This window comes from Anolis sagrei, chromosome 1 (assembly GCF_037176765.1).
Source record: "Anolis sagrei isolate rAnoSag1 chromosome 1, rAnoSag1.mat, whole genome shotgun sequence".
Classification (NCBI taxonomy): domain Eukaryota; kingdom Metazoa; phylum Chordata; class Lepidosauria; order Squamata; family Dactyloidae; genus Anolis; species Anolis sagrei.
Genome location: NC_090021.1, coordinates 10,402,644 through 10,508,258, shown reverse-complemented (window position 1 = coordinate 10,508,258; position 105,615 = coordinate 10,402,644). Strand labels below are relative to the sequence as shown.

Here is a 105,615-nt window from a genome sequence, read left to right as displayed (position 1 = left end):
AATCCAATTAGGTAAGAATTTAAGCAGGAACAAAGTAGTTCAGGGTAAAAGTCCAGCAAAGTCCATAAAAACAAAGTTAAAACTTCCCAAATAAAATGCAAGAAATCAGGACACATGAATCCAAGGCATGAATATAAAAGCATAAAATCCAAGAATCAAAACCATGAAACAAAAGTACTTAAAACATGAATTTTCCAAGCAAAGCTTCCATGAAACAAGGACGAGATCTTGACTAGATTCCAAACGATGCTTCATCTGACTACATATCCTGTACTTGGGACTTTTATCTCATTGTTAACCATGTCTCTATCACTCAGAAATTGGTTTCGCTTTAACTGAGAATTTCTTATCTTTTTCTCTTGGAGCCTGGCAGAACGCCGAAGCTACTGTTCAGCTCTCCTGTTTTGACTGATCTCCTCTCGCCTTATCTATTTGCTCATTATCTATTTGCTCATTGATTTCTGCAGCTGGGCCAAGAGCTGAGCTGTTTTCATGTTCTCTATCATGGGAACTCTCTGGTAACAATTCAGAAAGCATACCATCACCCCCACACCCCTCAGGGATATTCTCATGGGAAACTACACTTTGAACAGGGATCTCCTGGTCATTCTCTGCATCAATGCCACTGACCAAACCATTGCCATCTTGAAATTCATTGACACCACACCCCACATGCAAAGCACTCTGACCCTGAAACACAATCACAGGCTGAGCTCCAACACATGGGCCTTTTGTTTCTGAATACCATCGTGTCATCCTGACATCAATGGGTCATCTGAAGTAAGCTTCATTGGGTCCCCTCCCCACCCCAAACCTTTCCTTGTGGAATATGTTTGCTGCCAAATGATCTAATATGGCAGGCTGTAGATCTGGCTCTGAGATTACAAAAATATATAGTCTACAAAGGCTGCCTTAACATCAAGCACCCCTCCAAAGAGTATAATGAGAGAACAAGATTGATATCAAATTTATGGTCCTGAAAGATGGTGAAACCAGAACCTGGAACAAATTTGAATGTCGATGGCCGTAGATTTATTACTGCGCTTGTATACCGCCGTTTCTCAGCCAACATTGGCAACTCAACGCGATTCCTGTGCAGGTCCCAGAATGCTTTGCTTCAGTCCAAAATATCCTCAAACTTAAAATTCATAAAAATCATACATCACAACAAAGATCTCTGGAATTGGAAAAAAAAATGCTCGCTCCCCAGTAATCTAACCCATCTACCTCCCTGGAAGCCAACCCAATCTAGATGTTCACACACAGCAACACACAGCAACATAGTAGATTTTCCTGGAAACCCAATCTAGTACTGGAAACTCAGTACTAAAAAACTAAAATTGTAACAGTAAATAAAGAGAGGGGAGCTCCAGACAAGAAACAATCAGGGACAGCGAATCACCTCTCAACAAAGGATGCCCCCAGGCAGTAGGAAGCCACACCTTGAAAACTGCTAGGCCATTACATGCTAATCAAGGTGGCCAATTGAAACATTCACACCTAGTTCCAACAGACAACAGTTCGTTCTCCCACCCTGGACTTTCCACAGATTTATTTATTTGTCATGTCAGGAGGAACCAGACAGTTGTATAAACCCAATTTCCCTCGTTTCCAATAGACCTCACAACCTCTGAGGATGCTTGCCATAGATGCAGGCAAAATGTCAGGAGAGAATGCTTCTAGAACATGGTTCTAGAACATGGACATACAGCCCAAAAAACCTACAACCCAAAAGGAAATTGCATATAGAGCAAAGGAAATATTCTTCTCTTGTTAACAGTGCCCCCTTGTGGTTAAAGCTTAATAGAACTAAAGACAAAATCAAGAGAAAAATTTGTAAGTCCGAAGAAACTTTCCCGTCTTAGAACACTTCAAAAAGTGTGTGTAGAGGAGGGGAAAAAACAGCAGAAACTATGGCACAAGGGCAAAAATGATCTAGTGAATTAAAAATGTTGAGTGAAATGATAGAAAAGAACTTTATAGATGCTAAAGAAGAAAGAAAGAAACTGCAACTACAAATGATCCAAAACTTTCAAGAGAAATCTCAAACACATAAACAAGGAATTCAACAGCAAGGGCCCAGCCGTCACGGTTTCCCATCTGTAGTGGGACCACGCGGTCGCCGATCACGGCTCCTCCTCCCCTATTCGGCATCACAGTTGAATCTTTTTGATTTTCTTTGCTCAGGCATTTTGCTCAACCATTTCTACTGCTCTCTCATTTGGATGAAGATGCAGAAGCCTAATTCTGTATTGCTTACAAAGACTATTTAAGTTTGTTGCACTGTTTGTAACATTGCAAATTTATGTTTTAACTCTGCTGATAAGAGTAAAGTGTTTCTATTATTTTTCCTCTTGCCTGGGTGCAATGTTATTGTGTCTTCTGTATTGGACTTGACTGAATGATGCTTAACGCAACAAGAAATGCATTATTATTATTATTATTATTATTATTATTAATAATAGAGTAAAATAATGAAAATGTAATAAAACAGTAATAATAGAGTAAAATATATTTCGTTATTGTTTTGAAATAGTTTCGTTATTATTTCCGCATGTCTGGGGCAATTTTTATAGTTGTTGTTTGTTTAATCAGTGAAAAGAAATTATAAATATCACACCAACAGTCAACAACAGAGGGAGAGGGAAGCTTCAGAAGTTCCCCCTGTCCCATTTGGAGGTTTTTTAGCGTATTGCGTGGTCGCGTCCGCCATTAACGAATCGATTCGTAATTGTTTTGTAATTGTTTCGTAATTGTTTTGTAATTTACGAAATTTCGTAAATATCGAACTTTTTAAAAGAAAAATTTCGGAATTCTTTTAAAAATCGAAACGCAAAAACCCCCAAAAAACAAATCGATTTTAGAAACAATTTTTTTCCGTTGTTACCCAGGCCTACTATCTATCTATCTATCTATCTATCTATCTATCTATCCATCTATATTTAGGCAGGGGGCAGTAGTAAAGTGCAGAATTTGGGTCATAACTGGAAGCCAAAATTTTCTGGGGATCATTTTGGTCTGTTGCAGAAAGTCTGCCTTTATGTTCACTTTCAAAGTTGCTGTAAACAAAATTATTGCCCTTGTCATTGGTGCAATATTGCTTTAGGCAGACTCAAATCACTACATATTTATAATTCATAAAGAGTCACTTTGGGGCCCCTGGTGGTGCAGCAGTTTAAACCACTGAGCTGTTGAACTTGCTGACCGAAAGGTTGGTAGTTCAAATTGAGGGAGTGGAGTGAGCTCCCGCTGTTAGCCCCAGCTACTGTCAACATAGCAGTTCAAAAACATGCAAATGTGAGTAGTAGGCCTGGGTAACAACGCAAAAATTTGTTTCTAAAATCGTTTTGTAATTGGGGGGTTTTTTTGTTTCGATATTTAAAATAATTACAAAATTTTCCAAAAAAAAAGTTCGGTATTTACGAAATTTCGTAAATATTTACAAAACATTTTGTAAAGATGGCGCCCTTTTTTTTTTCAATATTTTTAAAATATTTTTAAAATTTAATTATTAATTTAGTAGAATAGGGAGGAGAAATTAAAATTATTATTATTAAATTTAAATTATTATTAAGGAGGGAAGGCAGGCACTCACTCTAGCGGGCCCTCTCGCTCGCCGCTCGCTCTCCGCTCGCCCGCCCCTCTCGCTCGCCGCTCGCTCGCCCCTCTCGCTCGCCGCTTGTGGGGTTCAGAACGCTCTTTGATTGCAGGTGAACCATAAATCCCCGTAACTAAAACTCCCAAAGCCCTTCCCTGACAGATGGCCATCCAGCCTCTGTTTCAAAGAGTCTCCACCGCACTCCCTCTGGGGCAGAGAGTTTCACAGCTGAATGGCTCTCACCGTCGCCGCTCGCTCGCCCCTCTCGCTCTCCGCTCGCCCGCCCCTCTCGCTCGCCCCTCTCGCTTGCCGCTTGTGGGGTTCAGAACGCTCTTTGATTGCAGGTGAACCATAAATCCCCGTAACTAAAACTCCCAAAGCCCTTCCCTGACAGATGGCCATCCAGCCTCTGTTTCAAAGAGTCTCCACCGCACTCCCTCTGGGGCAGAGAGTTTCACAGCTGAATTGCTCTCACCGTCGCCGCTCGCTCGCCCCTCTTGCTCTCCGCTCGCCCGCCCCTCTCGCTCTCCGCTTGCCCGCCCCTCTCGCTCGTCGCTTGTGGGGTTCAGAACGCTCTTTGATTGCAGGTGAACCATAAATCCCCATAACTAAAACTCACAAAGACCTTCCCTGACAGATGGCCATCCAGCCTCTGTTTCAAAGAGTCTCCACCGCACTCCCTCTGGGGCAGAGAGTTTCACAGCTGAATTGCTCTCACCGTCGCCGCTCGCTCGCCCCTCTCGCTCTCCGCTTGCCCGCCCCTCTCGCTCGCCGCTTGTGGGGTTCAGAACGCTCTTTGATTGCAGGTGAACCATAAATCCCCGTAACTAAAACTCCCAAAGCCCTTCCCTGACAGATGGCCATCCAGCCTCCGTTTCAAAGAGTCTCCACCGCACTCCCTCTGGGGCAGAGAGTTTCACAGCTGAATGCTCTCACCGTCGCCGCTCGCTCGCCCCTCTCGCTCGCCGCTCGCTCGCCCCTCTCACTCGCCCTCTCGCTCGCTTGCTCAGCCGGCGGCATCGGCAGGCGGCCATCTTACGTATTTCCGAAATGGACGGAAATACAAAATTTTTTGGCGCCTGCCGTTTCGATATTTAAAAACACTTCCGGGTTAAAAAAAAAGTTTTGTAATCGTTTCGTAATTAAGAAAATAACGAATTTTTAACGAATTAACGAATTAACGAAACGAATTGCCCAGCCCTAGTGAGTAGATCAAGTTACCTTCTGGGGGAAGGTAACTGCTGGCCACATGACCTTGGAGGTGTCTATGGATAACGCCAGAAATGGAGATGAGCACCCCCTCCCCCAGAGTCGGACGCAACTAGACTTAATGTGAAGGGGAAATCTTTAATTTTATTAAAGAGGCACTTTAATTATTTTTCTTTTTATTGCCCCTTTTTTTTTGGCAAGGCCTGAAGAATAAGTATTTTTATGGCAAGACCTGCAGAATAAGGGTATTATCTGTATATTTTCCCATATTGGCAAACCTGAAAATCAGGTATTTTTTAAGGGCAAGTCTTGCAACTTTGAAATGCAGTTAACTAGTAGCAACTGTTTTGCTAAGCCTGCTAATGGATGGGGCCCTTGTCAATTGTGATAGGACCATGCAACCAAGTGTTTATTTTGACTCTATATAGTTCCGACTACTCTCTTTCTTTAATCCCCTATTATTTTATTACAAGGAGCCCCCAGTGGCACAGTAGGTTAAACCCTTGTGCCGGCAGGACTGAAGACCGACAGGTTGCAGGTTCAAATCCGGGGAGAGTGTGGATGAGCTCCCTCTATCAGCTCCAGCTCCTCATGAGAGAAGTCTCCCACAAGAATGATAAAAACATCAAAACACCCAGGCGTCCCCTGGGCAATGTCCTTGCAGACGGCCAATTCTCTCACACCAGAAGCAACTTGCAGTTTCTCAAGTTGCTCCTGATGCAACAAAAATAAATTTTATTACAAACTTGCTCATCTACTAAATGAAAATGTTTGTGTTGAATTTCACAAGGTTGCTATGTGGAAAAAAACAATCTGTTCTTGTACATTGTAAATCAGTATTAGTTTTGTAATGTTATTGAAATAAGTGGTACTGACAAAATGACTGTTATTATAAGACGGCAAATAATAAGATGCCCATAAAATGTGATCCAGCAAGTAGGGTTCCTATTTAGCATAACTGACTGGATTTTCCTTGGACATAAAGCAAACCACTGTCATCCTGTTCAACCAATGACTGAGGTTGCCAAACATCTGAATAATATCTTGAGAAATTTTGTAGGCTTTTAAGTGAAAGATAGGTGGCATTGATTTCTGCTTTGCGAATCAGCACAGCCCTGACCCATGTACATATGGAGCCCTGCATCTTCCTCTGCAGAAGTATTTCTCTTCATTTCAGTAGACTGAGGCTCCATCTACACTGCCATATAAAACCCTGATTGTCTGCTTTGAACTGGATTATATTAGTCTACACTGCCATATAATCTAGTTCAAATTAGATAGTCTGGATTTTATATGGCAGTGTAGCTGGAGCTTGAGAGTGCATCTACGGTTTTCCCTCGCTACTTCACGGTTTGCTTTTTGTGGACTCACCGTTTCACGGGTTTTTGCCTCCCAGTTAATGAATGGTTGCCATTGCCCGGAGCGGAGTTCTAATCCCTCCTCCTGGCAACGATGGAGTATGGATGGAGAGAGGCAGTAAATCGAGAGATTGCAAAGCAAAGCAGAGATAGTACTTTTCACAAGGTTGTTGTCCTCCTTCCCCAGTAAATAAATAAATAAACTTTATTTGTACCCCACCCCTATCTCCCCAATGGGGACTCGGGGCGGCTTACATGAGGCCAAGCCCAACAATGCAGCAACACAATAAAATCAAAACATAAGCAACAACATAATCAATAAAACATACACTATAAGAATATTACAACCAATATAAAATTACAGTAAAATAAAACCATTCAAGACACAGAACAATGAGTGGGCTGCATGTACAGATTAAAATACTAGGGATAAAAACAGGGGGCGAGTGTTGGGGTTCAGCCTGAGTTTGAACTTGAACCTGATTCTCTGTTTGTTCCTCCTGATGCTAATGAAAGTATATTTACTGATGCTAGTGGAAATGTACCTTTTGATGCCAATGCTCCTGAGATTAGTGAGGAAGAAACTGCTGTAGGTTTGGAAAATGCCAATGTTCCTGAAATTAGTGAGGAAGGAACTTCTGTAGATTTGGAAAATGAAAGTACCAGTGTTCCTGAGAATGTTTCAGAGGGAGACCTTGAACTTTCCCTCCCTTCTGCACCTGCTAACTGTAATGACAACAGAAGGGGCCAAATTTGGGAAGACAGAAGTAAAACACTCAGTTTGCGTCGATCCTCCCGAATTCAGGAATTAAAAACATTGGCTTCAAAACAGAAGGGCGGTTCACGGAACCAATTCTTGAGTTTTAATTGCAATACGCCGGGCTGATTGTCTCAGTTCAGGCATCGTTTCAGAATTTATGAAGACCTTGGCAGTTCTCCCGGTTCCCTGGCCATAGTTTGGGAAGATTTCTAGGATATCAAGTACGGTTAGTGGATTGCTAACAGATTCCAGTATTTCCCAGTGAGGCTTTTGGTTTTGCTTTGTCCATTTAAATTCATGTTTGCTGATTTTGCTGTGGCTTTTGACTTGCATTTTTCCTTTATTTTGTAACCATTTTTCTTCAATAAAAAAGGATTGTTTTTCACAGCCAAGTGTGGTGGATAGTTATCTTAGGGCCTCATTCCCTGCTCTGGATCGCAACAGTGAGATAGAAATGGAGCAGCTTATTTGTGGGGGAGGAACTCTTTCGAGATGGGGTCGAGAAAAAGGACCTTCGTATAAAGGGTGCACTGAAGACAAAAATTGAGGGTGAATGGTAAAATGAGATTGTATAGTTAATCTCCAAAAGCACAACGGAAGAGCCAGGTTTTGAGATTCTTCTTAAAACCTTCTAAGGTGGGGGCTCGCCTAATCTCACCAGGCAGTGTATTCCATAGACGGGGAGCCACTGTTGAAAAGGCTCTCTCCCTTGTTCCTACAAGGCGGGACTGAGATAATGGTAGAGGTGAAAGGAGAGCCTCCCCCAAGAATCGGGCAGGTTCATGGAGGGAGATGCAATCACGAAAGGTAGGTGGGTCCCAAACTGTTAAGGGCTTTATAGGTGATAACCTGTACCTTGAATTGGGCCCGGAAAATAAACGGAAGACCTAGTTTAAGTTGGAACAATAGTTTGAAGTGTGCCTGATGAGGTTTGCGAGTCTGTGCACAAAAAGGTGCTTTCCTACTTGTGTGAGATGCACCCCATCCCTTACCCGTAGGCCGTCCTCCTGTAAAAACAGGATATGGTCAAGGAAGCCACAGTGTTCCTCCTGACACCATTTTCTGAACCAATTATTGACCTGTACTATTTTTCTGGCCCTTACAATGGGTAGGAGGGATGAAAAGACCACTTGCACATTACACTGTTTTAGCTTTGTTCTGAGAGCTCAAAATTGTTTGGAATCTATTGAAAAGTATGCCTAGCAGTATCATTGGTTCCTACATGAATCAACATGGGGGGAGGGTGATGGGGCTTGAGGAGCCTGGTGAACCTCTGAGTGACATGGTGTATTTTTGCCCCCAGGAGGCAGCATCCAGTATGGAAATGACAGCTTTCGTTCCTCTAAGGAGGGAGTCGCCTACTACCAAGACCTGTTTCGTTTGAGGATTGACAGGGTCCCTTTGTGCAAGGTTGTGTGCAGTTTCCCTGAAAAGTGTTCCTGTTGAAGTGGATTATGTAGGTGTAAAGTGTTGTCCTTCCCCTCCTCCTTGACATCCCCAATTCATTTGCCAAGGACAATCCACTGAGATGCACCCAAGAGCCTGTCATTTTCCTGAGTGTGTTCCTGTTGCGCCTGGTCTACGATTGGGGATGGAGCATCTGCATTACTGTGTAAGTGTGAATGTGGTGAAGCACCATCCCAGTCAGGGCTATCCCCCATGCATTGATCAAGGACAGTCCACTGAATGCAGGGTCATAGCTAGAAAAAATGTTCGGGGGGGGGGGGGTTGAAACCTGCCTCCTAGCTCACGCTGAAGCAAAGAGCGCAGCAGGGGTAGAGCAGCCTTCAATAGCCTGCAGCTCCGCTCCTGTCAACCACCTCCACCAAGTCTGGTCTTCTTAATGAGAGCATTCAACACTCCCCCCCCCCCCCCCAACTTGGTTGCTTCACTACATCGGCTATTGCTGCAAGTAATGACAGTGTGAATAAATTGTCAATATTTGCTTGAGATAGTGCCTGCAGTTCTGGAGGGACTCTTAATTTTTTGCATCTTATAGACTTAGCTTGGGGATTTGGTTAACCAGTTAAAATTCATGAGTAAAACAGGGGTTTTTTTAACCTGAAAATTTTCAGGGGAGGGGTTGAACCCCTACCCCCCCAGCTACAGGCCTGACTGAGTGGTATCTAAGGAATTATGATCCTCCGCAAGATGTCGTGTTTCCTGATCAGATGTTAGTGGTGTAAGAATTTGGAATCTATTGTGTAACTCCAGCTGAGGAGAAATATTCTGAGGAGGCTTCCTGGACCTATGATCTTCTTCCAAGTCTGAGAGTTGACCACATTTGAACTGATCTACCAATAAGGTTCCCTATCATGTTCATGTTGGTGTAATGTGGGTTGCGTATCTAGAACAGCGTGTTGTGCTGTTTCCAAGAAGAGCTTGAGTTCCTGAATGTCCTTAAGGGCCTTAATATTGTCCTCGAGTTGTTGGATCCTCTGTTCCATGAGAGACATCTGTTTGCAGATGATCTACCGATAAGGTTCCCTATCATGTTCATGTTGGTGTAATGTGGGTTGCGTATCTAGAACAGCGTGTTGTGCTGTTTCCAAGAAGAGCTTGAGTTCCTGAATGACCTTAAGGGCCTTAATATTGTCCTCGAGTTGTTGGATCCTCTGTTCCATGAGAGACATCTGTTTGCAGACGATCTACCGATAAGGTTCCCTATCATGTTCATGTTGGTGTAATGTGGATTGCGTATCTAGAACAGCGTGTTGTGCTGTTTCCAAGAAGAGCTTGAGTTCCTGAATGTCCTTAAGGGCCTTAATATTGTCCTCGAGTTGTTGGATCCTCTGTTCCATGAGAGACATCTGTTTACACTTGGTGCAGACGTAGTTGGCTAGTTGTTGTATGATGAAGCTAACCATGCCACAGCTTGTGCATGTCATGGGAAGGTTTTGCATTTGTTCCATCTCATAGTGAGTGAGGTTACCAAGCAGGATCCATATAGTGTTTGTTAATGAGTGTACACATTATGTGAAAACCGCTAACCACCTGACCCTTTGAGTGTTTGTTTTATGTTGGTTTGTTTTTTGTATGTACTGTAAAGTTGTGTGTTAGCCTCGCCTTCAAAACAACACTCACACAGCTTTCTGGTTCCCCCAGCAGAATAGCTAGCCTTTAATTACAGGAGTCAAGCACACACTCAGCTTTCTAATGCAATCTAAGACAAGGCTTGCCTGAATCAAGGGAACAAAGGTGACTTCTTGCTTCCTCAATTTCTCTGGGGACCCAACTGCCACTTATTTTATTTATTTATTTTGCATTGTATCCTGTCCTTCTCACCCCCGAGGGGGGACTCAGGGTGGCTTCACAACAGGCAGCCATTTGATGCCATCTCACAAATGTATAAATAACAGTTATAATTAAAACAAATAAAGACATCAATTATTTAAAAATCATTTAAAATCACACAAGTTCAAAATTGTAATCCAGGTAAATCCATTGTTGGTCACATAGAATCATTCTCATTAATGATTGTTGCATCTACTGTTCGAATGCTTGGTCCCACAACCATGTTTTAAGTTTTTTCCCCTAAAGGACAGGAAGGAGGGGGCTGATTTGATGTCAGTGGGAAGGGAGTTCCACAGACGAGGGGCCACCACTGAGAAGGCCCTGTCTCTCATCCCCACCAGTCACATTTGCGAGGATGGTGGGACTGAGAGCAGGGCCTCCTCCAATAAGCTCAACCCTCATGATGGTTCATAGTGGGAGATATGTTTGTACAGGTAAGTGGGCCAGAACCATTTAGGGCTTTATAGGCTAAAGCCAGCACTTTGAATTGTGCCCAGTAGCAGTCTGGCAGCCAGTGGAGCTGGCGTAACAGAGGGGTTGTATACTCCCTGTAGACCACTCCAGTGAGCAGTCTGGCTGCCACCCGTTCGAGTAGTTGAACCTTCTGAAGAGTCTTCAAAGGCAACCCCACATAGAGTGCATTTGCCATAATCTATTTGAGATGTAACAAGAGGGTGAAAGTTCCCCTAGCCACCGCTGAGACTTGGGTTCAGCCTCCAAGTTCAGCCTCTGGCTTAAAATGCTGATGCAAGGGAGCAAAGGTGCCTTCTTGCTTCAAGTTCTGTGGGAACCCAACGACCACTTCAGTTCAGCTTCTGGCAAAATAGCTGACACAGGGGAGCAAAGGGGATTTTTTGCTTCCTCAACTTCTGTGAAATCCCAACTGCCCCTTGAGTACAACCTCTGGCTAAATAGCTGGAGCAAGGGAGCAAAAGTGAGTTCTTGCTTTCTCATAGGAAGCCATGAACGCTTTCTTTACCAGTATAACTCAAAAGTTCTATAAAATACTGACAATTGGATTAAACTCTGCCAGTGCTATGAGGAATTTGAGCTGAAAACAGTGCTTGGACTTGGTGGATCTTTTGGCCAAAGTTATTGTTTCTTATAGGTGTGCGTTTCTGCTCAGTTTCAGATCTGTTTCCAGCTCCGTGTCCCACTTGTCCTAACCAATACTAGCATAGCAGAAGTAAAGTGATGGCAAGAGTCAAGATTTTCCTATACGCTATCCTTCTTACTATTTCTAAATTGCATGACACAAAAGTGATGAGGTTATACACATGTTTGGAAATTCAATCACAGGATCACAAATTGTTAAATCAGTGCACTTGACCAATTGAAGAAAGGTCCAATATTGAAGGTTCTCAACCTGGTTTGTATCTGCTGTCAATGGTAGCAGAATGGTAGTGGATTAGAGATGAATTGTCATAGGTTTTTTGGGCTGTATGGCCATGTTCTAGAAGCATTCTTTCTTGCGTTTCGTCTGCATCTATGGCAGGCATCCTCAGAAGTTGTGAGTCCTTTGTCTCACCCTGGTCATTCCACAGATATATAAACCCCTTTTCCTTAGTTCTAACAGACCTCACTACCTCTGAGGATGCTTGCCATAGATGCAGGTGAAACGTCAGGAGACAATGCCTCTAGACCATGGCCGTACAGCCCAAAAAAACCTACAACAACCCAAACATTACATTTTTATTTATATAGATTTAAACTTGGTTTTCATATATTTCATATTTAAAACATTTTTACACCCTGTACATTACAATGAGAGCCTGAAATGTTGAAATGTGCTAAATACAACATTCCAGATAAATCTGTAAACAAATGAAACACAACATGCATCAGGGATAGAAATCAAGTTATTTCTGTTCTGTTGGAAAAAGCCCTCACCTTGATGCTTCAGGCAGGATACAAAACTATCTAGAAAAGTTAACAGATATTTAACTGTCAAGATGTCTTCAATATATGTTGACCCTTTGGACAAATTATCTCCAGGGTTAATTAGCTATTTTATCTCTGAGGTTAGCACGCATGGGCCCTAAGGCTCCCTATCAGCATCCATGGCTTGGGGTGCCAGCCACCATTGGCTGCTTCTAGGTGATATGTCTCTTCAAAGTTAAGATATAAAAGGGAGAGAGGAAGATGCCTTAGGTCAGTACAGCATTTCAAGGGAGGAGCACCCACAGGTAGGAGCAGTCTCATTGGGACTAGAAAACTGTCAGTGGAGTTTTGTCAAAGGAGGAAAAAAAATAGGAGAAATTCTCATAGAGGCCACGTATAGGTGAGAAAGGAAAGGTAGGGAAGTTGGGAAGGGCATAGTTCTAACTTTTTCCCATCAGGTGGAATTTTACCCTTGCTTTTTCCTTCCCAGGAAGCCCCAAATTTGACAATCTGACTCCATGGAACTGTTGAAAGAATGGCTGGGTCATCCCAAGGAACTCTACAATTTGGTGTGGTTCAAGATGGGAGGTTACAAGACCGTGATGCCCAAGATGGACCAGGTAGGTGGGGGCATCTCTATGGTCACCTCGTTAGCTCCTCTTTTAAGTCTGGTTGTTGCTGGACTTTGTTCTCAACACCTTCTGAGAGTGTTTAAGTTGAGTGAGCGCTGGTACTTATTCATACAATTATGTGTTATTTGTGTGCAAACTTGCTGAAAACTCCAGTATCTGAAAATGCACTCTGCATCTGTTCATATGACCTATGAAATCATCCTGTCCAATGGTTTGATTGGTGAGTTTCTGGGAAATTGGCATGTTGCTTGTTTACCATTCACCTCTCTTTCTTACTGTGTGTGTAGCTCCATGTTGCCTGTTGACTTGTGCTTAGCCCATGGATGTAATTAAAGTTGAAGGACGTGAGGCAAATTATTTATTTATTATTATTACTATTATTATTATTTCAAGCATTTATACCCTGTCCTTCTCGACCTCAGAGGAGAAACTCAGAACGGCTTCCAAACAGGTAACAATTCAATGCCAAACTTGATTAAAAAAACACGTAATAAATACATTCATATACATTAAAATAGTTACAATATATATTTTAAAACTAGTTCGCCAAATTAAAATTGCCAAAACAGTCCAAGTACAGTCCAATAAAATCTTGTCTTCCCAGTAAAACAACTATTCTGTGAACGCTTGATCCCATAACCAGGATTTAAGTTTCTTCTGGAAGATCAGAAGGGAGGGGACAGATCTATTCTCATTAGGGAGGGAGTTCCACAACCGGGGGGCCACCACGGAGAAGGCCGTGTCTCTTATCCCCACCAAACACAACTGCAGTGGCAGTGGGACTGAGAGCAGGGCCTTCTCAGATGATCTTAAGATCCTAGATGGTTCATAGAGGAAAATACATTTGGACAGGTAAACTGGGCCAGAACAGATTGCATTGGCACTTTACTTTTAAGCAAACATCACGCCGGTCTTAATCTGTGCAGTGCAGCCAGTTCTCATCAGGAGCAACCCTTCACTCATCATGGTGACTTTTCGATCTGTTGGGCTGCAGTTCCCAACTGCTGTGCTGACTATGGATGATAGGAGTTGCCGTTTAATCAGCTATAGTTTAAACAGTTTAATCTGTTTACATTTAATTGTTTGTTTAATTGTTTTTTATGTTATTGCACAGGCAATGAATGTTTGTCATTCAAACTTTGGAAGCCACCCTGAGTCCCAGTGGGGAGAGAAGGGGGGTTAAGAATAAAGTTGTATTATTATAATCCAACAGATCTGTAGGCACAAGATTAGGGGAAGCTACGACTGATCTCACCCTGTTTCCCTAAGTGTGTGACATGATATATATTTGTGTACTGCAATCACTTCATCACACTAGAGAAAGAATCCACTTAAAATCCAGTTTCTGCCTCCTACGGAATTCTAGGGTTTGTAGTTTAGTGAGGCTGTTAAAAGCTCCTTCCTTAACTACAAAGACTAAAATTCTGCAGGAGGCCGAAACTGGAGTTTAAGTGGATTTTTTTTCTCTAGTGTGATGAGCCAGCCCGTCTTTTTCTTAAGGGCATTGTACTGTGGTGCACTCCAAGTAATGGATGGGTAAGGTCTGTTCGAATGATTTGTTAAACCATAGAAAACAGTCTAATGAATGTGATGCCATAGGAGGAAATGACAATAATGTAAGGTTGCAAATGAAGTATTTTAATTTATGGAACACTAGCCGTCCCCTGCCAGGCGTTGCTGTGGCCCAGTCTGGTGATCTGGAAAATAAAGTAATGAGAAAGTGTTGGTTTCTAATATATGTAATTTCTTTCTGCTTGTGGGTAAACAGTATTTGATTACATTTTCTTGCCCTGGTGAAAGGAGTTGGACTGGATGGCCTTAAGTATTTTCTATTGGTCATAGGGGTTCTGTGTGGGAAGTTTGCCCCAATTCTATCATTCATAGGCTTCAGAATGCTCTTTGATTGTAGGTGAACTATAAATCCCAGTAACTACAACTCCCAAATATCAAGGCCAATTTCCCCCAAGCTCCATCTGTGTTCCTAGTTGGGCATATGGAATATTCGTGCCAAGTTTGGTCCAGATCCATCATTGTTTGAGTCCACAGTGCTCTCTGGATGTAGGTGTACTACAACTCCCAAACTCAAGGTCAATGCCCACCAAACCCTTCTGGCGTTTTCTGTTTGTCATGGGAGTCCTGTGTGTCACCTTTGGTTCAATTCCATCATTGGTGGAGATCAGAATGCTCTTTGATTGTAGGTGAACTACAAATCCCAAGAACTACCACTCCCAAATGGCAAAATCAAAAAATTTTGAGTGAAGGACATACATTGGGTTGTTAGGTGTATGCTGTTCAAATTTGGTGTCAATTCTCCCACTAGTTTTTGAATTCTGTTAATCCCACAAATGAACATTACATTTTTATTTATATAGATTAAATAAAATCCAACTTTATGAGACATCAGGAGCTGGTTATGTTTGTGGTGAAGTATAAATACCATGGTGAAACATAAAAGCTGGTTAGTGGCATCTTCCCTGAAAGATTTGAACAGCCCCTTTTTGAAAAGTGAACATTTCAGAGCCAGATATCTGCTTAAGTTGAAGTCGTTACCCTCAGAGGTTATGAGGTCTCACAACCTCTGAGGATGTCTTCCATGGATGCAGGTGAAACGTCAGGAGAGAATGCTTCTAGAGCATGGCCATACAGCCCCCAAAAACCCTACAACAACCCAGTGATTTCAGCCACAAAAGCCTTCAACAATACAGTGCAGTTTCTGCTGAGTGACTATGTAACTTACAAAGTAACTTTCTTCAAAAAAGACCAGAAAGACAGAGTTAGATAAAATTGCTATCAATTACATTCTTTTTGCTCTTTGTGGGAGCATGATTCTGGGTTCTGTTTAGCATCTTTGGTGCCTGTTGCTCTGAGGGTACTATTGTGTGCATGTGGTGCCATGGGCCCTACAATAAAATATTTTGATTGACTGCATAGCCATTTGAGCATGTACAAAGTTCTTTTTTTTAAAAAATGCAGATGGCAGACAAAGTAGTGTTGAATCAGACTTAAGCTTGAAGACCCAAACAGTGCCTTCCACTAAATGTTGGAGCGCGCTGTTTCAGAAATATTAAAGGGCATGTGCATCCTCCGCGCAAACTATGGCTCTGTACGTGCCATTTATTTCTATATTAATCTACCGTAAGATCTTAGAAACAACACCATCTGCTGTATTTAAAATGTGAACTTACAACTACTTATTGCTTAATGGTTAGTGCTACCAGCAGCAATAGAGAAACATTCCAGTCTAGATTGCTTATGATATTTTATCTTTTCATCATTCTCTAATTACTAGTTATTTGTTGCCAAAGGTTACATTTCACTTTGACCCTATGGAATCCTAGAATGTGTGGTTTTTCTAGAGGTACTTATAATTCTCAGAGTTCCTTTAGTACCAGGCGAAAGTACAGACTCCAGAATTCCATAGAATGCATCCATGCATCTAAAGTGAAATTGCAACACTTGGGAAGAGCCTGAGCTTGGAAAACGGTACCATTTTGGAATACAATAGTGTAATGTGGCAATGTGGATACTTAAAACGAAAGTTACACATCTTCCAATGAAGATTACATCCACTTAACAGCCATGAGTCCTACCTATTAGATTGCAGGTGACAGTACAAAAAGATATCACAATGCTTAAAGATTTGATTTATTTTATTTTATTTTATTTATTAGGAGCATTTCCATCCAGTCCTTCTCACCTCTGAAGAGGGACTCAGGATGGCTACCAACAGGCACCATTAAGTGCCAAACAATAAAAACAAAGCGTAATATAAACTTAGCATACATTAAAAACAATTATAAATACATTAAAACAGTTCGCCGCTTCACGTCGTCTTCCAAATCAATCCATTGCCGTCAGCTAAAAACAGTCAGTTGATCCCATAACCAGGGTTTGAGCTTCTTCCGGAAGGTCATGAGGGAGGGGGCAGATCTGATCTCATTAGGGAGGAAGTTCCACATCCAAGGGGCCACTACCGAGAAGGCCCTGTCTCTGATTCCCTCCAAACGCGACTGCGATGGCGGTGGGACCGAGAGCAGGGCCTCTCCAGATGATCTTAAGGTCCTTGGGAGTTCATAGAGCTGGGCCAGAACCGTTGAGGGTTTTATAAGTCAAGGCCATTTCCTGGGAGCATTCTGTGCTACCTTGAAGGTGAATACTCAGGCTGCAGAGGATAGTCCTTTTCACATGGCTTCTACTGTTGCAACCCACTATCGTTTTTCCACCATGCAGTGCTCCATTTCGACTATAATAGTTTTGTGGTCTTTGGCATGAGTCGTAATTAAGATGTGCCTCTCCCAGACTTCTGTGTGGCAACAAAACTCATGGAGTGTCTTGTGCCACTCACTGTGCATCCCACCTCTGATTGCACATGGTGCTCCTCATTCCTCTTCATGGCCACCATTTCCAGGGTAACTGTGTCTCATATCCAGGCATACCCCACTGCTGTCTTCCTGCTCTGCCATCACCTTTCTGGCCTTGCTTTCTAACTCCCAGACCAATGCTACCTCCTCTTTCCTGCTGCAGGACGCGCTGAGTGAAAGTCTCTGCTATAAATACCTGAACCAGACTGGGCGAAGCGCTGCCCTAGTAATCCAGATGCTCGACAAGGAAGTGCGGTAAGTCAATGTCATGTATTCTTCAGCCTGAAGCAGAGTTTCTTAGCTCGACCCTCCAAGTAGTTTTAAAGTACTGTCTCTAGTATGAGCAATACTTGGAATAAACAGCAGATGCAGGAGCTTCTTTCCACAGGAAGACTTTATTATTATTATTATTATTATTATTGGGTTGTTGTAGGTTTTTCGGGCTATATGGCCATGTTCTAGAGGCATTCTCTCCTGACGTTTCACCCGCATCCATGGCAAGCATCCTCAGAGGAAGTGAGGTCTCCAGCGGACCTCACTACCTCTGAGGATGCTTACCATGGATGCGGGCGAAACGTCAGGAGAGAATGCCTCTAGAACATAGCCATATAGCCCGAAAAAACATACAACAACCCAGTGATTCCAGCCATGTAAGCCTTCAACAATACATTATTATTATTATTATTATTATTATTATTATTATTATTTTACTGACACAAAAGCACAGTATGTCACAGCAAACAAGATCTATATACTGGATTTCGTATAAAAAAATCACAAGATGAACACATTATTATTATTGACACAAAAGCACAGTATGTCACAGCAAACGAGATCTATTTGCTGGATTTCGTATCACAAAATCACAAGTCGAACACTTCCCAAGCGTCTAGGACTCTGCAATGTATTTTCGAATGATGTGCGCAGATTGATGTTTATTGTTTTTGTCAATGTTTATTGTTTCCAAATGCTGGCTGAGATCTTTTGGCATGGCACCCAGTGCGCCAATTGTTGTTGTTGTTGTTGTTATTTGAAGCTATTTACAGTATTCACAGCTCTCTCCAGAATCCTCCAGTTCACTATACACCATCACATCACCCAACACCAACTTATTCTGTTGGTGTTCTTATATACACTTGCATGATGTAATGTTCCATTCATGCATCAGGGCGAATCCATGGGTTTCCGGTGGGGGTGTAGAGAAGCTGCCACTCCACACCCCGCATTGCTCGCCTTAACTTCCTCATTATCCCATGGGGGAAGCAATGCCACCTGGCTTCACTCCCTTGGAAGAAGGCAACATGGGCAAACTCCCATGTCGCCGTGGCAAGGGCATGTGCTGCTACGCCTTCCTTTTTTGACACAAAGCCCAGCCAAATGTGCCTGTACGTTGTGTGAAGGGAAGGGAAGCGGCGCACAATGGGCAAATCGGTCCACCTGATGTGGTCGCTAGTGACAATTTTTCCCTCAGCATTTTCTAACTTTTCCAGTGAAGTTATATTGTATGCTTTTAGCCAGAAGTCCAGGAGACTACTCAATTTCAGTCAGGAAAATAGTGCACCAGATTATACATGAAAAACTGTATTACACAAAGAATTCTCTGACAAATCCCTCATATAATATGCAAGTCTACTATATAAATATTTTAAAAGGGAAGTAGATAACTGAAAGGCTCAAAGAACAATACGGTTGGCAAGGTTTCTGAATTCCGAATGGTTCATAGAATCATAGAATCATAGAGTTGGAAGAGACCTCTTGGGCCATCCAGTCCAACCCCCTGCCAAGAAGCAGGAAAATTGCATTCAAAGCACCCCCCCACATATGGCCATCCAGCCTCTGTTTAAAAGCCTCCACCACACTCTGGGTCAGAGAGAGTTTCATTGCTGAACAACTCTCACAGTCAGGAAGTTCTATCTAATGTTCAGGTGGAATCTTGTTGAGATTAATTTCACAATTCAGCAGCAGATCAGTTGCACAACTTCAGTGCTTTCCAGTAGCGTCTTCCTGCACAGTATTTTCAGTCAACTGCTTCCACAAACTGCAGTCACTCTGGAATTCTTTTACAGACACTTGAGCACATGCCCGGCCATTGTCAGTTTTACTATTGTTTCCCCCCAGTCTAGATGCCATTACAAACTATCACAGCACACAGTTATATCTTGTCTTAGCAGACAGGTTCTTTTAATCAATTACATAGGGCCTTCAACGAACAGCATCACAGCACAAGGAGAGAGAATACACTCTACATGACTTCCTTATATACAATTCTATGCAATTACACATAGCAATCTCTGATTGGTTCCCAACTCATTAACTTAACTCAGACCCAGGATTACATCATTCACAATCACCTGGACTAGGCCAGAACACATTTCCCAAATGATTCCCTATATACAGTTAATGCATGACTCAACATTTCCAAAGAAGCCCATTAGCAGTGCATGACTCAGCTATATTATATTACAATACATTGTAAAACCTGGCAAATCTCCTTTCCTGCAGTTTGAAGCCATTGTTCCAGGCCAGGCTTCTGCTCTTGGAGAGCAAGCAACACTAGGAATTGAACACCATCCTGTTACAGTAGTTAGTGTTGTTTAACAAGAGTATTTATTGTCACACAATGATTTGCAGTGTTTAAAGATAGCAAGAAAAAAGGTAGACCTGACACATAGCAGAGTCAAAGTGGCACAATGATTAGTGTATCAACCTGAGACTTGGAAGACTGAGGTTCTGGCTGCTGATGAGCTTTGAAACTCAATGTATCATCTTGCATTGAATATTGATTGAACTGCCTTTCTGATGAGATGGGTGCCATGATAGCTCACAGTAATTGAAAACAACTTTAAGTTTAAAACCTTATTGTATAAAGCTAAAGATAATTAAATAACAGTTTTTTAAAAAAGATTTAAAAGGTATAAAACACGTTTAAAACTCACTGTTGATGTTAAATGCCTTCAAGTTGTTTCTGACCTTAGCCAGCCCTAAGGTGAACATATGACAGGATTTTCTCTGTAAGTTTTGTTCAGAAGAGATTTGCCAGTCTTCCTTTGCAGCTAAAAATTTGAAACACCAAAGGTCACTAAGTATTTTTAAAGGCAAGAAATAGAGAATGACCCCTTTATCTGTGAGGTTATACAGTGTTCCCTTACTTATCATGGGTGTTCCGTTCCAGGACCACCTGCAATAAGTAAAATATCGTGAAGTAGGGATGCTCCCTTCCCCCCCCCCCTCACTTCACCTTCTCTTTCCTCTCTTCTTTCCCCTCCCTTCCTCCCTCCCTCAGGTAGCATGAGTGCCCGAGGGAGGGAGGGAAGAAGGGAGGGGAAAGAGGAGAGGAAAGAGAAGGTGAAGTGAGAGGGAGGGAGGGAAGGTGAGGAAAAGGGTCGTGCAGGGAAAACCACGAAAGAGCGAGTCCACGGTAAGCGAACCGCAAAGGAGCGAGGAAACACTGTACATCCAGAATTCATATGAATAAACAAAGGAATGGATAACAGCAGCCCTGTTGAACTGAATGACATAGAGTCATTTCAGAAGACTTTCCCCCACCTCCTGGGCATTCTTAATGAAACCAGTAAACTTAAACATTGCCTACAGCACTCAGTATTCATTATTAGCATCCGAGTCACAAATAATCTCTCACTTCTTGCCTTCACCAGACATGCAGTTTGCATCTTCTACTTGGTTCTCCGGGCACTAGACACAGTGGAGGATGACATGACGATTAGCTTGGAAACCAAGATTCCCATTTTACACAAGTTCTACTCTTACCTGTATCAGCCTGACTGGAGATTCATGGGCAGCAATGACAAGGACAAGCAAATACTGGAGGATTTCCCAACGGTGAGCCACTGTCTCCATACTTGAATCTTGAGCTTATGTTTCATTCTGTTGTTCTCCATTTTCCTCAACTATCATTAGATGTGTATGTACTGGGGCAGGTGAAAGGGAGTAAAACAGAATGGTCTTCACTGATCAAAACAGCTTTCCAACAATAGGCCTCAGCTGCTTGTTGCTCCATTTGTAAATATGAGGGGAACAAAGTTGGTTACTATATTTTGTTGACTGAATAAACCAAGGTGGGCAAATGAAAAACTAGAGGGTCACATTAACACCTGTCCAGGACTCCTTTGAGAACTGCACCTGTTTCTTCCCCCTAATATCAAAATTTCTCACTTCCCAAACACCCTCCATTGGGCATGGAGACATTCTCAAAGTTTTTGGACACATTACTGCCCTTCCAAGAGCATTTTTGGAACACTTAGAAACAAACATTGCCTTTGCAAAAAATATTTTGACAGCAGGGAAAGGTTCTGGGACCTTCCAAACATGATCCATTTCCAGTAGGAAACATCCAGAAGAACCTTCTTCCCAGCACTGTGGGGTCCTGAGGACCACAAAAGTGACCACTGCCCAATGAAGGTCTAGTATCATAGGCTGTGGGTGGTAATTTTGTGATGGCAGATCTGCATTCCTGATATGATTTGCAAACATCTTAGGTCAGCAGATAATCTTTATCTTTTCATTAACACATAACCTCTTGTTGCATATCGCCATAACATCATTTAAAACTTAAAAGCCTAAATGCTTGAAATAATAGTGTTGATGTGGTTGCATCCCATTCACAAAACAAAATGAAGTTTCACTGGTTTCTGATTCATTTGAGTTAGTTCTCCAAATCAGCTTTTCCAAAGAATTATATATATCTTTCATTTCAGCTGATTAGTCCTTTCTCATCAACCTTAATTCATTAATATTTGGGTTCATTCATTTGGTTTTGAGTAGTACACAGATTTTTTTTAGTTCCATTAACACCCATTTACCTTGGAATCATTTAAGTCACCAGTTGATCTAAAATATCAGCGCTTGTATTAATTTTGATTGAATATACAATGCTCTGCAATGAAAAATCTTGCTAATATAGGGTGGGGTTAAATATTCACTTCTTGTTAATTACTGGCTGCTGATAAGTTTTCAGTATCAACTCAAGGTGCAGGTTATCACTTATAAAGCCCAACACAGTTCGAGACTTGCTTATCTTCGTGACCGCATCTTCCCCTACGAACCTACGCGATCTCTAATATCTTACTTTGTATGTTTCGGTGATGTTACTTGGAAACCGCTGGGAGTCCCCCTCGGGGAGATAGAGTGGTATATAAATAAAGATATTATTATTATTATTATTATTATTATTATTATTATTATTATTATTCTGGGGAGGCCCTCCTTTCACTCCCACCTCAGTCACAAGCACAGTTGGTGAGGATGACAGAGAAGGCCTTCTCGGTGGTGCCCCCCCCCCCCCCCCGGTTCTGGAACTCTCTCCCTAGGGAGATTAGACTGGCATCCACCATCTCCACCTTCCAGAAAGAACTAAATGTGGATGTTCCACTATGCCTTCGGCTAGATAGTTCTCCGGATAAGTCTGGCCCCCAGTTTGATCCATAATCAGATCTTGCACATTATCACTTCCCCCTTTTAGAGACATAGTGCTCTCCTTACATTACCCCCAGTTTCTAATTTTGTCATCCGCCTTCAGCACTTTATCCATCATCCCTATCCTTTGCAAGTAATTTGCATCATCCACCCACCTGAGCTCCGAACTGTCTACTCAGACCACTGAAGGTTGTTAGATGTTCACTATGTATTGTATTATGTGTTTTCATACTGTTGAAAAGTTTTTATGAATTTTGTTGTTATATTTTAACTACGGTGTGTTGAATCTCGGGCCTGCCCCCATGTAAGCCACCCCGAATCCCTTCAGGGAAATAGAGGAGGGTTACAAAAATAAAGTTATTATTAGTATTGTTGTTGTTGTTGTTTATTCATTCAGTGCTTCTGACTCTTCATGACCTTATGGACCAGCCCATGCCAGAACTCCCTGTTGGCCATGACCACCCCTAGTTCCTTCAAGGTCGAACCAGTCACTTCAAGGATGCCATCCATCCATCTTGCCCTTGGTTGGCCCCTCTTCCTTTTTCCTTCCATTTTCCCCAGCATCATTGTCTTCTCCACGTTTTCCTGTCTTCTCATTATGTGGCCAAAGTACTTCATCTTTGTCTCCAATATCCTTCCCTCCAGTAAGCAGCTGAGCTTTATTTCCTGGAGTATGGACTGGTTGGATCTTCTTGGGGTCCAAGGCACTTCAGAACTTCCTTTCAATACTGCAATTCAAAAGCATCTATCTTCCTTTGCTCAGCCTTCCCTATGGTCCAGCTCTCACATCCATAAGTTACTATAGGGCAGTGTTTCTCAACCTTCCTAACGCCACAACTGTTTAATATAGTTCTTCATGTTGTGGTGACCCCCAGCCATAAAATTATTTTCGTTTCTACTTCACAATTGTAATTTTGCTACTGTTATGAATCATCATATAAATATCTGATATGCAGGCTGTATTTGATACAAATATGCAATATGCCCAAATTTAAATATTAGTGGGGTTGGGGTTAATTAATTTTGTCATTTGGGAGTTGTAGTTCGTGCGATTTATAGTTAACCTACAATCAAAGAGCATTCTGACCTTCACCAATGAGGGAATTGAACCAAATCTGGCAAACAGAACTCCTACGACCAAGAGAAAATCCTGGAAGGGTTTGGTAGGAATTGACCTTGAGTTTTGGAGTTGTAGTTCACCTACATTCAGAGGTGTGGACTCAAGCAATGATGGATCTGGACCAAACTTGGCAAGGATACTCAATGTGCCCAAATGTGACACTGGTGGAGTTTGGGGGGAAATAGACCTTGATATTTGGGAGTTGTAGTTGCTGGGATTTATAGTTGACCTACAATCAAAGAGCATTCTGAACCCCACCAAGGATATAATTAGGCCAGACTTCCCACATGGAACCCTCATGAGAAAACAGTAAATACTGCATCTTCTGATGGTCTTTGGTGACCCCTCTGTCATCTTGCAACCCCCCCCCCCCCCCGGGGTCCCGACCTCCAGGTTGAGAAACGCTGCTATAGGGAATACCATTGCTTTAACTATGTGGATATTATTATTATTATTATTATTATTATTATTATTATTATTATTTACCTAAAGAGAAGGATTGCTGTGTTGGCTGAACACATCATGGAACTGCAGTATACTTTCTTTCTTCAATATTTCTGTTGGTAGGTGACTGCCAGGCTTTCCCCTTTTCTCCATGTTTAAAACCATAACTGAAAAACTTGAAATGCAGATTTCGTACACTTTCAGGTTTCAAATCTGGAGTTAAACCTTGGTGGTCTGTTTTGAAGACTAACCTATGTTATCATTGTGCCTCAGATCTCCTTGGAGTTCCGGAAGCTGGAGAAGGTCTATCAGGATGTATTTGCTGACATTTGCCCCAAAGTGGGTCTTGGATTGGCCGAGTTCTTGGAGAGAAAGGTGGAATCTATGAAAGACTGGGACACAGTAAGTGGCTTCCCCCAGCAAATCTTCATGGTGGTCAAAACCATGAATGGGCATAAATCATGGAAATGTGATTAGAAATTTATCTGTGAAAAACTACTCAGCTTCTGTTAACAAGGTAGGAATGTTCCTCCTAGACATTATTTCTTGAAGAGAAAATTTGGTGCCAAAGGTAGATTGTATCGCTGGTATTAAGGGGAAATCCCTATGTCACAAAACAGCAGATTTCTTAAAATTCAGAATGACTAACATGCAAATTTGAAATGAAAGAATCTGGTCAGGCCTGCTTTCCGTAAAGTTATTTCAAACCTTCTAGAAACAACATGAAGGCTTCTTCTAAAATCATAGAATAATACAGTTGGAAGAGACCACATGTGCCATATTGTACAACTCGCTGCCATGCAGGAAAAGCACAATCTAAACACCCCCTGACAGATGGCCATCCAGCCTATGTTTTCAAAGTTTCCAAAGAAGGAGCCTCCACCACACTCCGGGGCAGAGAGTTCCACTGCTGAAAAAGCTCTTCCAGTCAGGAAGTTCTTCCTAATGTTCAGGTGGAATCTCCTTTCCTGTAGTTTGAAGCCATTGCTCCAAGTGCTAGTTTCCAGGGCAGCAGGAAACAAGCTTGCTCCCTCTTATGGCATCACTGCAAATATTATACATGGCTATTGTGTCTCCTCTATGGGCCCTTCCACAGAGCCATATATCCCAGAATATCAAGGCAGAAAATTCCACAATATCTGCTTTGAATTGGATTTTCTGAGTCCACACTGCCATATATTCCAGTCCAAAGCAAAAAATAAATAAATGTGGGATTTTATTCAGCTGTGTGGAAGGGGCTTCAACCTTCCCTTCTGCAGGCTAAACATACCCAACTCTTTAAGATGCTCCTCAAAGGACCTTTGATTCTTTTAGTTGCCCTCCTCTGGACATCTTCTAGCTTGTCAAAATGTCATTTAAATTGTGGTGCCCAGAATTGGACACAGTATTGTAGTATCTTTGCATTTCATTTTTTTCCTCCTTAAGTGTGGTATTTTGGATTTGTCCCTGTTGAAATTCATTTTGTTAGTTTTGGCCCAACTCTCTAAACTGTTATGGTTGTTTTAAATTCTGATCTTGTCCTCATTCCTGCTAATTTGGTGTCATCTGCAAACTTGATAAGCATGCCCTCTAAACCTTCATCCCAGTCATCAATAAAGACGTTGAACAAGACCGGGCCAAGGACCGAACCCTGCCTCACTCCAGTAGTCACTTCTTTCCAAGATGAAGAGAAATTCCTTGCTGGCACTGTTTGCAATTGTGCCTTCAGTATCTCATTTTTAAGAAACCCATTCATCATTGACACCATTCTTTTTTTAATATTCCTGTCCATGGAATCATGCTATATATTTTCTTATATTTCCTGAAGTCAGCTCTCCTAAAGTCTCACACTAGAGAATGAATCCACTTTAGTCCAACAGATCTGTAGGCACAAGATTGGGGGAAGCTACAATTGATCCAATCCTGTTTCCCTAAGTGTGTGACATGATATGTATTTGTGTACTGCCATCAGTTCACACTAGAGAAAAAATCCACTTAAAAATCCAGTTTCTGCCCCCTGCAGAATTCTGGGGTTTGTAGTTTTATGAAGCTATTAAAGGCTCCTCTATAAACTACAAACTCCAGAATTGTGCAGGAGGCAGCAACTGGATTTAAAGTGGATACATTCTCTAGTGTGATGAGGCTCAAAGTTTCCCCCTTCCTTTGTATCTCAAACTCCAGGAGCACATGGTCACTCCCACCTAAAGATCCCACCACTTTCCTTTCCACTCCATTGACCAGGTCCTTCAAATGTTTAAAAGCAATGCTTTGGGGTTTGGAAAGATTAGCTGTTTACAAGAAATGTTGCCCGGGGTTGTCAGACTGCATTTACTCAGTCTTCGAGGAGGCTCTTTCTGTGTCCCCCTTATTGCCCCCCCTGATGTGCGATGGGTAGTTGCTGCTAAATGTGAGAGACATAAGTTTGAACACTGTGAAAGCCATCTACTACATCGCTACCAGCCTCCTCCCAGTAGACTTAAATCAATGAAAAGCTTTATGAGAACTACCACTCCTCCTGGCATCCCTCCAGCAACAGCAAGGGTATCCCTCTGGGCAGCTAAACCAGGAAATCCCAACTGAATGCTCCCCCCCCCCCCGAGGGTCTTCCTCCAGGGGAAAACCAAGAATGGGTAACTTGGAAGTCCCTGAACAGACTCAGAAGTGGAGTGGGCAGATCAAAAGACAACCTGGCCAAATGGCCCTACCTAAAAGAATCTCACACCTTGTGTGACTGTGAAGCAGAACAGACAACTCCGCATCTATATGCTTGTCCACTATGCCCTGCCTCATGTACAGAGGAAGAATTGTTGGAGGCTACAGACAATGCCATTGCTGTTGCCCGTTTTTGGTCAAGTGATATTTAGCCACCTGCGCTCCTTCTATTTTTAATCAGTTTTATACTAATTTATGCAATGCTTTTTGATACGAAATAAAAAATAAATGCTAAGTTCCTTAGCATTGATTAGGATCAGATCCAGAATAGCTGATCCCCTTGTTGTCTCCCCTACCTTCTGTTCAATACAATTGTCTACAAGGCAAGTGAGGAATTTGTTGTACTTTGTACTCTTGACAAAGCTTGTTTTCCAACAAATATCAGAGTAGTTTGAATCCCCCATTACTACTAAGTCTATCTCTTCTTTCTGCATGTTCAGTCATCTGGTCAAGGAAGGCTTCATCCAGTTCTTCTGTCTGTCTTGGAGGTCTGTAGTAGACCCCTACAACTATATCTTTTTCTGTCCTTTTACCTCCCCCTTTAAAAATGTGCCCCTTCCCACATACCCTGAAAGCATGGTGAGAAATTTCCTCACATTTTTGTCAGCTTCATACACATCTGTAAGTCACACTTTTCCCAGCCTTGCCCTAAAATTTTGTGGTTTTTAACCTCTGTAGTACTGCTACTATGGCACTGCCCTGGCATTTGTTGGCTTCTCCCGAATCTTCTCTGCATCTAAACTGGAAGACCCTGTCGTTGGTCAGGACGTGGAGCTTGTGCTTTCCTTGGGGCTTTTCCTGCAGAAAACCAACATTATCCGGGATTACTATGAAGACCAACTTGTGGGCAGAGAGTTTTGGCCCAAAGAGGTAAGAAAAATGAGAATGGGCAGATAGTAGGGAAGTTGGGCAAATGACACCTGAGCTAGGGAAGGACTACAGCTGCACTTTGAGGTTGATATGGACACTTGGACCTATCCACACAATCCAGTGATGCCATGCACTTTTCTGCAGTTCAGGGGGAAAAGGGAAGGAAATTACTTGGTTTGTTGTTGTTGTTGTTGTTGTTGTTGTTTTGTCACCATGGCTGTAGCTACAGAGTTCTATAGAGCTCCTAATTATTGCCAGGTACCATTGTTGATATCAAAAGGGGAAAAGGGGTGGGGAGGACTTCATGGCCACTGCCAAATGACAAACAACAGCAGAGGAAAGAGAATGATCCAGTGGGACCAAATTAGATTTGACTAGCCAAACATAACGGATTCTGTTCTGCCACTGCTGAGTTTTGGGTGCAGAGTATATAAACACCTATGCTGGATCTGGGGCTGGTCAGAAGCAGCAATGCTGTGGCCTGACTGTGTTGATGGCCACAGTTGATGGCTACAGAACTCGGTTATATTGAGGTCACATAAGAGCAACACAACAATAATATGTGGGCAAAACATCAGGAGAGAATGCTTCTGGAACATGGCCATACAGCCCAGAAAACTCACAGCAACCCAATGCAACAATGATTTGTGCAAACTATAATGACTGAATTCCTGTTTTAGTGTCTTGTCAGAGAAAGGGTGGAATGGGAGACTTATAGGCACGGCACTGCAAAATGTCCTGCTTGGTAGTCTTGTGTAACTCTTGAAATGTTCCCAGGTGTGGAGCAAATATGTAAAGAAGTTATCAGATCTATCCAAGCCTGAGAACATCGACAAGGCTGTCCAGTGTATGAACGAGCTGATCATCAATGCCCTGCATCATGTCCCCAACATCTTGACATTCTTGTCCCGAGTGAAAAACCAGAGTATATTCAACTTCTATGCCATCGCCCAGGTAGGTTGCCTAGTCTTGTAAAGTCTTTGCCTCTTGGAAGGGCATTTCATGAGTCTTTTCACAACAAGTTAAATATGAGCCAACAATGGGATGCGGCGGCAAAAAAAGCCAACGGGATTTTGGCCTGCATCAATAGGAGTCTAGTGTCTAGATCCAGGGATGTCATGCTACCCATGCTCTATTCTGCCTTGGTCAGACCACACCTAGAATCACACTGTGTCCAATTCTGGGCACCACAATTGAAGAGAGGTATTGACAAGCTGGAATGTATCCAGAGGACGGCGACTCAAATAATCAAGGGTCTGGAGAACAAGCCCTATGAAGAACGGCTTAAAGAGCTGGGCATGTTTAGCCTTCAGAAGAGGAGGCTGAGAGGAGACGTGATAGCCATGTATAAATATGTGAGAGGAAGCCACAGGGAGGAGGGAGCAAGCTTGTTTTTTGTTGCCCTGGACACCAAGACGCAGAACAATGGTTTCAAATTACAAGAAAGGAGATTTCATCTGAACATTAGGAACATTTCTGTGTACCCAGGGGGGAGTCTCTGATTTGGTATCAGCCATTGATTGAGACTCTGGGTTTGAGCCTGCCACTTTTGGACTCTCACTTGCTGAGGTGTTCCAGCGAGTGTCTCTGTAGATCTTAGAAAACTATTCTTGATTCAAGTCATTGACGCGCTGGCTGATACCCAAACAGGGGATGAGCTGGAGATGTCACTGCCTTGGTCCTTTCACTATCGGTTGCTACTTCCCGGTGGATGACAGGTGGTGCAATACCGGCTAAACAGATGGTTTCTCATTGCTTTCCTCATTAAGAGCCACAGTAATGAGAAACCTTGATCTGAAATGTAGCCAAAGCACTTGCTATGCCTTGTTTGTCTCCCAGTTGTTTTGCCTTTGTGTTCCTGCATAGCAGGGAGTTGGATGGCCTTTGTGGTCTCTTCCAGCTATGAAACCACCTCTGAGTATTCTTTTGCCCTTGTGACTTAAAGGTATACACAAATATTTTTGAAACCTTTGGGCCAGAATTAAACGAGAATCCTTCTATGTGATTTCTTTCTCCTTTCTTGCTTCCAGGTAATGGCCATTGCCACCTTGGCAGCCTGCTACAACAACCCACAAGTCTTCCGAGGGGTTGTGAAGATCAGGAAGGGGCAAACCATTACACTGATGATGGATGCCACCAACATGCAGGCCGTCAAGGATATGATGTACCAGTATTTGGAAGAGGTGAGTTTGGCATCAGAGACAGAGTAATGGGATTTTAGAAAACATTTTAATAAACATTCCAGCTGGAATCTTATTATTAGTACCAAGCAATGTAAACCAACTTAATCACTTGTGGAGTGGATTGTCAACACTTCTGTACTCCCTCTAGTTTGTTCCTTCTACTTGGAATTACCAATAGAATTTAGGCCTAGCTTTACACTTCCTTTGTTGTTGATACCCCTTAGATGGAATTATTTGTGCAGTATTTGCATGTTCGAATCTCATATCTGACAATAATCTTGTCCACCACTACCCTTTTGTGTCTACACTGGATTATTGCCCGATTAACTGCTGTGGTAAGTTCTAAACAGGGTTTTTCTTGTTTGCCATCAAATTTGTGTTTCCTGTGATTTGAACCCATTGCTCTGAGTCCTAGTAGGGAAAGTTCAGGGTTGATTTCCTCTCATTTGTCCTTTTGGCAGTCCATGGTATCTATAAAATATACTGATAATCTCTCACAATCCATGGCACCTGTAGGGTGTATCGCGAGTAGACATGGCTCATTAGAAAAGACAATAATTTGTGGTAAGATGTAAGGCTGGAAAGGAGGAAGATTGCATTGCAGGAAGTTGAACTCAGAGTCACTCAATGAAGATTGAAAGAAGGGTCTCCTCTGAAGTTCTTAGAGGTCAGTTAGACCTGCATGGGATTATATGGTCCTAGACTCTAGCCATATAGGATAATATAAACTCAAAATAAACTAGAAACATATTTCAAAATGCTTAAGAGATTGTTGCTTTATTTGTGAAAAGTCCTTGGCACTTTTCAGCATGAGTATATTCTTAAGACCTTCTACAGGAGCTGTATAAAATGATTAAAGGACAACCCATTAACACGCATGATTGATGCAGGTGAAACGTCAGGAGAGAATGCCTCTAGACCATGGCCATATAGCCCGAAAAAACCTACAACAACCCACATGATATCACATTGCAGCAAATTCTAATTTCAATATCTGCACATGTCGGGACTAATAAGACAATTTTATTTTTAGCACCATGGGATGTATTACTGTTTTTTGTATGGATTTCTCTGGTTGCCTCCTATATTCTGCTTCTTTGTAAGTAACAACTAGCTTGGGAACCCTGCAATGTCTGGGTTATTTGAGAAAGCCATTGTTTGTCTGTGCTCCAGTTTAGTCTAGATTCAATGTTAGCTGGGTTCAGTGAGTGTGGGTGAACTACAACTCCAATAGGCAAATCCCATCATTCATGGTCCATCCTCCTCCAAACCACACCAGGATGTAGAGTGGGTTCTGGGGGCTCTGTATGCGTGCCAAGTTTGGTCTTGATCAGTCATTGGCGTGGGTCGCAGTGGTCTCTGACAGTGAGTGAAGGTCAGAGCCCCATCGTTGATGGTCCATCATCCCACAAACTGCACCAGGACGTCGAGTGGGTCATGGAGGCTCTGTATGTACACATACATACATACATTTACTTTTATTATATATGTAGATTGCCAGCATTTTGACTTGTGCAAATAGATGTTTCTAATTTCATGAATCTCTTGCTAACCCCAGTGTTTATCCAGAGATGTCCTTTTCTGTAAAAGTAGCATCTTACTGTAAATTGACTCTTCTTTTGGTAGATCTACCACAAGATCCCCAGCATGGACCCTTCCTCCATCAGAACCCAACAAATTGTCAACTCTGTCCACTCCATGATCACCTAAGGATTGCCATTGGTCAGAAATATAACTTGAAAGTGCACAATGAATATCCCAGGATCTCAGGGGAGTGTTCAATAAAATCAATTTATGACCATAACACACAACGGCAACAATGCAAAGAGTATTCAAAAAGGGTGGTCATTCCACAGATATATAAACCCTTTTTCCTAGTTCCAACAGACCTCACTACCTCTGAGGATGCTTGCCATAGATGCAGGCGAAACGTCAGGAGACAATGCCTCTAGAACATGGCCATATAGCCCGAAAAAACCTACAACAACCTAGTATTCAAATAATTACTAAGACAAGCTATCTCTTTCATACACTGTGCAGCTGTCACCTTTTGGTTGTGATGCTAACAAAGATTCTAAAGCTAACCTGCCTAGATCTAATTCACTACATTTATATTAATCTCATTAGTTCAATGGGAGAACTGCAACTGTTTGATCTGCCCCTGACATTATAAATAAATAAATAAATAAATAAATGGGAGAACTGTGTACATCCCAGTAATTCAATGGGTCAATTGGGTCTAACCCTGATGTCTGCTTAGGTTAATGTATATTATTATTTGAAATGTATTTTCCCTCATTTGTTTTCTTGGTTTATGTCAATTACATTTCTCTTCCCCTGTGTTTATTTGCATCTGTTTTTTTAAAAACCAAATAAACGTTTTAACAAAGCTGTCTTTGTGCATTCTGCAATGCAGTGTATTTGTTCTTTGTGAAACTTAAATTCACATTTAGACCCAAGAGGCAGGTTCCATCTCTAGGCTATCTCAGTATGTATGCAAGCATGCACATATATATTAGGCCTGGGTAACAACGGAAAAATTTGTTTCTAAAATCGATTCGTTTTTTGGGGGTTTTTGCATTTCGTTATTTAAAATAATTACAAAATTTTCCTTTTAAAAAGTTCAATATTTACAAAATTTCGTAAATGGTAAAAAATTAACGAATCGATTTCCGAAACAATAACGAATCGATTCGTTAATGGCGGACGCGACCGCAAAATACGCTAAAAAACCTCCAAAAACTTCTGAAACTCCCTCTCCCTCTGTTGTTGACTGTTGGTGTGATATTATAATTTTTTTTCACTAATTAAACAAAAAACCCAGACATGCGGAAATAATAACGAAACGACCTCAGAACAATAACGAAACGAATACAATAACAAAATACGAAGCATTTACAAAACGTATTTAAAAATTCGTTTTTTAAAATAATTGCTCCAGAATGGTTCGTTATCGTTTTGTAATTGGAAAAATTAACGAATTATTAACGAATTACGAATTAACGAAACGAAACCCCCCAGGCCTAATATGTATGTATATGCAATTACAGATATTTCAAAATCTGAAGGAATATCAGAAATATGTGAATCAGAAGAAATAATAGACCACAAGCTGAACATGAGTCAACAGTGTGGTTCAGCATCTAAAAAAGGAAATTCAATTCTAGACTGCATCAAGAGGAGTATAGTGTCTAGATCAGTGGTTCTCAACCTTCCTAATGCCCTGACCCCTTAATACAGCGCCTCACATTGTGGTGACTCCCAACCATAAAATTATTATTATTGTACTTCCTAATTGTAATTGTGTTACTGTTATGAATTATAATGTAAATATCTAAAATGCAAGATGTATTTTCATTCACTGGACCAAATTTGGCACAAATACCCAACAACAGCACTCCATGCTGTCATATCAGCCACATGACCTTGGAGGTGTCTATGGACCACACCGGCTCTTTGGCCTAGAAACTGAGCACCAACTCCCAGAGTTGGACATGACTGAACTTAATGTCAGGGGAAAACTTTTACCTTACCTTACCCAATATGCCCAAATTTGAATACTGGTGGGGTTGGAGGGAGAATTGATTATGTCATTTGGGAGTTGTAGTTGCTGGGATTTATAGTTCACCTACAATCAAAGAGCATTTTGAACTCCACCAATGATAGAATTGGACCAAACTTGGCACACCAAACTCCCACGACCAACAAAAAATACTGGAAGGGTTTGGTGAGCAGTGACCTTGTGTTTTGGAGTTGTAGTTCACTTGTATCCAGAGAGCATTGCAGACTCAAACAATGATGGATCTGGATCAAACTTGGCACGGATACTCAATATGCCCCAATGTGAACACTGGTGGAGTTTGGGGAAAATAGACCTTGACATTTGGGAGATGCAGTTTCTGGGATTTATAGTCCTGCCGGTGGGAGAGCGATGCAGGCGAGGGATGCCTCACGCAAGGTGGAGGCACCTTCGCGACCCCCAGAACATGGCCCAGTGACCCCCCTGTGGGTTGCGACCCCCAGGTTGAGAACTGCAGGTCTAGATCAAGGGAAGTCATAGTTCCACTCGATTCTGCTTTGGTCAGACCTCATCTGGAAAACTGTGTCCACTAGTGGGCACCACAATTCAAGAAGGATATTGACAAACTGGAAGGTGTCTTAGAGAAAGGTGACCAAAATGAGCTTGGAGAAAAGAAGGCTGAGACAGAATATGAAAAGAAGTGATATTGAGTAGAGGGCAAGCTTGTTTTCTCCTGCTCTGGAGATCAGATTTTGGGAAAAGGAATTCCACCTACACATAAGGAAGAGCTTTCGAATGGTAAGAGCTGTTCAAGAGTGGAAGATGTTGCCTCAGAGTGTGGTGGAGTCTCCTTCTCTAGAGATCTTTGCAGGCATTTTTTAAAATGCAGGTGTAAATCGCATTAAACAGTTAACCAAGGCTAAAATGCATAAGCCTGGTTGTGTCCCATAGATACCCCAGACAAATATGCCATCTGCACTGGATTATCTGGTGGTATAGATGGACTTTCAGTTAAAGCAGCTGTTTTCCTCTTATTAATTTTCAATACTAAAACCTCTCCTGTTCAAATAGCTGAACCTCCCAATGGAGCTGTTTGAACCCCCCTGTTTAAACAACTGCTGATAAGTTTCCAGTCTCAATTCAAGGTGCAGGTTATCTATAAAGCCCTAAATCGATCAAGACCTGCCTGTCTTCGCGACCGCATCTTCCCCTACAAACCTGCACAATTTTAAGATCTTCTGGGGAGGCTCTCCTCTCTCTCCCACCTCCATCACAAGTGCATCTGGTAGGGATGAAAGAGAGGGCCTTCTCATGGTGGCCCCCTGGCTCTGGAATGCTCTCCTTAGGGAGTTTAGACTGGCACCCACCCTGTCCACTTTCCATAAAGATCTAAAAACGTGGATGTTCCACTGTGCTTTTGATTAGACAATTCCCCAGATAATTTTGACCCCCAGCTATGACCCAAAAACTAGTCCTTGCACTGTATTCATTCATTTATTTATCTTATTTATATCCCGCCTTTCTCTACCCCGAGGGAGACTCAAGGCGGCTTACAAGTGGCACCTACACAGTGCCTCAAAACATGTAATAATCACTTAAAATAACTTAGATTAAAATTACCGACATAATAAACATAATTAAAATACTGTCAGTGTTAAAACACATCATCCAGGGATCAAAGTCTAAGGTCATTTCATAGTCAACTGCACATATTCCATGTTAAAATTACTGCACTACTCTATTTTTCAAAATTCCACTCCAAGAGTCAAGTTTTTACTCTCCTTCTGAAGGCTAGAAAGAAGGAGGCTGATCTAATATCGCTAGGGAGAGAATCCCACAACCGAGGGGCCACCACTGAGAAGGCCCTGTCTCTCATTCCCACCAGACATGCCTGCGAAGAAGGCAGGACTGAGAGCTGGGCCTCCCCAGACAATCTTAGTCTCTGAGCTGATACATAGGGGTAGATAAGTTTGGACACGTAAACTGGGCCAGTAGCAGACTGTGCTCAGCAGCAGACTGGCAGCCAGTAGAGCTGACATTAACAGGGGGGTTGTGTGCTCCCTGAATGCTGCTCTGGTGAGCAACCTGACTTGTTGGAACAATGGCAGACAGGAGTCCACAAGAAAATTTGTGACCAGCTGTGCCCACATAATGTTAGTTATATGGATACAGTCCATTTCCCTTTCACTGTGCTGATAGGTGCAAAGAAAGGATAGTGTTGACAATGTTCCATGTGGAGAGTGGATCAGTCCTAATTGGACCCAGTTCAGCTGTCCATACTCACATGCCAAACTCACAAGTTGTGTATTTTTCTGTTTGTTTGCTTTGTTCTGTTAGAAATGTAATATAATGGACTGGTTGCTCTGACACGACAAATAAATAAGCTGTCCATACTGCTGATTAAAATAATAGTTCATTATTTTAATCAAACTCTAGAGCGGGTATGGGCAATCTTTGGTCCTCCAGATGTTTTGGACTTCAACTCCCACCATTCCTAACAAGTCTATCTTCTTAAGTCTTCTTGACTTAAGAAGATATATAGCAGATTGACCTGTTACTTTTTTAAAGTACAGTAGAGTGTTGCTTATTCGACCTTCGCTTATCTGACCTTCCATCTTATCCGATGTTCTTATCCGATGCCCCCTTTTCCTCTGGAATTTTCCCTTCACTTAAAGGAGCGCTCCCCAACTCTCTCTCCATTCCCAATAAGTGAAAAAGGCAAGTCAAGGAGGAGAAGGAGGGAGGAAAGGGGGAAAAGAGGCAGGGCCAGAAGCAGAAACATCCTCCCTCCTTCCCTCTGTGATTTTCACACTCCTCTTCCACATCCGGTGTGCTGGTATGGCTGTACCAGGAGCTCCAACTTTATTTTCTTTCTGTTACCTGTTTTGCAGTCATAGGACAGGCCTCCTGTCCATCATAATTAAGCTTTGGTTTCGCCTCTTGTTCTGGGCTCTGGGAGGGAAAGGAGCCATTTTTTGGGCAGTCTCACACAAGGTAGCTAAGCTATAGGACGTAGACCAGCTCGTCCCGTAGAAAAGCTTCCTTTCTCAATAACCATCCTGGGAAAAAGGATCACCCAGGGAAAAATAACATCCGGGGATACATAAGCGGAAATTCCAGGAGAAAGGTCCCAAAAGCTCTGGCTGAGAGCTCACAGCCTCTCAGCCTCACAGCATCAGAGGGAACAGCCCTGAAGTTTCTAAGAATTCTCGAAGGGAGAACAGCATTACAGATCCACAGAACTCCAGCTGAAATATCTTCAAGCCTCAGCTGGTAGGTCTACTCGATACCCAGACTCATTTGGAATCGGTAGTAGGTCCCACACCAATGAGGCATAGATAGTCCCACACCAATGAGGCATCAAAGTCAAGTGCCATATTATTCTGAATTACGAAGATTCTGACCAAACCTAACTATGCCTAGTAATTAACTTTGTCACAACACAATGGATAACATTACTGTGAGCTGCAAGGGAATTGCTGCAAGAGAAGGTGAGGCAAAGTGAAAAGAAAGACAGGAGACACAGGAAAATAAGACTAACTTCAAGGGCAAAACAAGACTAACTCCCTGTAGTAGCCAAGGTGACTTAAGTCTGGTTTTTATACTTTGGACATATTGTGAGACAATATGACTCAGTGGAAAAGATGATAATGTTTGGTAAAATGGGAAAGAAAAGGAAAAGAAAGAGACCACGTTACAGATGAACTGACTCCATCAAGTGAATCATGGCTGTCTTGAATTTCTAAGATCTGAGCAGGACTGTTGCTGACTAGGACACTTGGAGATCCAGAACATTGCTATAAGTTGAAATGAAAAAGACAGAGGCATTGCGATGCGGATCGGGGAAAGAGGTGGGAGGCATGGGAAAGACAGGCACAATGAGTCAAAGTGAGATAAAAAGGAAAATGGAGTGAGAAGTGTAGAGGCAGTGTACAAGGGAAGGCGTGAGTCATCTCATCTTCTGTCTTGCTGTTGCTGCGCTACTGGCGTTTGCGGGTTCCCTGTTCAGAAATCAACAGAAGTACCTGCATGACCAGAAAGAAGGTGGGAGGACTGGCTGATTTTAATTCATTTTAAGGAGTCATTTTGTCTATATTTAAATTAAATGTTCATGTATTCCATTGTTTAAATCACTTTGTGACCCTAACATGTTGAAACGTGCTAAAAGCACTGCTTCGGAGAAATCCGTAAATTAATGAAACGCTACATGTGTCGGGATCTTGTATCTTTTTCTTCTCAGATATATGTATTGCCAATTATTTTTGTTCTGTTCTTAAGAAATGTACTATCTTGTTCTGTTGTTAAGAAATATCCTGATCTTAATGCTTCAGGCAAGATACAAAGCTCTCTAGGAATACTGTCTTTTGTTATTTACTGTTAAATTGTCTTTATGGCAGCCTTCCAAACGAATGGGCACTAAAGGCTCCCTCGCAGTATCCCCAGACAGGGATGCCTGTTGCTAGGTGAAGTGTCTTCTCAAAATGGAGATGAAACAGAACAGGTAGGCGAGAAAGGAAGGTCCCTTAAGTTGGTGGAGCATTTCAAGAGAGAGATGCCTAGAGAGAAGGAAAGGGAGGGAATCCACATGTAGAGGAGTATTAAGAATTAAAGGACCATTTGGTATAGGTGGGAAATGATAGGTAAGAAATGTAGGAGAAGGTAATTCTATTTTTTCCAACAGGTAGAATCACACCCTTGATGTTTCCTTCTCAGCACACCTCAATCTTTTCACCCTAGACTATGGAGATGTTGAAGAAATGGCTGGGACATCCCAAGGAGCTCTACAACTTGGTATGGTTCAAGATGGGTGGTTACAAGACCATAATGCCGAAGATGGACCAGGTGAGTTGGTGTGCCTCTGGTTCATTGGGCACTTCTTCTGTTCCCCTTTCTAAATTCGGTGTTCATCTTTGATTATAGTTTATATATTGAAATATTGGTGGCTAACTAGTCTTATATATGTTGTTGTTTTGGTTATATAACTCCCAGTCCCAAAAATGTTCAGAGGACCTATGGAATCAATTTTTCTTTACTAGCCTGATTGGTTGGTTTTTTTGGGGAAGGGGAAGGGCTGGTAGATGTACCACCCATCCTCTTTTTCTCTTTCACTCAGCATGGGTGTATTTGCTTTTAAGCTGCCTGTCGTTTTTTGGTGACCTCATGAATTTTCCTATACAAAGAATACTCCAATGTGGTTTTGCCTATTCCTTCCTCTGAACTAGTATATTTTGGAGGAGGGAATTGGCAGATCACCTGCCAGCATTCTTTGTCTAAATCATCAAAAGGTATTTTGAAAGTGCATGTGCACGCAAACACAGAGAAGTGTTTTAAACTGCAAAAGCTTCTTGACTTATCAGTTCCTAATGCCTAATTATACTTGAATTTTACTAAAGTTAAAACATTCAACATGCTATAATAAATCCGAGTTGGCCCTCTGTATCCATGCATTTTGCATCCTTAGATTCAACCATTCATGACTTAAAATATTTTTTTGAAATCATACAAAAAACAACCTTGATTTTGCCATTTTATATAAGGGATGTCATTTACTATGCCACTGTACCTAATGGAACTTGAGCTTCCAGGGATGTGGATATCCACAAGGAGTCTGGAACCAAAATCAGAAGATACCAAGACCCAACTGTAATGTCCTTGTTTACCATCCATCCATCCACTCACATCCCACAGTCTAAATCAGTAGTTCTCAACCTATGGGTCACCAGTTGCTGGGATTTCTGGGGGTTGTAGACAAAACACCTAGGGATCCACAGGTTGAGAACCACTGCCTAAATGTTATTCTGTGCTCCGATCAGATTAATTGAACATATCTTATTGTGTTTTGTATTCATTGCCTTTTAAAGGCTAAGCCTGTATGTATACACACATACACGCAAAGGTCTGAAATGCAGAAGCTATTCGATTGCTCCAGCTATCTTAGGTTATGTTTGTTGCATCTTCCATGGCTTGATGTTGTCTGTGTTGGGCCATTAATCTAGTTAGCATGGCTATTGGCAAATTGTAGGCTAATTGATTTGAATGCCACTAGGTTGTATCATTCTCGTCATGGACTGCTTGCCCATATTAGGAATAAAATTACCCTGGATTTTTATTGCTGCCAGGTTGAAAAAAAAGCCTTGCTAGTTGCCATAGAATCAGTAATATCACATAGAAGATAAAAAATCTTTTGTGACACATTGTTGGAATGTAGAAAAAACAGAATAGATCCCAAGTATTTGCTTCTTATTTCTGAATATAGTGAGCAAGAGAGCATATAATGTGACTAATCATCAATTTCCGAGGCTTCATAAATACCCAAATGGAAGGCCAAAGGGGAATGAGAATGGCTGTAGGCATGGCATAAAGATGAGTGGCTGGAACGACACTTGAAAAAATGAGCTTTGCCAGATAAATGGTTTAGCCACTCAAGAGTCATCTCATGCCCAACACCTTATTTATTTATTTATTTATTTATTTATTTATTTATTTATTTATTTGCAGTATTTATATTCCGCCCTTCTCACCCCGCAGGGGACTCAGGGTACACATATATAGCAAACATTCAATGCCAATTTTGACATACAATGTATACAGACATACACAGAGGCTATTTAACTTTTTCTGGCCGCCAGGGGAGATGTCGCTTCCATCGTACATCTGCAACACTGATGAAGTACTTCCGCATTCCCCGCATGCTTTTTTGCTGGAGTGCTTGCTGGAGTCTTTTTTATGGCCTCATAAATTAGTTAAGTTAGCCTCCCCACACAAGGTGGTACCTAATTTTCCTACTTGACAGATGCAACTGTCTTTCGGGTTGCAAAGGTCAACAACAGGCTACACAATTGGTTGGAAACCCACTCCAACCCGAGCTGGCTTCGAACTCATGACCTTTTGGTCAGAGTGATCTTAATGCAGCTGACACTCAGCCAACTGCGCTACAATCCCAGTACACCTTACAGAATATTTACCCTGGAATATTTTCAGGACTAGGAAAACCCTGCAGTTTTGAAAATTCTAAAAATTGGTCGAATATATCTCAAGGGCACCTCTCTAGCAGCTTCTATATAGGGATTCCAGGAGAAGCTTTCTGTAAAATGAATGCCCAGCAACTTAAATTGCCAGCATGATGTGAAACTGGAAGTAAGTGTGTCACTTTCAGACACCATTATCTTTGTTTTGGTATAATGTTCAGCTTTCTTGTAGAACAAAAAACCAATATCAAAACACTAAGCTTAGAGAACACACTTCTCAGACCTATAAAAGCAAGTGAAATTAAAACCATATCATCTGCATATAAAACAACAGGCAATAGACTTTTACCCAACTGAGCGTAGGAAAAAAATGAGCCAGGCAATATTGGAATTATATCATGCAGACCTGAATTGAAGAGTGATAGTTCAACAAGGACCTTTGTTTAACTCCTTTATCTATGAGGATATGATCAGTTAAAGAGAGTGACATTTGTATATGGTCCATGTAACACAGGCGTACAAAACAGTTGGGAGGACAATAGCTTTATAAGGAAGCATCTTGACATCCTTATGAAAGTCCCAATCCTCAAACACTCTTTGCATTGTTTGGGAAAAAAATTGTTGCATTTGCAGAGCTCAGAAATTTCAATGCTGAATTGTTGTATTTCTGCACTGATGTTAACTTTTGTGAAGAAGTGGCTGCTTAGGTAACAAAAATGGAACTATAGATCATTCTCCATAGTTACACCATTAAGTTTTCTTTCTGGAATAGCAGAGGTATTAAATGGTGCTTCTTGGTCAAGCACTTTGGTTTTCTCGATGTTGTGAGAGGCCAAGATTTTCATATGGTTATGCAAAAATGTTCAAAGTGGCTTTGTCATCCAATGAACTGAGGGTTTACATGGGAAGTGCTCTAGGCCAGTGGTTCTCAACCTTCGTAATGCTGTGACCCCTTAATACAGTTCCTCATATTGTGGTGACCCACCAACCATAAAATTATTTTCATTGCTACTTCACAATTGTAGTTTTGCTACTGTTCTTACTTGTAATGCAAATAAATGATATGCAGGATGTATTTTAATTCGCTGGACCAAATATAGCAAAAATATCCAATATGCCCGAATTTGAATACTGGTGGGGTTTGGGGGGATCCATTTTCTCATTAGGGAGTTGTACTTGCTGGGATTTATGTTTCACTTACAATCAAATAGCATTCTGAACTCCAGCAATGATGAAATTGAACTAAATTTGGCACACAGAACTCCCATGGCCTAGAGAAAATACTGGAAGGGTTTGGAGGGCATTGACCTTGAGTTTTGGAGTTGTAGTTCACCTACATCCAGAGACCACTGTGGACTCAAACAATGATGGATCTGGACCAAACTTGGCATGAATACTCAATATGCCCAAATGCGAGCACTGGTAGAGTTTGGAGAAAATAGACCTTGACATTTGGGAGTAGTAGTTTTTGGGAATTATAGCTAACTTACAAAGAGCATTCTGAACCTCACCAACAATAGAATTGGGCCAAACTTCCCACACAGAACCCCCATGACCAACAGAAAATACTGTGTTTTCTGATGGTCTTTGGTGACACCTTTGACACCCCACTCATGACCCCCGCAGAGGTCCCGACCCCCAGGTTGAGAAACGCTGCTCTAGGCAGACATGCAGGGTGTGAATGCAGTTAGCACCAAAATGCATATTGTACTGCTCTAGAAGATTCCACAGGTGCAGATAATCCATTTCTGTGAGGTCACAGATAATCATTCAAAGAACTACAAAGTATCCTGCCCTTCTCAAGCTTTGTCTTTGAAATGTGATAAGTAATTGAAAAGGGTCTGAAATTCTTCCCCTCCTGCACACCGCAGGAATCTGGAAGTTATAGGAACAAACTTTTCCAAATTTGGATTCCTTAATCCATTTTGATACAAGTAGGACACACCTCCATTGTTTGGAAGACCCCAAACCATGATTTTATTACATCCTCCATCTGCTTTTTTGTGGCTTCTAGAAAAGGGACAGTTAACACTCCTTGGGGTCCAGACGCATTGCCGGGACTGGAGAAAGAAAGTGCTTAGGAAAAGGAAGCTGTGTTGGTGGGCTGGCTTCTCTCCACTGCCTGCATTGCTGGTAGGACCCAGAAAGAGGTGGTGACTTCTCCATTCTTGGTGCCAAAAGATTGGGGTTATGGTGGCCCAGGCTAAGCATATGCCACTCATTGAACATTCCAGTTCTATTGCATATGGTACACCTCCTTTTTTCTTCATGGCTACCAAGTTATCTGCTTGAAACTAGTCTTTTCCAGGCATCTCTCACTCCACCGTCTTTCCTGCTTTACTGTCATATTTATGGCCTCTCTTTCTGAACCACTGGACCAATACTGCCTTCTCTTTCTTCTGCCTGTGCTCTACTTGCAGGACTCTCTCAGTGAAAGCCTCTGCCTCTGCTACCGGTATGTCAACCAGAGTAGTCAGAGCTACTCTGCTATCATTCACATGCTCGATGGGGAGCTGCGGTGAGTCAGAGCATGTGTGTCTGTGTCTATGGATTTGTCTTAGAAGAAGGAGGGAGAGTCACAACTGCCAGGGAGGAGTCCCAAATACTATATGTGCAAATTGGGCCTTCAAGGTAACAGAGCTGAGAAGGCTTTCTTCCATGACCTTACACAACCTTTCCCCTATATTTTTTAAATGAGTGGTCATTTTACCATTCATCATCTTGGATAGAAATTATTCTGAAAGGTATGGTATATTAGATTGCTTATAACACAAGCTTGTCAGATGCAAAAAGCTTTGTTTGAATCCGTAGTCTTTTGCTGGAGGGGCTATTGATAACTAGGATCTCATCTCACTAGCACGGTTCAAAACTATACGGGACTCCTGGCTTCAAAAAAGAGTCGGAAGTCCCTTCGGAAAGCTAAAATTTCCGATTTTATTACGAGTTCTGCCATATACGAACGAATCTATCCATCTCTACTGTATACATGTTTAAAACAGGGTAGATAGTAGGCATGGGCTGTTGGGGTTCAGCCTGAGTTTGAACTTGAACCTGATTCTCTGTTTGTTCCTCCTGATGCTAATGAAAATATATTTACTGATGCTAATGAAAATATACCTCTTGATGCCAATGCTCCTGAAATTAGTAAGGAAGAAACTTCTGTAGATTTGGAACATGCCAATGCTCCTGAAATTAGTGAGGAAGAAACTTCTGTAGATTTGGAAAATGAAAGTACCAGTGTTCATGAGAATGTTTCAGAGGGAAGCCATGACCTTTCACTCCCTTCTGCACCTGGTAACTCTAATGACAACAGAAGGGGCCAGATCTGGCAAGACAGAAGTAAATCACTCAGCTTGCGTAGGTCTTCCCAATTAAGAGAAATACAAACAATGGCTTCAAAGCAGAGGGGTGGTTCACGGAACCAATTCTTTGGCTTGAAGTGCCTTCCGCCGGGCTGACTTTTTCAGTTCAGGCATCGTTACAGATTGATGAAGACCTTGGCAGTTCTCCCGGTTTCCCTGGCCATGGTCTTGAAAGATTTCTAGGAAATCAAGCACGGTTAGTGGATTGCTAACAGGTTCCAGTATTTTACAGTGTGGCTTTGGGTTTTGTTTTGTCCATTTAAATTCATATTTGCTGATTTTGCTGTGGCTTTTGACTTGCATTTTTCCTTTATTTTGTAACCATTTTTCTTTAATAAAAAAGGATTGTTTTTCACAGTCAAGTGTGGTGGATAGTTATCTTAGGGCCTCGTTCCCTGCTCTGGATTGCAACATGGGCAAGTTTGTTTAGAAGTTGCGAATGTCAGAACTAAAGTCAGACTTCCACTTCCACACTTCCAAACTGGGTTCCAAAGCATACTTGCAAGTCGGAAGTCCCCTGTAGTTTTGAAGTGACCCAGGTCATTGATTTCAATGGCTCGGAAGTCGATTCGGTATGAGAAAGCCTTTTAGATGAAAGTAAGCCTAAAGTGCTTGCCTCCCAGCCAACCAGGGCTTACATTTTGTAAAGGAGAGGGGTTATTTAGCGTCCGGCAGCCATTGGTGCTTATAAACCCAAGCACATGGGTGGACGGCTCATTCCAGCCAGGGAAGGGACGGGGGTGGTTGGGATTTATTTTGCTGCTACTGCTGGCTGGGTGAATGGGTAGACAGGCAAAGGCATTGGAACCAAAGGCAGTTTGGAGAAGGGAGGAAGGGAGAAGGGAGAAAAGATTTTGGGAGAGGGAGGGAGAGAGAGAAAAGAGAAAGAGAGAAAGAAGAAAGAAGGAAAAGTTTAGGAGGGAGGGAGATAAATTAATAAAATGACTGTGTGAAACCTGAGAGAAAGCCTTTCAAATGTTGGGAGGTTTTTTTGGTCACTTTTATCTATTCTCTCCAAAAACTCCTGTCCTGAACCTCAACCCCCAGGTGCCTTCTCTAAGTCAGAGCAAAGGCACTGACTTATTTTTTCTTGGGGTTCAACTACCTCCCTTCTATTTTGAGTTGAATTTTCAATATTATAACACTATTGCTCTAAAATATTTCCTAAATCTCCTGGACCCCAACGCCCAGGTGTCTTCCCTAAGTCAGGGGAAAAGCACCAAAGTTAATGGGGGGTGGTGGTGGTCAACTACTTCTCTTCTGTTTGAAGGGAGAGAGAAGCCTCTGAAGTTTCCCCAGTGTCAGTACTTTTTTCCCCTATTGCACATGCACATCTGCCATTTACGGATCAATTCAGAAGTTTCTGAAGTTTCAGAAAGTTTTTTTTTTCCGGAAAAATTAGGGACTTTAGAATTTAAGCACCAGCAGCACATACTTTTGAACACAGTTTAGAACCTTTTTTAATTGGATTGCCCATGCCTAGTGGATAGCGTGAATTAAAACCCTAGGAACAAGGCTCTTGGCAAGATTTCTGGATTCTGAAGATTATTTCTCTTGCCTGCCTATTAATCCTTATGAAAAGGAAGCCAGAAATGTGCCTAGGGATAAGCTGGCCAGACTCCTAGTCCTGGAAAGCAAGCATTACTGCAGCTTAAACAATGACCTGCTATATTAGTGCTGCTTAATAAAATGCATTATTATCACAGAGTGGCTTGCTGTAGTTAAAGGTAGCAAAAAGAGAGACAAATTTGAGATGTAGCAGAGCCAGGCTGGAATAACGGTTAGAGCAATACCCAAACAAGTACCCCAAATATGAGCCCTTGGAAAGCATCATTGAGCATCTGGGATGTGTATGTGGAAAGTGTGCATAGGGAGCCTTTGTGTGTGTGTGTGTGTGTGTGTATTTCTTCAAATCATTTGTCAAGTTGTTCCAAACTCATGAATTTCTAGGATTTCTTGAGCAAGGAATGCAGGGGATATATTCCTGGACTTTGCATGGATATATGAAACTTTGGATAATAATAGTGATGTGCAGGTACAGCTGTACCAGGAGCTCCGATTTTGTTTGCTTTGCATTGAATGTTTGTTGTAGTCCTAAGTTTCAGGGACTCTGCAGATAGGTGGCTTCTTTTGGCTGCAATCATAGGGCAAGCCACCTGTCAATTATAGTTAGGTTCCCTGGTCCCGCCCCCTTTTTGGGTTTTGGAGGGAATAGGAGCCAGTTTAAGTTCAGTCCACACAGAGAAGCCTTCTATGCAGGACATAATACCAAGAGCTCCTGTAGAAAGCATCGTCTTCTACGGCTTGGCCGGGGAGATATACAGTCTACAGCTTGGCCGGGGTTATACAGCCCACAGCTTGGCCGAGGATCATACAGCCTTACAGCTCCTTTGCTGAGGGACTTCAGTTAGTCATCACTGAAACCTGAACTCCTTTTTCCCTGGAAGTCTACAAAGCTCTGCTTGGTAAGGGTCACTCACGGAAGCCAGAAGCAGTTGGTACCGGGTGTAGGGGCTCCACGTCCACAGAGGCAAAGACAGACTGCCCAGATTAGAAGTTAAGGATTTCCCCATTAGTTAAATTACAGTTTATGAAGATAGTGCCTGTTCCCAGTGGACAAGGTTGAGAGAGAGCCAATAGACTGTTAAGAAAACCTTAAAGTACCTGTTTGTTTTCATTAATAAAGAACTTTGTTGAACCTTTAAGCAATCTAAAGACTCTGTTTTAAGGAAATCCAAAGGCCTTTAATCTGAGGCAGCCCCAGCATCCCGTTGACCACACAGATTTTATGTCCTGTCTACAGTCTTATGCACAGGCCCAGCGTACGACAGCAGAAGTGAACCCTATTCAAATGAAGAACCTCTGGTCATAGAATAGCACAGAGTTGCACTGGAGGACCTAAAATGAATAGAAACTATGTATTTTTTGGGTGTAGATCAGTGAAATTGGGGGTACCAATCCTGCAGATGTAGGGGTCGTACTGTACACAGTCAGTTTTGCTAGTTCCTTCTTTTGAAATGTTGCCTACAGCTCCTGGTAACTGTTACAGATGATTTTTACCCTCCTACTCCCTTCACCAGCCATGTAGTTTGCATCATGTACCTGGTTCTCCTGGCTCTGGACATAGTGGAGGATGATATGACCATCAGCTTGGAAACCAAGATTCCCATTTTACACAACTTCCATTCTTACCTTAATCAGCCAGACTGGCGATTCATGGGCAGCAATGACAAGAACAAGCAAGTGTTGGAGGATTTTCCAACGGTGAGCCTCTGTCTCTCTGCTTGCATGTTGATTACATGTGTTATTCAGCTGTTTGTGCTTCCTCAACTATCACTAGGTACTTATGTGCTGTGGGATGGAGGAAGGAAAAGAGATTTGTCCTCATAGGCCAGACCACAGTAGCATTCTGGCATATATGCAAATATCTTAACAACCTCACAGTGTCTAATTACCGCAGACTCTTCACAAACATTGACTTTAAGGATGCCACAAGGGGAAATATATAAGGAACGTATAAGGTAGGTATTATAAGGTGTAAGGATATTAGAGGCCAAGATGAAGTATTTTGGCCACATCACGAGAAGACAGAAAATCTTAGAGAAGACAATTATGCTGGGGAAAATGGAAAGAAAAAGGAAGAGGGCCTGACCAAGATGGATGGATGGTATCCTTGAAGTGACTGGCTTGACCTTGAAGGAGCTGGGGGTGGTGACGGCTGGCAGGGAGCTCTGGCGTGGTCTGGTCCATGATGTCACAAGGAGTCGGAAGCAACTAAGCAACGAATGAACAAATTATAAGGTATAGATAATATCATAATGAGCAGGGAAGGAAGACCCTCCAAAATGGTGGGTTCACGGGTGAGGGGATGAAGGGAATGTATTGTCTACTGTGTTTGTTACTGTCTCTGTATGTTGCATGCTCTGTTTGTAAATGTATATCACTGTTTTTCCTTTGTGTTTAAATAATAAAAATATTACTTTTTTAAAAAAAATAGTCAACATATTATTATGGATGTGTGTGCACTTACTTTTTCCTCCCGTCTCTCCAAATTTGAAAACCTTTGGTGAAGAACATTAAACAAGCATTTCAAGAAATACAGGATTATTTGGGGGAATTAGCCCATTTTCCCCTTGTGTTTCAGATCTCCTTGGAATTCCGGAACCTGGCAAAGGTCTATCAGGACATAATTGCAGACGTTTGCCACAAGGTGGGCCTCGGGATGGCTGAGTTCTTAGAAAAGAAGGTGGAATCGGAGAAAGATTGGGACAAGGTCAGTGGCTTCTCCTGGAAAATCTTCATGGTGGATGCAACCCATTGATTGTCTGAAGTGGTGGACATGTAATCACAAAGCTCTGTCTGCTTGAAAACAATTCATTCTGCATTTATCCAGAAATCTATTTCATTTGAAATGAAATCTGCAGGAGTAATAAAAGGGAGCCATAATCGTGAGGTAAGCTAAAAGAAGAATTAATTGGAAGTATGGCTTAATTCCTACCTATCTGAAAGATAATTTCTCCCTTTTTGAGCCTCACAATCCTGAAGGGCCTGTCCATTGAGGGAAAAGGACAGTACATTCTTGAATCTTGATCCCAGGCTTTGGGATTTTTCTTCCTTGGGAACTAGGTAGGCTCCCTTGTTGTGTTGCATTCACATGCAAGCAAATATATTTTTATTGAAAGAAGCTTTGGAAGGTTAACTGGCTGCAGGGAGTCTTTTTCTGGTGCATGTGTGTATGTTGTAGTTTGATATTATTGTTAAGCTTTTAAACATTGTTACACTTTTGAAATTTAATGGCATTTTAATACAATAATGCATTCCATAGTGATTTTTATTCCCCATTTTTAGCTTTGTCTTGTTTTATTACTTTTATTTATTTATTTACAGCATTTATACTTCACCCTTCTCACCCCGAAGGGGATTCAGGGTGGATCACATAACACATATATGGCCAACATTCAATGAGGTTATATAGATAGGAGGGACAACAGATAGAGGTATATATTGTTGTACTCCAGAGCAGGATTCCGTCTGACTCTCAACACCACACAGTTGAGTTAAAATAGCAAGCAGTTTAATGAAGATAGTAAAAGCCAAAGCTATAAAAGTAATCCACAGTAAAAAGGCAAATCCAATTGATTAGGAAGTAAAAAGAGCAATAAATCCACAGATAAAAAGTCCCAAAAAGTCCATTAAACTGGAGAGTTGATTTCAAAGGCAAAAACAATAGCAAAGACACTTAAACAGGAATCAAACAAAGACCAAGGTCCAGGAACACGGCATGGAGAACTATTTGGGAATCCAATGTTGCTTCATCTGAAGCTAGACTCCGTACTTGGCACTATATATCTACTATGTTTCCTAAACAGCTAGGAATGGATTTTTCCTTAGTTTTGGTTTCTCTACTAGCTTTTGCTCTAATCTAGCTGAGCGCCTTAGTTTCTGATTTGTTTGTCTCTGCTGGCTAAATGCTCTGTTAAAGGCTTCATCTGTTAAATATAAATACTGTAAATGAATAATAAATAACACATTCATTAAAATCTGTACTTGGAGATACTGTAACTGACCCTGAGACTGCAGCTCAGAGCTTCTCCCAAGCCCAAGACCTTGAGATTCCCTTTGCAGCAACACAGTCCTGTCTAAACCATCAACTGAACTGCATTCAGGCCCCACATCCCTAAAACTAGGCCCAGGAAACAGACCATCATCCCCATTCCCTTCAGGAACATTTTCATGAACAACATACCCATTCTCATCAGAGAAATCAACTTGAACATGAACAACATTGCCATTCCCATCATCCAAAGCAACCTGATCATTAGACACAATCACAGGCTGCCATACAATCTATATATATAAATCTGTTAGGTTGGTTATACCGGACAGGTAAACTCTAAACCCCCCCAACGAAACTGCACCAAAATTGCCATGGCCCTAGGACAACCCACTCGGTACAAACTAATCCACTCACAATTACAAACAACACAACAACACACTCACAAAATGGCAAAACAACTGAGCATGCGCACTGGAGCAAAGTCTCCAGCTCGCGCGCACACATGGCCGAACGGCCAATGCGCCCTCAGCACTTCCCTCGCCCCGCCCAGCACGAACATGTCGCCGCCCACACACACACAAACAACGCAACTTCCCCCCTCCCCCTTCCCTCCACCCCCTCCTTCATCTTACCCCTCCCACGCTGCCTCCAAGCCTCGCCGCGCCGCATCCCCACCGGAAAGACACGCCTCCTCCCTTCGCCCCACCCCTTCCCTCCCTGACTCACTCCTTCCCTCCTCCCTCCCTCCCTCCCCCTCCGGAAAGACACGCCGGTGGGGATGCGGCGCGGCGAGGCAGCGGCGCTTGGAGGCAGCGTGGGAGGGGTAAGATGAAGGAGGGGGTGGAGCGAAGGGAGGGGGCGTGTAACCAGAGAGGGAGGGAGGAGGGAAGGAATGAGTCACAGAGGGAAGGGGTGGGGTGAAGGGAGGGGGAGACTTTGAAGACACGCCCCTCCGTTCGCCCCACCCCTTCCCTCCCTGACTCACTCCTTCCTCCTTCCACCCCCTCCGGAAAGACCCGCCCCCTCCCTTCGCCCCACCCCTTCCCTCCGTGACCTTGAGTATGGGAGTTGTAGTTCACCGACATCCAACTTCGCCCCGCCCCCTTCTCGCCCACACATGCACCACGCAACTTCCCCCCTCCCCCTGCTAAGCCCACCCACGCCGCTGCCAAGCCTCGCCCCTTTCTAACCCTGCCACCCTCTTCCCCCAGTCCAAGCCCCGCCACGCCGCTTCCTGCCCTGTCGAAACCATCTCTCCGCCCCCTCCTTCATCTTACCCTGCCCATGCTGCCTGCACTCCTCCTCCTCCCACCCCACTCTGCCGAAGCCCCACCCACACCCACCGACGCCCCGCCCCTGCACTCCTCCTCCTCCCACCCCCCTCCGCCGAAGCCCCGCCCACACCCACCGATGCCCCGCCCCTGCACTCCTCCTCCTCCCACCCCCCCTCCGCCCAAGCCCTGCCCACACCCACCGACGCCCCGCCCCTGCACTCCTCCTCCTCCCACCCCCCTCCACCCAAGCCCCGCCCACACCCACCGACGCCCCGCCCCTGCACTCCTCCTCCTCCCACCCCCCTCCACCCAAGCCCCGCCCACACCCACCGACGCCCCGCCCCTGCACTCCTCCTCCTCCCACCCCCCTCCGCCCAAGCCCCGCCCACACCCACTGACGCCCGGCCCCTGCACTCCTCCTCCTCCCACCACCTCCGCCCAAGCCCCGCCCACACCCACCAACGCCCCGCCCCTGCACTCCTCCTCCCACCCCCTCCGCCCAAGCCCCGCCCACACCCACCGACGCCCCGCCCCTGCACTCCTCCTCCTCCCACCCCCCTCCGCCCAAGCCCCGCCCACACCCACTGACGCCCGGCCCCTGCACTCCTCCTCCTCCCACCACCTCCGCCCAAGCCCCGCCCACACCCACCAACGCCCCGCCCCTGCACTCCTCCTCCCACCCCCTCCACCCAAGCCCCGCCCACACCCACCAACGCCCCGCCCCTGCACTCCTCCTCCCACCCCCTCCACCCAAGCCCCGCCCACACCCACCGACGCCCCGCCCCTGCACTCCTCCTCCTCCCACCCCCCTCCGCCCAAGCCCCGCCCACACCCACTGACGCCCGGCCCCTGCACTCCTCCTCCTCCCACCACCTCCGCCCAAGCCCCGCCCACACCCACCAACGCCCCGCCCCTGCACTCCTCCTCCCACCCCCTCCGCCCAAGCCCCGCCCACACCCACCGACGCCCCACCCCTGCACTCCTCCTCCCACCCCCTCCGCCCAAGCCCCGCCCACACCCACCGACGCCCCGCCCCTGCACTCCTCCTCCCACCCCCTCCGCCCAAGCCCCGCCCACACCCACCGACGCCCCGCCCCTGCACTCCTCCTCCCACCCCCTCCGCCCAAGCCCCGCCCACACCCACCGACGCCCCGCCCCTGCACTCCTCCTCCCACCCCCTCCGCCCAAGCCCCGCCCACACCCACCGACGCCCCGCCCCTGCACTCCTCCTCCACCCACCCCCCTCCGTTGTAGCTGCTGGGATTTATAGTTTACCTGTAATCAAAGCATTCTGAATTCCAGCAACGACGGAAATAAACCAAACGTGGCACACAGGACTCCCATGACCCAACAGAAAGCACGAGAAGGGTTGGGTAAGCCCTACTCAAAATTCAAACTGCCAAAACCATCCCTCCTCCATCTTACCCTGCCCACGCCACCTCCAAGCCCCGCCCCCTTCAAACTGCAAAAACCATCCCCTGCACTCCTCCTCCCACCCCCTCCGCCCAAGCCCCGCCCACACCCACCGACGCCCCGCCCCTGCACTCCTCCTCCACCCACCCCCCTCCGTTGTAGCTGCTGGGATTTATAGTTTACCTGTAATCAAAGCATTCTGAATTCCAGCAACGATGGAAAAAAACCAAACGTGGCACACAGGACTCCCATGACCCAACAGAAAGCACGAGAAGGGTTGGGTAAGCATTGGGAAGGAAGAAAGGAAGGAGGGAAGGCAGGAAAGAAAGAGGTATCGAAGGAAGGAAAAAGAGAAAGTAGAAAGGAAAGAAAAATAAAAGGAAGGAAAGGCAGGAAAGAGGTAAAGAAGGAAGGAGAAAAGAAAATAAAAAGTGAAAGAAGGAAGGAAACATGGAGGGAAGAAAGGAGGCAAAGGAAGAAAGGGGGAGGGAATGAAGGAAAGAGAGAAGGATGAAACCAAGGAGCGAAAGAAGGAAAAAAAGAAAGAAAGAGGTAGAGAAGGAAGAAAGGAGAGAAAGGGGGAGAAAAAGGGGGAAGGAATAGGTAGGTACCTCTCTTTCATAACACTCCAGATACCTACCTCTACTTTGAAAAGGAAGGAGTGAGAGAGAGAGAAAGAGGGAAAGAGAGAGAAAGAGGGGAAAGGAAGGAGTGAGAGAGAGAGAAAGAGGGAGAGAGAGAGAGAAAGAGGGGAAAGGAAGGAGTGAGAGAGAGAGAAAGGGGGAAAGAGAGAAAGAGGGGAAAGGAAGGAGTGTGTGAGAGAGAGAGAGGGAAAGAGAGCGAGGGAAGGAAGGAAGAGAGGCCAGGCAGAGACTTCAAAACTCTTACTAAAGGCCACAGCAACGCGTGGCAGGGCACAGCTAGTATATATATATATATATACATTTTCCCATCTTTGGCATCTTGAAAGTTGTGCTCGATTCCAGCCACAGGGGGTGCTGTTGCTCCATCCTCCATGTTGAAGAACTTTAATCACAACTTCCTTCTTTCTTTGGATTGCTAGCATTTTCTAGTATTTCCTTTTTATGGTGACATAAAATACCTCTCTGCTTAAGCGATACCTGTTTTCAAACTGCCAGGTGCGTCATGAACTGGCCTGGAAGGTTGGGCACTTACCTCAACCCAGGCTTTGAACTACCTACCTTTCGATTGGTAAGATTTATTGCAGCTGGTGATTAATAATCTGATCAGGAGTCCCATCCCGCAGACCACAAATTTTGAATGCGTTCACCTGAGGGTGGGTGACCGGGACAGAATAGGGATTCTGCTAGTGTACCGTCCACCTCGCTGCACTACAGTCTCCCTACCTGAGCTAGCGGGGGTGGTCTCGAGCCTGGCGTTGGAATCTCAACGGCTTCTTGTGCTGGGGGACTTTAACATCCATGCCGAGGCGACCCTCACAGGAGCGGCTCAGGACTTCATGTCTGCCATGGCAACCATGGGGCTGTCCCAACAAATATCTGGCCCCACCCACTGTGCTGGACATACATTGGACTTGGTTTTCTGCCAGGGATGGGAGCAAGGTGGCGGTGTGGAGGAGTTGTCCATCTCTCCGTTGCCATGGACTGACCACTTCCTGATCAGATTTAGACTCACGGCGCCCCCTAACCTCCGCAAAGGTGGAGGACCCATTAAGATGGTCCGCCCCAGGAGGCTTATGGATCCAAATGGATTCCTGACGGCTCTTGGGGATTTTCCCGCCACCTCGGTAGGTGACCATGTCGAGACCTTGGTCGCTCTCTGGAATGGGGAGATGACCAGGGCAATTGACATGATCGCTCTGGAACGTCCCCTCTCAAGTAGCCGAGCTAAACCAGCTCCTTGGTTTACTGAGGAGCTGGCAGTGATGAAGCGAAGGAAGAGGGAACTAGAGAGCGTGTGGCGCTCGGACCCAAGCGAGCCAAATCGAGCACGGTTTGTGTCCTTCCTAAGGGCATATGCCGCGGCAATAAAAGCCGCAAAGAAAACTTTCTTTGCGGCCACTATTGCGTCTGCAAAAAACCGTCCGGCGGAGTTGTTTCGGATTGTCAGAGGTCTTTTAACTCCCGCCACCTCAGACGGGAGTCCTGACAATTCGGTCACGCGCTGTGAAGCTTTTGCTCGGTTCTTTGCAGACAAAGTCGCTTTGATCCGTTCTGGGCTGGACGCCACGTTAAATGCAGTCTCCGAGGATGTGACACGAGCACCTGCTTGTCCTATTTTGATGGATTCTTTTCAGTTTGTGAAGCCCGAGGATGTGGACAAGATACTTGGAGGAATGAGACCCACCACGTCCATCCTAGACCCCTGCCCATCCTGGCTTCTGAAGGAGGCCAGAGGGGGATTGGCTGAGTGGGTAACGGTGGTGGTTAATGCCTCCCTTCGGGAAGGCAAAATTCCAGCGAGCCTAAAACAGGCTATTATAAAACCGCTGTTGAAGAAACCATCATTGGACCCCACTAAATTTGACAACTTTCGGCCTGTTTCCAATCTTCCCTTCTTGGGCAAAGTCATGGAAAGCGTGGTGGCCTCACAACTCCAGGTATTCTTGAGAGACACGGATTATCTGGATTCGGCACAGTCTGGTTTCAGACCGGGACATGGTACCGAGACGGTCTTGGTCGCCTTAGTGGATGATCTGCGCCGGGAGCTAGACAGGGGGAGTGTGACCCTGTTGGTGATCCTGGACCTCTCAGCAGCCTTCGATACCGTCGACCACGGTATTCTTCTGGGGCGCCTTGCGGAAATGGGTCTTGGGGGCACTGCTTTGCAGTGGCTCCAGTCATTTCTAGAGGGCCGTACCCAGAAGGTGTTATTGGGGGACTCCTGTTCAACACCACAGCCTTTGACCTGTGGGGTTCCTCAGGGCTCTATATTGTCCCCCATGCTGTTTAATATCTACATGAAGCCGCTGGGTGAGATCATCCGGAGTTTCGGGGTGCGGTGTCATCTGTACGCAGATGATGTCCAACTCTGTCACTCCTTCCCACCTGCTACTAAGGAGGCTGTTGAGGTCCTGAACCGGTGCCTGGCCGCTGTAACGGTCTGGATGAGGGCGAACAAACTGAAACTAAATCCTGACAAGACAGAGGTACTCCTGGTCAGTCGCAAGGCCGAGCAGGGTATAGGGTTACAGCCTGTGCTGGATGGGGTCGCACTCCCCTTGAAGGCGCAGGTTCGCAGCTTGGGTGTGATCCTGGATTCATCGTTGAGCCTGGATCCCCAGGTTTCAGCGGTGACCAGGGGAGCATTTGCACAGCTTAGGCTTGTGCGCCAGCTGCGCCCGTACCTTGGGAAGTCTGACTTGGCCACGGTGGTACACGCTCTGGTCACATCCCGCCTCGACTACTGCAACGCTCTCTACGTGGGGCTGCCCTTGAAGACGGCCCGGAAGCTTCAGCTAGTCCAGCGCGCGGCAGCCGTGTTACTAACAGGAGCAGGACGCAGGGAGCATACAACGCCCTTGTTGTTCCAGCTCCACTGGCTGCCGATTTGCTACCGGGCCCAATTTAAGGTGCTGGTGTTATCCTACAAAGCCCTAAACGGTTCCGGCCCAAAATACCTTTCGGACCGCATCTCGGCCTATGAGCCCACGAGGACCTTGAGATCGTCTGGGGAGGCCCTTCTCTCAATCCCGCCTGCCTCACAGGCACGCCTGGCGGGGACGAGGGAGAGGGCCTTCTCAGTGGTGGCCCCCCGGCTGTGGAACACCCTCCCTGTTGACATCAGACAGGCGCCCTCCCTTATGTCCTTCCGGAAGAGCCTGAAGACGTGGCTATTCGAGAAGGCCTTTAACTAAATGCTATAGTAACTGGAAATGACAACTGGAACGGAATGTAGACTACGAGATTGGTTATGATTCTATGTCAAGACGAAGCGGATTATTTTAGTGTAATTAGATGATAGTGTACTAGTGATAGGTTGTTTTGTTGTTGTAGTTTATTGTGAAATGTGTTTTACATGTTGTACACCGCCGCGAGTCGCCCTAGGGCTGAGAGCGGCGGTTAACAAATGCAGCAAATAAAATAAATAAATAAATAATATTTGGTAAGGTCACCAGAGATCCCATGTTGGGAGAATGGTGGGATATAAATATATAAATAAATAAATGGGATAAATAATAACATATAAATCAACATCCGAGCTGGCATTCTCAGGTAAATATAAATGGATAAAAATTGGACAGATATACCTGTTCTCGGGCGGAAGCCCATCCTCATTGCATATGAGAAAAGCAAGACATCTAAACCAATGTCATCATAGTTTTTATCATCATAGGCTTTACATAGTACTTGCCAATATCCAAGCAGCACCAAACATTGTCAAAACAGAGAGTGAATGTACCAAAAGCTTCCAAGTAAGACATATGTTTGTAAAGCTGCTTTTCCAGTTTCTCCCTTCCCCAGTCTAGTACAGGGATACCTTATTTAACAAAGTAGCTGTGTTCCTTGGCATTTTTTTGTCTTAAGAGAAATTTAGTACCAAAGGCAGAAATTGGGATAGGGATCACAAGAAGGGAGAGCAGGCCAACATGTTTCCACAGATTTTTTATTCAGAAGGAACAGCACGCATACCTGAAATAAACAACCTCATCAAATCATTCTTTCATGGTTAAAGGAAAATAATTTAAACCTTCTGGGAACAACTTGAAGGCTTCTTCATAGGACCTTATCCCATGTAATTTATTTATTCATTATTTATGTACAGTATTTATATTCCGCCCTTCTCACCCTGCGGGGGACTAAGGGCAGATTACAATATTTATTTATTTATTTATTTATTTATTTATTACGGTCGCTTATACCCCGCCCTTCTCACCCCGAGGGGGACTCAGGGCGGCTTACACAACAAGGCACAATTCGATGCCCACATTACATGACAACAAAAACATAACATCAATAACAATAGCAATTATAGCAATGATAACAATTAACATAAGCAATCGTTATTATCGGCAAAACATCCAAAAAACCCATAAAAACAATTAAAACAATACACATATATATGGCATACATTCAATGCCAATTAGACATGCAACATATATAGACAGATACAGAGGCAATTTACCGGGACTGCTTTCCACCTGGAAACTGATGTAGGTCAAGAATAGGGCTCCTCTGTACCCACCACCAGGACACTGAACTTGGAGGACAATCTTACTCGAACAATAAGGGATCACCTAATTAAGTTAATTTTTCTTTTAGCAGGCTCCACTTTTCTACTGTTTTTCATTTCTGTGGATTAATGCCTTTTAATAACAGAATGTTATGTGTCACTGGTCAGACAGGTGTCACTCCACTTTCAGTTTCTCTTTATTATGTTGTTCATATATATTTAGTAAAGGATTCTAGGGGAGGCAGGCATACAGAGTAACATCCAAGTTGTTTCACTGCATTGTTTACAGCTGAAACACTGCCACAAACCCACACTGAAAGTTTGTGTTTTCCTAGCCATGTCCTAAAGCTTGGTATTTTTGAACTTCTCCAGTACTGTCATTACGCGTCTGGTCAGTTGGGGATCGGCCTCTCTCAACTCTTCTCTGTGTCCAAGCTAGAGGACCTTACTGTTGGCCAGGACACAGAGCTCGCAAACACCATGGGAGTTTTCCTGCACAAAATCGACATCATCCGGGATTACCATGAAGACCTACTTGCAGGCAGAGAGTTTTGGCCCCGAGAGGTAAGGAAAATTAGGGTGGGACAGATGATAAGGGAAGAAGGCAAAGGCCGCTTGAGGCCAGGAAGGACCACAGCAGAGTAAAAAGTTGTGTGATTTTGCATTCAGTCCCTACAATAACTATATATATAACCTTGAACACCCACATTAGAAGCCAAGAAAGATCAGGCCTGGAGGGAAGGTTAGGGGAAAGAAATTAAGTAAAAGAAAAGAAAGATATCCAGAACTTTGAGCAAATTGGAAGGGAGTTCCAAGACTGTGGATTGTGAATTTTAAAGGCTATTTTCAGCATGTTTGTTATATTTTGATCTGTTTTTTGCCTTAATCCACACTGTATTGTTTGATTTCACTTCTTAAAACTGATCAAGATGTGGGATTGTTAGCCGCTTTGAGTCACCATGAAGAGAAAGGCATGGTATAAATAAAGTACATAAATAAAAAAAATAAGTAGATCACAAGCTACACATGAGTCAACAGTGTAATGCCACAGTTGAAAAAGCCAAAGCAATAATGGGATACATCAGTAGGAATACAACATCTTGATTGAGCAGTGTGATAGTACCACTCTGTTTTGCTTTGGTCAGACCTCCTTAGAATAATCCTACATTGGTTTTGGGCACCAAAATCCAAGAGGGATACTGACAAACTGAAGCATGTCCAGAAAAAGGTGATCAACATGGGTATTTTATTTTATTTCCACTCCTTTTGCACCGCCTGCCACTCCTTCCCTGTCACTGACCATGATATATGGTCTGTATCAGAAAGTAGAGCTGATGTGGTCTATCCAATGCAATTTTCTGAACCAACATCCCAAACCAAATCTAAAGTTTACCAAAAACTGGTCCGTAACCCTTTTGTTACTAATTTTGGAGAGTGGTCTCTGGGCAAAAAAAGCAAAATGGTTGGGAACCACTGACCTAAACAGTAGGAAAAAATTCCTGAGTGGATTCCTGATTCAAGTGGAATCTTCTTCATTAGAGGTTTTAAAATGAAGCCTGAATTACTGTCTGTTTATTGTGGAGGCATGGATTGTGTATTCTTGCATGGCTGAATTGGATGGCCCTTGTGGTCTTTTCAAATTCTAGGATATTATGATTCTAGGAAGGAGGATTTATAGTACGATATTGTTGTTGTCTGCCTTTAAGTTTTTCAACTTATGTAAACGTTAAACCAAACCTATCATAGGGTTTTCTGGGACTGGGACTCTGTGAGATGCCCAAGAAAAATAGAGAGGTTTTCATCGGCAATCATGCTATCAAACCCTAGTCATGCTCAGCCATTACACCATGTTGGTTTTCAAGGGCATAGTTTCAATCTTTAAATATCTCAAGGTCTGTCACTAAGAGGGATAAGAAGGTTTGTTCTTTGTGTGCAGAGAATACAACCAAAGCTTTAAGTTGTTACATGGATAGGTGTTATTTAAACATTACTCTTGAAGATTAGAATGGTTGGGCAATCCAGAGAGTGGGTGGGATCTCTTTTTCTAGATATTTTCCCCAAAAAAGGCACAGAGAGTTTCCTTCTTGAAATGCTCTAAGTCTAGATACTGCATTGATCAGGGGGTTCGACTTGATGGCTAATCCTAACCCTAACCCTAACCCTGAGACATTGTGCTCGTCCAGACAGTCCCTTTATTGTGGAAACTTAAATAAAAAGGGGACTGTCCAGACGACATTCTGGCTAACCCACAATTAATTTGGCATAAACCAGAAAAACCCTGGTTTGTGCCGAATTAATTAGATAGTGGATTCATTCGGCACAGGATAAATCCATTATCCATTATCTGAACTACAGTCCAGATACCATTCCCACGGTTTACCAGGCTAAATAAGCCAAGTAAACTATGAAAATCCCACCCCTCCCCCAAAGCCCCCAAACCACTTTAAAAAGTGAAATAAACTTACCCAGCCTTCATTAGAGTATTGCTGGAGCTCTCCCGGTGCCACGAGAGCTCTCCTGGCATGTCATTTTTATGGGCTGGGAGAGCTCCAGCAAGACTCTAATGAAGGCTGGGTATGTTTATTTCACTTTTTAAAGTGGTTTGGGGCTTTGGGATATTGTGGTAGGGTCCCCAGGTGTTCTGCCAGGTCAGTCCCCACAGAATATCTGGACACCCATCCCAGAAAGTGTGTGGGTGCAGACATCCATGTTTTGTTTTGTTTTTAACGTGGATGCTTGTGAGATAAAAGGCTGTCTGGATCTACCCATTATCTCGTGTAGGAAGAAATAGGTGTCTCTTCTGAGGTTTTTGCTCTTGCTGTTTATTTATTTATTTATTTATTTATTTCTTGCATTTATTGACCGCCCCTCTCAGCCCGAGGGCGACTCGGGGCGGTGAACAGCAACAAAAAGACAGTGTACAATAAATCACGACAATACAAACCAGACAAATACAACATAACATATACTTATACTAAAAATCCGCTTCGTCAAGTCCTGGGGTCATAGCCAAAATTCATAGTCCTAGTTCATTCCAGTGTCGTTTCAAGATACACTCAGTTGAAGGCCTGCTCGAAGAGCCATGTTTTCAGGCCCCTACGAAAGGACATCAAGGAGGGCGCCTGTCTAACCTCAGCAGGGAGGGTGTTCCACAGCCGGGGGGCCACCACCGAGAAGGCCCGCTCTCTCGTCCCCGCCAGACGTGCCTGTGAGGCAGGCGGGACCGAGAGAAGGGCCTCCCCGGATGATCTCAAGGCCCTCGTGGGCTCGTAGGCCGAGATGCGGTCTGCAAGGTATTTTGGGCCGGAACCGTTTAGGGCTTTGTAGGATAACACCAGCACCTTAAATTGGGCCCGGTAGCGAATCGGCAGCCAGTGGAGCTGGGACAGCAGGGGCGTTGTATGCTCTCTGCGTCCTGCTCCCGTTAACAACATGGCTGCCGCGCGTTGGACTAGCTGAAGCTTCCGGGCCGTCTTCAAGGGCAGCCCCACGTAGAGAGCGTTGCAGTAGTCGAGGCGGGATGTGACCAAAGCGTGTACCACCGTGGCCAAGTCAGACTTCCCAAGATACGGGCGCAGCTGGCGCACGAGCCTAAGCTGTGCAAATGCTCCCCTGGTCACCGCTGAAACCTGAGGCTCCAGGCTCAGCGATGAGTCCAGGGTCACACCCAAGCTGCGAACCTGCGCCTTCAAGGGGAGTGCGACCCCGTCCAGCACAGGCTGTAACCCTATACCCTGTTCGGCCTTGCGACTGACCAGGAGTACCTCTGTCTTGTCTGGATTTAGTTTCAGTTTGTTAGCCCTCATCCAGACCATTACAGCGGCCAGGCACCGGTTCAGGACTTCGACGGCCTCCTTAGTAGCAGGTGGGAAGGAGTGACAGAGTTGGACGTCATCTGCGTACAGGTGACACCGCACCCCGAAACTCCGGATGATCTCACCCAGCGGCTTCATGTAGATGTTAAACAGCAAGGGGGACAAGATGGAACCCTGAGGAACGCCACAGATCAACGGCTGTGGCGTTGAACAGGAGTCCCCCAGTAACACCTTCTGAGTACGACCCTCCAGAAATGACCGGAGCCACTGCAGAGCAGTGCCCCCAAGACCCATCTCTGCAAGGCGCCCCAGAAGAATACCGTGGTCGACGGTATCGAAGGCCGCTGAGAGGTCCAGGAGCACCAACAGGGACACACTCCCCCTGTCTAGCTCCCGGCGCAGATCATCCACTAAGGCGACCAAGACCGTCTCGGTACCATGTCCCGGTCTGAAACCAGACTGTGCCGGATCCAGATAATCCGTGTCTCTCAAGAATACCTGGAGTTGTGAGGCCACCACGCTTTCCATGACTTTGCCCAAGAAGGGAAGATTGGAAACAGGCCGAAAGTTGTCCAATTTAGTGGGGTCAAGTGATGGTTTCTTCAACAGCGGCTTTATAACAGCCTGTTTTAGGCTCGCTGGAATCTTGCCTTCCCGAAGGGAGGCATTAACCACCACCGTTACCCACTCGGCCAATCCCCCTCTGGCCTCCTTCAGAAGCCAGGATGGGCAGGGGTCTAGGATGGACGTGGTGGGTCTCATTCCTCCAAGTATCTTGTCCACATCCTCGGGTTTCACAAACTGAAAAGAATCCAACAAAACTGGACAAGCAGGTGCTTGTGTCACATCCACAGAGACTGCATCTAATGTGGCGTCCAGCCCAGAGCGGATCAAAGCGACTTTGTCTGCAAAGAACCGAGCAAATGCTTCACAGCGCGCTGCCGAATTGTCAGGGCTCCCACCTGAGATGGGGGGAGTTAAAAGACCTCTGACAACCCGGAACAACTCCGCCGGACGGTTTTTTGCAGACGCAATAGTGGCCGCAAAGAAAGTTTTCTTTGCGGCTTTTATTGCCGCGGCATATGCCCTTAAAAAGGACACAAACCGTGTTCGGTTTGACTCGCTTGGGTCCGAGCGCCACACGCTCTCTAGAACCCTCTTCCTTCGCTTCATCGCTGCCAGCTCCTCAGTAAACCAAGGGGCTGGTTTAGCTCGGTTACTTGAGAGGGGACGTTCCGGAGCGATCTTGTCAATAGCCCTGGTCATCTCCCCATTCCAGAGAGCGACCAAGGCCTCGACATGATCACCTACCGCGGTGGCGGGAAACTCCCCAAGAGCCGTCAGGAATCCATTCGGATCCATTAGCCTCCTGGGGCGGACCATCTTAATGGGTCCTCCACCCTTGCGGAGGTTAGGGGGCGCAGTGAGCCTAAATCTAATCAGGAAATGGTCGGTCCACGGCAACGGAGAGATGGACAACTCCTCCACACCGCCACCCTGCTCCCATCCCTGGCAGAAAACCAAGTCCAATGTGTGTCCAGCACAGTGGGTGGGGCCAGTTATTTGTTGGGACAGCCCCATGGTTGCCATGGCGGACATGAAGTCCTGAGCCGCACCTGTGAGGGTTGCCTCGGCGTGGATGTTGAAGTCCCCCAGCACAAGAAGCCGTTGGGACTCCACCGCCAGGCTCGAGACCACCCCCGCTAGCTCAGGTAGGGAGACTGTAGTGCAGCGAGGTGGACGGTACACTAGCAGAATCCCTATTCTGTCCCGGTCACCCACCCTCAGGTGGACAGATTCAAAATTTGTGGTCTGCGGGATGGGGCTCCTGGTTAGATGGATGGTATCTCTATAGACCACTGCGACCCCGCCTCCCCGTCCTCCGGTTCTTGGTTGGTGTTGCACGGAGAAACCTGGAGGACAAAGCTGGGAGAGATTTACGCCCCCCGCTTCATCCAACCAGGTCTCCGTGATGCACGCCAGATCTGCCCGCTCCTCCAGGATTAAATCCTGAATCCAAGTTGTTTTTCCGTTGACAGACCTGGCGTTCAACAACACCACCTTCAAGCCAGAGGGCCCGCTCACCTGGTTACACCAAGTTACCTTAGGAGACCTATTGGGAATAGTTAATTTGGAAAAACGGTCCGAATTAGGCCGAATTCGGGGTCTCCTTGTTTACTTGGACATTAGAAGAGAAGGGACTTGTCCATCATTTGAATATGCAGTGGCAGTTCTTGGAGAGACAGGAAAAGATGCAGCCCCCTGTGGTTTGCCATTGCTTCATATGGCAGTGATCTGTGTGAACACTTGGAGAAAAAGCTAGAGAAATTTGAGGGACTTTCTGTATGGAGTTGAATAATATTTTAATATGGGGGTTTCCACATATTTTAAGGCAAAACTACTGAAAATTGGGTGAAGCAGCAGACTTCTCAGTGTGCCATTTCAACATCCCAGCAAGCAACTGATTGCCTGGCATTTATAACCCTTTGGTGTTCTCAGGTGTGGAGCAAGTATGCAAAGACGATGTCAGATCTGGCCAGACCAGAGAATGTCAACAAAGCTGTCCAGTGTCTGAATGAGCTCATCACCAATGCCCTGCATCACATCCCTGATGTCTTGACATACCTGTCCCGACTGAAGAACCAGAGAGTCTTCAACTTCTGTGCTATCCCTCAGGTAGGTTGGATTGTCGCTGATGGATCTGTCCCTTGGGTGCCTCTTGTAGAATCCTTGATCTGTAATTCCTCAGATTGAAAACTCAAACATTCAAAATCCCAGTGGTCATTGCAGTGGAAGAATTATGTTATGATTCTGTCATGTGAAAGGGCTCAAGAAATTTTCAAATAGTAAATGTTTCCATTTAACAAAATATTACGATTTTCCTTGATGAGTCCACAAATCTAGTATGTCAGAAACTTCCAAATGTTGGTGTCCATCACTCACGATTTGTAGCAATTGTGGGGGTGGGGTGGTCCTCATAATTTTTGTAGGTCTCGTTGGCATGTTCTAAAACTTCTCTGTGAAACCAGACCATTTAATTCCTAATTTCTTATGTGTCTATTCTAACAAAATCATGAGTCAAACTGGATGATCTCAAGGGTTAGCAATGCCTGAAGGTTTTGGCCATATGCAATTTCAAATGGTGAATGCCCCAGTGCTAGGTAGATTGCACAGAATTATGATAAGTCATCTAAGCAAAAGGAAGCCATCACAACCAATTGTCTTATTGAAAGATTATGTAGCACTGTAGGAATTGTTCAAGAACCTGAATTACTCCTTCTATTTTACCATCAATTTGTGGGCATTGGGCTTATTGTATCCCCAACAGACTTAGGAACACTTTTCAAAATTGGGAGGAAAATTGAGCAACTTTGTTGAGTTAATAACAAATCTCACCTGGATTTTGGAAATGAGATCATTCTTTTCGGGGAGGAGGATATGGAAGAGAGGAAGATTGGTCTGCGGGTTTAAAATTACATTATTAATAATTGCATGGCAGTTTTCAACAACAAAGAAGAAGATGAAATACTCAGAGCAATAGCGATTGTAAATCAACAATAATTGAAATGAGAGAGCAAAGGGGAAAAAACAGTCCATATTCCAAGTGAGAATAAGCAATAAGCCAATTATTTTGCTGTTAGAAAGTAAAGTTCTATTACCCTCTCTCAGTATTTTGCTCTTAATTTTTTTATGAAAAAGTTGTCACAGCTGTAGATCTTATCATTGTGATTGCAATTTAAGAAAAGGTGGACTCAAACTGCAAACAGAATTGAATATTAAGGAGATAATAATAATAATAATAATAATAATAATAATAATAAGCTAATCAAATTTTAGGCTGATCAGATTCAATGAGGAAAAGAAGACATAGTACATCAGATTGACCAAGGAAAGCAATAGTTTGCAAGAGAAGAAATGGCATCAATGGCAACAACATCAAAAATAAAAGGAACAGAACCAGAATGAGAGAGAGAGAAAACAAGTGGATCCCTACAAATAGTTTGAAACAAACAGTTTACAAACTGTGTATGGAGATGCGACTGGACCAGGGGGAATGGATGCAAACTTATCTTTAGACTGAAGAAAAACAAAAAAATTCTATATGGAAACAAAAGAAAAACATGTTTAGACCTTCAAGCTCTGTTCAAACAGATAGACAAATCATATATAAAATGTGTGAGAGTCCATTTAGATGGGAGAAACACTTTAAACTAAAACAGACAATTTTCTCCTAAGTAATGTCCTAGTGTAAAAGAATCTTGAGAATGGACTTGGATAAATTAATAGAGAATTTTGGCAGAATAAAAAAATCAAGACTTTTTATATAGTGGGGTGGATTGGTGAAATAATAATATTGAGTATAAAAGTGGACATACAAAAAGACATTATATAGCAGTGTTTCTCAACCTGGGGGTCGGGACCCCTGGGGGGGTTGTGAGGAGGTGTCAGAGGGGTCGCCAAAGAATGTCAGTAAACACAGTATTTTCTGTTCGTCATGGGAATTCTGTGTGAGAAGTCTGGCCCAATTCTATCATTGGTGGGGTTGAGAGTGCTCTTTGATTGTAGGTGAACTATAAATCCCAGCAACTACTCAAATCACAAGGTTCGTTTTTCCCGAACTCCACCACTGTTCACATTTGGGCATATTGAGTAACCATGCCAAGTTTGGTACAGATCCACCATTGTTTGAGTCCACAGTGCTCTCTAGATGTAGGTGAACTACAACTCCCAAGCTCAAGGTCAGTGCCCACCTACCCCTTCCAGTATTTTCTGTTGGTAATGGGAGAACTGTGTGCCAAGTTTGGTTCAATTCTATCGTTGGTGGAGTTCAGAATGCTCTTTGATTGTAGGTGAACTATAAATCCCAGCAACTTCAACTCCCAAATGACAGAATCAATCTTCCCTCCAACCCCACCAGTATGCAGATTTGGGTGAATTGGGTATTTGTGCCAAATTTGGTCTAGTGAATGAAAATACATCCTGCAGATCAGATATTTACATTATGATTCATAGCAGTAGCAAAATTGCATTTATGAAGTAGTAACAAAAATAACGTTATGGTTGGGGGGTCACCACAGCATGAGGAACTGTATTAAGGGGTCATGGTATTAGGAAGGTTGAGAACCACTGTTATATAGAAAAAGATTAATCAAACTAAAAAAGAAAATCTGAGAAGAATGTTGATATGATAAATTTAAAGATTAAATTGCAAGAACTGAAGGAGCTTGAAAAATCTAATCAGTGTCTTCTTTGCCTAAGAAAACCCTGCAAAATTAATGGAGTCATCATAAGTTGGCACGTATGCACATGTGTGCATAAACACAAAAAACATAGATAAAATCTTTTGGCCAAATTTAAGCAAATCTCTTTTTTCCTAATTTCTCCTTCATCCTTCCAGGTAAGAGCCATTGTCATCTTGGCAGCCTGCTATAACAATCCACAGGTCTTCCAGGGGCCGGTGAAGATCCGGAAAGGGCAAGACATTTCGCTGATGATGGATGCCACCAACATCCAAGCTGTCAAAGCCATCGTGTACCAGTATATGGAAGAGGTAAATTGGCATCAATGGCAGTGTGATGGCATTATATATATATATATATATATATATATATATATTTTCTAGTAAAGTGTACCAGTATATGGAAGAGGTAAATTGGCATCAATGGCAGTGTGATGGCATTTTTTAAAAATATATATATTCTTGTAAATATTTCAGCTGGAATCCTATTGCTAGTACCAACTGAGGGCCCTTCCACACAGCCCTATATCTCATAATATCAAGGCAGAAAATCCCACATTATCTGAGTGTGGACTCAGATAACCCAGTTCAAAGCAGATATTGTGGGATTTTCTGCCTTGATGGAATAAAATGAATTGATGTAAATGTTGGCTCTCCATTCCACAAATGATTTAATGGATCTACTCTGGACCTTTCCACGCAGCCCTGTATCCAGGGGCGGCTCAACCGTTACGCAAAGTAAGCCGTTGCGGAACACTTCATTTCAGCCAGGGGCGCCTCCTCCCTGCCCCTCTGCTGCTCCGTGGCTAAAAGGGTTCCTTCCTCGCCAGGCTGGGCTCCCAAGCCTGGCACCCAGCCTGGGGAGGAAGGAGCACGGAGCAGCAAAGGTGTGAGGGGGAAGCTGCCGCCGCTGAGGCCCTCTTCGGCAGGAGCCTCCTCCTCGCTCCTCTGCTGCTCCGTGGCTAAAAGTTCCCTTCCTTCCCGGGCTGGGCTGGGCTTAGCCACGGAGCAGCAGAGGGGCGAGGAGGAGGCTCCTGCCAAAGAGGGCCTCAGCAGTGGCAGCTTCTCCCTCGCCCCTCTGATGCTCCGTCCTCCTTCCACCCCAGGCTGGGTGCCAGGTTTGGGAGCCCAGCCTGAGGAGGAAGGGAACTTTTAGCCACGGAGCAGCAGAAGGGCGAGGGGGAAGCTGCCGCCGTTGAGGCCCACTTCGCCAGTAGCCTCCTCCTTGCCCTCAGCGGCGGCAGCTTCCCCCTCGCCCCTTTGCTGTTCCGTGCTCCTTCTTCCCCAAGCTGGGCGCCAGGCTTGGGAGCCCAGCCTGGCGAGGGAATTTTTAGCCATGGAGCAGCAGAAGGGCAAGGAGGAGGCTGCTGGCGAAGAGGGCCTCAGCGGCGGCAGCTTCCCCCTCGCCCTTCTGCTGCTCCATGGCTAAAAGTTCCCTTCCTCCTCAGGCTGGGCTCCCAAACCTGGCACCCAGCCTGGGGTGGAAGGAGGACGGAGCATCAGAGGGGCGAGGGAGAGGCTGCCACGGCTGAGGCCCTCTTTGGGAGGAAGGAGCATGGAGGGTCAAGGGGGAAGCCGCCGCCACCAATGCCCTCTTTGGCAGCGGCCTTCTCCTTACATAGATATATATTTATACATATATATATATACAGATATGTGTGTGTGTGTGTGTGCGCGCGTGTATGTATATGTGTGTGTGTACACACGTACACATACATATACATACACAGGCCTGGGCCAATTTCGGCTCTCCTTCCAGGGTCATTTGGGAATTGTAGTTGCTGGGATTATAGTTAACTACGATCAAAGAGCATTCTAAACTCCACCAATGATGGAATTGAACCAAATTTGGCACACAGGACTCCCATGGCCAACAGAAAATATTGAAAGGGTTTGGTGGGCATTGACCTTGAGTTTTGGAGTTGTAGTTCACCTACACCCAGAGAGCACTGTGGACTCAAACAATGAAGGATTTAGATCAAACTTGGCACAAATACTCCATGTGCCCAAATGTGAACACCTGTGAAGTTTGGGGGGAAATAGATCTTGACATTTGAGAGTTGTAGTTACTGGGATTTATAGTTCAGTTACAATCAAAGAACATTCTGAACCCAACTAACGATAGAATTGGGCCAAACTTCCCACATTGAATCCCCCATGACCAACAGAAAACACTGTTTTCCAGTGGTCTTTGGCGACCCTTCTGACACCTCCTCATGATCCCCCCAGAGGTCTCAACCCCCAGGTTGAGAAATGCTTCCTTATAGCCAACCAGACCAACTCCCTTCACCAGAGCAAGAAAACAATCAAAGCCCTCCTGACAAAGAGCCATCCTGCCATAGATATAGATAGATCTATAGGATTCAAACACAAACACACACACACACAGAAGATATAATATTATAGATGTGAAAGGGATCCCTAAAGAAGGACAATGATATGTTTTATGTTCCAGAGTAGGCAAACCAGATAATCACTACATTAACACTGACAAAGAAACAACAAGAAATACTGTTTACCCACAAGCATCAAGAAATTACATAAGAAACCAACTTTCTCATTACTTTCTTTTCAAGATGACCAGACTGGATCATAGCAACGTGTGGCAGGGGATGGCTAGCATATATATATATATATATATATATATATATGTTTTGGACTTCAACTCCCACAATTCCAAACAACCAGTAGGAAGTCCAAAATACCTGGAGGGCCAAAATTTGTCTATGCCAATATATATCTATATCTATCTATCTATCTATCTATCTATCTATCTATCTATCTATCTATATATCAGTGATTGGTTGGGGAGGGGGGCGCCAAAATACTGTTTGCTTACCATTGAAAATTACCTAGGACCGCCTCTGCCTGTATCCCATAATATCAAGGCAGAAAATCCCACATCATCTGAGTGTGGACTCAGATAACCCAGTTCAAAGCAGATATTGTGGGTTTTTCTGCCTTGATATTCTGGGATACAGGGCTGCGTGGAAAGGCCCAGAGTAGATCCACTAACTCCTTTGTGGAATGGAGAGCCAACATTTACATCAATTCATTTTACTCCATCTATTTTATTTCCTCTAGTTGGGTTTCCCAAGAGGATCCAGGCCTACCTGTTCACATCTTTTGTTGTTGATCCTTCTTAGATTGAATTGTTCTTTTTTTGTGCCTTCAGGTTATTTTCAACTTATACTGAACCTAAGATGATCCTCTTACAGGGTTTTCTAAAGCTAAAAGTATGACATTTTCCCATGGTCAACAGGTGTGCTTCCATGGCTGACTAGAGATTCTGATCCTATTCTGCTGAATCATAGTTGAGAACACAAACCACTATGCCGCACTGGTTCTCTTAGACTAAATTAATATATCTGGTTCACATTTCATATCTGAAAGTAGCATTCTACTGGATTCTGTAGCTACATTGGCTACAGAATTGAGAGTCGCCTACACATTGAAGCGACATAGGTGGTAAAACCTCTTGAAAGTTTGTTTCAATAAAGTCTAGGAAAGTTTGTTTCAATAAAATCTAGGTTCTCAACCAGTGGGTCCTCAAGTGTTTTGCCTACAACTCTTAGAAATCACAGCCAGTTTACCAGCTGTTAGGATTTCTGGGAGTTGAAGGACAAAATATCTGGGGACCCACAGGTTTTTGGTTTTTTTTGTCGTGTCAGGAGCGACCTGAGAAACTGCAAGTCGCTTCTGGTGTGAGAGAATTGGCCGTCTGCAAGGACGTTGCCCAGGGGACGCCCGGATGATTTGATGTTTTATCATCCTTGTGGGAGGCTTATCTCATGTCCCCGCATGAGGAGCTGGAGCTGATAGAGGGAGCTCCTCCGCCTCTCCCCGGATTTGAACCTGCGACCTGTCAGTCTTCAGTCCTTCAGGGGTTTAACTCACTGCGCCACTGAGGGCTCTTACCCACAAGCTGAGAACCATTGATCTGGGCAAAGGCACCAATATAGTTTCCACTGGTTTTCCTGCCAGATGTACCCAAGGGGATGATGGAATCAATAGAAGGATCTCCTCTGAAATTAGTATGCTCAAACAGACCTGTATGTAAGGAGACAGCATATAACCAAAGCCATATAGGGATGACAGGCCATACCCAGAAGAAACTGAAAATGTACATGCTCAAGGAATTGTTGTATTATATATATATAGATAGATAGATAGATAGATAGATAGAGAGATTGATTTATATTATTTATTATGCATTTATATTCCACCCTTCTCACCCCGCAGGGGACTCAGGGCAGATTACAATGTACACATATATGGCAAACATTCAATGCCAATTTTAACATACAACATACACACAGAGGCTATTTAACTTTTTCTGGTTGCCAGGGGAGCTGTCGCTTTCATCGTCCATCTGCGACATTGTTGAAGTACTTCCTCATTCCCCGCATGCTTTTTTGCTGGAGTGCTTTGCTGGAGTCTTTTTTATGGCCCCATAAATTAGTTAATTTAGACTCCCCACACTTTAAGGCGGTACCTAATTTTCCTACTTGACAGATGCAACTGTCTTTCAGGTTGCAAAGGTCGACAACAGGCTACACAATTGGTTGGAAGCCCACTCCAACCGGGGCTGGCTTTGTGAAAAAGCTGGATGCACTTCATCATGGTTATACTCCTAAGGCTTTCTTCAGGGAATATATATATATATATATATATATATATATATATATATATATATTAGGGCTGGGCGGTTTCGTTCGTTAATTTCGTAATTCGTTATTGATTCGTATTTAAATTAGCTTACGATCTGATATTGAGCTATGCAGGAGCAATTAAAAATCGAAACGAATTTTTCAATTTATTTCGTAATTGTTTCGTAATTGGTTCGAAATTGTTTCGAAATTGTTTCGAAATTGTTTCGTTATTATTTCCGTATGTCTGGTGCAAGTTTTATAGTTGTTGTTTGTTTTATCAGTGATAAAAAAATAAATTTTCACACCAACAGTCAACAACAGAGGGAGAGGGAAGCTTCAGAAGTTCCCCCTGTCCCATTTGGAGGGTTTTTTAGCGTATTGTGCAATCGCGTCCTCATTAACGAATCATTTCGAAATTTACGAAATTTCGTAAATAACGAAAAAATTTTAAAGAAAAATTAGGAATTCTTTTAAAAAACGAAACGCAATGGACCCCCTAAAAACGAAACGAGTTTAGAAACAAATTTTTCCATTGTTACCCAGGCCTAATATATATATATATATATATATATATATATATATATGTATGTATGTATATCTCCTATTTTCAAAGAAACCAGTAAACACATGATGTCATGTTGCATAAAGTTATAATTCGATTGCCTGTATAAGGTAAACAGGCAATCGAATTATACAAGCAACTTGGTATGCATCTTTATTTTCTTGAATTTATTTATTTATTATTTCTTTCATACATTTATATCCCATCCTTCTGACTCCCAGAGGAGGACTCAGGGTGGCCTTACAACCGGCAACCATTAGATGCCCAAACAAAGACAATTATAATATCAATTTACATTTAAAACAATAGTTAAAATATCAAATATAAAACATTCAATTAAAATTACATAAGTTCAAGTCATAATCCTGGTCAGTCCCTTGTGGAATATAAATGCTATAAATAAATAATCATTATTATCAATGATTATTATTATTGAATTTGAGCTCCCGGTGGCGCAGTGGGTTAAACCCCTGTGCCGGCAGGACTGAAGACTGACAGGTAGCAGGTTCAAATCCAGGGAGAGGCGGATGAGCTCCCTCTATCAGCTCCAGCTCCTCATGCGGGGACATGAGAGAAGCCTCCCACAAGGATGATAAAAACATCAAATCACTCAGGCGTCCCCTGGGCAACGTCCTTGCAGACGGCCAATTCTCTCACACCAGAAGCGACTTGCAGTTTCTCAAGTTGTATTGTCGAAGGCTTTCATGGCTGGAATCACTAGGTTCTTGTGGGTTTTTTCGGGCTATAGGGCCATGTTCTAGAGGCATTTCTCCTGACGTTTCGCCTGCATCTATGGCAAGCATCCTCACTACCTCTGAGGATGCTTGCCATAGATGCAGGCGAAACGTCAGGAGAAATGCCTCTAGAACATGGCCCTATAGCCCGAAAAAACCCACAAGAACCTAGTTTCTCAAGTTGCTCCTGACACGACAAAAAAATAATAATGATTGAATTAATTTTATTGAATACTCCCCATATTTTTCTTCCGTTATTAGCCATCATCAGCATGTTGAATTGCTCAAATAGGGACTTACTATTTCTTGGATATTTCTTTAGGACCAGTAAGTGCTCAATGTTATCCTGAGAAGTCTTTTCTGGAGAGGCAGATTCTTACTGTATCTTTTCTGTTTTCTTGGTAGATTTATCGGAAGATCCCCAGCACTGATCCTTCCTCCAGCAGAACCCAACAAATTGTCACTTCTCTCTGCTCCTTGTGTTCACCCACGAGGGCAATAGTCTCACAAACCCATTACTCCGCCATCTACATGTCCTGTGCGATGGTTTTAGCTGTCTTGGCCTGGCAGTATCTGAACATGGTACCCAAGGTAGCTGATGAAGACATACACATAGCTGAGAACTGAGGGTTTTCCGAAATGTAACTTAAATCTATTTCTTATTTATTTACTTCATTTCTACCCTGCCTTTCTCAACCCGAGAGACTTAAAGGTACACAGTAACAAATGGGACTACCCTAGATTAATACATGAGCCACACATCCACACTTCATTTCTCTTTTTTCTTGCTATGTTTGTTTATATTTTTCACATGTGAAAAAGATCTTGGAGTCCTCGTGGACAACAAGTTAAACATGAGCCAACAATGTGATGTGGCGGCAAAAAAAGCCAATGGGATTTTGGCCTGCATCAATAGGAGCATAGTGTCTAGGTCCAGGGAAGTCATGCTACCCATGCTCTATTCTGCTTTGGTTAGACCACACCTGGAATATTGTGTCCAATTCTGGGCACCACAATTGAAGAGAGATATTGACAAGCTGGAATGTGTCTAGAGGAGGGCGACTAAAATGATCAAGGGTCTGGAGAACAAGCCCTATGAGGAGCGGCTTAAGGAGCTGGGCATGTTTAGCCTGAAGAAGAGAAGGATGAGAGGAGTTATGTTAGCCATGTATAAATATGTGAGAGGAAGACACAGGGAGGAGGGAGCAAGCTTGTTTACTGCTGCCCTGAAGACCAGGACGCGAAACAATGGCTTCAAACTACAAGAGAGGAGATTCCATCTGAACATGAGGAAGAACTTCCTGACTGTGAGAGCTGTTCAGCAGTGGTGGAGGCTCCTTCTTTGGAAGCTTTTAAACAGAAGCTGGATGGCCATCTGTCAGGGGTGATTTGAATGCGATATTCCTGCTTCTTGGCAGAATGGGGTTGGACTGGATGGCCCATGAGATCTCTTCCAACTCTTTGATTCTATGATCCTATGAAGGCTTTTGTGGCCAAAATCACTGGGTTGTTGTAGGTTTTTTGCGCTATATGGCCATGTTCTAGAAGCATTCTCTCCTGATGTTTTGCCTGCATCTATGGTTGTGAGGTTATGAGATCTGTAAATGCCTGGCATAGATGCAGGCAAAACATCAGGAAAAATGCTTCCAGACCAGGGGTTTTCAAACTACGGCTCGGGGAATCTACAATATGGCCATATAGCCCGAAAGATCTACAACAACCCACTTGCTATGTTTATTTGCACTTGGGTTTTAAAGTACAAAGTGTCAGTTTTTACCTTTAAAGCCCTACATGGTTTGGGTCCAGATTACCTACAAGATCCAGAACCTGACTGGTGACCATCACCAAGAGGACCTTTTTGTTGGCTGCTCCAAAGAGAAGACTGTGGAATGACCTGATGGAAGAGATTCGACAGCTGAAGGAGGTGTCGGAAATTAGAATGCAGTTGAAGACACTTCTCTTTTGGCAGGCCTACCCAGTCAACTTTCAATCATGAATTTTGATTTTTGTTTTATTGCTACTATTTGCCAATTTTGCATCTGTGTTTGGTGCAAGTTTTCATATTTTTGTGTTTTTATTGATGTAATTTATTGTATATATTTTATGTTCATATGTTTTTTACTTTGTTGCACCCTGCCTTGAGCCACCAGGAGAGATAGGTAGTAAATAAAACATGGTGTTATTATTATTGTTATTATACTATTGTCATAATTATTACAAACCAATAAATGTTTTTGAAAGAATATCTTGGCAAGGCTGTATCTGTCATGTTCTACAAAACACTGCAGGAACTATATTGTCGAAGGGTTTCATGGCCAGAATCACTGGGTTGTTGTAGGTTTTTTCGGGCTATATGGCCATGGTCTAGAGGCATTCTCTTCTGACGTTTCGCCTGCATCTATGGCAAGCATCCTCAGAGATAGTGAGGTCTGTTGGAACTAGGCAAAAGGGTTTATATATCTGTGGAATGACCAGGGTGAGACTACACAGAGAAGCCATTGAAATACACAAGCATGTGGACAATTTCAACAGAAAGGAGGAAACCATGAAAATGAACAAAATCTGGCTACCAGTATTAAAAAAAACTCTAAAATTGCAACAGCACAACAACAGATAGGAAGCAGGCAGGGACATCTAATTACCTCTCAACAAAAGTTTGCCCCAGGGACTATCAGGCCATTGTATGCTAATCAAAGTGGTCAGTTGAAACATTCACACCTAGCTCCAGCAGACAAGAGTCCTTTGTCTCACCCTGGTCATTCCACAGATATATAAACCCTTTTGCCTAGTTCTAACAGACCTCACTACCTCTGAGGATGCTTGCCATAGATGCAGGCGAAATGTCAGGAGAGAATGCCTCTAGACCATGGCCATATAGCCCGAAAAAACCTAGAACAACCCACTGCAGAAACTGTATTGTCGAAGGCTGACGTTTCGCCTGCATCTATGGCAGGCATCTTCAGAGGAGATACAGGGATAAACTGTTCCAAGATACATGAAATTCTGAGGATGCTTGCCATAAGATGCAGGCGAAACGTCAGGAGAGAATGCTACTAGAACATGGCCATATTGCCCAAAAAACCTACAACAACACAGTGATTCTAGCTATGAAAGCCTTCAATAATTCATTGAACGTCTCTACAGGGAGAAACTGTTCCAAGACACGAAATTCTGAGGATGCTTGCCATAAGATGCAGGTGAAACTTCAGGAGAGAATGCTTCTAGAACATGGCCATATAGCCCGAAAAACCTACAACAACACACTGCAGAAATTCTTTGCCATCTTTGGTGTCCTGATTTCAATGTGCATCTCAGTGTTATATATTAATCGGAGAAGGGGAGCGGAGATGCTAGAATATGGATTTACAGTCTGAGGGCCCATCCAGGTAGAACCTTTATCTCAGGAGCTCCTGCGGCAGATAGGAGGGTGGTCAGATGCCGTTACCTCAAAATGTGGAAGTAATAGCTACAAACAGCAAAAGGCAAGATTTCCAGGTGTGAGAATATCTTGGTTTTGAGCCGAACATACGGATCTTCTCATGTCTGTATGTCCCCACAATCGAAAATCACAGGATTTTTTAATCTGGGTTTGTTCCCAGGTTTTAGATGTTTGATCCTGAGTGGTTGGTTCCTAAAAAGAAGGGGACATTTGAGTACAAGGCAAAAACTTTGTTTGTATGCCAGAAACTTCTTGAAATGTGTGGAGAGCACATTTTCTTTGGCTGGGACAAAGAACAGAACTTTTCAGTGATTCGCATATTCAAATCTCTGCATATCCGCATATCAGCACCTTGAGGGTTTTTTAAAAAACTGCCACAGTTTCTGGTGGAACTCCCATGGTGGCCATCTTGGGAGCCCCTAAATCTGGCAATAAAGCATCAAATTTGGACAATGGAGACAAAAATCCCAGGAGCAACAGGTTTGTATGTGGACCTCTTCTGAAGTCCCAGGATTTCTTGTCCCTGTCTAAAAAACCCTCGAAGTGACTGGCTTGACCTTGAAGGAGCTGGGGGTGGTGACGGCTGACAGGGAGCTCTGGCGTGGGCTGGGTCATGAGGTCACAAAGAGTCGGAAGCGACTGAATGAATGGACAACAAAAAGCCTGTGATTTAGTGCTGTATGGAACCGCACTACACATCTCAAAGATGATTCCCAGCAGTTCTGTGATTACTCCTGCCAAATATTGTAATGCTCTTGGATGTAGATCATACTAAAGTAATGTCTTGAGTTAAGAATTTAATCCAGCCCTTCTGTGATTGAGCTTTTAACTCAAAGCACTCTTATCTCAAAGTGAATTTTCCCATTGAAAAGCTATTACTCCATTCCAACCCCTCCCCAAACCTCTCCATTTATTTTTAAAAATAAGAAAATGTTCTTTATAAATAACAATATATAAAATGCACATTTACATGGAACAATTAAAAATGAAAGATCAACTTTAAAATGGTAGAAACACACATTTGTGGCAAGGAGGCACATTTTAGGCACCAAAATGTGTGTTAGCCAGTGTAACAGCAAAGCAAAAAACTGAACATTCACACGGAACAATGAAAAAGAAAGATCATCTTTAAAATGGTAGAAACACAAAGTTGTGGCACAATGGTAGAAGCACAAAATTGCAGCAAGGAAGCACTAAACAAAGAGGCAGAATCATCCTTTTCTTCATTCTGTTCTAATTCTAGCCTGTCGCCTTACCCCTCTTGCTCTCTCTCCCTCTCTCTGTTCATGAAGCCAAACATACCAGCAGGAAAAAAAGCCATGCAAAATCAACTAACTCAAAGTTCCTTATAGTGAACAAGAGCAAAGGAGGCAGCAATCTCCCAAAGTGGACTAGAGCATGAGACACAGAGGCTGCCCCTTGAAGTCCTAAAGCCCTGGACTCTGGCGTCAGAGCTCCCTCTGGCACTCTCTTTTAACTCAAAATGTTGCTAGTATGTTGAAGCAAAACCCAGGATGAGTGACAGCTCTTAACTCAAAACACTGTTAGGTTGGAATGCTCTTAAGTAGAGGTTCTACTGTACTGCCTTCTCCTTCCATACTTCTAATTGCACAGCATGCATGGAAACATTCCAGCAGTTCTTATGGGACAGGATTACTCCATACTTGGAGAACTTGTTGCAAAGTGACGTCCATCCGAAGAACAATTTTTTGCAGATTTCTGATTTTGTGTGGATGAATTCTCTTACCAGCCTATTCATGTTCATGAAGATGAATCCAGGAGGGTGTTTATTAGGCCTGTGCGATCAATTTAATAAATGCTTCAATAGTCATTACTGTCAGTGTGTATTTTTATGTACAATGTATGTTTAAATGTAATTTTATGTGGTAGGATTAGAATTGTAATAGAATTGTGTTGCCAGGATGTATGTTTACACAGAATGGTTAAACAGAAGGCTGTGAGAATGTGACCATGAGTTCTTGCCACGTGAAAGTTTAGGGAGTGCCAGAGATAACCTCCCTTCCAGCTGCAGTTTGTTTTTTTCAGTGCCTATCTCTTTCGTTTCGTCTTCTTCACATCTGTCTGCTGATGGTTTCAGCTTTACTTTGAACTGTAAAGCTGAAACCTGCTTTTTACCGGAGACTCCAGAGTCCATTATTCAGTGCTTCCGCGATTATTTTGCCTAGCGTTAACAATTACTTAATTAGGGGTGCTGGTAAGTAGTTTCTGAAGTTTTTCTAAAATATCGTAAGGCAGTGGTTCTCAACCTATGGTTCCCCAGATGTTTTGGACTTCAACTCCCAGAAATCTAACAGCTAGTAAACTGGCTGGGATTTCTGGAAGTCGTAAGCCAAAACAACTGGGGACCCACAGGTTGAGAATCACTGCCATAAGGGGTCAATTTTGTTACAATAACAAGTATAACTAATTGTTTGTTACTATTTCACTAAATGATTGCTGGAGGGGGCTTCGGGGGCTCCTTTCTCACTCATTTTTAGAGATATTGGGGTGAAACTTGATACAATGTTAGAACATACTTACCACTGTTATTAGGCTTGGTTGAGAGAAAAAATGGTTCAAAACTCGTTTCGGTTCTAGGGGGTCCTGGTGGTTCGATTCTAAAGCCATTTCCCAATTTTTCCAAAAAGAAAGTCAGAACTTTCTGAAACTTCAGAAACTTCCAAATCAATTTGTTGATGGCAGACGCAATTGCGCAATACGTGGAAAACAGCATTAGCACTGGGGAAACTCCAGAGCCTTCTCCCTCCTTCATTTTTACACCAATCTTGATGAAACTTGATACACTGCTACAATACATCCTCCTCTGTTAGCATACCAAATTTCAAAATGTTCAGATGATCCACCGATGTTGAAGAATTTTTAAAAACAATTTTAGAAATAATGTATTAAAAAAAGCTACCTCCTTGAATTTTTAAGGAAATTACAAAAGGTTATAGGGGACCACTCCCACCAACTTTTAGACACATTCATACTGATGGAAGTCACCGTTTGTGCAGCTGAGACCCAGTGAGGTTGGGAAATGTAGCGTCAAGTCCCCAAAACACACCCCGGATAAAAGGGAGAGACCCCTATAACTCTTAGTGAAAGAGGCATGGACGTGACATCTTTCCCCAGGGGATTGCTTCTTGCCCTCCTTTAGGGAAACTGGAACTCCCAAGGACCAAAACACTGTAGATAACTCAAAATAGATTTTATTGTTCACAAAGAGTTATCCCTTTAAGGCAATAAGCTGGAAGTTTCAAAGGGGTAAAGGAAAATATACATTACAGTCTCTGGTTGTCTTGGGTCCAAGGAGTTTTGCAGCTGAGAAGCTTTCCCAGGTCCCTCTTTCTCAATGGCTGTGAATGCCGGAGCAATCCACAACCCCAGTCCAAATGGCCTATGTTGGAAGACACAAAGTCTTCCTCTGGTGCCAAAGGACTGATTTGAAGGCGCTTGAGAAGTCCAGGTTGATCTGAACATGAAGCATAAGTCTCAAAAGTAAGAACCTCAGAATTGGTGCTGAGATGTAACTTAATCAATGGCTTCAGAGCCAAGTCTCTCTCTCACGTCCATCTGATAGAAAGTTTGATGGTGGAATGGAAAAGGAAACACTGTCCTGCTCTCTAGGAAGAGGTGGGGTCAAACAATTGAGCAGGAGGAGCAATTCAACTGGTGCAAACAACATTGATTGACAGCTATAAATAACCAATCAATCCAACTTTACATTTGCAGGGTAAAAAGGCAAAATCAGGCATGATACAACAGTTCAAATCCTGCAAATTACAGTTCTACATATAGGTGGAGCCACTCGCGCCATCACATTTCCTTCTTTCTCTCTCTTCTCTGGCTCCAAACCCTTCCTCTCTCAAAATCTTCTCTTCTCCCTTGCCTTCCTCCATTATCAAAAACACCTTTCCTCTGGCTCCAAACCCTTTCCTCCACCCCACACCCAACAGCAACAAGTAGCAGCAGCATCAGTGGTCTAACCTCTCCTCTCCCTTCCCTGGCTGCCAAAGAGCCTTCCAGCCATGTGCTTGGGTTTATATACAGCAATGGCTGCTAGATGCTACAAACCCATCCCCAATCCAAATTGTAACCCATGATTGGCAGGGAGGCAAGCAACTTAGGCTTTGCCTCCCAGCAGCCTTGGTTGCATTAAAACACTTCATCATAGTTCTGACTCACTTCCACATTCCTGAAATCAATCCCGCAAGGCGAGTCGAAACTATAGGGGACTACAGCCTTGCACAAACATGGTGAAAGTTCCTTCGGAAAGCAAAAACATCTGATTTTCCCCTGAATTCCGCCACATCTGACCAAACCTATCCAACCCTAACTTTTACCCATCCATCCAAGTTTCAGAACATTTTGCTCATCTATTGATTTTTAGGAATTTTTTTTTTAGCAGTAGCAATGGCTTTGGCAGTAACGTTTTACTGTTTTTATGATGTTTTTGTAATGCTTTATACTGTTTTTACCTAAGATGTATATTTATGCTTATATAAATGTCCAAAATAAATAATTTTCTGGGAATAACTTGCATTCTTCTCTTGTTAATGAGCTGCCCTTGATGCTCCAAAGGGGATATGAAGCATTCGAGGAATGTTGTCCGTTGTTATTTGCTGTCTAGTTGTCTTCAATTTATGGCAACCTCTGAACTAATGATCTTCAGGATTCCTTAGCTATTTTCTCCCTCATATAGCCAATGGGTTTCCCTATCAGCCTGCCCAGCAAGGTGCTCTGGCCAACCATTGGCTGCTGCTGAGTGATATGCCTTCCCAGAGTGGAGACAAAAGAGACGGGAGGGGAGAGAAGAAGATGTTTTAGTTTGGTGGAGCACCTCAAGGGGGAATCACCTGGAGAGAGGAAACAGGGGGAGTCCACAGGTAGAGGTGGTCCTTATTGGAAACAGGAACCATTCTGGTGGGTAATAACTAAAGGGGGCAAAAGATAAGCTGGGGAGGGTTAACATTGGGATGAATATATATGTGGGAACACAGCAAATCTAATTTTCCCATTGGATATAATCAAACCCTTACTTTTTCCTTCTCAGCAAATTTCACATTAGAAAATGGAAGCCATGGAAATGTTGAAGAACTGGCTGGGTCACCCCAAGGAGCTTTACAATTTGATGTGGTTCTGGATGGGTGGTTACAAGACCGTGATTCCCAAAAAGAACCAGGTAAGCTGGTGTTCCCTTGGGTTACCTTGGCACCTCTTCTCCTCCCCCTTTAAATGTGGTTGCCTCTTTTTGTTCTTATAGTCTTTCTACTGAATTAGATCAGGTTCATTTTCATACATTTAGATGTTGTTGTTTTTATTATATAACCTTGCTGGGATTTGAAAATCTAAATCTAAGAAAAAGTTTGTATATGTTCATGTGACCATGGGAATCACTTTTTTCTCCACTGGCCTGATTGATTAGGATTTTGGGAGGAAGTGTGCTAGTAAAGTTGGTTCTCCCTTCCTCCAGCTGCCTTCTGGAGCTCATTTCCCTATGCCCGGTGCTTAGAGATGAAGGCTATGGGGTCCCAGTTTAGATGTGTGCCACTCATCAAGCTCCCCAACTGTTATTGCATACAGTACACCACCCTCCTCTTGATGCTACCACCTCCGAGTTATCTGCTTGAAGCACACACTAGCCAGGCACCCACCCCCCTCCCCATTCCACCATTTCCTGATTTACTATCTCCTTTGTGGCCTCTCATTCTGACCCCCAGACCAATGGTTTCTCCTCTTCCCCACTGCTTGTGTTCTACTTGCAGGATTCACTCAGCAAAAGCCTCCAGCTCTGCTACCAGCACCTTGAGCAGACAGGCCCAGTCTTTGCCATCCTTGTCCAGCTGCTCAATGAGGAGTTGTGGTGAGTCAGACCAAGTGTATGCACCTGTGAATTTGTCTTGGGAAGAAGAAGGGGGAGATACCATTGCTGAGGAGCATCCCAGACCCTGTGCCATTTGGGCCTTCTAGGGGAGGGTAAGCTACAACTAGGGTAGCACAGCTGAGAAGGTTTTCTTCCATGTCGTTGCACTTTCTTTTCCCTATGCCTTTTTAAAAAGTGGGTATATTGACATTCACCAGCTTAGATGGAAGTGATCTTGTGCAGTAGGCTGCTTATCATGCAAGCTCATTGAATGCAGTTTCAGGTATTCAGCTTTGAATATCATAAAATTGTGCTGGAGGATCTAGTGATGCCCAGAGTAATGTTCTTTCTATGCTTCCAGTGCAATTCTATAGTCAACTTTCATTGAATGTTCTACCAGATGTTGACCCTATCATTGTGCTTCAGACCTAGAGAACAAAAACATTGTCGAGGAATTACTAACTTTTCTGAGTTAGAAGTTGTAGGACCCGCTTAGCTTACAATAGGGTTGGGTGGGTTGGATACATCAGGTTGTTGTTGTGTTGTTGTTTCTACTTGATTTCTACTGGATTGTTTCTACTGTGGTACGCTTCATCCAAAAGCACCAAACATTCATTTCCAGTGAGGAAAATAGATTTCATATTATATATCACAATTGTTTTACACAAAAGGTCTTGGAACTGATCCTTCATGTAATACACAGGCCTACTGTATAAATATGTAAAACAGAGCAGATAACAGGCCCCAAAAACAAACCTTTCTGCAAGATTTCTGTATTCTGTGGATTATTTCTCTTGCCAACTTACTCATTTTCATAAACATGAAGCTAGAAAGGTATCTGGGGCTAAGCTAGCAAAGTAAACTTGATATAATTGGCATCATAGAACCCTGATGGGATGAATATCATGACTGGAATGTTGTAGGAGAGAAGTCTGATCTATTTCTGAGAAACAGACCCATCAGGAAAGGAGGGAAAGAAGTACTCTATGATTTAAATTCATGATTTAATCCTGAAAGCTTGATTAAGAGTAACTGGATAAAAAAAAAACAACAACAACCACATATCTGGGTAAAAAGAAAAAAAGGTGTCATTATGGTGGTGTCCTACAGATCTCTAAGACAGACAGATTATCTTTTCCCCTCCTGCCTCCAATCCCCAGCCATGCAGTTTGCATCTTCTACTTGGTTCTCCGGGCCCTGGACACGGTGGAGGATGACATGACAATCAGCTTGGAAACCAAGATCCCCATCTTACACAATTTCCATTCCTATCTGTATCAGCCTGATTGGCAATTCATGGGCAGCAATGACAAGGACAAGCAAGTGCTGGAAGAATTCCCAACGGTGAGCCACTGTCTTCTGTCATGCAGCTTTAATTGATATGTTTTATTCAGCAAGTCTCCATGTTCCTCAACTATCCCCAGACGCATGTGCGTTGTGGAATAGGGAAGGAAGAGTAAAATATATTTGCCAAAACAAAATAATATTCCAGCAGCTGCTTCTCGCTCCATTTAATTATAGATAGATGGGGGGGGGGTGGATAGAAGATAGATAGATAGATAGATAGATAGATAGATAGATAGATAGATAGATAGATAGATAGATAGATAGCTTGGGTAACCACAGAAAAATTTGGTTCTAAACTCGTTTCGTTTTTAGGGGGCCCTTGCGTTTCGTTTTTTTAAAGAATTCCAAAATGTTCCTTTAAAAAAGTTCGAAATATACGAAATTTCGTAAAATTATGAATCGATTCGTTAATGGCGGATGCGATTGCGCAATATGCTAAAAAACCCTCCAAATGGGACAGGGGGAACTTCTGAAGCTTCCCTCTCCCTCTGTTGTTGACTGTTGGTGTGATAATTTATTTTTTATCACTGATAAAACAAACAACAACTATAAAACTTGCACCAGACATACGGAAATAATTATGAAACAATTTTGAAACAATTACGAAACAATTACGAAATAAATTGAAAAAATTGTTTTGATTTTTAATTATTCCTCACAGTAGTCCTGCATGGCTCAATATTGGATCGTAAGCTAATTTAAATACGAATTAATAACGAATTACGAAATTAATGAACAAAACTGCCCAAGCCTAATAGATAGATAGATAGATAGATAGATAGATAGATAGATGATAGATAGGACAGATGTTGATGTCAATATAGATATCTGAAAAGTACATTTGGTTACTAGATTTTGCTGTCTGAATAAAAAAGGTATAGACAACTATGGAAGGCTAGGGAGTCACATTGCCACCATATTGCAATAACAAAATGCTTTGCCTCAAGGGACAGGTCCTGGGGACCTCCAGACTTGGTTAAAACGCCCTTCACATGCTCTCAATCTTATCTGGGAACATTACTGAGCTTGCAAATGAAATGCAGCACCAGCCTCTTTGTTAGGACTTAACCACATTGAGGTGGAGAAAACAAGGGAAAGCGGGAGAAAGTGGAGTTTCATGGGATTCTCAAATCATGTAAGATCACCCCTGGCACGCTTCTTTGGCCAACCAAGGCAATAAAGGAATTTCTCACTCTGCCCTCCAACCAGCTGCATGTCTTCACTGGAATCAATTGAAGCTTGACAGGTCTGGTAAACTGAAATTTTGGAAAACAGGAGTATGTACATTTACTTATTTCTCCTTTTTTTCCAAATTTGAAACCTGCTGGTGAACCACATTAGATAAAAATGTGGTAAAATTTAAAGTATATATCTTGGATTAAATCTTGCTGGTCTGTTCCAGATCTCTCTGGAGTTCCACAAGCTGGCAAAGGCCTATCAGGATGTGATTGCTGACACATGCCTCAAGATGGGCCTGGGGATGGCTGAGTTCTTGGAGAAGAAGGTGGAATCTAATGAAGACTGGGACGAGGTCAGTGGCTTCCCCCAGCAAATCTTCCTTGTAGGCACAACTCGTCAATAGACCTATGACCTCATCACAGGGTGAAATCAATGTCCTAGGATGCTTTCACACCATCTGGGGTATGGAGGCTGGTGCCGGACATCACACTATGTTGTGTGACTTCTGACATAGGCCATGTCCCCAACCGTGGTGAAATCACCTCCAGAGACTTTCACCCCAACATGGGAAGTCTCCCATGTTGTGCTGGCTCCAATGGAGCGAGCATGGGTCCTCCCTGCAAGAGAGAGCTGTGCAAGTGGCAACAGACTCGCCCCATTGTTCTCTCTTTCCTCACCAGAATCCAGGCAAAGTGGGACACTTCACCTGGCCTTTCTGATAAGGTCAAAGGTGAACAACAGAAAAGGAAAGGAATTTCTGGTTAACTATAAATCTCATCAACTACAACTCCCAAATGACAAAATCAACCCCCCCCCCAACCCCACCAGTATTCAAATGTGGGCATATCGGATACTTGTGCCAAATTTGGTCCACTGAATGAAAATACATCCTGAATATCAGATATTTACATTATGATTTATAACAATAGCAAAATTATAGTTATGAAATAGTAATAAAAATAATTTTATAGTTTGGTTCACCACAACATAAGGAACTATATTAAGGGGTCGCAACATTAGGAAAGTTGAGAAACACTGTTCTAGAACATTGTGCTGTCGCACGCTTGGCCTGTGCATAAGACTGTAGACAGGACATAAATTCTGTGTGCCCAACGGGACGCCAGGGCTGCCTCAGATTAAAGGCCTTTGGATTTCCTTAAAACAGAGTCTTTAGATTGCTTAAAGGTTCAACAAAGCTCTTTATTAATGAAAACAAACATTAATTCTAATCTGGGCAGTCTGTCTTTGCCTCTGTTGGCGTGGAGCCCCTGCACCCGGTACCAATTGCTTCTGGCTTCCGCGAGTGACCCTTACCAAGCAGAGCTTTGTAGACTTCCAGGGGAAAAAGAATTAAGTTTCTGTGATGGCTGACTGAAGTCCTTCAGCAAAGGAACTGTAGGGCTGTATAACCCCGGCCAAGCTGTGGGCTGTATATCTCCCGGGCCAAGCCGTAGAAGACGAAGCTTTCTACAGGAGCTCTTGGTATTATGTCCTGCATGAAAGGCTTCTCTGTGTGGACTGACCCAAATTGGCTCCTATTCCCTCCAAAAACCCAAAAAGGGGGTGGGACCAGGGAACCTAACTATAATTGACAGGTGGCTTGCCCTATGATTGCAGCCAAAAGAAGCCACCTATCTGCAGAGTCCCTGAAACTTAGGACTACAACAAACATTCAATGCAAAGCAAACAAAATTGGAGCTCCTGGTACAGCTGTACCTGCACAAACATGTATTTGCTTTAAACAGTACTTTTACATATTCACAAAGATACTTGTTTATGAAAAGCCTAGAGGTGACTCTGAATCTCATTTAAGTTTCATTCATTCCATCACTAAACTCCATTTTCTTTTCTTTTTTTAAAAAAACTTCTTATTTATCTCTAATCAATATTGTTAACTTGTCCATCTCTGCACATTTTGGATGTTCAATGTCCAATTTCTAAAAAATGCAAAACATGTCTCCCACACACAGTCTGGGGTTGTGATTTCATCACATTTTTTCAGCTTCATATTCGGTTCTATCGACACACTTTGCTTAACCCAACATTGCCCTAAAACCTGGCATTTTTTGAACTTTTCCAGTACTGTTATTGTGCTGCTGGTCATTTGGGGATCGGCCTCTCTCAACTCTTCTCTGCATCCATGCTGGAGGACCCTGTTGTTGGTCAGGACACGCAGCTCGCAAGCTCCATGGGGCTTTTCCTGCAGAAAGTCAACATCATCCGGGATTACCATGAAGACCAACTTGAGGGAAGAGACTTTTGGCCAAAGGAGGTAAGAATACTGAGACTGGGGCAGATGGCAAGGGAAAAGGAGGAATGGTGCCTTAGCCCGGGGAAGGACAACAGCCTGCACAAGCATTTCTTGGCAAGCATTTCTAACCCTTTTAATGTTCCCAGGTGTGGGGTAAATATGTACAGAAGATGTCAGATCTGGCCAAGCCTCAGAACCTTGACAAAGGTGTCCAGTGTATGAATGAGCTCATCACCAACGCTCTGCATCACATCCCCAACAACTTGATGTACCTATCCCGACTGAAAAACCCAGGCGTGTTCAGCTTCTGTGCTATCCCCCAGGTAGGTTGGGCGGCTCCGGGGCACTTTGCCTGTTGTGAGGACATTATGTGGGTCAGGATAGTGACAACACTATGATTCCCTTCTTAACCTCTGTGGCTGCTCCTTATAGAATTCTGGGTTTGTAACTTGCAGAGCCAGTACAGTTCTCTGGCTGAAAATTCGAGAATTCAAAATCTCTGAAATAGGGCCCTAATTTCAAATTAGTAAATAATCTATCACTCTTCACTAAATATGTGTTTTCTGAATATCAAATTATTTTTTCCCAGATAGTGGAATGTCTGTCAGCATTTCCTCTGGATATTCCAAATTAATATTTTTATAGGCATCATTTGGTTTTGTCAATATTAAATTCCTTCTCCAGTTCCCTTCGTCCAGCTGGATCTGTGCCTTTTACATCATCCTTTCCCATTTCTTCCCCATGCATTTCAACCTCTTCTTCTCTTTCCGTCTGATGTATGCCCAATCTGTTTCCATATTTCTTCAGAAATTATTTTGCCTTTACTATTGTATTTAATCTAAATCTGTTTTGGTTAAAACAGAAAGTGATTCTTTCCCCATTTAAATGACATTTCCTTTGCCTTCAGCTTTTGAATCAGAAAGTCTAGGACTGTGTTTTTCAATCTGGGGGTCGGGACCCCTGGAGGGGTCGTGAGGGGGTGTCAGAGGAGTCACCTAAGACCATCAGAAAACACAGCATTTTCTGTTGGTCATGGGCATTCTGTGTGGAAAGTTTGGCCCAATTCTATTGTTGGTGGGGTTCATAATACTCTTTGATTTTAAGTGAACTATAAACCCCAGCAGCTACAACTCCCAAATGGCAAGTATCATTTCCCCATACTCCACCAGTGTTCATATTTCGGCATATTGAGGATCTGTGCCAAGTTTGGTTCACATCCATCATTGTTTGAGTCCACAGTGCTCTCTAAATGTAGGTGAACTACAACTCCCAAACTCAAGGTCAATGCCCACCAAACTCTTCCAATCTTTTTTATTGGTCATGGGAGTTCGGTATGCCAAGTTTGGTTCAATTCCATTGTTGGTGGAGTTCAGAATGCTTTTGATTGTAGGTGAAGCCCAGTAATTATAACTCCCAAATGACAAAATCAACCCCATCAGTATTCAAATTTGGGCATATTAGGTATTTGTGCCAAATTTGCTCCAGTGAATGAAAACACATCCTGCATACTGGATATTTACATTCTGATTCATAACAGGAGCAAAATTGCAGTTATTAAGTAGCAACGAAATTAATGTTATGGTTGGGGTTCACCACAACATGAGGAACTGTATTTACTGGTTGCGGCATTAGGAAGGTTGAGGAACACTGGTCTAGGAGCTCCAGTGCTCCTTGTCCTGTAATATTCTGGCTGCTGAAGACTGCAGTTTCTAAGTTCTGGAAGGAAAATTTCTCAACCTTCTGGTTCACGCAGCTTAGATCTACAGTCAACTTTTTCAAGAATTGTCTATATCAGAGAGAGATTTTCTCATTGTCCTGAATTCATTCAAAAATTGGGCTAATTCAGTTGATTTAGTTTGACGCATGGATGCATGTCTGGGTCCTTTAGTCACCATTTGTCTTGAAATCATTAAAACTATCAACATAACTTACTAGTATCCTTAGGCTAATATATTTTAAAAATTTCTAGCTGATTTAAAATAACTGGCACTTATGTGTAATGATACAGGGTGGAACTGCAGTAGACCTTCTTTTGTGGTTACTCTAGCTAGGGACTATGGCTAGGTGATCTTAGTCCTTTTGAAAGTTCAGATCTTCTCTTCCTGCACACTTTGGTCTTGAGAAGCAAGCTTTATTTTGGCTGTGAAGATAAGCCAAATGTAAACCAAATATTAACTCTTTGTTAGGCTGTTAAGAGTCATTAATTGCCTCAAGACTGATTGGCCTTTAATGGTATTCCTTGCAGTTCTTAAATATCAATATTCAAATAAATCCATGGAAGGGTCCTTTTTGTGTCATAATCTTTCATGGTTCTCCTTCTTTATAGGCTTTTTAATGGCCTCTGGGTATTGTTTTGCATTTAGATTCTTAAAAAGGCAAATGTTTTTGCCTTCCAGTTTATGCTTGGTGTTCTGTCGCCGCTGGGCTTGAAACGAAGTGCTTTTAAAACAGGACGTGCAACTTTAGCCCAACAGGAAGCCAGGGGCCCCGAAGAGAAGCCCTTAGAGAATTTCCCCCCATTAAACAGTCTTTAGAAGGCTTGAGCTTAAATACAACAAAGTCTTTTATTGATGAACAATTACACAGAAACTTCTTTTGTCTTCAAAGATTAAACAAATGCTTCCAGGCTTCAAACAACTGGTGGCTTCTAACTTACTTTACTTTCAAGGAAAAATCCCTTTCTAGCTCCTCCCAGGCTAACTGTGAACCTAGACCTGACTGATGTGGATCCACCACTGGGCTGAACTGCGTCTCAAGGACCGAGTGGACGTACCAGTAGGCCTGTAGTCACTTAGCTGGAGTTCTTGTTGTTTAAAGCTGTTATTCCCTCCGAAATTCCTCAGGGCTGTAAGGCTGTTTCCCTGGAACCTTTGGGAATCTTTATATGCTCTTAAGACCATTCTCCCCCTGGAAGTCTTAAGGGTTGAAGCCTTTGTACAGGAGAAAGTCTGTACACGTCCTGTACATTGACTTCCTAGCTGAGACTCACTGCAAAAATGGCCCCTTTCCCTTCCCAATTGCCCTGAGCAAGGGGCGGGACCAAACTCAACAATGATGGACAGGTGGCTTGCCCTATATGCAACCAAAAGAAGCCACTTATCTGCAGAGTCCCTGAAACTTAGGACTACAAACAAACATTCAATGCAAAGCAAACAAAATTGGAGCTCCTGGTACAGCTGTACCAGAACACTTGGGTTGTGGAATTTTAGCCAATTGAACCATGCCAACACCAGATAATTGGAAGTGGAGGCAATGACAACCTGGATGGATTCCCAGTGATTGTCCAACTCTAAGAACACAAAGGTTGGTGCTGCACCAAATCTCCTTTCACATCATTGACATCTATTTGGACCGAACTGATGAAGGGGCTTAATTCCTCAGCTCCAGGCCCCAGTTCAGTAGCTATTACTGGGTGCACAAGGGACCTGGTGCAAATAGAGTCCAACACCGTACAAGATCCATGCTTCACCCTGTCCTTTCACAATTTTGGTGCACTTGCTGCCTTTAGATTGTTTGTTGGCATGTTTTAAAACCAGCTTTCCTTGTTTCTCAACAGCTAATCTGTGCTGGATCTTTTCCCCAAGGCTTTTCCTTGTCAGGGATTGAAACCAAAGGGTCCCTACGTGGCAGCAATTCTTCCTGTGGTGCCTCTCTCATTCTCTCTCCTTTACTTCAAACATAAATAAGGTTGCAACCCATTCTGGTTAAAATCACACTCTGCTAAAAGGTTATTGAAAAAGATTTTTTTTTAGTTCTGGCAATCTATCAGACACAGGCATTCTCCATTTAGCAAAAAATCTCACTCTGATATAGTCAAGATTTATTTAACAAAACAGAGTAAAGCTACTATATCCCAGTTATTAACAGAACTGCCAAGCATTGCAAGCCTCATAAATTTATAGGAAGAACAATTCATAGAATCATAGATTAATAGAGTTGGAAGAGACCTCATGGGCCATCCAGTCCAACCCCCTGCCAAGAAGCAGGAAAACGGTCATCTCAAGGCTGGACTACTGTAACGCCCTCTACATTGGCCTCCCTCTGTCGGTGATTCGGAAGCTCAAGTTGGTACAAAACACAGCTGCTCGGCTTCTTGCGGGAATTCCAATGAGATGCCACATAACACCAATCTTACTACAGCTGCATTGGTTACCAATTGAGCACCGGATCACTTTCAAAGTGATGGTACTCACCTTTAAGGCCTTGCATGGTCTGGGGCCAATGTATCTGAGGGACCGCCTCACCCCCTACCAACCCCAGAGATCCCTCCGCTCTGAGGACCAAGATCTATTGGAAGTCCCCAGTGTCAAGACCTTGCATCTAACGGCAACCAGACGCAGAGCCTTCACAACAGTGGCGCCATCAGTCTGGAATACTCTGCCACCTGAAGTTCGTGCCCTGCGGGACTTACCAGCTTTCCGCAGGGCATGTAAGACATACCTGTTCCGACAGGCTTTTAATGTTTGATACTGTTGTTTTTAAATTGTTTTAAATTGCTTTTAAACTTTGTTAGATTTTAGCTATTCTTGTAAGCCACTCCGAGCCCCAGGGGAGTGGCGGCATATAAGTTTAAATAATAAATAAATAAATAAATAAATAAAATTGCACTAAAAGCACCCCTGACAGATGGCCATCCGGCCTCTGTATAAAAGCCTGCAAAGAAGGAGCCTCCATCACACTCCGGGGCCGAGAGTTCCACTGCTGAACAGTTCTCACATTCAGGAAGTTCTTCCTAATGTTTAGGTGGAATCTCCTTTCCTGTAGTTTGAAGCCATTGTTCCAAGTTCTAGTCTCCAGGGCAGCAGAAAACAAGCTTGCTCCCTCCTCCCTATGACTTCCCCTCACTGCTTGATCCATGGACCTCATCATGTCTCCTCTCAGATTTCTCTTCTGCAGGCTAAACATGCCCAGCTCTTTAAGCCGCTCCTCATAGGGCTTATTCTCCAGACCCTTGAACATTTTAGTCGCCCTCCTCTGGACACATTCCAGCTTGTCAATATCTCTCTTCAGTTGTGGTGCCCAGAATTGGACACAATATTCCAGATGTTGCCTGACTAAGGCAGAATACAGGGGTAGCATGACTTCCCTGGATTTAGAAACTAGACTCCTGTTGATGCAGGCCAAAATCCCATTGGCTTTTTTTGCCGCCACATCACATTGTTGGCTCATGTTTAACTTGTTGTCAGGTTTTTTTCTCATGGCATCCCCCCCCTCTAGTTGTTATACTTTCCGTGGTCTTTTTCCTCATTGGCCAGGTAATCAATAGGCTCCCACTCTCTTCCCCTTCTCACTTTCTCTGGCTTTCAGATCAGAAACCATGGGTTAAATAGCAAAAGCCATAACTCACCCCACTTCCTAACTAATAAAGTTTTGGCATACCACCCTATCACTAGACTTGGGCCTGGTTCAGTTTGACTGAAAGTGATTTGTAATATTCGGTGGTGTTTTCCATGTAATCCGCCGAAATTAGAACAGGGATGTGCTGTCGCGCCTGGGGGCTATAACTCTTAGTGAAAGAGGCATCTTTCCCCAGGGGATTGCTTCTTGCCCTCCTATAGGAAACTGGAACTCCCAAAGACCAAAACACAACAGATAACTCGAAATGGTATTTATTGTTCACAATGAGTTATCTTTCTCAGGCATAAGCTTGATGTTTCAACAGGGATAAAGGAAATATACTTTGCAATCTCTGAAGTCCAAGGAGTTTGCAGCTGAGAAGCTTTTCCTGTATCCTCTTTCCTCAATGGCTGTGAATATCGGAATAAACACAACCCCAGTCCAATGGCCTATGTTGAAGGGACAAGACCTTCCTCTGGCACCAAAAGAACCGGTTTGAAGGCACTTGGGTCTCCTCAATGTTGTCCAGGACGATCTGGACATAAAGCATGAGTCCCAAGAGCAAAAAACCGTAGAATTGGTGCTGAGAGGTAATTTAATCAGGGGCTTTTAGAACCAAGTCTCTTACTCACGTCCATCTGATAGAAACTCTGATGGCAGAATGAAAAAAGGGAAGCACTCCCCTTCTCCAGGAAGAGGTAGAGCCAAACAATTGAGCTTGAGAAAGCAATTCAACTGGTGCAAACAACACTGATTGACAGCTATAAATAACCAATCAATCCAACTATACATAAGCAGGGTAAAAAGACAGGATTAAGCATGATACAACAGTTTAAATCTTGCAACTAACAGTTCTACACATAGGTGGTGCCACTCGCGCCGTCACATGGGAGGAGGCAACCAAAAAGCTATTACCAAGCAATTTTTTTCTATTTAAGTAATTTCAAATATTGCCTATCATCTCTATTACAGATATATGAGCATTAAAGCATATATTACCCAATATATAAGCACAATAAAGTGTACAATAACACTATGTTTTAAAAAAAGTTTTTATTTTTTATTTTTCTGGCTTGAAATGCATAAAGTAAAATGCACTAACTAGACTGAGTAATGCAACAAGAAAAATGAAGACAGTCATGAAGAGGATTTATATCCTACCTTTTCCCCATTTTGGGTCTGAAGACAAGTTGCAAATTAAATATATGTTTCATTTAAACACTGAGTATCTTGTAAAAATTTGTGTGTATGCATAAACTTAAACTAGCAAATTAGACTGAAATCAACTAAAATATTAGAATAGAAAAAATCTATATAAATAAAAATGTAATGTTCGTTTGTGGGATTAACAGAACTCAAAAACCACTGGACAAATTGACTCCAAATTTAGACACAAGACACCTAACAACCCAATGCATGTCCTTCACTAAAAAAAAAATGATTTTGTCATTTGGGAGTTATAGTTGGTGGGATTTAGAGTTCACCTACAATCAAGGAGCATTCTGAACCCCACCAACGATGGAATTGAACCAAACTTGGCACACAGTTCTCCCGCGACCAACAGAAAATACTGAAAGGATTTGGTGGGCAGTGTCCTTTGGTTTTGGAGTTGTAGTTCACCTACATCCAGAGATCACTGTCGACTCAAACAATGATGGATCTGGACCAAATTCCACATGAATACTCAATATGCCCAAATATGAACACTGGTGGAGTTTGGGGGAAATAGAATCTTGACATTTGGGAGTTGTAGTTGCTGGGATTTATAGTTCACCTACAATCACATAGCATTCTGAACCACACCAATGATTGAATTGGGCCAAGCCTCCCATACAGAACCCTCATGTGGGCCACAGCAACGCGCGGCAGGCTAGTATAAAATATTGATGTATAAAGTGGAAATACCCCGAAGGTACCATATCCTATATCCTTGGAAGTTATGCAGGATCAGGCCTAATTGGTAACTGGATGGGAGACAGACATGGCATACGATGTGTTTTGGCTGTATTCCAGAGGAAAGAGCTGGAAAAATCCCCTGTGTAGGAAAACTTTGCAAAGTTAATGTAGTCTCCATAAATTGACAAATGACATGAAAGCAGAAAACACACATGTAAAACATAGATTACACTTTTGGATCATATTTAAGCAGGATTCTTTTTTGTGATTTCTGTTCCTTTTCTCCCTTCCAGGTAAGGGCCATTGCCATCTTGGCAGCGTGCTACAACAATCCGCAGGTCTTCCAGAGAGTGTTGAAGATCCGGAAGGGGGAAACTGTTACACTTATGATGGATGCTACCAACATCCAGGCTGTCAAAGCCATTGTGTGCCAGTACATGGAAAAAGTGAGTTGGCATTAGTGGCAAACTATTTTTTAATGTACACATTCTAGCCAAAATCTTATTTTTAGGTCCAAGCAGAATGGATCTATTAAATGACCCATGGAATAGGGACTTGACATTTCTGGAAATCCCATTCATTCATTCTTCTTTGTTCTTCTAGGCTTAACAGTCCACTTCCTTTGTTGTTGATACCCCTTGGATTTAATTGTTGTTCTTTTTATTGTGGCTTCAAGTCATTTTCAATGTACTGTTATCCTAAGGTGACCCTCTCATGGGTCTAACAGTGTGTCTCCTGCCCAAAGTCAACCAGTGGATTTTCATAGCCCAGCGGGGATTCAAATGCTGTTCTTCTGGATCATAGTCCCATGCTCAAACCATTTCTCCATGCTGGGAGTGTTAAACTAAATTGCTACTCGGAAGAATATGTCTGGTTTAATTTCACAACTGATGAGAAACCTGTGTGCCATAAATGCAGGCGGAACATCAGGAGAGAATGCTTCTAGAACATGGCCATACAGCCTGAAAAACCTACAACAACCCAGTGATTCCGTCCATGAAAGCCTTTGACAATACAAAGTTAAAATTCCTTGCCAACATGTATTGAGACTAATGGCAGTCATTTATTCAGCATCTTGGAACAGACCTCAATTTTCTTCATTGGATGCTCACCCAGATTATTTCTTCCTTTATAGTTCACAGCCAGCACATTGAATTGCTGAATGACTTTTCATTTCTGGAATCTCTCTTTAGCCCAATTAGTGCTCAATATTATATTGAAAAGTTTGTTTCTGGAAAGACAGTCTCTTATTGGATGTTGTCACTTCTCTTGATAGATCTACAAGAAGATCCCCAGCATGGATCCATCCTCCTGCAAAACCCAAAAAATTATCACTTCCATCTGCTTCTTGTGCTCACCTGAGAAAGCCCTTTCGCCACAAACCCATTACGTCTCCATCTACATGTCCTGTCTGGTGGTTTTAGGAGCTCTGGCCTGGCAGTATCTCAGCATGGTGTCCAAGGGGACTTACACATAGGTGAGAATGAGGATGGCACAATGATTTCTTTGAAATGAATTTAATATTATGAAGCTATGATTCATTTTAGACCATGGAATGGGAGTAGTTCTTGACACGTAAGATTAACTGTGCATCAATTTAATTCAGTGGGGTCTATCATATTTTTTCCTTGAGCTTTCTGTGTAGAAAACTGGAGGCTCAGAGTCAACCCATGAGATTTGACAACCTGAGCAGTAAATGTACCTGTGTCCTCATAGATTCCCTACTAGTTCCTGCTGAATTTATCCCCAAAGTGATGACCTAAACATGGGAATTAGATATTTCCATGCAAACACATTTTGCTAGCCCTCTCTTACAGTTTCTTCTAGCCTGGTGTACTGCTGATGTATGCAATCCAGAACTACACCATTCCTGACAAATACAACCACTTCCTTAATGATTGCAACAAATATACTAATAAAATCAAATGATAATATTGAGCAGTCATCCTGGAAGGAACATCTTTGACACTGAGAAGCTATCTTGAGGGGAACCTTTATTCTCCAACAGCTATAAAATGTATTATCTGTAGTATGTGTGTGACTCTGGAGGTCTATTATTTATTTATTACTTATTTTATTTGCGGTATTTGTATACCACCCTTCTCAACCCCGAAGGGGACTCAGGGTGGTTCACAATGTTGGCAATAATTCAATGCGATTGATAAAAAAACAGCATAAAACATCAACATTGACTTTACGCTGATAGAAAATTAAACATTATTAAACACATCACATAAAATAGCATCCCATATCACACAAAGACATAGCCGTTGACTGTAAATAGCCCTGGGTCATTGCACTTTCAATTTTCACTTTAACTTTAAATATTCCTATGATGGGCTAAACTATTGTTTCCACAGCCAGGTCTTTAGCTATCTCCTAAAGGTCAGGAAGGAGGGGGCCAACCCAATCTCACTGGAGAAGGAATTCCACAGCCATGGGGCCACCACCGAGAAAGTCCTGTCCCTCGTCCCCACCAGCTGCACCTGAGAAGCCAGTGGGACTGAGAGCAAGACCTCCACAGAAGATCTTAATCTAGGTCTAGTCTAATATATCTGAAGAATACAGCTTGGACCAGACTCTCAAAATTAAAAAAGATCTGACAAAATTTTAGGAAAGTATTGGTACATTTTACCATATGTGGTGGTCGTGTAAGGTGCAGAAAACTGGGAACAAATATATCTGGTTTTTGAAAAACAGTTATAGTTAAATTTGAAGTGAAACTTTAACTCTTATTTGCTAGGGATATTAGATGATCGAGGAAAAATGTGGAAGACTAATGTTATATATGACCATAGCAGCAAGAATCATTTATGCTTAAAGCTAGAAAGAGACAACTACCCTGATGCATGAAAATTGATTCACAAAGATGTGTGAACTAGCAGAAATGAACAAACTCATGATGTTGATTAAGGAGAAATCTCTAATCAATTTCAAGAAAGACTGACTTATTTATCAAGTGTCTTCAGCAGACATGGGGTCAAACCTTCACCACGGGTTTTTTGAATTAGAAGAGTGTCATCTTATGGGGAACAAAATATATTAATCATGTTTCTTTCTTTTTTTTAGTGGGCATGAAAAATTGAAGAAATAAAACCACCAGAATGTAAAGCCCTTAGATAGGCTTGTGCACAGATTCGGATGGGTTGGTTCCCTTCGGCCAATCCAGTTTCATAGAATTATAGAATCAAAGAGTTGGAAGAGACCTCATGGGCCATCCAATCCAACCCCATTCTGCCAAGAAGCAGGAATATTGCATTCAAATCACCCCTGACAGATGGCCATCCAGCCTCTGCTTAAAAGCTTCCAAAGAAGGAGCCTCCACCACACTCCGGGGCAGAGAGTTCCACTGCTGAACGACTCTCACAGTCAGGAAGTTCTTCCTCGTGTTCAGATGGAATCTCCTCTCTTGTAGTTTGAAGCCATTGTTCCGCGTCCTAGTCTCCAGGGAAGCAGAAAACAAGCTTGCTCCCTCCTCCTCCCTGTGGCTTCCTCTCACATATTTATACATGGCTATCATATCTCCTCTCAGCCTTCTCTTCTTCAGGCTACACATGCCCAGCTCCTTAAGCCGCTCCTCATAGTTTGTTCGGCTTGTTCGGACTCCCTTGAAAGGAAGATAGGAAAGGGTTCCAGGACGGGTGTTTCCTTAACCCCATTCTTCAAACCCAGATTCCCTTGAAGGGAAGGTAGGAAAGGGTCCCAGAGAGGATGCTTCCTTAACCCTGTTGCTCAAACCCAGACTCCCTTGAAAGGAAGAAAGTAAAGTGTCCCAAAAACTGAAAGGGGAGCCTTGTAAGTTCCCCATTCCCACCAATGGGCCAGATCTTCCTGGATCTTTCAGCTGCCTAGCTGAAAACAGATTTTCCCATTAGCCAATTTTTGGGAGGATCCCGAAAAATGAATCTGGGTACCCAACGGAATTTGGATACCAAAAACAGATTGCCCTCCAGCTGAATTGCACAAACCTACCCTTATATAAGATACATTAGATCTGTATACAGTAAATGTTTGATGATTGTTGCACTAGTGGGTTTTTTATATTAGGAAAATGTATTTCTACTGTATTGTCGAAGGCTTTCATGGCCGGGATCACTGGGTTGTTGTAGGTTTTTCCGGGCTATATGGCCATGTTCTGGAGGCAATTTTTCTCCTGACGTTTCGCCTGCATCTATAGCAAGCATCCTCAGAGGTAGTGAGGTCTGTTGGAAGTAGGAAAAATGGGCTTATATATCTGTGGAATGACCAGGGTAATGTTTCAACTCATCACCTTGATTTGCATTCAATGGCCTGGAAGCACCTGGGGCGAATCTCTTGTTGAGAGTGAATTGATGTGCCTGATTGTTTACTCTCTGTTGTTTTGCTGTTGTAATTTTTGAGTTTTTTTTAATACTGGTAGCCAGATTTTGTTCATCTTCATGGTTTCCTCCTTTCTGTTGAAATTGTCCACATATACACACACACTAGTGGTCCCCTGTCACGCATTGCTGTGGCCCAATCTGTTGATTTGGAAAATAAAGTAATGAGAAAGTGTTGGTTTCTAATATATGTAATGTCTTTACGCTTGTGGGTAAACAGTATTTCTTGCTGTTGCTTTGTCAGTGTTGATGTGGAGACTGTCCAGTTTGCCCACCCCGGAACAGGCAACATATCATTGTCCTTCTTTAGGCGTTCCTTTCAAATCTATGATACTATATCCGTCATATACATATATAGGTGTGTGTGAATCATATCTATCTATCTCTATCTATCTATCTATCTATCTATCTATCTATCTATCTATATCTATGGCTGGATGGCTCTTTGTCAGGAGGGCTTTGATTACATTTTCTTGCCCTGGTGAAGGGAGTTGGACTGGATGGCCTTAAGTATTTCCTGTTGGTCATGGGGGTTCTGTGTGGAAGTTTGCACCAATTCTGTTGTTTGTAGGGTTCGGAATGCTCTTTGATTGTAGGTGAACTGTAAATCCCAGTAATGACAACTCCCAAAAGTCAAGATGTATTTTCCCCAAACTCTATTTGTGATCATATTTGGGCATATGGGATATTCGTGCCAAGTTTGGTCCAGCTCCATCATTGTTTGAGTCCACAGTGCTCTTTGGATGCAAGTGAACTACAACTCCCAAGCTCAAGGTCAATGTCCACCAAACCCTTCTGGTGTTTTCTGTTGGTCATGGGAGAACTGTGTGCCAAGTTTGGTTTGATTTCATCGTTGGTGGGGTTCAGAATGCTCTTTGATTGTAGGGGAACTATAAATCCCAGCAACTACAACTCCCAAATGAGAAAATCAATTTTTTTGAGTGAAGGACATACATTGGGTTGTTATGTGTCCAAATTTGGTGTCAATTTGTCCAGTGATTTTTGAGTTCTGTTAATCTCACAAACGAACATTACATATATATATATATATATATATATATATATATATATATATATGAGTTCTGTCAATAATGTTTAAAAGTACTACTTTACAGAATGCTAAGCTCAGTTCACCAAAATGCAACACATGACAAAGACATTGAAATTTTACAACTTTTATTTATTTATTTATTTTTAGTAAAAGGAAACATTACTTTTTTACTGCTGACTAGAGGGCTGATGCCATTCCTCTCCTTTGGTTCTCCAGATGCTCAGCCTTTCTTGTGAGGTTGTGGTGCTACCCAGTGATGTTTGGGATGTTTGTGATGCTTTGGTGGTGGTGGTGGTGGAGGAGGAGGAGGAGGTGGTGGTGGTGGAGGTGGTGGAGGAGGTGGAGGAGGTGGTGGTGGTGGAGGAGGAGGTGGAGGTGGTGGCACACGGCAGCACTGATATCCATGTCCTCGGGTTGCACAGTCACAGTTTGCAGCAGCATAAACACCATAGGCACAATGTTTCTGACAATGTCCATGATGAAGATGACAGTGAGTGCCGCATTTACCTTTCTGTGGATAAGCTGCAAAGGGGAAAGTCCAAAATTAGGTGATGATAAGACTAGGACAAAGTTTGTAAGGAAAAATGTGAGCTAGCATGGATTAATCACGGAATGACGCGAAAGAGAGTGGTAGCAGATGGCTTCCATATTGTTTGAGGGGTTGAGCCAATCCAGACTTTCAGAAGCTGCCCAGCATGCAAAGTTTAATTATAGAGATTTTCAGTCGCAAACAAATTTCCATTGTGACAACTAGAGCAGATTCACTGCCCTACTTACAGGAATTCAGATGGATAGTAGAATAATAGAATCATAGAATCAAAGAGTTGGAAGAGACCTCATGGGCCATCCAGTCCAACCTCCTGCCAAGAAGCAGGAATATTGCATTCAAATCACCCTTGACAGATGGCCATCCAGCCTCTGTTTAAAAGCTTCCAAAGAAGGAGCCTCCACCACACTCCGGGGCAGAGAGTTCCACTGCTGAACGGCTCACACAGTCAGGAAGTTCTTCCTTGTGTTCAGATGGAATCTCCTCTCTTGTAGTTTGAAGCCATTGTTCCGCGTCCTAGTCTCCATGGAAGCAGAAAACAAGCTTGCTCCCTCCTCCCTGTGGCTTCCTCTCCTATATTATACATGGCTATCATATCTCCTCTCTGCCTTCTCTTCTTCAGGCTAAACATGCCCAGCTCCTTAAGCCGCTCCTCATAGGGCTTGTTCTCCAGACCCTTGATCATTTTAGTCTCCCTCCTCTGGACACATTCCAGCTTGTCAATATCTCTCTTGAATTGTGGTGCCCAGAATTGGACACAATATTCCAGGTGTGGTCTAACCAAAGCAGAATAGAGGGGTAGCATTACTTCCCTGGACCTAGACACTATGCTCCTATTTATGGATCTAGTTTTGATTTTAACTTTTGAACTCAAAAAAAGAATTAGAAGTCTAGCCTGAAGGCATCTCCTTCATTAGTAATTGGCCACCTATATGTCACCAGAAAATTGGTTTTGTGTATTGTCTTTCAGCTCTCAGAACATTTCAGGGGTAGCTCTACTTCCCTAGATCTAGACTTTATGCTCCTATTGATGCAGGCCAAAATCCCATTGGCTTTTTTTGCCACCACATCACATTGTTGGCTCATGTTTAACTTGGACTCCAAGATCTTTTTCACACGTACTGCTCTCGAGCCTGGCATTGTCCCCCATTCTGTATCTTTGCATTTTGTTTTTTTCTGCCTAAGTGGAGTATCTTGCATTTGTCACTGGTGAACTTCATTTTGTTAGTTGAACTTCATTTTGTTAGAAGTCAGAGACAGTGGAGAAATACCATGGGATTGCAGTCAACAACCAACCACAGTAAGGAGACAAAGCTGGGTGCTGCCCTAAGGTTTTCCACACTGTCCCCCACTATCCCCAGGCTCCTGGACCTCCATGTGATGAGTTCCAGAGTCTGAAGGAAAGGTGATGACAGTCTATAACTCCACACCAATGTTGCATTTACATTTTTTCATAGTATGCAAGCAATTAGGGCCAAACTAATGGAGTCGCACAATCCTTGTTCCACTGATATAGGACCCTATTGGCTAGTATCCATGCACTGGATTCCAAGAATCATTTCATAGAATCAAAGAGTTGGAAGAGACCTCATGGGCCATCCAGTCCAACCCCATTCTGCCAAGAAGCAGAAATATTGCATTCAAATCACCCCTGACAGATGGCCATCCAGCCTCTGCTTAAAAGCTTCCAAAGAAGGAGCCTCCACTACACTCCGGGGCAGAGAGTTCCACTGCTGAATGGCTCTCACAGTCAGGAAGTTCTTCCTAATGTTCAGATGGAATCTCCTCTCTTGTAGTTTGAAGCCATTGTTCCGCGTCCTAGTCTCCAAGGAAGCAGAAAACAAGCTTGCTCCCTCCTCCCTGTGGCTTCCTCTCACATATTTATACATGGCTATCATGTCTCCTCTCAGCCTTCTCTTCTTCAGGCTAAACATGCCCAGTTCCCTAAGCCGCTCCTCATAGGGCTTGTTCTCCAGACCCTTGATCATTTTAGTCGCCCTCCTCTGGACACATTCCAGCTTGTCAATATCTCTCTTGAATTGTGGTGCCCAGAATTGGACACAATATTCCAGATGTGGTCTAACCAAAGCATAATAGAGGGGTAGCATTACTTCCTTAGATCTAGACACTATGCTCCTATTGATGCAGGCCAAAATCCCATTGGCTTTTTTTGCTGCCACATCACATTGTTGGCTCATGTTTAACTTGTTGTCCACGAGGACTCCAAGATCTTTTTCACACGTACTGCTCTCGAGCCAGGCATTGTCCCCCATTCTGTATCTTTGCATTTCATTTTTTCTGCCAAAGTGGAGTATCTTGCATTTGTCACTGTTGAATTTCATTTTGTTAGTTTTGGCCCATCTCTCTAATCTGTCAAGATAGTTTTGAATTCTGCTCCTGTCCTCTGGACTATTGGCTATCCCTCCCAATTTGACTATTGGCTATCCCTCCCAATTTCCATTCTCCCTGTACACAGCATATTCCTTTAAAGAGTAATTGCATGGAGAAGAGGTAACATGATAGCCATCTGTAAATATCTGAAAGGATATCATTTAGAATATGGAACTGACTGTTCTGGTGCTCTAGGGCCTAGACACAAATCAATGGATTCATGTTCCAAGAAAGTGATTATTCCTAATAATCTCCTTCTCTGGAGGTTTTTAAACAGAAGTTACATGGGAACCTTTCAGGATAAAAGCTTCTTTGGAAGCTTTTAAACAGAGGCTGGATGGCCATCTGTCAGGGGTGATTTGAATGCAATATTCCTGCTTCTTGGCAGAATGGGGTTGGACTGGATGGCCCATGAGGTCTCTTCCAACTCTTTGATTCTATGATTGATTCTATATATTAACTATGTATTCCTGCATAGCAGAATGGGATTGAACTTGTTGACTATGGTGGTTTTTTGGGGCACTAATTCAGTCTATGCTGTCTGAGATTTTGGAAGCTGCAGTGCAAAACCTACCATTCCAAAATTGGGATATTGTAAGGAAACTTCTAATGGAGACATTTATTTATTTATTTACTGTATTTGTATACCACCCTTCTCAGCCCTCAGGCGACTCAGGGTGGTTTACAATGGCAACGATTCGATGCCCAAAAACACCATAAACATTTAAAAACATTAACACATAATATAAAACATAACAAGAATATTAAAACATAGATCATTTGCATCTCTTAATAAAAATATTGTCCCATTTTGTCGTCCAGTCATTTCAATTCCAACGTCTTTTACCTTGCATTTTCAAATGCTTGTTCAAACAACCAAGTCTTGACTCTTTTCTGAAAAGTTAAGAGGGAGATGCCGATCTAATGTCCCCAGGAAGGGCGTTGCATAGCCGAGAGGCCACCACTGAGAAGGCCCTGTCTCTCGTCCACACCAAACGTGTCTGTGACGTAGGCGGGATCGAGAACAGGGACTCCCCGGATGATCCTGAAGTCCTAACAGTTAATAAGGGATGATGCATTCAGACAGGTAAGTTGAGCCAGAACCGTTTAGGGCTTTATAGGCTAAAGCTAGCACTTTGAATTGTGCCCGGTAGCAGACTGGCAGCCAGTGGAGTTGTATGCTCCCTGAGCGTTGCTCCTGTTATTAATGTGGCTGCAGTCCGTTGGACCATTTGAAGCTTCCGGACAGTCTTATTTATTTATTTGTTTGTTTATTCATTTAAAAGTTTTGTATACCGACCTTCTCACCTCTCTTGAGGGACTCAGATCGGTTTCCAACCATAATATCACATACAATCAATAAAACATCATAATACATATTACGGTAAAACATTAAAACAGCAATTACAATCAATAACTATAATGGTCAGTTGTCACACTAAAATCGTTGCTCATCCTCCTCCATCCATATCTCAGGGTGTTGGCTCACTCGTCGAATGCCTGTCTCCATAACCACGTCTTCACCTGTTTCCTAAATGTCAGGATAGAAGGGGTGGTTCTGATCTCCAGTGGGAGAGAGTTCCAGAGTCGAGGGGCCACCACCGAAAAGGCCCTGTCCCTCGTCCCCACCAGACGCGCTTGTGAGGCCGGTGGGACCGAGAGCAGGGCCTCTCCAGATGATCTTAATAATCTTGATGGTTCATAGGGGAGAATATGTTCGGAGAGGTAAACAGGGCCGGAGTCGTTTAGGGCTTTATAGGTTAACACCAGCACTTTGAATTGTGTTCAGAAGCTAATTGTCAGCCAGTGGAGCTGGTGTAACAGCGGAGTGGTGTGCTCCCTGTACCCAGCACCCGTTAGTAGTCTGGCTGCCGAGCGTTGGACTAGCTGCAGCTTCCGGGCAGTCTTCAGAGGCAACCCCACGTAGAGTGTGTTGCAGTAGTCTATATGAGATGTAACCAGAGCGTGGACTACCATGGTCAAGTCAGACTTCCCAAGATATGGGCGCAGCTGGCGCACAAGTTTTAAAAGTGCAAATGCTCCCCCGGTCACCGCTGAAACCTGGGGTTCCAGGCTCAGCGATGAGTCCAAGATCACACCCAAGCTGTGAACCTGCGTCTTCAGTGGGAGTGTAACCCCGTCCAACACAGGCTGTAACCCTATGCCCTGTTTGGCCTTTCAACTGATCAGGAAGACCTCTGTCTTGTCTGGATTCAATTTCAATTTGGCCCTGTCCTTCAAGGAAGTAATCCACTACACAAGCTTTGATATAAAAGAAGCCATCCCAACATCCCAACAAGCCATTCTTCTTAATCCTGTTACCCAATTGTTTCAAATAAAACAATTGAATCCCACCCCCCATGTTTACCTTCTGTAGCCACGATGAACAGCAGTAGTACTGCAAAGCCTAGGAAAACGGCCCTCATGATGAAGCTCTGGTTGGAGGATTCAACGAAGAAGTAGTCACTCACCAGATTGAATGAAGAGTGAGGTCCAGAGTCCTGGTATTTATGGAGGTTCAAAGAATGGAGGGGGATGAGCTTGGAGTTGATTGATGCCTATTTTTGTGTTTTTGTTTTTTTGTCTCTGAATTCCACTGTGTCATCTTGACCTCAATGGAGCAACACAAGAAGAAAGCTTCACAGCGGTCTCTTTCCGTGAGGAATCTGTTTTGTGCCAGATAACAAAAGGTATCACCTTCTAGATTGAGCTCTGCTGTTTCAAAGAGATGCAGTAGATCTTACCTGCCATTGTGATCAAGCACAGCCCTAAGAAGAAGAATGAAAGGAGAAAGATTAAAATCAAGGCTATCATGAAGAATCTGGAACAACAGTTTCATTGCAAACAAAGGAGAGAAAAGCTAAATGCATTAAAGCCTCCCTGCCTTTTTCACAGAATGCTTTTTCATCAGAATCTGTCCTGGAATACAATTATGCTCATATCCACATCAGATCTTGAAAAATAGACCCGTCACACATGTAGAAGCGCCTTTGAAAATGGTTTGAAACCCTCATATGGCACACTGTTCACATCATATTTTCACTGCTTAACAATTAATTTCATAGAATCATAGAATCAAAGAGTTGGAAGAGACCTCATGGGCCATCCAGTCCAACCCCATTCCGCCAAGAAGCAGGAATATTGCATTCAAATCACCCCTGACAGATGGCCATCCCAGCCTCTGTTTAAAAGCTTCCAAAGAAGGAGCCTCCACCACACTCCGGGGCAGAGAGTTCCACTGCTGAACGGCTCTCACAGTCAGGAAGTTCTTCCTCATGTTCAGAGGGAATCTCCTCTCTTGTAGTTTGAAGCCATTTTTCCATTGCATCCTAGTCTCCAAGGAAGCAGAAAACAAGCTTGCTCCCTCCTCCCTATGACTTCCTCTCACATATTTATATATGGCTATCATATCTCCTCTCAGCCTTCTCTTCTTCAGGCTAAACATTTGATATCAGTTTGGATACTGATTCTAGTGATGAGACCTGATGGATTTGCTATACTGATGTAATGTTGTATTGATGTTATGTTTATTGATTTGTGATGCTACTGTTTTTAAAGGCCTATTGTCAGTACTATGTATACTGCTGAATTGTTGTTAACCGCTCCGAGTTGCCTAAGGGCTGAGAGGAGCGGTATACAAATGAAGTAAATAAATAAACAAATAAATAAACATGCCCAGCTCCTTAAGCCGCTCCTCATAGGGCTTGTTCTCCAGACCCTTGATCATTTTAGTCGCCCTCCTCTGGACACATTCCAGCTTGTCAATATCTCTCTTGAATTGTGGTGCCCAGAATTGGACACAATATTCCAGGTGTGGTCTAACCAAAGCGGAATAGAGGGGTAGCATTACTTCCCTAGATCTAGACACT

The 105,615-nt window shown here is 43.3% G+C and overlaps 3 protein-coding genes across 3 annotated transcripts; all 3 read left to right on the top strand.

Moving 5' to 3' along the window:
* Positions 1-12,606: 12,606 nt before the first annotated feature.
* On the top strand, positions 12,607-32,017 carry LOC132761609 (squalene synthase-like). The gene is made up of 8 exons (XM_060754630.2): positions 12,607-12,720; positions 17,257-17,348; positions 20,750-20,933; positions 24,364-24,492; positions 27,460-27,651; positions 28,429-28,605; positions 29,682-29,834; positions 31,461-32,017. The coding sequence occupies exons 1-8, from the start codon at positions 12,619-12,621 to the stop codon at positions 31,542-31,544; spliced, it is 1,113 nt and encodes a 370-aa protein (XP_060610613.2). The 5' UTR covers positions 12,607-12,618; the 3' UTR covers positions 31,545-32,017.
* Positions 32,018-37,282: 5,265 nt separating this feature from the next.
* LOC132762147 (squalene synthase-like) lies at positions 37,283-73,031 on the top strand. Its single transcript, XM_067463191.1, has 9 exons — positions 37,283-37,398; positions 38,092-38,196; positions 42,743-42,840; positions 46,765-46,948; positions 47,829-47,957; positions 57,455-57,646; positions 63,397-63,573; positions 66,296-66,448; positions 72,490-73,031. The coding sequence occupies exons 1-9, from the start codon at positions 37,384-37,386 to the stop codon at positions 72,709-72,711; spliced, it is 1,275 nt and encodes a 424-aa protein (XP_067319292.1). The 5' UTR covers positions 37,283-37,383; the 3' UTR covers positions 72,712-73,031.
* Positions 73,032-80,606: 7,575 nt separating this feature from the next.
* LOC132778473 (squalene synthase-like) lies at positions 80,607-94,876 on the top strand. Its single transcript, XM_067463234.1, has 8 exons — positions 80,607-80,708; positions 81,292-81,389; positions 82,550-82,733; positions 84,139-84,267; positions 85,996-86,187; positions 86,313-86,489; positions 93,693-93,845; positions 94,676-94,876. The coding sequence occupies exons 1-8, from the start codon at positions 80,607-80,609 to the stop codon at positions 94,874-94,876; spliced, it is 1,236 nt and encodes a 411-aa protein (XP_067319335.1).
* Positions 94,877-105,615: the final 10,739 nt, after the last annotated feature.

What these genes read in the sequence shown, in the direction of transcription:
- LOC132761609 (XM_060754630.2), top strand. Translation starts at nt 12,619, where the DNA reads ATGGAACTGTTGAAAGAATGGCTGGGTCATCCCAAGGAACTCTACAAT. An exon ending in ATGCTCGACAAGGAAGTGCG is followed by an intron (nt 17,349 to 20,749) that starts GTAAGTCAATGT and finishes TGCCTTCACCAG; the next exon opens with ACATGCAGTTTGCATCTTCT. An exon ending in GAGAGTTTTGGCCCAAAGAG is followed by an intron (nt 27,652 to 28,428) that starts GTAAGAAAAATG and finishes AAATGTTCCCAG; the next exon opens with GTGTGGAGCAAATATGTAAA.
- LOC132762147 (XM_067463191.1), top strand. An exon ending in ACTTCTGTGCTATCCCTCAG is followed by an intron (nt 63,574 to 66,295) that starts GTAGGTTGGATT and finishes TCATCCTTCCAG; the next exon opens with GTAAGAGCCATTGTCATCTT. An exon ending in TGTACCAGTATATGGAAGAG is followed by an intron (nt 66,449 to 72,489) that starts GTAAATTGGCAT and finishes TTTTCTTGGTAG; the next exon opens with ATTTATCGGAAGATCCCCAG.
- LOC132778473 (XM_067463234.1), top strand. Translation starts at nt 80,607, where the DNA reads ATGGAAATGTTGAAGAACTGGCTGGGTCACCCCAAGGAGCTTTACAAT. An exon ending in TGCTGGAAGAATTCCCAACG is followed by an intron (nt 82,734 to 84,138) that starts GTGAGCCACTGT and finishes GGTCTGTTCCAG; the next exon opens with ATCTCTCTGGAGTTCCACAA. An exon ending in TGTGCCAGTACATGGAAAAA is followed by an intron (nt 93,846 to 94,675) that starts GTGAGTTGGCAT and finishes TTCTCTTGATAG; the next exon opens with ATCTACAAGAAGATCCCCAG.